This window comes from Spea bombifrons, chromosome 3 (assembly GCF_027358695.1).
Source record: "Spea bombifrons isolate aSpeBom1 chromosome 3, aSpeBom1.2.pri, whole genome shotgun sequence".
NCBI lineage: Eukaryota > Metazoa > Chordata > Amphibia > Anura > Pelobatidae > Spea > Spea bombifrons.
The window spans coordinates 52233998-52378176 of NC_071089.1; the positions used below are offsets into that span (position 1 = coordinate 52233998).

Sequence of the window (144179 nt, forward strand, 5' to 3'; positions counted from 1 at the left end):
CCCCCGCTTCAGCATCCTCAGATGTGGCTGGATCACAGCATCTGCCGGAAGCTCACAACACTACTGTTGCGCGGGTCACGTGGGTTGCACCTGCTTCGATTTGAAAATTATGTTCCATATCCCTGCCTATAATTCTATGCAAATCGGTCCTACCTGACAGTCTGTGCTCCTCTTCACAATTTATGAAGAGGAGCACAGGCTGTCAGGTAGGAATGATTTGCATAGCTGGTTCAATTAGGGGCACATCTTCGTGAACTACATTTCCCATGATTCCCAGGGTGTCTTAATCATGACTGAGAATCATGGGACATGTTGTTCTTATAGATGTGCTATTCCTATCTGAGCCACTGACTGGTGAGCAAGAAAAAAAAAAAAACACTCTACACATCCAATAAGATATGACCAAAACAGCGGTTTTGAATTTTTCCTAATTAGGGTAGTCTTATATTCAGGCATTTTCTTTTTTTCTTTTCAATAAGATCCAAAATTTGAGGGGTTGTCTTATAATTAGGGTCGTCTTATAATCGAGTATATATATAAACCAATCAAGGGATGGTGTAACTAAGTATTTTCCTGCTTTGGTCAGTCATGATGCTTTCATTAAGAAAGGGAGGATGATGATTCATTGTTCCCAGAAATCAAAAGTTGTTCTAAAGGTGAATCCCATTACCCAAGCATTTGTTTTTGGAGGTCCACTTTAATCCTGGGTATTTAGTAAAGAAATCCCCAAATCTCAGCTATTCCTATGATCAAAAGTAATGTGTTTCTATAACTACTGTTACTAGCTGTTTAAGACACACATCTTATTCTATTGCCCTTTAATAATCCTGCCAGGAGCAGCCACCATCTGACCATAAAAACACATTTTATTATTATCATTCATTGATTTATATAGCGCCATCATATTCATATTATAGCGCTGGACAATGGACATTTGAATGTAGTCTAGTGGATGTCCCTGATGGCATTTGGTAAAGCGTGGTTATATCAGCCCTTAAATATTACGCGCCACTGATATATACCGAACAGGTCGTGAGGAACGAAGCACTGATAAAACTGTTACTCATAATTGATGTCACAGTCCGCTCAGCTATAGCCGCCCTCCCGTGCCCTAACCAAAGATGGAAGACACACCTTCTCTATGCCCTCAGATTACATCATCGCTCGGATCCCGATTTGCAGGGCTTTCTGTCGCTCCAGCTGAACCGCATGCGCATTGGGTGCTCGGTGTTACTGTAGCCATGACGGGCCTGAGGAAGTAATGTGTTACACACTGAGATGAGGGAGCTGCTTGACAGGCTGGGTCCAGCTTTCACTGAATCACCTATGTATTAAATCTCATTGTCCGACAGGCTGTAAGTTGCATTTGCATTACCTTCAGTTAATTCATAATTTTTTTTTTTTATTTGTCTTCCTACCTACTTCTCTTTTTCACGTATTTATTGTGCTGAGTTGCCAGTGCTGACTGATACGTAGACTGATGATGCTACTTAAGGTGTTATGCAAACCCTTTTGTGCCACTGTAATTTGTTGCATGCAATTCATTTGCTGCATTTCCTACCTTTGTTTAAATAAAGATTTATTTTTTTAAAAAAAATATTTTAAAGGGTAATGAGATTTAGTATAATTTTACTAGTCATGTTATGTAACTTATAGAAATGTGCTATAATAATAATTTTCCATGCAGGTATTCTGCCAAAATCAATAAAAATAATAATATATTTTTCTATAGGTAGTTTGCTTTGTTTTACATAATCAAATAAAACACCACCTGTAACAATAATGATTGTTGACAGCTTATTAAATAGCCCCAGCACTCTCATAAATGTTGTTGTTTATATTGTGCTTGTAAACTTTCCCTTTTTGATTGTTGCCACTTGTTGATGGACATTATTAACTTTTCATTGCTTTAATGGGGGAACCTGATCTCTTTGCCACTACCTTTTGAGGTTTATGTTTCCTCTGGTCCTCCTAATAATATACAGTTCCCCTGTCAGTTGATCATGAATGTCACTTATAATACGGTTGATGGGATTCATCATTTATGCAACTTATTGTAATTAAAACAATAGTGAACGGTATATTAAATTGTTGAAATATATCTAAAATTAAAATAGGAGCTTGTATTATTAGCCAATAAGCAAGAAAAGATTATCGGAAGGCCATGCATATTTATTGGAAAATATGTTGTAGGTAACAAGATTTCGCGTAACTGTGTTCGTCGTTTTTTGCTTAACTTTATGTTTCATTTCTTTTTCGGCATGTGGTTGTGACCAAAATACTAGTGAAAGTTTACACTATTAATGGTGTTATTTCCTGTGCAACAAATAGAACTGGTGTCTAACATTCTTTCTGATTTGTACATTTAATTGGTATTTGATAACAATAATGCAATATTAACCTCTTCATCACTGTTTTTGACTGTTTCCCAATTCAGTTATAGGGTACTTACATTGGAAATGTGTACTTCATCCTGCTTTTGGCTTGACTAAGGTTCAGCTATGCTGAGAATGTTAACATGGGTAGATTTAAAAAGCAACTAGTTATTATAACTATGTTATTTCTATTTTCAAAACAGTTACGTTACTCAATCTCACTGTTCCTAGGTTTCTTGGCTAATTTCTTCAAAGTTAGTTCCCATTCCTCCATCGTTTAAAAGGGTGGATGTGGTTTTGAAAGGAGTAGCCCTGGATTATATACCCAGGTGTACTTGTGTGTATGATGTATGTATGTATGTGTATATGTATATGTATATGTATATATATGTATATATATATATATGTATATGTATATGTGTGTATATATATATATATATGTATATATACATACAATGTCAAAACAACATATTGCAGAGTATGCGGTGATACCTTTTTTTATTGGACTATCACCGCATACTCTGCAATACTCTGGGTTTCTTTTTGATATTGTGTCTACTGGGCTAATACGGCTTCACCCATTTATTTATATATATATATATATATATATATATATATAATATAACATTTCTAATTAAAAGTTTTGAATAATACATATGTTAAAAATATAAGTATACCGTTTTATGTTTGGAAACCCTGAACAATTAATAGTAGCAAAATCCGGCAATGTCCCTGTTATACCTGAGGATTCTCTCTATCTTTAATTATATTATCAACCTCCCGAGGTATTATCTAAAGGTATTCACTTTTCTTCTCCCATGAAAGTTTTTTTTTTTAATTAGGCTGATGAGATAAATCCAGATGGCTATGGTTTCCATTAATTAATCTCCTGTAGGGAGGTCATGTGTATTTATCTATGTATTTAATTTGCAGATGGTGAGATTCATGTTTCACAACAGTTATTATAGTGTTACAGTTTGTATCCCCGGTTTAAAGGCTTAATTCAACAGAGAAAAGTATGTCTCTGATCCAGATAAGATTTTTAATTTCACGTTGACTAGCTGTACTTTTGGCAGCAGAAGGAAACCACATTAATTATTGCCATGCCATAAGGTTGCTTTTCGGCTTTGTTTACAGTTTGGTGCTTTGTATTTTTCCATATCATGTTCTCAAAGAACTCTTCTCTGTATGATATTTTAGGTTTTAGTAATTTAACGAGCACAATTGGCAGAAAAGCTTTTCTCACTATGTACTTTCAGACATTTAGGTACCTGTTGCATGTCATATATCCCTAACTGGTTCTCAAACCAGTGGGATTTGGGAGAGCTACAAAGCCTATATTTTTTATGCTGAGTAGATGCGTATGTAGAAGGACCCTGTCCTACCCTGTGAGAAAATAATGAAAAGTTGTATTCTAATCTCATGATCTTTTCTCCAGCAATCAGATGATTTGTTGAAATTATGTACACACAAAGCTGTATTCTCCAGACCCTTACACATTCACTGTAGTTGCAGCGGAAGTTCCATGGGGAAAAAGTCTAATTGAGCATAAAATACAGTAATGTAGGTTAGTATTTACAAAAACTTGGTTTCATTTCATTTTGTTCTAATAAACGTACTTTACCTACGGGCATTGCAATCACCTGTCTGAAAATGCAAACAAAAAGAAAATTGCCTAATAGTTTTGAAAACAGTTTTTTATTGGATACTAGCTATATATTTAGTAGGAATTCCCCTTTTATTTCTAATATATCTGTTTTCTGTTTTAAAACAATTCTAGTTTTCACATACATCGGCAGTTTTTTGTTTTTTTTTAAGCTATTTGTATGTGTTCTGGCAGTGTTGTAGCTCAATCTACTAGACAAAATAATAGACTCCCAGGGATGCGCAATTCATACCGTGTTTTTTGTTTTGGTTTTTAAAGCAGCAGGGCTAGGGTCCAGGTCTCCCGCCGAGCTGCAGTTGTGTTGTGGCCGCGTCGGATATGATGTCATTTCATATCCGGAGCAATGTCCAAGCCCTCACAGAACCCTGTTTGTTTCTGGCTGCGTGCACCAGAGCTTGGAGGAGCAAGTAGTCCGATGAGCAGATCTTCCGCGTTCTAGTGGATGTGAGGAGAAAATCATGAGGTGATTATTTTTTGTATCAGGACAAATAGATTGGGCTACCATTTTATTCCCTTGGACAAGTAGATTTTTTTAAAAATGTTCATACCCTTGGACTCCGTATCATACTGCCTTGTGGTAAACAATATAATGCCTCCATTTTACTCACCCAGAAAGACCTTCTGATTAATGAAGTAAAGGAAATATAAACGGGGACCTCGTTAACATAAAGAATCAGCTCAGTATTTGCAGCAATGGTCATTGAAAATATCTGACTGCATACAATGGCAGCCCACATGTTGGCACATAAAGGATGTTTATTGAAACAAACTAAAACCCACTTTTCTTCATTGTTTAAGTAACACGCTGGTTCTCTGGGTCAGTTTCCTTTTTTCTCCAGACAGGAGATTTGCGTTTGCTCGTGCCAACTCCCACCCGCTTCCCCTCCTACTCCCTTTCCACTTAAGACTGCCTGCCCTTGGGTGCAGGTAGTCCTGCTCCATCACTAAGCTCCCCCCCCCAGAAGAGGTATCCTAGCCTACCATGGGAAGTTTCTAGGTAATCAGCATTCTCTAATAAATATTTAACATAAAAGCATTTTGGCTTATTTTTAACATGTATATTTTATAATAGCCATGATTACTGACCTACGTTACAGTTGCAACAACTGTGTAGAAGTTCACCCACACAACTAATTTTTCAGATCTATAACATTTCAAGTATGACTCGGATGTTGTACACCAGGCATAGAGTTGTAAAATATCTGGAAATTTTGAAGCCATGGGGAAAAAAAAAAACAGGAAAAAAAACTATTTTTCCCCCCGGAAACGCAGTGTATATAAAAGTATCATGCCTGAAATAAAAGTACAGCTTATTCAGTAAATAACCAAAATTTGCTTTTTAAAAATGTATTTTTGTTGCAAATGGAAAAACCAGGTCTGTATATGTCAGGGGCGTCCAACCTGTGGCCCTCCAGCTGCTGCAGGACTACATCTCTAAGGAGCTGGCTGAAGAGGATGGGAGATGTAGTCCTGCAGCAGCTCGAGGGCCACAGGTTGGACGCCCCTGGAATATGTTAAGAACATTTCAACTATATATGAGAACAGGTAACCCCCCTCTTCCCCCTCAAATGCATTGAAGAAACCATCAAAACTAAAAATAAGATCTCCTTTAATCCTTCTAGATGAATTGGACACAATCAGATTTGCACCAATTGCAAATAGAAAAGTTAAGTAACTGGTATTATTTGTGAAAGTCGGATGTGGACACATTGCGTCTTTCATAAAGGTCTTCATGTTATATAGTTTGAATGCTGTGTCATAAACATACTATTTATCATTGTAAAAAAATATTCCACACTCCATTTTGTTTCAAACACGAAAAAATGGCTTAGGGAAAAAAACGTATTTTTCCGGTGTTTTTCGAGACCTTCCCATCTCTAACCAGGCAAGATCTAATGCATGTTTGGACGTCACATGGTGGACGCCTATGCTTGCCCTAGTACACCATTGAGAAAAAAATAGACATTCATTATTGTTATTAGCTGCATTTTACAAAATGAGGTGAAGCAAAATTTAATATAAGTGTTTAAACTTGTTGACTTCCTTTTTTCCTTTTCCCCAAATCACAAAATTGGGACACTGTTTTGAAATTGTTAGGAATAATTCTGAACAATGTGATTTACATTTATAGACCAATATCTCTTAAATGCTTAAATACTAACATTTTTTGTTACTGTATATACGTATGTGTGGTTATATATCATATATACATTTGGTAAGTGGAACAGGAAAAGCAGAAGAGAAAATCAGCAGTATAAACACATTTATAAAGCAAATATACCTTAGTTGTGTAAACAAAGGCACATGAAGTTGAGGTAAACGGCTCACTGGCTCAGGGTATGTACTTATGGGAAACAGAATATTGTAGGTGTAATGGTAATCAAATGATGTCCAACTATATTAGTATTAGCTTTAAATTATTAAAGGGATAGTGCAGCGGACAATAGATGATTCTAACTGCTGCAGTTTGTTTGAAGGGTAACCAAACCTGACTCTCTAAGGTCCATTTTTTACTCAGTGTTGCATTTTGGGTTATATTTCTCTATCACATGAATTTCAATGGATAACAAAATCTGCCTGCCAGGATACAAGAAAGAAGATGATATTTATATTTATAAAGCTTATAAATCAAGTGACTCAGCAGCATTGGTTATAAAATACAAAGATGTATCAATTGCAAAAGGAAAACTGGAATAGCTAAAGTAGAAAATGAGATCGATGGTCAGCTGCAAGACCACCCCCCAGTCCCGCACAATTTTACAAACGCATTGTTTTTTTGTATGAATTTATAGCTCCTGGTATATGTCAGAGCCAGATACCCGGGACATGCTCAGCAATATCTCCTGAGTACAGTGATACTACCCATGCATAGGGTAGGCTGGTTGTTTAGGGGCTAAAAGGCCACATTTGGAAGGTCCTTTTTTTTGTTTTTTTTTTCATTTTGACATGCGGTCAGTCAGTGCTCATGTCCTATTGGGACATCTTTAAACCTGACCAATTAAATTTACCCCATCAAACTATACATTTTTTAAAGTAGGCATCCCATGGGTATTTAAAATGCTAGTATTTTAACTCTTAATCACCAGAATTTTTGAGAAGATACAGTACTAATTTTAGCACCTGCTCATAAAAAATAAACTTTCTTTTTTTTATTTATATATATATATATACTTTCTTTTACTCATCATATTTTGATTAGAAAGCTGAGCTCCATTGACTCGAGAGACCCTCTTGGAGACTTGTTTATTTTTTTAATTATATCAATCTGATAAAAAATAGATAATATAACAATTGCACTCACATGGAGTATTGCACATCCTCACTAGCCCAACTAGCCCAACTTCAATAATTAAATAAATAAAATAGATCTGATAAAAAATTTTATCGGTTGGTTGAAACCGGTTGAAATACTGGTTGAAATTGTCTACACCATTATGGTCTCTCTTCTTTCCTTTTGTCTTATATGAGCGCCCCCAAGTGGATTTCTTTTGATATTTTAAGATCTAACTACTTTAGTGAAACTCACACTCCCACTTTAGTGAATAAATCTCTGTTTCCTCAATCGTGTCTTTTTGAAAATATAAATCTTACGTGAGATTTTTTTAGAAGTGCATATTTTTGGGGAGTTGTATATAAACTTAATTCTGGTGGACAGATTGAAAAATCACTGTAGAAGCCAATGGAGTGTTCTAGAGAGTAGAAGCATGCCATTGGATGCTTTGATGATGGGACAGAGGTATGTACACTAAAGAGGTCATTAACAGGCTGGTTGCAATACTCATTATGTTATTGGGGTGTCGTAGTAGTGCTCTTGAATCTGACATGTGGTAGTTTGAGGAGAGTTTCAGTGTATATCACGGCTTGGTGACTTGGCATCTGCCTCCCAATTACATTGGTTCAATGACGAGCAATGGTCAAGCTGTCACAGCATATGCAAATACACGTTTTTTTTACACCATGCCACTAGTAGTCTCAGACTAGAATGATAATGTTCTCAGGTGATAGGAGCTGTGGCTCTCTACATTTTATTTCTTATTGAAAAAGGGCAGGAACAAAGGGTGTGAGAAGATCTTTAATTGAAAAATAACGTTTCTACATTAAAAAAACAATGCTTTAATTATTATGTAATCTCTATTATGAGATGTTTTTACTCTTTAAATTGTTGCAGAATTCAAAACGGAGATCAGATATTTTGGCCTTCTTTCAACGGACATGTACTATAAATTAATGTAAATGCAAAAGGGAAAAATGCAGTCGATGTTGAGTCATTGCTAAATTCTGGCAGCATTGCACCGTGACATCAGTTGCTAGGCACCACAGCTCAAAAGGTTATATTCCTTTCCATGTGACAACACATGATTCCATGTGATTCAGACATTTGTAGATTCACGCTCTTGGAATCTAATTATCTAGGCTAATGTTGCCTGTGGCGTATAGCAAAAAGTTAAAATTGAAAATTTCAAGCATGTCATAACAAATTTGTTATAAACGAGCAAATACTTTACTTGTGCTTATAGGTAATCAAATTAAGCACATTACCCCCGATGTGCTAGGATCAGTATTTTTTCAGAAAAAGTAGATGACCTTATTCTAAATCTTTTTATTAGAAAACAAAACAAAAAAAAAACAAGCATAAGTAGTTGTTATAAATATAATAACCAAATACTCTACAACAATGTAGTGGAAAGGACTGGATTGGGCTGGACTTCTCGGAGACACGGGTGGACATATGGGGAACAGAAAGATGGAGAAGGCAATATAATATAACACTTTATATGAAGATTAAAATAAGTTTAAAATAAGTATTACAATTTATTAAGGAAACACACAGAGTGTCATATGCCCAGCTCCAGAGGAAGTCAGTGGATCTAATGAAACGCTCAGAGCCAGGGCGACACTATTTGCATTGATATTTTTTTACCAGTATGCTGATTGATTTGTAACGTGGTTTGCCAGTGGAGACACGCTGATATCTCAACTCCAATACCTGCCTAAATCTGAATGGTGAAGGAAGGACTCTAGCACTTTATCTCTACGCAGAAGCACTTCATTCGATGGCAAGGAGCTGGTAACCCTTTGTTTACAACACAAGTTGTTGGGTGCACTTCAGCTGGTTCTCAGTGCACATGACTTCCGTTTGTGAGTGTGTTTCCTTAATAAATTGTAATACTTTTTAATTTTATTATATAGTGTCATATTATATTGCCTTTTCCATCTTGCTGTTCCCCATGTGTCTACCCGTGTCTCCGAGGAGACGTCCAGTCCTATCCGTCCCACTACATTGTTGTAGAGTGTTCTGTTATATTTATATTTGCTTTTTGGGATTTGAGGGTTCCTTGCAAACACTTAGGGAGGTTTTTTCTTGCCCTCATTTGTTGTATGCATAGTGTATATTTTTTCTAAGTAGTTGATATGATGGAAAATGTTCATATTTTTATATTTATTTTATTGAAATAAAGAGTGTTTGATACAACGTCATGTTCTATATCCAAAGTATTTTATTTGCTGTAATACACACAAAACAACAAAAAAGTCACAAAGTCATTTTCAAAAAAGGTGGATATTTGGATGGACTACAGCTTGTAAAGCATTTGAAATTGTAATGTTGGTGCATAACCTGTAATTTACTTTAGGGCAAGGTTACTTTTTTGGAAGACATATTTAGCCAATTTCATAAGAGCTAGTCATAATTTAAAGACAAAAAATACTTCTTTAACATGCCCAATAATTTTGGTTTCACCACAGAGCTTTCAAATTTTTAATCGGCCACTTCTGGAATCAAAATAAAGTACTCCGCTTTTTTAAGAAACGCATTACCGGTATTTTTCTGGGCAGTGCAGAAAGTTGTTTTCCTTAAGCTAGGGGTAGTAACCCGGAGGCAGGGAGCATAGATTTAATAACCACAGCCATAATTCATTAAAAGGAAACCTAATGATAGGTGACCTTCAAACTTCAGACAGCAAGACAAAAGCCCTGCATACCCAGGAAACATAAAATCCATGAAAACAATCATATTTTGGTGCTGGCTTTTGAACTACCGCTAAATCATACTTTTAGAGACTTGATTTTTCTCCATGTAAACAACAGACAGGGGATGATTAACTTACTTACGACGTTGCTAAACATTCCTTAACTAGTATAGAACATTTAAAAATCAAGGTAGATATCATTTGGATGTTTTTTTGGAAGCGGGTTATAGTCATTTGAGGATATTCTACTTTGCTGCTAGGGCTATACAAATCTATATCTAATCTAGAAGTCTGGTATAATGCTGCTGAATGTGCTAGCTAGAAGGGCCAACATCACAACTGAGGACTGTGCCTAGCAGAGACAGCCTCTATATCCCTTTACCCAGTAGTGCACAGGGACAGGCCTAGGGTACAACCGGACAGCTCTGATTGTCACATATGAACTTCTTTTTCCCTCCTCCCTTAGAATACCTTGAATCGTTCATATTTCTTTATATGCAACAGATTCGCCAAATATACCCCTTAACCTAGATCTGGGATGGTCGATTCCAATGTGGAATATGAAATTCAGTCTATATTTCCGCTGGAAAGGTTGTAGTCCAGAAGAGAGGTCATGGGTTCCTTCAAAAGATCTGAATGTTCTAGTGCTGCTAAAGAAATTACATAAGAAGTATCTTGACAAGCCTGTGAAGTTTCAGCCTGTGGCCCTTGAGAAGTGAGTAATGTCACAGCCCCAGGTCCCGGCACTGATTTCTGGTATCGGGGGGCCTTGCCGCATGTCCCCATTGACGGCGGTCGGGTGTCCCTGGTGACACCAGAGACAGGAGGATCTGTCTGGTGGTCCCGCAACATATACTTGCCCGTTGGAGGCTCTGACAGCAGGAACACGTGGGGAGCGCGGCTATGCTGTGCGGATGGAGTTGCGGCTGTGATGTAGGTTTAAGGGGTGGAGCTAGAGCTTTAAAAACCCAGAAGTGCTCTTCTCTGCCGCACTGTTGTGGTCCTATGCTGCGTATTGATGCCTGTGTTCCTGATCTCCGTATTATTGACCCTTTGCCTGCCTGACTATTCTTTTGCCTGGTGATCTTTGTATTTCTGCCTGATTTATATGTGTACAAGAAACAAAAACTGTCTGCGCTTCTTACCCTAATAAAGTTGGCAACAAATATATAAACATAATATAAATGAGAGGTTTTGGTTATATGAATTGGCCAAAGCATAATTAAGCTCACCCGCCACGTCAAGGCACACTCTCAATAGGGTGAGAACCTACTCTCACCTCCTACATAGTGGGCACACAATGCAGTTTATACTGCTACCAAAACCTTATTAATGTGTTGGGGGAGGTGCAATTAAACCTCCTCCCTATTAACCCCTGGACAGCAAGCTGCAACCAGACTGATGAGGAGCCAACAACCTCAAATATGTGCAAACAGGGAAAAGAAAAAATGTCGGTGCGCTAAGCTAGTCACAGGCTCAAATAATACAAATGTGTAATACGAGGCCTACCAAACAGGTGTAAGCATGCTGCAAGAAACAGTGTATTGGCTGTACAATGTATACAAGAAACAAAAACTGTCTGCGCTTCTGTAGCAGTATAAACTGCATTGTGTGCCCACTATGTAGGAGGTGAGAGTAGGTTCTCACCCTATTGAGAGTGTGCCTTGACGTGGCGGGTGAGCTTAATTATGCTTTGGCCAATTCATATAACCAAAACCTCTCATTTATATTATGTTTATATATTTGTTGCCAACTTTATTAGGGTAAGAAGCGCAGACAGTTTTTGTTTCTTGTATACATTGTACAGCCAATACACTGTTTCTTGCAGCATGCTTACACCTGTTTGGTAGGCCTCGTATTACACATTTGTATTATTTGAGCCTGTGACTAGCTTAGCGCACCGACATTTTTTCTTTTCCCTGATTTATATGTGTACCAGTTTGGCCTGTCTGGCTACCCGACTCGTGTAAGGACCCTTGGCTTGTATGACTGCCTGCCACATGTACCGACCCGGCTATCCTGACTATCCTGTTTGTTTTAACTGCTTTGCTGAGTTACTAGTTGTGTATCCTGTCCTGAGCTGTCACGCGAACCTTGCTATATCTACTCAGTATCGATACTTACTTGCTTGTACCAAGGCATCCTTGCTGTTGGGGTCTTCTAAGGCCTGGTTTGCTCCTACCGAGAGCTTCTCCCTTGGTAGTTGTATTCTGGGCAGAAGAACTTCCGCGGTAAGTGCCTCTGGTGTGGGCAGACTCGACGCTGATGGTTAAGTAACATTTACCTAATGTATCTCTTTGTCTTAGTCTGTCATTTCTACTGTGTTAACTGCTTTATGAATAAAATAATGTGTGTGTATGTGTATATAGTAGCAATTTTATGTTTCTTTTATGTCTTTATGGCACACACCCATTAAACATTCACATTTCTGGTGGAAAAAGTAAGTGGAGCCTTGAATTTAATAACTGGTCTAACCTCCTTTGGCAGCAATAACCTCAAACAAGTGCTTACAGTGGCTGTGGATCAGACCTGCACCACGTTCATGAGACAATTTCCCCTTACAGAACTGCTTAAGATCAGCCGAATTCTTAGGGTGTCTGCTGTGAACGGCTCTCAAAGTCATTCCTTAGCATCTCTTATGGGTTAAGGTCTGGGCTCTGACTGGGCCACTCCAAAAGGTGGATTTTCTTTTTTAAAATCATTCTGCAGTAGATTTATTTTGATATTTAAGATCTTTGTCCTGCTGCATCGCCCAACTTCTACTGAGGTTCAGTTGGCCCGACAGCTGTCTTCGCATTATCCTGTATGATAACTTGATACACTTGGGAATTCATTGTCCCTTAGATGATGCCAGGCCCGAGACAGCAAAGCAGCCCCAAATCATGATGCCTATCCACTGTACTTAACCATAGGGATGATGTTTTCATGTAGTATGCGGTGCCCTTTTTACACCGTAAAAATAAATTTTTCTAGTAGCGTTGCAGAGTGTCAAGATGCTCATGTGCGCAGCAATATTTTTTGGAGAGCAGTGGATTCCTCCCTGGTGCTCTACAATGTTTTGCTTATGGTAGACTCATGAACAGTGATGTTAACCTGTTCCAGCAATTTCTTTATACATTTAGCTGTTTCCTTTTTTTACCTCATTGAACATTCTGCGTTGTGACTTTGAAGTCAGCTTGGTGGGCACCCACTAGGGAGAGTAGCCACAGTACTTAATTGTCTCCATTTATTAACAATTTGTCTTACTGTGAACTGATGAATATGCAAAATCAACAATTCTTGATCGTAGGTCTTCTGAGATTTCTTTTTTGTTGAGGCATGGTTCACATCAGGAGATGTCTCTTGAGAATAAAAAACTCAAAATGTTTGAGTGTTTTTTTTTAATGTCATTGATTGGACTCCAGGTTTGTTAACGGATGACTCTAATTCGCTTTTGTTGAAGCGATTAGCCAGGGGGTTCACATACAACCTACAATGTGAATGTTTGAATGATGTATTCAATATTGACAAGAACAATACAATAATTTGTGTTACAAGTTAGCCTTCACTGGGAGGTGTGTAAAGATCCTGACCTTTATGCATCCGCCATATAGAGGACTGCATCTCTATTGTGGTCCCGGGGGACCTGTCAAAAAACTTGCGGGTGCGGGGGGTATTCTGTGTGTTGCGGATGGGAGCGGGCTGTCACACAATATACCTGCGGGTCCCGGTAATCCTATCCACTCCCGCAAGGCTGCCGCATTTTTTTGCTTCAATTTCAGAGGCTGTTCTTGCCTCATCTTATGGTCTGTGTAACGGAACACAATGTTTTATGTCTGTTATTCTGAGCGTTTTGCATAGCCCTAAAATTTGTTTAAATTCTTAACTCTAATAGCTGTGACAGAATGTTTGCGGGAGTGGAACACACATGTTGGGGGAGCGGACTGTAATGGTCAGAAATTCAGCGGGAGCGGGTAGGTGGAGAATTAAGGAAACAGTCCCGTGTAGGGCTATACCACCATCCACTTGCTTGTGTCACGGAATGCTGTGTACATTATTGCATGCAGTAAAAAGGGCTGTGTATTTGTGCTTGCACCCAGTAACTATATTCTGTAGTGTTTATTTCTATCACATCTGTCTGTGCAAGTGATAAAGGGTGAAAACTTTAAGGCAAGTTTTACATGTAACCTTTAGATTTGTAATAAAAATAATGTATAGGTGAGATTTTACTAACTGTCTACTGATTCCTCTTTGTCATTTTGTAGTTTTTGAAGCATTTAAAACTGACTTTAACACAGGGCTCGACAAATCCCAGGTGCCAGGTCGCCTAGGTTTTGTCAGCCTCTTACATCCAGAAAAAATTGTGGATGTAAGAGGCTGAGTCACCACACGGGGGCGCTGCTGCTGGTGTCTGCCCAGGAGTCTGGGCAGACAGCACAGCCACTCCGAGCCCGCCCCCGGGCCTGAGATCACTCCCACGGAGTGAGCCTGTAGGCTGAAAACGCGGTTGCTGCAAAACCAGCAATCGCGTTTTCAGCTGCCACAGGCAGCTTCAGGGAAGGGGGTTGTGTGTTGATTGGGTCCCCACACAAGTGTGGTTACCTGACCCAACACCCCCCAGCTGCCTGATCGCTCCATGAGAGCGACAGTGCAGCGTTAACCCCTTCAATGCCCCTTCAATTAGGGGTTTATTCCCGTTTTGTACGGGGCTCTGCTGCTGGTGGTCTGCCTGGAAGCCCAGGCAGACCAGCAACAGCAAAAACGAGCCCCCACAAGCCCTTTGATGATTCCTGTAGGCATGGAAGCCTACAGCAGTCATCAGAGAGACTCCCCCTGCAATGGCTGGTCTGTAGACCAGCAATTTGAGTCCCAGCTGCCAGAGGCAGCTTCAGGGACAGGGGAGAGGGTTCTTTGGTCTCCCCGTGAGTGTGGAGAGCAGCCCCAACACCCCCCTGCTGCCTGATCGCTCCCTGAGAGCGACAGTGCAGCGTTAACCCCTTCAATGCCACAGTTGTGTATGACACATTCGTGGCATTGCAGGGGTTAACATTTGTCCCCACAAGCTTGTGGGGACTAAATATCAGTCAATGCTGTGCTCCAATGGAACATCAGCATTGAAAGGGTTAAAAAAAATAATTAAAAAAAAGAAAACAGCACTGACCTGAAAGTCCAGGGTGCTTCCAGGTCACATGCTGTGAGTTTAGTAAGTGGGCTGATGATGATCAGATCACTCCTGACCAACTGTTAGCTTAAAAAAATCCTGTCTCCTAACTTTTTTACCTGGCGCCTAGATTCACAACAAATTTGTCAAGCCCTGCTTTAACATACCATATTTGCTCACTTATAGGACAAGGTTTTTTTTTCCAGAAAAATACCCCTAGCCTTATATTCAAGGTTGTCTTATAATCAGACATCAAAGAGAGGTCTGACTACAAGACTAAGATCCACAGCTTGCAACCAGTGGACATCTGTGCGATGTGCACAGACAACCTCTGCTGCTGCCGCCCGCACTTCTACTGAAGCTTCTATGATGGATGCCGGCATGACATGACCTTTCTGCTGCTCGACCATAGAAGCCCCAGTGGAAGCACAGGTCAGAAGCAGCGGATGTTGTGTACGTGCATCGCACAGACCTCCACCGGCTGGCAGAGAGGAGGATACATTGCAGCACTGCAGGAGACCTGGATCCTCCTCTCTGGCAGCCGGGGAACGTCTGCACGATGCACGCAGACAACCTCCGCGTCTGCTGGCACTTCTGCCGGGGGTTCTATGAAGGATCACCGGCATGACGTGACCTTCCGGTGCTCAGTCATAGAAGCCCCGGCGGAACTCCCAGGTAGCAGCGGAGGTTGTCTGCACGCATCACGCAGACGTTCACCACCTACCCCCACTAGGCAGTCTATAGGGGTTATAAGACATATCGGGGGGCAGAGTGGCATATAGGGGTATAAGGCATATCTGGGGGGCAGAGTAGCAAGCTGTGGGGCAGATGTGCATAACTGGGGGGATGTTGGCAAATAAGAGGAAATAATAACAAGAAATGCAATCATAGTTTTTATTAAATATGAAAAAAATTGTTTACATGTGAATATTTACTAATAAAACTTTTTTCCTATAGGGTAGTTTTATATTCAGGATTTTTCTTTTTTATCCTAAATTTAATATTCAAATTTTGGGGGGGTCATCTTATAATCAGGCAAATACGTTAAATTTCCTGTGTAGCAAAACCGCTCACTATTGGGTTTAACAGAAAACCTCATAATTATCATGACCTTTTAAGTCAGCTGCATTCAGTTGTAATGTACTGTAAAATGCATTGATGTGTTATGACTAAATCAAATTTTCCTTGTTAATAAATCAAACACATAACGCTTCTTCAGGTTTTCTAGTAAGAATTTAATTTTGATAGATTAAGATTATGTATATATCTGTCTATATTTGTATTATGCACACACACACACACACACACACACACACACACACACACACACACACACACACACACACACACACACACACACACACACACACACACACACACACACACACACACACACACACACATATAATGGTAGTTTTATGTAAACTTTTTTTGCATTTGGCCAGAATTTACTTATTTGCTTATGGAGGTTGCTTTATTTGCACATTCCCGTTTTTCACGAACGTTACAGAGGATTATTCTCTGTATTTACTGATCACTCTTGTCTGCCACCTCATGCAGTTCAGTGGCTGGAAGAAGCCTTACATGTTCTTTTAAACAAAATATCAGTTGCCCCCTATTTTATTTCACAAGATCACAGAATTATTTCAGGATGGTTTGGGACGTACAGTAGCATATTTAGTTGTACATAGTAAATTCAGAAGTGTAAGTGGAACAGCACCTTTGTGATTACACCCATCAGATGTCTCAAGCTGTACATTGAAAAATAGTCTTTTTTTCAGTAGAGGAAACCACAGCAAAGGCTGTGCGGGATGAGTCATGCCAAACATTTCAATTTTCTTAAACACCATGCAATGCAGTAACGCTGGCTTATGCAAAAAACAGTTATATTCCAGAAAATGTTCTTTATGTAGGTTATCTTCCGTGATCTACATTACAAATGTCATCACTGTCACAGGTGGTCCGCAACCTTTGCAGTTCATATTTCAGAGCAGGGCTTGCCACACTCTAGTATTCCCAATATACTTGGTAACTATGGAGCTTAGAATCTTTCAGATAGATAAATTATAGATTATTATTGTGCATAACATAACCACACCTGGAAACTCCCCAGGGTAGGCTACTCAGAGTTCTCGCTCTGCTGGGAAGTAGTTTCAGACCTTACACCAGCTAGCCCTGCACTGGCAAACCTCACTGGGTGGGAACTGGCCAGGGAGTAATCTGAAGGTTGGCAGAGGACGGGCATGGTCACACAACCCTCCCCTGTCCTAAGAGAATAACCTTTTTGACCTAGAACTTTACACCAGGGAGTTCCAGTCAAAAGAGGAGCATTCCCAGATATGAACCTAAAATAACCCCCCCACCCCAAAAAAATTAGACACCAGGGAGTCAGAAGCACTGGTAAGTCGGGGGGAGTGTTAAAAGGGGGGCATAAGGCCTTTCTGTAGGGAGAGTGCCCCATGATATGCCTTTTAACCCCCTTAATGCCACTCTACCTCCAGAAATGCCTTATACTCCTATATGCCACTCTGCCTCTTGAAATGCCTTTTAACCCTCTATATGTCACTCTGCCTCCTGAAATGCCTTATACCCCCCTATATGCCAGTCTGCCCCATCATGGGGCACAGTGGCATATAGAGGGTTAAAAAGCATATCATGGGGCACAGTGGCATATAGAGGGTTAAAAGGCATATCATGGGGCACAGTGGCATATAGAGGGTTAAAAGGCATATCATGGGGCACAGTGGCATATAAGGGGTATAAGGCATTCTGGAAGCAGAGTGGCATATAGGGGGGTATAAGACATATCTGGGGGGCAGATGTGCATAACTGGGGGGGCAGGTTGGCAAATAAAAGGAAATGAAAACAAAAATATTTTTCTCAATCATAGCTTTTTTTAGATATGAAAAAATAGTTTAGATGAATTAATATTTACTAGTAAAACTTTTTTTCTATAGGGTCATATTATATTCAGGCTTTTTTTTTTTTTCTTCTAAATTAATATTCAGATTAGTGGGGTCTTCTTATAATCGAGGAAATATGGTATGTGTTAGAAGCAGGAAAAATGTGCAAGTGTAAGGATCTGAGCGATATTGCCAAGGGCCAAATTGTCATTTCTAGACGATTGCAGTTCTTGTGGGGTGTTCCTGGTCTGCAGTGGTCAGTACCTATCGAAAGTGGTCCAAAGAAGCGACAGGGCCATGGGCATGTGGGGGGTGAAGGCTGGCCAGTGGTGTCAAATCCAACAGGTGTCCTACTGTAGCTCAAATAGCTGAAAAAGGTAATGATGTTTCTGATAGAAAGGTGTCAGAACACACAGTGCCTCGCAATTTGTTGCATATGGATCTGCGTAGCAGCAGACAAGTCAGGGCGCCAATGCAGATCCCCCTGTCCATTGCCCAAAGCATCTGCAATGGGCAATTGAGCATAAGAACTGGACCACGGAGCAATGGCAGAAGGTGACCTGGTCTGAGGAATCACGTTTTTTTTTTTTTTTAAACATCACCTGGATGACACCAGAATGCATATATCGAGCCCCCACCTCTGCCAACATCTTGGTGCCAGATACCACAGCATATCTTAAGAGTTCTAGTGGAGTCCATGCCTCGACCGGTCAGGGCTGTTTTGATGGCAAAAGATGGACCTACGCAATATAAGGTAGGTGGTCATAATGTTATGGCTGATTTGGTATATATGAAAATATGCAGCATATAATATAATATTTATATATATATATATATATATATATATTATGCACAAAAGGGACTACAGCTCTTATCAATCAGTATTCCGACTAAACCTCTGTGCCCTCCGTGGAAGTCTTGTGTGTTTAACTGTACATACAAGACTCCTAGGTTTTAACCCTTATGTTTACGGTTAAACGTGCAGGCTTCTTCTTACAGGGAAAGCAATGCTGCAGAAGACTCTGTGACAGCCTAATATAGATGCCTGCTACCTTGGTAAATAGTGACAGCATGCTGACTAGCATACTGGAAAAACCATGCAGGGATCAATTACTGCACCTGAGGTTATAGGGTCTGTAGCTGTAGCTCTGCAACCAGGGATACAACAATGCCTTGTCCAGATGGAGGTTAATGAGGGGCATATTGTCTTTTTCATGGGACTAATGTGTATTGATCTCTATTTTAGTTGTATGTTAATAAATGTTACATTTTATCATTTTCTTTTCAAAGAATTTAACAGTTAAACACACAAGACTTCTACTGAGAGGAGGGAAGATGGCTGCTGGTTGACTTGAAAGCCAGTTGGCAGGGCCCACTGCTCTTCAGAATAGCCTTTTCACTTTAATTAGTGTATAGAAGTGTAAAATCTATTGGTAAAAGGGACAGAATTTATTAAGCATAGATCAACAAAGATTAAGGCATGCTGCTATTCAGAGGGGTCACAGTTTCTGACTGTCCATTTCATATGGGACTGAGACATATGGCTGTTGGGACACATCATTCACTTCCATGTGGGCTTTGCACAAGAAATGCGGCAAGATGCTATGGGGTGTTAACCTGTACAACTTCTACATTGTTGCTGTTGGTCCGCCACCTTTTCAGTAAAGTAAAACTCTCTAACATTACATGTAATGTAAGACAATTACATATGATCAGATTATTTAGATTCCCTAGGGTTGGCCAAGTGTTACAGGCAGTTCGAAAACAAAAGCTATATTTGTACATTACAGCTTCCAGAAAATAAAACAAAACAATATAAATTGACGTTACTATATACAGTATATATATATATATATATATATATATATATATATATATATATTTTCTCGCTTCTAACATTTTTATTAGAATAATAATAACAGTTACACACTTGAATATTGTTTGTAGCTTGTGGTGGTAGATAGAGAAGCTGATGAAAAAGGAATTGGTTATAGTTAATCCATACCGCTCCCTAGTAAGCAAAACTACATTTTCATTTTTTTTTTATCATTCCATGCGCTTTCTATTTTATATCATCAGGCAGGAGAAGACACATGCAAGACACCCTTATGAGTAACAAATGGTCATGTGATTACACTGCCGCACTTTCCATGGCAAAATATATGCTACCCATTCGTAATTTGTTCTTGGTCATGTGCTTACAGATGACTTCTATTTTGATGATAAAATCCTTGTTCTTTGCCAATTAAATACTAGTTCTTTTTAATTTCTGTCATGAAAAGTTGGATGAACTAAACAATATAATGAGTAAGACAGCAATTTAAGAAAGAAATTGTGCGATTTAACATATTTGTAGATTTTTTATAAATTATATTTTGATGGTATCGAGGTCAGATTTCAACATCCATTGACAGCATAAAAAAGTTTCAACATACAAACAGTACAGTCTTCCTCAATGTTGTGTTTCCAAAACAATGCTTTTCGTGTGGCACCATACCAAATGTTTACTGCATGAAAGGAAAATGATGATAACAGAGCTGTTTTAGAGCAATTTGTTGTTCACAAAAATGGGGAACTTGATGGTATACTGCTTATGTGCTTTTTCAGCCTCATTGAGTTTGTATTTTTCTGTTTAAATTGGAAGGCGGGGGGGGGGGTATATGTGCCCAAATAACTGGGCTGTAGAAATGGTACTGTTAGGTTTAGAAACACTACAAAGATTCTACTATCAATGCTGCCTGCAGGACCCAGTAACAGACCTGTCTTTTCTGTCTATTTAATCTGTTGTTTATTTTATTGCATTCTGAATAAATAGTGGGTTCCAATGATTAGTTTTAACAGCAAGTCGTGTTAGTGTAAAACAATCTATTGGTTTCAATGAAACTTTTAACAGTTACCATGCATAAATCCTATAGAGCTCTGAGCAAGTGCCACATACAAATATATTGCACTAAGCAGCCCAAGATTCATGCCCGTTTGACAGGCATCCAAATTATGCCCTAATAGTCTGGCAGAGAAGTGGAAGTAGGTGCACATGGCCAAGTCCAGGATGTAGCCGGGCCATCGCTAATATGGGTGGAAATTAATATGTCACAGCATGCTTACCAACAACATTAATGCCACATTCTCACCAGTACATTATATATGCTTCGTAGACACCCATTTTGCATGCCTTGAACCAGACTACTAGAGGTAGTGTGTAGTGTTAGCAGGCACTCGTTTACCTTGCACACATATATCTGGTCTTTTCACTTTAGTTAGTGAAAGGAGACCCTTTCTGACCCCTTTTCCCTTCAGTAATGCCCCGGCCTTCCACTGAATATTTCTGTAGCCAGAAAAGCATACTTTAAAATCTACTTCAACTTCTCTTTATACTCTGGTTATTCATGTAATCCCCATGGGTTGTATTGAAGCACACCAAGTACAAGCGCATTGCCATAGCTTTGGAATTGTCCCTAAACAATTGTACGCAAGCACGATAAAATAATTGGAAGTGACTAAGTCAGCGAGGATACAATTGATGCACTGAAGAACAAGGGATTCATATTGTACTTGAAACAGCATGAACAGAAGTGCTTACATCAGTGAGTCAGGCAAGAAGGAATAAAAATGTCACATTTAGAATGTCAGAGACCGTGATGGGGAGAACTCTTTTTGAGCCAAACCTTTAAGAAAAATGTGGCTTATTTGTTATAAAATCCAGTGCATGATATGAACTAATGTGGTATAGTCTGATTGCAATATGCTGTGTTATAAAGAATAAATTGCATCATAGTTGTATTTTGGATTAATCATTGTAGGAGACAATGTACTCGACGGTTTTGAAAAAAAAAAATGATCGTTTCAACCATTTTGCCTTTAATAGGGCATCACTTATTACCCTTGTTCATACTGATAGTAGATAATTAAAGAGAACATACTGCCTCTATTGCTTTCTAATAACGTAACCCTACTTGTTCTTATTTTAGCTCCATCATGAGCATTTCCTGCAACTCCTTAGCTCGAGAGTTTTTGACTGATGTCAACCAGCTCTGCAATGCAAGTGCTCAAGGACCAGAAGGAAAAGATGATGATGAGGAGGAAAGCAACATGGCAGTTCTTGGTGAATACTTAGTTAATGGACGGGGGTTATGGCTGCTGAGAACTCTGAATGCCAATGTTGACCAGGTAATAATACCAGAAATCACTGTATATATCATGTTTATATGTATATAATTTTGTGTTAGTTGTTCCCCCTAGATGATTTACAAAATTTCACCAGTTAAGTGCTGCGTCATGTAAGGGGGAAAATAGAAGACAATTAGACTTTTGTATTTTTCCCCATCTCCTAAAACAAAAACATTTGAAATTTGTATTTATTTAGAAAAATCTGATTTTCTGATACACTAGAAAGAAGATATACTCTAGACATTTAGTGCCGCCAACCGTGCTTTTCATACAAAGGTTTTAAGAATGATGGCTACCTGAGTTGTGCCAACTTCCAGACAAAGGGATGAAAAGACAAGAAACTGCACTAAAACTAGGCCTTTAGTGCTGCCAACGGTGCTTTTCATACAAAGGTTTTAAGAATGATGTCTACCTGAGTTGTGCCAACTTCCAGACAAAGGGATGAAAAGACAAGAAACTGCACTAAGTTTAGTGCATATAGGGGTCTAGTGAACTGAACAATGCAGACCCAGTTTGTGTATCAAGCAGCAAGCATTTACTCGGAGCCAGCGTCTCATTTCTATGCACTGCCGGGAGGCTGTGGTCACATGACCTGCCATAGCAGCTCAGCAGATCATGGCTCCAACCTGTACAGGGAATTTGTCAAGTCCTGGACTAAGCAGTATGGAATAAAAATAATTAAATGGAAAAATAATAATTGTACAATGGTGCATACGGTGTTTTGCTTTGAAGGTAGTAAAACTACTACTAGCTTTTTCATGAACACATTCAGAAATGTAAGAAATGTCCTGTTAAAAAATAAAATACAACGAATGGTAAAACATCTTTTGTTTCTAGATTCATGTATGCAAACGAGATGTCTGTTTTCATTTAACTTCTTACACTTCTTCTCTGAACTTCACATTAACGCATCAGGAATTTATCACTGGTGCCCTTGTACTTTGCTGTAAAATTGTGTATCTGATATAACCCTTTTACACATTACATGTGGGTTTTTATTTGACTTTCCATTCAGTTTCATATAATTCTGCAATGATTTAGCGTTCTTTTTGCCTAATAAAGTTTAAATGCATATGTCTTTTATTAGCTGTCCTTCAAGTGCTGAGCATAACAGTGGTGATGCATATCAATTTACTTTCTGCTGCATTCTTAAGAAGCAGGACTTGTGCTTGGCATCTACGTGTTATAACGAGGGTGGTGCTAAGTGATGGATTCAGCAGTGCTTCTGTTTGTTGTAAATGTTTACCGGAGAAACAGTAGCCATCTTAATCCAAAGAGCCTCCATAGGATTTTTTTAAAAAATGTGAACGGCTCTTTTTTTCCATGGACTAGATTCCAAAAAAAAAAAATCACAATTTGACTTAAGCCATTGTAAGATTCTGGAAGTGTCACCTTTTCTTGTTAACCAAGTAATTTTAGTTTTATTGGTTAGCTTGTACCTGGAGGCATAGTACTGTGGTTGATGATAAAACATGAAGTAGAGGCATAGGGATATGGTGCATACTTTGTTAAATAAAGTTTTAAAATTTGTGAAAACTAATGTTTCTACTTCTTTGGTTATTAAATAACAATTAAATGTGTATAAGAAAAGCAGTTCAAGCTGAAGACACACTTTTAAAATGAACCTGCTGTGATAAAAAATGTTGTGTTTTGTGTTCGCCTTGATGCCTATTTCCTACTCCTTAGCCCTCCTGGTTATCCCTACTTTTCCCACTATTTTAATACCCTCTTCCACCTCTCCAGTGTGTTGAAAATAGGGTCTACCTGTCCTCCAGCACACATTGCTAATATATTTGTCCCACAGTGTACTTTGTGTACGAACTTAGTACACCAAGGTACAATGCATTATTAGGCAGCTTGAAGAGTCACAATTCTCATGTTCCATCACATGCAGTCAGTGAGGGTCAGTTATTTGTACTCATCCCAATCCAGTGAGCAGTAACTTTCCAAGGGGAACTTGCTCTTTTTTTTTAAATTATGCTTTGTTCTATGCTTTGTTTGTGATACTATTTATAACAAAAAGTATTTATCCACTAAAGGGAGAGTTGACAGGAGAGCTTGCACGAAAGTTGTGGTTTCAGCTCATTGCTTTACAATAGATTATGAAGGTCCAACCCCAGTAACCTTCTGCAGGCCGGGCTTTGTTTGCTCTAAATAATGCATAGTTAACAAAGTGTAAGCTCAGCCCTTCTTCTTGGAGAAACTTGACTCTGTTAAACCTTCAGTGAAGTAGCACATTTGAAACTGCAACTCTTCTGAAAATTTCCTTGACAGCTTGTCTTTTAGTGAATAGACACAAAGTCTTATAAACTGTGACTATAATTTATTTACATACTTCATGGAGTACTCCGCTACCCATGATGCTCTGCTGTTTGAAGCTAGTTCTCATGACTTGAAAGCTTGAGATCAAAACAAAGCACCAACTGCATTGTTGGTGATGCGGCACACAATGCAATTACATAATTATTTATGCCACATATGGCGTGCAATGTCCTTTTATATAAGCCACGCATTTTCACAAAAATAGCTAAATTCCTTCAGCATCATGCCGTAAGTCAGCTTGGGTTCTTACTACCACTTAGTGTCCCGTGTATAGTGAGGAAAGGTGACACTTAACTCTAGTGGATTTACTGCAAGTAAATGATGCTGGTAAAACAGGAAATAAGGGACGCGCACGCAAAAAGCTACATACGTTTTCCTACTCTGCTGCTACCAGTAACAAAGAGTACCTATTGCTTGGTACCCTTTTGACAACACAAATGTGACACTTTCAGAAAACAAATATGGTGGACTTCCCCTTATATATTATAAAGGGACAATGTGGCATTACTCACAGGAGAAAATTGTCTGTAGTTGGTAGTTTAGATTAAATGTTTCGACTGCACTAAAAACAACCATAGTTCACCCACAATATTATAATACTATTATTGTAATGTTAACATTTATAAAGCAAGCATTAAACAGGCATGCATTTTTTTGGCAAAATAAGTAAACATTTTAAAAAAAAAAAATGACTCTGAAATCCAATTTCACTATACAATTACAGAAGTAAATGTCTTTCTTCCTGTAACTGTAATAAAATGTTTACTTTTAATTTTCTCCATTGGCTCAAGTCACGGTTTAATGTGGAATTCTACAAATGTGAAAGGTTTACATATATCATTGTCAGAGTTGCATAGATGTGTCAAATATCAATACTGGCTTTTGATTGGTACAAGTTAAGAGGGTGGCATCTGCATGTCCAATAAATCATTTTCTTTTTTTTCGTTTAAATATTTTTTTTAAGTGCAAGAAACCTAAAAACAACAGCAGTGCATCTAGTAAAGTTAGGTTGAACACTTATTTGTAGGACTTTTTTCCCTATGTGTTTCCTGTATTTCTGTACAATTGAAGTGATATAAGACATATTCATGTCTTTTCTCTCTTACAGGATTTAACATGCAGAGAGGAACTGCTTACTTTACTCCTGTCTCTGCTACCTCTAGTTTGGAAGATTCCAGTACAGGAAGAAAAAGCAAGAGGTAAACAATTCATTTTATACATCAGTATTAAATATTTTTTGTCTCATTTCCACTTTAAATATGTATATGAGCACAAATAAGTATGTCTGTTTGTGTGTGTATATATATATATATATATATATAATGTATGTATGTGTGTGTATGTATATATATATATATATATATATATACATATATACATATACATACATACACACAGAGCGTAAAAGGAAGACATAAGTGAGCAATCTTAAAAAAAACAATAAAACATACTTCTGCCCTTTTTATATTGTAAATGAATAGTGCATGAGAGCTCAGTGGTAGTAGGTAGGATTCTAAAACATGTTATTATTTTGGTTGAGTCATATTACTGAATGTGTCCGTCATCATTCAAGATTAGCCAGCTTTGTTTTTTTTTTGTTTGTTTTTGTTTTTTTTCTTTAAAAATTTACAATAATTTTGCTGCAAAAATGTTAATAGTTTTAAAAATATTACATGAATAATGTATGTGTTTACTGTTTTGGAGCCAGGTGTTCTTTATTGTGCACAGTATTTTAGGCAGAGTAGTCCCTCAATGGGAATTTGTTTTCCAATACATGTATTATTAGAGAGGCAGCTGGTACGGTGATATGAGTCTCAAGTAGTATGTTAATTATATTACCTCAAGTAGTGTATATTATGTTAAGTGGTAGTTGAAATCCCTTGTACTTTGTTCCCCATGGGCTGAATTGCAATTTTACCAGGGCTAGTAGTTACACCGATTAAGTGGACAGAGACCTGGTAACAATAACCTCAGCCACCTAAACCCTAAACGAGACATTTGGCTCCAGGGAATTTCACATGCCATCAATGTTTTTGGACTCTATGGTCTGGTGTCTTATCTTTGTGTCATTGCATTTTTTCTTAAGCTTTTTGGGGAGAATGTGTCTATTGTTTGTAACGGCAACCACAAGCTCATAACCAAGTGAACTCAGTGTTTGTTATATAACCTAACTGAATCCCATGATAACGACCACCACAAGGACAAGGTGTATTGTAGACTTCGAAACAATTGTGTGTATATTTCTGATACGTGGTAATCAGCCATTATTTCAGAATATGACATTTCTGTGATTTATGAATTTGTGTATAAGTAAACTGCCATTTATATGTATGCAGGATTTGCAGTTTTAAGAACTGGAATAAATTTAGCAAAACTCCAACTTGTAGCAATAAACATGAAATAAAAGCAGAAGGTATAACATTGTGCCATACAGTTGTGCAGCTCATGTTCAAGATAATTTCAACAACATTGCCAGATTACAGTAATATCTCACATTTTTTTCAAATATTTTCAAGGTCCTAAACGCTGACTTACATGGTACCCTTTTTTCATGCTTTTGGGCAGTGGGGTGCTTAGGTTTTTAAATTATTTCTAGAGGCAGTTTTTTTCCACATTTTTCCTTTTTAATATTTTATATTATTACTCATATTAAAATATAGAATTGTATATTATTTTTATTGTTTTTACATTTGTTACAAACTGCACTAAGGCATCCCCCATATATTGTGGTTCTTTCCCCATTTTTGAAAAGGGGGAAACTTGGTTTATATTTCTCACTCTGTGATCAGCCAACAGAGGCGGAGATCCCCACATGGAAACATTTGATGACATTCTAGTTTCCCTAAAGACTTCAAACCCTTATTCAGTCCTCAATAGTGCCTTTTTAGGCTTATGCCAAACTATTTTATGTTTAAATTCCCTTATTTTTAGCCTTGTGGTGGAAGTCTGCTGGGAGTCTGTTCCAATGTTCTGCTACCCTCTCAGGAAAGTAAAACTTCCTGACATTACATTTAAGTCTACCTCGTATCCCAACGGTTTTCCATGCTTTAAAATATACTTCCATCTTGTGCTATGCGGAATGCCTTTTATGTATTGTCTCTCCTGTACTGTAGGTGGGATTTCAACCAGAGATCTTTAAACTGCTGTAACCCACTCCCTCTTTCTGCTTCTAATGCTTTACAATCGTGCTTGCATTTTCCACTGCCTGTCTACCTTTATGTCCCCAGAGATAATTACTCCAAAATTCCTCTTCTCGCTTGCTGCCAACAGCACAGTAAAACTGGATTTTGCCTTTGAATATCATTATTTTGCATTTATCAACACCAAACTGCAGATACCACAATTGACCATTCTTATTATTCTTAAATCCTTTCAGTAATTCCACCAAATATTTTTGTAGTATACGTTACCTTCAAGACCTGTGTAAAATCACTAATAAAATATGAAAACGCGCTAGTCCCGGTACAAATCCTTGTGGTACCCTACTAGTTAACAAGACCTTCCTCTGAATAGCTACAGTTAACTTACAACATCCAGTCGCTAAGCCCGCTAACTCTATTTTAGCATTCAAACACTTTACCTTATGGAAGAATTGAGTTTGATTGTCTACTATGATACTGCATCTACTGCCCATCCCTTTTCTACTATGTTGGTTACCCAGTCCCAAAAATCACATAGGTTAGCATAAAGTACAGTAAACGTCTTCTGTTTCTTATCTCGCAAGGATATTATATTCAGGTAATATTCATATTCATTTCTTGGAGGACTGGTTGGATTAGATTGAGCAAGCATGCTCCTTAAAGACCCTTCTGTGAAAATCAATGAACCGCTGTAATTCAGTCTCAGTGAGCAATAGATTTAATAAAGTACCGTAGCCTTGTTGAAGCAGATCGGGTCATACCCACTTGACAGGTTTTGCTTATGGTTTGTTGCAGTTGGGGTCTCCGTGGTTCAAGGACCCTTGTGAGGCACTACTTTTCTGATAGGTATTGCCCGAATTGAAATGACCAAACTGAATTTTGAGCATTGAAGATATGTAGGTGAACTAGCACATGAACCATATTTCATTACACTGCAGCCAGTAGCCAGAGATGCTGGTTCCTGGTGTCAGGAAAGGCCAGACTGTCGCAGACCATGTGATCTCGCATGGAACATTAAGGACATCACCCGTCCTAAGACTCACCTTGACACCTTTCTTATAACAATAATATGTGTCTAATAGGTTAAACTGATGGTATGTGACTGATGTTAACGGTATAATTTATCTTGCCTTTTATGTGAGCTTTTATTTTACTTTTAACTTATTTATTTTAAACTTTTTTCCCCCTTCAGATTTTGAACTTCTTCCCCTTTCATCAGACTTGCTTGCACCCAAAGAGACAAAATCAAGTCATCAAAAATCTCAGGAAAAGATAGCAGCTGAAGTAGTTTCTCCGTCAGAATTTCTGTCGCCTATAAAACCTACCCTACTACACCGCAAAACAAAGAGTCAGTGCAAAACTCAGCATCGGAATTCAGCAAAAGATGCAAGAAAAGCCCAGTTGTCTTCGTCAGACTCTGAGGCGAACACAGAAGAGAAGATGCCTGCTATGATTAAGCAGAGACGGTCACAGACTGCACAACCAGCAGCCATGTATTCTAGGAAGCAGCCACAAAACAAAGGAGAATACAGAAAGCCTCCAGATAGCATGCGTTCTGATATGTTGGAAAATATAAACCCCTCAGAGGAAACTTGCTCTGAGGTTTTAAACGACCTAGCTGCCTTGCATATTGTGCAAAATATGGAAAACTCTCCTTTTGACCTCTGTCATGTCTTGTTGTCTTTACTAGAAAAGGTTTGCAAGTTTGATATAATGCTGAACCATAATTCTTCATTGGCAGCCTGTGTCATTCCAACATTAACAGAGTTTCTTTCAGGATTTGGTGACTGTTGTTCCCCTGAGCGGCAAGCCCTTTCACCGGGTTGGACAGAGGAACCTATAGCTCTTCTTCAAAGAATGCTGTTACGTACAGTCTTACATCTTCTTTCAGTAGATATTGGAAGTACTGATGTTATGCCTGACAATCTGAGAAAGAACCTTATTGATTTGTTAAGAGCATCCTTAAAAATTAAGTCTTACTTAGAAAAAAACATAGACCCTTTTGCACCCAGGCAAAAGAAAACACTACAAGAAGTTAAAGATGACTTTAATTTCTCTAACTGTCGACATCAAGCGCTTCTTTTACCAGAGCTTCTCAGAGGTGTCTTGCAAATGATCCTGTCGTGCCTTCAGTTTTCATCCCCAAATCCTTTTTATTTCAGCCAATCCATAGAGATATTGCATGAGTTTATACAGCACAGTGGATTTGAGTTGTTTGAACGAACGGTACTTCAAATGGAATGGATCTGTTCAAGAGATGAAAGCATTTCTTCTGAAGCTACTGATCATGTGTTAATACTTATCAGCAGTGTAATAAAAATAATCAGTGTGATCAAAAAAGTTAAATCTGAGCAGCTCCACCAGTCTATGTGTACAAGAAAAAGGCATCGGAGATGTGAACTTTCACAGTTCATTCATCATCATCGTGATCTTTCAGGACTTCCAGTTTCACTGTTTAAAAGCCAGATCTTCAAAAATCCTTTTGAAGAGAATTCAAATGAAGTCCATTTTCCTGAACGCAGCTGCTGTATTGCTGTGTGTGTGCACCAATGTCTGCGTTTACTTCAACAAGTCTCCTTAACTTCAACCTACCTACATATTCTCTCTGGTATTTGCAATACTGGCATTTGCTGTTGTATGGATCCCAAGTCAGTTATTACTCCTTTGCTTAATGCATTCAAAGTACCTGCTTTAAAAAGCTTTCAACAAAACATAATGGCTATCCTCACAAATCTCATTTTAGATCAGTTGGGTGGAGCTGAAGTCTCTCTTAATGTGAAACAAGCAACCTGTAACATTTGCATTATGGATCAAGACCAGCTGGCTGAATTAGAAGAGACAATTCAGGGTCGAGCTATAGATTCTAGTTTGGTATTAAGTTCATGCAGCCCTTCCTACAGATTTCAAGGTATATTACCAAGTAGCGGATCGGAAGACATGGTTTGGAAATGGGAGGCTTTGGAAGCGTATCAGGATATTGTTTTTGGAAATGACACCCAACTCAGCTTGCAAATTGCCAGCCATATATGTAATTTAATGCAGAAAGGCAATGCAGTTGTTCAGTGCAAATTGTACACTCTTATCTTTAATGGAATCTTACAACGAGGGGTAGAGATGGCGCATCATTCTCAGCATTTGGGAGTAACAACATCATGTAGCAAGGCATGCAGCTACCACAAAAACTGTTTCCCGGAAGAACTACTTAAGATTTATTTACAGGCGTTACCTGAGCTGCTAAAGATCAGGTTGGTAATTTTTCCATATAAAAACATTTTAATAATGTACTGGCAGTAGTGTATTGTCTCATTGTAACAAGGTCCCTTTTCACAAAATCCCTCCATGTGAGTTTTCCATCTGGTTCCTTCCTTACATAAATGGCTTATCCCAGGGTTTGAGAAACCCCGCTACGGCGGCTAGGCACCTATACACAGGGCTGGCCCTACCATGAAGCAGAGTGGGGCAATTGCTCCAGGTGGTACTTTTGAAGGGGCGGCACTTTTTTTTTTTTTTTAAAGCAGAAGAGAGAGAGGGCGCCGAGTGGCTTTCGCTTAAGAGTTGTCAGTACCCGCTCGGCGCCCCTCTCTCTCCTCTGCGAGCCCTCTAGCTTGGTCTCGGTGCCGGCTTGTAATGCTAAGCTAAGACGTCATCTTCCGGCGCTCAGCATTACAAGCCGGCACCGAGACCCGAGACCGAGCAGGGAGACTCGCCGCAGGACTGCTGAAAAGTAAGTACAAAGGGGGGGGGATAGGGTAGATAATAGGGAGGGAGAGGAAGGGTAGATAATGGGGGGGGTGGCATTTTAAACTTCGCCCCAGGCGGCATTATGTCTTGCGCCAGCCTTGCCTATACAACCTGGTTTGTGTGTCCTGCAGCAAGCTCTATACACAGTAGGCACTACAGGTGGTGGGCACTCAATGGGGTCACATGACAAAGTGTAATGTGTAGCAGGTCAGGTCCTGGTTCCTGTAGTTTTTCACAGGCTTGCATGTGCAGGTAATTTGTCAAGCCCTGGCATATGTGCCAACACTTTTTACTGTAGGTAATTAGCAGGTATGGCGCCAATAAGCAGTAATCACAAAACAGTTCTGGGGCGCTCACTAAGGTTGGACCATTCATGATATACCGTGAGTCTGTGATGTTATTAGCTAAAAGTTTTAGTTCACCTGCAAATTGTAGTTCTTAGAATGCACCTCTTGTAGCGTTGTCCTGTTGACTTGTAGTAGTTTAAACTTACAGGGCTGGTTTGGAGTAATAGAATAGAATTTCCTCTTCTGACATTTAGTTTTATAAAACCAACATGATATTAACCGATTTGTTATTTACTAAAATGCATTTCCTATACTTGCTACAGTGTTTCCTGAGAACTAGCGTTCTGCTAAAAATAAAATAAGAGGTCTTTTCTGTTTTAACACAAATATGAAAAAAATTTATTCTAAAGGAATTGTAGAATGGCGCAGGTGCCCTTTAAGGAAATGTATACTCTTTTTCACTGAAGTTAAATCAATTAACTTTGGTTTATTTGATTATATATATATATATATATATATATATATATATATATATATTTATTTATTTATTTATTTATTTTTTTACAAATGTGTAGAACATTTAGGTTTAACTGCCAAGATAAGACAACTCTTAATTCTAAGGTACCTGTGTTAATTTGCAATTGAATCAATATATCAATATTAAACATGCGGTACATTTTTTCTCCAAACAGGGTAATTAGAGAAGTATTCTTAAATTTAAATGGATTAAATCAAATGACTGAACTTAATTACTTGGACTCTGTGAGGTGTCTCTGTTTAAAAGTATTCGAGACACTCATAGTATGTTTTGGAGAACAACAAATGGACCATCTGACTCCTGATGTCGATAATGATAAAAAGGAAACCAAGCAGGAACCCAGTGCTCTTCAGACACAAGAAGCTTGTTCAGATGCTTCTCAAAGTTTAAGCAAATTCTATGCAGGTTTAAAAGAAGCTTGTCCAAAGAAAAAAAAGGATGCACACCAGAACATTAATACAATAAACCTTTTCCTCTGCTTGGCCTTTTTTTGTGTCAGTAAGGAGGCAGACACCGAGCTTGAATCTGCAAATGAGTCTGAAGATACTTCTGGTTATGACAGCACGGCAAGTGAGCCTCTAAGCAACATTTTACCGAAGCTGCCAATCGAAAGCCTTGTCTTGCCTTCTGCAGAGCATATTCACAGAGCAGCTGACATCTGGTCTATGTGTCATCGGTTATACTTATCAAGTTCACTTTTCCAGAAGCAGTTCCACAAACTGGGTGGCTTTGAATTATGCCATAGACTTGTAATAATGATCATCCAAAAGCTTTCAACGAAAGACTCAAAGAATAAAAATGTGCTCAGTCCTGATTGTTGGAACAGCAGCGTCAAAGGGAAGGTTGTTCTTGATTCTCATATCAGAAATGATAAAGAAAGTAAAGCATCTTTATCTGAGGAGCTTATGGACCAGCTAGAGCCTCAGTTCACTTTAACTAGTCCTCCCTATGGTTTAACCAGTTCACTTCCAGCTGGACTTGAAACTGAGAAAGGGTGGTCGATCCAGATTGTGAGATTGTTTGAAGCACTCTTGTCTATATGTCTTTATAGTACAGGAACCAGTCAACAAAAAACAGACTCCGAAGTGTCATGCCAGGTAAGATTTTTTTTCCCTTTTTTAAAGTTTTTTTTTTGTGAAGCTCCCCTACCTAGAATTATTTCCCAATCCATTTCCATCCTAGCTGCCAACCAAGCTGCCAGCCATCCTCCCCCTGAGCCACTCCGTGTACTTCTAGTTCTACTCTTTTCTACCTTCCAAGTTATATCCCTGCACATTACCATAGTGAGTCATTTCTATACCCAAATTTGCCATCCTCATGGTGGAAAGCTACACTGGGAAATGGCAGCGATTTAGATTCAAGTGGTATTTACTGGCTGTCGATGTTTTGAAAGAAATAATATACGGTATATATAATAGAATGAGTTTCAACTTTTTTTTTTTTGCCAAATATGTTCCAATTTTACACATAGAGTAACCAATACCTTATGCATCAATTACACCATTTCAATGGTTTTTGTAGCAACCAGCACAATGCAGTAACTTTAAGCTAAACTTAGTTTTAAAAAAAAAAATACAATATGTTTCCTATCCGATTGAACCGTTTCGCAGGGCCAGCACAGAAGGTTTTGCTGGAGAAACATTTCCAGCCCTTCATAATAAATAATGAAGATAGAAAGTAAAAACCACGGCTCTCCAACCAAATCTCCACTTAATGAATAGATCGCAAATTGTGCAAACCTTTTTTTTTTGCTTGCTTGCTGAGTATGTGTTCCAATTGTGCATCAAAAATGAAAAACCTTTGTATTTGTACTTCATGCAGAGATTTCATTTTGCGGCTTGTTATGGCTGAAAAAAGAAAAGTTATGAAAGTAAAACCTCTACGAATTCGATGCACACATTGTACATAATGTCCTTTTCATGTATGACGGTTGATATATTCCCATAAAGCACTGCGATGTAATTTATTTCATGACAGATGCATTTTGTGGTTTTGATAAAATACATTTTTGATGGACCTGCTTTAAATGAAATGTTTCTATGCTCCGAATGAGCATGCAACTTTTATTACAGCAATTTTACTGGCAAATGTGCGGAGATACCTAGGGATCACTAAATGGGTCATATAAAGATTTTAATGTTCTCTCAGTCCAACATTTATTGGAATTCAGTGAGAGTCATCAAAGCATCTGCATTTACTTACTCAAACGAAGTGGTTCGTGAAATGTCAGTGCACAAACATAGGTTAATCTTTCTTTTGTATGTTATGATTGATTTTCTAATCTGTGATCGTGAAGTGGAAATTAGGAACATTCTAGAAATTGCTTGAAGTTGATACATTGATGTAAATTGCATTTCATGCAAGGCTTGTAGGATCTGAAGGTAAAGAACACTAAAAGCATTATTTTAATGTTTTTTCTGTAAACTGGTCCGATGAATGTTCTGCAACCATGGGCCGTAATGATGAACCTGTCCATTAGTATGTTATATTCAGCATTTTTTCTAAAATTACTAAAGTTTTTTTAGCCCATTTTGTGATGTCCTATGTAATCCACTAAAAATAGTAGTATTCTATGATTAGGAATAATGATTTAGGAATAAGTGTAATTCATGCTCGCTGCAAAGACATGCATAGAAAGGTTCTCTGTATATCTTCTGTACGATACCCAGTTTGCCACAGAGCCACAACCTGCCCCCACAAGGACTAAAGGTTTTTGAGCCTTACTGTATGCTTTTTTTTAATAAGCAGTTAGTTTCTACTACTACTTTGCTGATTGAGGAGATCATTGGTGGAATATATATATATATATATAGATATATAGATATATATATATCTATATATCTATATATATATATATATAGATATATATAAAATAATCACCGATCAGCCATAACATTTCCACCATTAATTACAAAGGTTGCCTGAACCAATCCAAAACAATCAGGAACTTAATAAAGAAGCGATAGGATTTGGGAATAGGGACATAAACCTCTTGTCATGAGATCAACCTGAAATAGTCTTTAGGAGTTACATGGATGCTTCTCCAAAATAATGACATTTAATGTCAACAGGTACAAACTAGGTATACAGTTAATACATTTATTTTATTGTCGTTGTTATATATTGTGAAGGAGGTTGATCTCAATTGAAGCATTACTAGGATAGATACATTTATTGTGTGTTATGTAACCTTTTCATATAACAAGTCCCGCTTTTCACCTCCAGAATCTCTCTGCCCAACACATCATTTTTGGAATTCAAGAGCAGTTTTCAAAATCACAGATACTGCAAACAAATCTAGCCCAGCCAATTTTTGATTGTCTTCTTCGCGTCGCTGTTGGAAATACTGCATCTGACCACTTTGAAGAACGACAAGAAAAGGTATGTTAAAGAAAAATTAGGTACTGTTTAAAAAAAAACAACATTGTACCACATTTTTGCTATGAATTATGCTTTAAAAGTGAATATGGCAGATTGAGGAGGTTGCATTTGTCTAACTTTGGAAGGTTTTCTGCCTTTACAGTGAGCAATTCATTTAATTTCATAAGGAAGAGAAAATAGGGAAATAGAGTTTCTAAACATGGTAAATTTTCAGTTTATTTAATTTAGGGAAATTCCTGAACATTTCCGCTGACCTAGTTGTGAATTGGCAAAAGCTTTCTTTTTTTATTGAGAGTCCAATAACAACACAGACGTTTATATCCACATGACTCTTTCACATGTACGTGAAGCGTCTCTAACATTTAATAATATGTGAATTGTCTCATAAACCCAATTAACTCAAGGGCGCACTAAGGCAGCTTCTGCGAACGCTTAGGACCCTGGTTACTGAGCCGCCCAGCCGGATCACTTTTTATGTGGCTTAAGATGTTGGGTTATGTCTTCTATAACAAACTGTAAGGAGTACAGGGAGTTCATGAAAAGCGCTCCATGGTTTCACCAGAAGGATATTTACCACCTGCACCAAAAAGGTCACCAGAAGGACAGTGTAATAGACAGTCTACATATAGTCTTGGTAAAAACTGTAAACTGCACACCAAAATGACAAGCATGGAGACGGCAGCCACGTAAGTCTCCTGGAATGTCCCCTGGATAAAGTAGAACATCAGAATAATGGTGAAATGCAAACTCAACTGCAAGACCATGATGCAGTTATTCTGGTTGAAATTCCTTGGACCGGAGTACTTTCAGAACATCCCTGCAGTTGATGCCAACTGAGTAGTGGAATTCTGACACATTCGTGTGTGGTACATAAGCACATTAAACTGAATACGATTTGAATCTTTAAATGGGCATACTAGATTCTGTCACCAGATTCTATGTTTCATATGCAACTTATTTAAAAAGAAAAAAAAACATGGTAGAGTTGTAAATTATCTAAGATTACATTTTACCTTATATTAAATGCTATTTTGGGAGCACCAGCAGATTCTACAGATGTTTTACAGTGGGAGAGGGTTAAAATTGGCAATAACACTGAGAATACACAGAATTGATAATAGCATTAACATACAGTATGTTGACATACTAGCAGAGAAGACGAAGAGGGGCCTTCTGTGCTCACAGTCTATTAAGAATACTTAATTACTTTTTTGTTATGAGCATAGAGTACCGGCTACTGTATATGGGAGATAGAGAGCTGTCAAAGTGAACTCACATAGGTAGCTACAAATCTCCTGTCTACTGGTGCTCTGACCTCTTTACTGAGCAATTGCACAAAGTGATCACTCTAACTTTTCCGTTATGTAGTGAGTCTGCCCTTTGGATTTCTCCTACCTCCGTCAGTGGAATTCTTGCTTCTTTAAAAGTATAAACGAGACTTGCAATAAAGAGTGACAACCCTTAAACATGAGGCTGTCTAGGAAGAATGATCTAAGCTTCTCTTAGAGTAATCCATCTACCTACTAGGGAGACAAAAGTCTAAAAGGTCCTCCTCTGTCAGGCATCACCTAGAGTCCCACAGACCGCAAGGCGTGGCCGCCCCTTTAAGAGGCCCAGCTGGACTTAAAATCACTATCACCTAGTTCTGTTCTGGACTGAACCCCTCCTCTCTCACCTGGCCTCATCATCAGGCTTTAAAAGATCAACCTCACCTCCAGCCCAGGTGTGCAGGGGAGGAGACCAGGTTTGCTCTGAGGGGGATCAGGTGCGCAAGGGAGGGATCTCCAATCAGAAACACTATAAAGACCCTGCAAATCCTACACTAGTTGCTTGCTAGTTGAGCCGTGTTCCTTGTGGATACCCTACGACCTTCTGCTTGAAGATTTTGGATGTTCCCTGCTTGACTTTCTGGTGATTGAACTTTGGCTACCCTTTATTGGATTCCTCTACCTGCCTTTGCCCCTTTAATTGGAACTGCGCCTCCGGCTTTGAGAACTGTGCTGCTTACCTGTTGAACCTGGAATTGTTTGCTAGACTACGGTACTGTGCTTGGTGTCTTTTGAACTGTGTGTTTAAATCTACCTTATTCATTAAAGCCTTTTAGTTACCTGATCCTGCGCTACGCTCCGTCTCTGGTTCTGACAAAACTAGCAAGCCATATGGAGCCTGCAGGAATGATGGACGCTATCCAAGCTCTGACCCAGCAAATAGCTGTTATTGCCCTTTGTACTGGAACTGTGATTTCGTTTATGAATCTACACTGACTGCCTTTGTCCTTGGCACCGTTTAATTAACTACACTGCCGTCTTTCGTTGGGACTGTATGTTTTATTATTGGTTGCACATTAAAACACCTCGCTTACCAAATCTGCGCTACGCTCCGTCCCTGTTTCTGACATAACAACCAGATCATATCATGGAGCCTGCAGAGATGGTAGGAGTTTTGTCTACCCTCACCCAACAAGTAACCCTCTTGTCCCAGACGGTGCAGGATCTGCAGCATGGCTATGCTGAATTAAAGGAGAAATTACATCAAGCCCCGGAACCTGTATATCCGGAACCTAAAGTCCCGTTACCTGACTTTTTCACAGGAGATCGCCTCCAGTTCAGGAGTTTTATTAACTCATGTCGTCTGCTTTTTTCTCTGAAGCCCAGGACCTATGCTACAGAGTATGTAAAGGTCCGCACTGTGATTGCTCTGCTCAGAGGGGAACCTATGTCTTGGGCCCACAATCTGTTAGAGACCAACAATCCGGCACTTACTGACTTGTCCTCTTTTCTGGCTGCTTTTGCAACACTTTATGAGGACCCCCAACGAGCTTCCACAGCTGTATCAGCAATCTGGGCACTAAAGCAGCGCAAACGTGATGTGGAGGAATACACTGCAGAGTTTCGACGCTGGGCAGGAGAGACTGGCTGGAATGACCCTGCACTGAAATTCCATTACCGCCAAGGACTTTCCACTCAGCTTAAAGATGAGCTCGCTAGAGTGGGTATACCAGATCAGCTAGAAGACTTAATACGTCTATCAATTCAAATAGACAGGCGTTTGCGTGAACGCCGCGAGGAGGCTATAAATCCCTGTGCTCCGGACTTCGCATCACCTGTCACTTCCACTCGTTTTGACACGAACCCCGAACCCATGGAAATTGGGGCAATAAGTGCTACCCGTTCCTTGGAGGAAAAGACCAAGAGGAGGATACATAACCTGTGCTTTTATTGTGGCAAAAGCGGGCATTATATCACGCTCTGCCCAATACGCCCTCCTCAACCTAAAATCGGTTTCATGGGGACTATGTTTAGCCATTCAGCTGGGTCCACCGGTCAGTCCACGAAGCATCACTGTTGTTGTAGCAACCATCAGCATCCAGCTGTAACTAAGAGACCCGTGACTCGGTCTATAGGCATCCTCACTGACATGGCTCGCCATGACCTTGCTACAGATCCTACCAGCGACAGGTCTTTGCATCCATTTTGCCAACCAGTTACACCAGATGAGTCATGCCGTGATCAACAGGGGTCATCTTCCCTGCGGGTCACTAATTCTTCTGTTCACTGCTCTGACGCCACAAGCCTGTCCCCTGACAGCATACGTGCATATGATGGAACCATAGTGCGGAGGGAAGATGTTGAGGCCTTTGAACAAGCACAGAGAGCCAGAAATGCTCCCCCACCAACCACAGCAAAATCCCCGAATGCTAAAGATATCCCAGGAATTGCAGTCCTCGCTTCTACGACTCTTTGCAATGGGCAAACCACTCCATTGCTTCAAGAACCTGAAAACTCTGATTCTTACTCTGATCTGGATTCCAATACCGACCTGGATTCTTTGTCTGATGATGACATGTCGATTGTTCGCGCCCGGAGTTCGCTCCTTGTGGGGGGGCTCTGTCAGGCATCACCTAGAGTCCCACAGACCGCAAGGCGTGGCCGCCCCTTTAAGAGGCCCAGCTGGACTTAAAATCACTATCACCTAGTTCTGTTCTGGACTGAACCCCTCCTCTCTCACCTGGCCTCATCATCAGGCTTTAAAAGATCAACCTCACCTCCAGCCCAGGTGTGCAGGGGAGGAGACCAGGTTTGCTCTGAGGGGGATCAGGTGCGCAAGGGAGGGATCTCCAATCAGAAACACTATAAAGACCCTGCAAATCCTACACTAGTTGCTTGCTAGTTGAGCCGTGTTCCTTGTGGATACCCTACGACCTTCTGCTTGAAGATTTTGGATGTTCCCTGCTTGACTTTCTGGTGATTGAACTTTGGCTACCCTTTATTGGATTCCTCTACCTGCCTTTGCCCCTTTAATTGGAACTGCGCCTCCGGCTTTGAGAACTGTGCTGCTTACCTGTTGAACCTGGAATTGTTTGCTAGACTACGGTACTGTGCTTGGTGTCTTTTGAACTGTGTGTTTAAATCTACCTTATTCATTAAAGCCTTTTAGTTACCTGATCCTGCGCTACGCTCCGTCTCTGGTTCTGACATCCTCCACTCATCAATATAAAAAGGGAAAATAAATAATGACACAAGGACATCATTTATTTAACGTCTAAGTTCTATTGCAATTTCAAACACAATGCATAAAAAATACAACGGATAGGATCCAGACGTACATAAACCCGTAAAATTTCTGAACTCCTTCTGTAGGAGCATATACCATCAGCTGGAGCGTGGAAGCCATGGTCATGAGAAATATAAATGGAACACAACTAAATACAAATAAATAATAAAATAAAAGTACAAACTAAACCACAATAAAGGTATTCTGGTATATTGCACTTTGTATTATTATGTATATAGCTGTTATATATGTAGACAGACCAAGTCACTTAAAAATATCACACTGGTAGCATAAAGAAGAGTGCAAGAAACTGTATGTAGTGCATATGCTGAATTGAGTCCTTAATAAGTAGGGGAGATGAAAATATGGGTAACCGTGGAAATGATGATGGTATGGTTGGAGGGCCTGAAAAATGCAGTTACTTTCTTGGCACTCAGTAACACTTTGTAAAGTAGTTTATTTTCCTGAGGGGATAGATAAAATGATGGTTTATATAGTAAGAAAAGCCATGGGTCCTTAGGTACCCTTTTGCCAAATGTAGTTTCACAACATCCCGGAGTGATTCTAGATTAGGCTAGGTCCACCAGACATGTATAAAAGTACCTTTATTCCCACAACCCTTCCAGTGCAACTGTGGATTTCAGATGCATATAAAAAATTAGGGAAGTACTACTGACGCAACATCATAAAAGCTCCTTGTGAGTAATGCGTAATGATTCTTTAGAGGTAGCCTTGTATTTTCCACCCAATCTTCACTGACAAAAGGAGTTCTTGTTCCCGCTTGAAGATATTCACTAGAACAGAAGCAGAGAACTGAATAAGGAGGTATAAGTAAATCTGAGATAAAAAAAAAAAAAAAACTTTCATAGCTGAGTCATTGGAGCAGGCTGGTTGGAAAAAAAAGCCCAAATGATATTGACTTAACTGTTCCTGCACTCCAATTGCACACATAAGACTTCTCTCAGAACCATGGGCGTAGGAACCGGGGGGGACGGGGGGGACAGACCCCCCCAGTAACTCATGCGGGGGGAGACCGATAATGAAGAAATCCCCCCCAGAGCCGTAGGAACCCCCCCAATAGAAACGCCGCAAATGCAGCCCACGAGACCTCGAGGTGCGGCCCGCGTAAGATCAGCAGCCAGGGCAACTGATCTTACACGGTCCGCACCTCAAGCCCTGCTACAACAAGAGCCCGGCTACTTACCTGTGGGAGGGTCTTCTGTACTGCACAGAGGAAGCGGAACCCAGCAGAGTTCACGTGACATCACATCACATCCTGCTTCCTCTGTGCAGTACCAGAGGGAGGCCGCGCACCCTGCTGAAGTCTGTGAGCGGCATCGAGGAGCTGCAGTGCAGGTAAGGGAGGTGGGGAGGGTCTTTGAATCAGTATGCGTGATTGAGGGAATGAATCTGTGAATGAATGAGTATATGAATGAATGAGTGTGTGTGTGATAGCATGGATGTGTAAGTGCTGGAACCTAGGCATGATGGGACTGTGATTGCTGTTAGCAATCACACTCCTATCATGCCAAGTCAGCCAGTACATGCTGAAACCTAGCTAGCTGTCCCCCGTGTGTATTGATGCTGCCAGCAGTATGGGGTCTGCACATCACTTACAGCCACCCTGTACCAGCATGTACTGGCTGACCTGGCATGATAGGAGTGTGATTGCTAACAGCAATCACAGTCCCATCATGCCTAGGTTCCAGCATTTACTGGTTGGATGTGTAAGTGCTGGAACCTAGGCATGATGGGACTGTGATTGCTGTTAGCAATCACACTCCTATCATGCCAAGTCAGCCAGTACACGCTGAAACCTAGCTAGCTGCCCCCCTTGTGTATTGATGCTGCCAGCAATATGGGGTCTGCACATCACTTACAGCCACCCTGTACCAGCATGTACTGGCTACCTGGGTATGATAGGAGTGTGATTGATAGTGTGAGAAGGGAGGGTAGGGAGGGGGTAGATAGTGTGAGAAGGGAGGGTAGGGAGGGGGTAGGCTGTAAGAAAGTGTGAGAGGGGGTAGATAGTGTGAGAGATGGGGAGAAAGTGGGAATCTGATGGGGGGAAAATGCTGCCCCCCCCCCCAGATTTCTAGGGGTTCCTACGCCCATGCCCAGAACCCAGATTTCTTCCAGGATAGCATTATGCCTATACAATGCATGTTTAAATTCTCTGATTGTATTATCCTCAACCCCTTCGGATGAGACACGGTTTCATTTATCTACCACCCTCTTAGTAAAATACAACCTCCATACATTGCATCTAAAATTGTGACCCTCTAGTTTTAGATGATGGCCTCTGTTCTAACATTCCTTATGTATGCATAAGTATATGATCTTAAGGTAAGTGTGTGGTGTTGCCATGTGGGTGGGCTGATGTTGTAAGCATGTAAGGTGTGTATGTGAGCATACGGTATTAGTGTTTGTGTATTAGTTTCTGGTGTTAAGAGTGAGTGTGCCAGCATTTGGCATCAGGGGTGAGCCTAGGATTTCTGGGAGAGAAAATGAGTGTATGTAGTTATTTGTAAGTGTACGGTGCTAGAGTGAGTGGGTTTTGAGTGAGTGGGTTTGCATGTTAGTGTGGGTTTTATTTACCAGAAGGCACCATAGAAACACTGCACCCATGCATCACTACCTATAAGCTCATCCCTGTATTAACTTGTACTATAATGCGAGGCTAATTGTGATTAAAGTTGAATGTCTTGTCATCTAATGTGGGAATTGTTCTATACTTAACATTAAAGTCTTTATAAATGTCATGTAAGGGATAAGTAAACAGCAACCTTTCTCTTTCATGGTTTGTTGAAATAAGCAATGTTGTACTTTGTGCTCCATGTGTTATTTGTTATGTGTTATGCTTCATATCACATTTTTTTATGCTTATCTTGTATTGTTTTCCCCTCTGCTGAATTAATAGTAGCCATTAGCCTAATGTACAATATGTAACTGTAGTGGTGTTGCTAAATAATGTGATATGATAAACAATCCATTGTTTAACAATAAGTAATTTAAAACATTTTTATATCTGTTATGACTTTGTCTAAATGTAAGTAGGGCAAGTTAATCCTTTGCTTAAAGGTATTTTTTTTCATTAGTGCTACCAATTGCATCTGTTTTTTTTTTTAAAGAAAATAATGATGTGAAATAGTATTAAAATATTATTGTAATAATTAAAGAATGTTTTAACATATTTCTTGACATCTGATGCTCAGAGGTCAAGATGCTAAAGGTACTGTTCCCTAATGAGGAAACGCTTTTGTAGGAACACAAATCAGGTAATGAGTCCGTTTTGCCAACTGGAGGACTTACTGAGGAGCATGATGAAGGACGCAGCTTCAAAGTTTTTGCAGAAGAGGAAGGATATGAAGCAGATAGTGAAAGCAACCCAGAAGATGCTTCTGAAGAAGAGGGTATGTTTTTAAGTTTTAAAATACTGAGCCTGCCAGTTTGTCATATAAGTTTTCCAACAGTATATATACTAAGGGTGGTAATTGCCTATTATCATTTTTATATTCGAATTGCATGGTGCAGAAAAAAGTTATTCATACAGAGCTACAGAAATAGAAATTTCCCTAGTTACATGTTGTTATGCGATGTATGTATTAAAGAAGACACAAAGGAAACCTAAGAAAAGAAAACTAACGCAAAATAACTTTCCTGTGCCGTCATATGCAACAAATTGTTGCCCAGTAAATGATCCAGTAAGTTATGTTAGCAATATGATTTGGATTGCTTTATGACTTCGCCCTAGAACATTTGCAGACTATAGGAGAAGGGGGGGCGACAGAGCATCCGATTTATGTTGTAGGAGGTGACAAATAAGTACTTATTACTTGTTTTTCGGGCAGCGAATTGAGTTCCCTGGCTGTTTGATTTAGACGTGTAATTTGGGTGCCTTTTTAATTTGGGAATGAAATTCCCGGAAAATCTTCCGGAGTTGGCGCTTTCAGTGACGTCCTCTTTCATGAATTGAGCATTGGGGAGGACGTCACCACAGCACAGCCATTTTGGCAGAAGTTCATGCCAGCAAATGTCTGCCCAGATTTGGATGAGGAAAAAAGATAGCAAATTAAGGATTTAAAATGGAAGAAGGTGCAGATGTGGTTGACAGAAGTTTAAGTGGCTGGCAGAGAAGGAAGGGAAACATTTAGAGAGCCTAAGCGAGTGAACAAGAATGAGAGCGTGAGTGAATCTTGGCACATGAATTTTGGATGAAAATTCAGGTATTTTTTCATTATTTTTGTCTGGTGGGGGGGTCTGGCCTCGTTTTCAGTGGTTCGTATGAATCGCTGATTTTACCAGAATTCGGTAAATCTGCATACTGAATGCACAAGTCTACTTATTACTAAGAAATCTGGGGTGGGAGCAACCTCATCTGTAGCTGTGGTCGTTTAAGTCTATTAAACTTTTTGATCTCTTAAATGATCCGAACTGTTATTGTTATTGTGACTATTTATCTCATGTATTTACTGAACCCCCAAATGTTTTTTTGCAGAGATTTATAGTTGCTTGTTATCCTTCGGCCTGAGTCACCTTGGTGACTATGATTGGGTTCATCTGTCACGTTGATGTTTTTCCCTAATGAAGTCCTTGATTTTTGTTTTGTTTTCACAATAAATTTTACTTAAAGAGCCATTTTTATCCTGTACTAATGATTTTTTATTTCCTCACACCAATGTTAACATCAGTTAAATTGGTTCCTTTCCCTGTAATTCATGTATCTGGATACAGTTAAATAATGTAAAGAGAGAGCTTTCATTTTAATACCAGAAACCTATTGGGGTTATTTTACCGTTTACAAATGGTTATCCTATATTTCACATTATCTCATGTTTGATGTTTCTGTTACAGAAATCAAAATAGAACCAGAAGAAATATGCACTTCCAGCTACCTGGTTAATGTGAGCAGTAATGGGGAATTGTTGTATCCTGAAATCTGTTCACTAGAATTGAATTTACTTTCTGGTGACCATACAGACACAAAATTGGTTACCCATATTTTTCATAGTTTCCTGAAAATAATGAGGACCAAGAAAAAAAATGCAATCCTTCTAATACAACAGGTATGCAATAGAATCATTGGTTGCGTACACTAGGCATGATCTATTACGGATGGAGGTGGAGTCTTGAGATATTATATTGCTTGATGTCGAAGGGAAATATTTGTATTTAGCTCCCTTTTATTTATATAAAGATATTTATCTCAAGTTATCTGTACAAAATGCATTGTAAAGCTTCTTCTGTAAGGTATATCTTATGTTATGGTTTCTAAATGTTTTAGAAGTGTTGTGCTTCCATGATCCCCTTTGTACAAATCTAATTGTTTTTAATTGTAGGGAACAATAAAAACCTTATTAATGGGTTTTCAACATATCTTGACAAAAAGTGATCCCGACTTGCAAGGTTAGTGATGTTCTGCTACAGAACAGTTTGTCTTTGTAGTTACGTCTTTAAAATATTTTTTTTCCTTTATACAAAGAAAATGTATAGATACAATGTCTAAAGAACACTTACTGGTCAAAAGTGTATTCAAAAGGGAAATTTGTAGTGATACAACATTGTATGGAATCAATGTGACACTGGTATGTCTATAAACGGCTACTTTTATCTGCCTATATGGTGAAGCCACCTCTGTTAATGCTTGAACCTTTTGGACCTAAACATAATATTCCTCTCATGTTAAAATATTTACTATCATAGAGTAAAACCTATTTTTTGTCTACACGATGTTGTCATGTACAGTATATTTCTTGCAGTGCATGGTAAACTTACTAGTGACCTAGTTTACTGTTAGGATGCAGGTACACCTATAGACAGGGAGAGCAAATTATATCAACCAGTGATCCCATGCATTAAATACTATGCTTTAGCGAATTTATTACAGTATGCTCAAGCAAAGTAACATTGAATTCAGTGAGGACCTCCCCTAGTTTAATGTTAATCATACATGGCAAACAATGATATGTTCCCAAGATGTATTATTTAAATATGGGGCATTTAGAATGAGATTTAAGGGAAAAGCAGTTTGCTGTCTATAAACTTAATGGCAAGGGGACATGATTTTTTCGGACATGGATTTGTATTAATCAGTGTTTTAATTCTACGTAGAGCTAATTAGTTGTGTTTTTCTAGAATGCCATGAAGTGCTGATTGAACTGTTGGTGTCTTTAATGAGCTACAAAACTTGTTCAGAGGAGCTTGCACTCTTTCTTCGATATTTTCTGGAAACAACTTTGCCATATGTAAGTGCATAATAAGGTTGATGTTGTCATAAAACATTTTCATTTGGTAATAAATGTTGCTTTACTACAACATTTGCTAAAAAATTACATGTCCCTGTGGTTTATCTACTCTACTGTACACGTTTTATTCTGTAGGGTATACTGCTTCAAGGAATTCTGAACATTATAGAGGCCAATAACAGCATGATGCCCCTGAAGTACATCACATTCCCTCTGCAGCAGATGTCTGCTTTGGGAACTTCTGTTTCACAGAAACCTGGCATTACTTCCGGTAAAATGACCGGATTTTTAAGAAGAACAAAAATTTTGCAAAATAAAGATTGTAGTGGAGAAAACTGGAGTAATTATCTTTCCTCTTGGTATGTTGCTCCTATTCACTTGCCTTTGGTTGGGCAGAACTGCTGGCCACACATGTCAGATGGCTTTAGCTTTACCCTGTGGCTTAACCTGGAGTATAATTCAGATGTGGAAAGTTTAATGGAGAGAGGAAAGAAGACAAAGAGAAAAACCAAACCGTTTCCTGTTCACTCAGAGAACACAGGTAATTGAAATTTTAACAACAGGGTTAAAAGCAGGAATTTGCAAAACCAGGACTGACCTTGCGATGTATGTATATATGTGTTTCAGTGTGTGGGTTTACGCTTGAAAGGGTATGATAACCAATGTATGTAAGAACTTTCATAAGTGTTTATTTTAAAGGTGTCAGTGCATGCATCCACATTAGCATACAGTGTTCTTCCTATGGCAGAAGCTAATTAGGGATGGGCCTCCATAATGTATTGCAATGTCTAGAATCTCCAAGAGAGTTTCAACCAACTCAACTAAGACACCCTGTGCAAACCCCAGACCCCCCCCCCACTCCTTCAAATTCAACACTGGTGGACTCTCCTCTTCAGTTCACCCCACGAGTTTTCTATGGGATTCAAGCCAAGGGACCTTGATTTTGTGGTCCATAAACCATTTTTGTGTTGTATATTTTGGGTCATTGTCCTACTGGAAGCTTTCTGGCAGAAGCAGTCAGGTATTCATTTATTATCTTTTGATATTTTATAGCCCATTATGCTATGCATCCTAACAAAGTGTACAGGTCCTTTGACAGAAAAACATTACAAAGCCACCATCATATTTAACTGTGGGCATGAGGTACTTTTCCATATGGCTACCTCTCTGTACCAAACCCAACATTTTGTTTTTTTTTCTGACCATAGAACCTGATCCCATTTGTAGTTCCAGCAGTGTCTGGCATAGTGAAGACAGTTGAGTTTGTAGAGGCTTTTTTCTTGAAATCCTTCCAATCAACTTGTAGTGATGTAGGTGACTTCAGATTTTAGTTTTGGCGACTTTATGACCCCAAGACACAACTAACGTCTGCAATTCTCCAGCTGTGATCCTTGGAAATTTTTGGAAGCTCAAACCTCTTCACAGTGCCTTGAGACAATATAGACACACTTCCTCTTCCAGGTTAATTCATAACATTCCATTTGACTGAAACTTCATAACTTTTGCCCTGATGTAGGAAATGGGCATTTTCAATGCTTTTGCTATTTTCTTATAGCCACTTTCCATTTTGCTAAGCTAACCAACCTTTTGCCACACATCACAGCTACACTAAATGGGCAAAAGTATTGGGCCACACCTCTTAATTTTGAAATCCACGTAACCAACTACAATGCCCAGTGTCTGATCAATTGGTGTAAAGCACGCCGCCACTGCACTCTGGAGCAGTGGAAACGTGTTCTGTGGAGTGATGAGTGAGAGTGACGCTTCTCTGTTGAGCAAGTCTGGGTTTTGCCCGACTGCATTGTGCATGGTATAATGGTCCGGTGTTCTTCCAGTACTTTTGTCCATATAGTGTTATATTCCTTGGTCTTGCCCATTGTGATGAATGACCAAAGGAATTTGGCCTATGTGTTCCCTAATATTTATATCCATGTGAAACAGGAAGTCATGGTTGAACGATTGCCTGTTCCTAGTTACCCAGGTTTACTAAAAAATCTAAAATCTCAACGAGAATATAGTTCAAATATATTTTTCTCATGTGAATTCATAGGGGTGCCAATGATTATGCCACACACTGTTTTTTTTTTGTTTGTTTTTTTTTTTGCAATTGTTTAATATCCATGAGAGTGGTGTAATTTTTTACGGAAAAGATGAAAAGGATAAACAATGAAGACAATTTTTACAGCCTTCTTTGTTCATATTGACCAAGGGTGCCAATATTAGTGGAGAGCACTGTCTGTGTTAATGCCTGTGTGTATTCAGTAGCCTGTTGTGCATCTTTGTATGTGTATGAATGTGAATGGGGTTCTCAGCATAATAGAGGGGAGGGGAAATTTGTGTGGATTTTGCACAAGGTGTCCTGTGATCCATGACCCACGTTTTATTTAAAAAAACAACGTTCACCACAATAACTTTACATACGTAACCTCCTTATTTTATTTTTTTTTTAATAGTTGATCTACACTCTTTACTGTGCATATAAGTGAGGTCCTTAAACATGCAGTGTTTGCACTGGTAATGTGGTAGTAAAACCAAAAGCAAGGCAAATAATGCTTCCTTGAACTTTATATTATAGTTTCACTTTTGCCACTTACAAGAGCTTTAGTCCCAAAAACAGAATTTATTACAGAATATTTAATATTTGTGAAATGCAATTTCCTTTCAGAAGGAGAAAAGTCTTCAGGCTCTGATTATCATATTAATGACAAGCTAGTAGAGGATGGTTATGTACATGTTATCTCCTTGGGGTCAAAGGCATTGATGTTACAGATCTGGGCCAGCATAATCACTGGACATCTCATTTTTAGGTGAGTGAATTGTTACTTCGTAAAAATGTTAACATTTATCACTCTGTAACATTTACCATAGGCTTTTTTTTCATATTGGCAAGCCACATGGTCAGTATTAAAATTGGAAAATGTAATGTTCTTTGTGGAAGGGTGGTGATGCTTGGATAATATACACACTTACGTTTCACATTCAAGGTTACAAAAATAATGAATGATATTACATGTGCTGGTAACTGAAAATTATCATGCTTAGTGCATCCTAGGTGGTACTTTCATGCCTACATCTTGTTTGTGGAGCTCTAGGGGGCACTGTTAACCTTCAGCATTTAAAATCCTATGCAGTTGTACATCTGGGAAATGTTAAATCACACCATTTATCTTTCATTCCTGTTATGAAATGAAACCCCATATTAAAGGAGAGTGCTTGATAGAATGATTTTTAAGAAGAAAAAAAATTGAGATACAAAAAACTGCAAAAATGCTTCTAAACCTAGTGGAAAATCTGCCTGCAATGCTTTCCAAAAAGCAGCCTTGATAATAATGTTATTAATTCTCTCTTAGCAAGCAAATAACTAAATTGCCATTGTAATTGTTTTCTGATTTGGAAGTATGGAAGCACCAGAGTTGCACGCTGTCTTCATTTACATATACAAAGGGGACACATGATGGTCGCAATTGCGAATTAAACCTATTAAATTACCTCCAAGGACTTCTTTAAAATAGAAGAACAACATGATCACTATTTTCATTTGTCCTGATTTTTTTTCATTTTCAGAGTCTGCGTAGACCCAAATGATGAAGCTAAAAGTGGTTTGCTGGCACAGGCTGAAACAGAAGAAGCTATTTTCCTCCATGGCAATTGGCAGCATTTGGCATTGACTTACAAAGAACAAATGGAGAGTAAGAAAAAAGCCTGTAGCAAAATACAGATGTGGGTCTCAGGTCAACGGTAAGGTGGCACTTACTAGTCATTTTTATCAAACTCAGCACTGTGTCAAACAAGCAGAATTAACTTAAACATGCTGCTGTTTTGTATTTCCAGAAATGAATAATGTGTTTTATTTTAAATAGGTTTTCTTCTGTATTCTGTTTTATTAAAACATTATACATACACTGAACATCTCTTATTAAGCCATGAATTAAATTGCGGACTGTTTATGGTTTAAACTTTTTTTTGTATCAAATTGCTAATTTATTCACTATTATTATAACAGGAAAAGGGAAGTTACAATAGAATACATTCCACCACGAAAGGCAAGCTTGTCATCTGACAGTAACAAAACTTTTTGTATGATCGGACACTGCACATCCCAAGAAGACATCACTCATTTAAGTGGAAAACTGAATTTAGGGAACGTTCTTCTATTCAATGGTGAGGTTACAATGATATTTTATGGATTAAATACTTCTAAGGTTATTTATTAAGCAGTGACATATTTGAGAAATATTGAAAAACCAAAACTTCATAGAAATCTATATAACACAACATCATATTGTTGTCCTTGTCTGGTGTTGACAAGCATGCACTATAGCTCAATGACCAAACCTGCGTCTTCACAAATAGGGTTTACTGTTAGATTCTTATCTTAATGATACATTTTTAATGGAATAATAATATTCATAACCATGAATCAATGTGGTGTTTTCTGCCATATATCATTTAAAATAATGAAACACAGCCCAGAAAGGAGCTACACATTTCTTTAATCAATCTTACCTATTGTTTTTTCCAGCACAAAAGGGCTGAACAGAAAAGAGAGAAAGTAATGAGAAATTACAAAAAGTAGTTAAATGTTTTATGCAGTATCTGCCGCAGTAGTTACATATATCTAGTTTAAGGGGACACCAGCCAGTGTTTCTTTTGCAAATCAATGGGAGGAGTCTGCAGGATCCCCTCAAATGCTTTTGCCCCCTCACCCTTTTTTGGAGGATACGTTTTAGAGTACTCACAATTTAATATGCATTTTCCTTTGAAGCAGGGTTTTACCCAGAAAAGGTTTACATAAATTAGCGCAACAACATAAAAGCTGTTCATCTGAATTTATTTACAGTATTCTAATTTTAAAGTATTCATCCAAATCAAAAGGAAACAAAATATGGGGTCCGTCTGGATGAATACATCGGATATTAATTCAAAATAGATGTTACTCTAGAACAGTGGTTCTCAACCTTCCTAATGCCGCGACCCTTTAATACAGTTCCTCATGTTGTGGTGACCCCAACCATAAAATTATGTAATTATATATTGTGAAATGTGTGTTTTCCGATGGTCTTAGGCGACCTCTGTGAAAGGGTCGCGACCCACAGGTTGAGAGCCGCGGCTCTAGAACAAAACATTTCTGGAGTTATTGAAAATTGTTTTTACATTATGCAGGTCTATGTTATGCCTGTAAAAAATTTTTGTTTTCATATTTAGGTGCAAACATTGGTGTACAAGAGGCCTTTGATTTATACTGTCGGGGTCCAGATTTTACTTCACTGATGCCATGTAAATATGGAAAAATGATTATAGACCACTCCAAGTATATAACTAAAGAGATTCTACAAAACAGTGAAATTAAGGACCTCCTTATGAAAAGCAAAGATGTTGACATGGGTCATTTGATTGTAAGTAATATGTAAATGGTTTATGGAACCTTATGAACAAAAGAAATGCTGTACGATTTTATGGAAGACTTGCTTTCTGTACCATTTGATCATATCACATACTGTTTGAATAGATATTTTGGTTTCACAAAAAAACCCATCACCAATTGAATTTGTATGAGAAAGTGTGTGCAATCATTGGTGTGTAATTGTGTGTGAGCATGGGTGTGTGTAAACACGAGTGTATGGGGTGTAATTGTGTCCGTTAGTAGGTATATGTGAGTGCGTAAGTCTGTGCAAATATGTGTGAAAAAATATGTGCCAGTGTGTATGCTACTTATGGGGGGGGGGGATAGCAGACAAAGAAGACAGAAGAACAAGAAGAAGTTTTTTTTTATTCTGCAGTTTGTTTTTTACGTCCTATGTTACTTTATTAAATTATTTTAAATAAATGAAAAATTTACATTTTTTTATCTGATTAATCGAAAAAATAATCGGCCAACTAATGGATTATGAAAATAATCGTTAGTTGCAGCCCTACGGGGCAGAATTTCATCTGTGGGAAATGCAGGCAGTCTTTCAGTAACACATTTGTCAGTTTGGCAGTGCAGGAGTATGCACATGCTCTGAATGCATTCTCTTCTCGAGTCTATGTTCTAGCTTGAACCTAGCAGTAATCCCTCCATGTGATTGGCATGCAAGCCTGGTGGTCAGAAGAACAGGCCAGATCTCTAGGGGAGCGCTGACAAATGGATGACACTCCCTTATTGCACACACAGTGCTTCATTTGGACTTTTTGTTTAAGACTGTTGGCAGCTGTACTGTATATGCACTGAGCTGAAATGAGGCATTTCAGTTCACCAAGTTAACCATTTATTGTGAAGGTCCTGTCCCATGGTGGGTATTATGCGAGAAAGTCTTGTGTAATGCACTGCTAAATTGGCAACATAATCTCTCGTATTTAAACTAGGATTTCATTCTGTGATTTACACTGGTTTTGGTTGCTTATAGCAGCTTTTAGGGTGAGCTCTAGAGCGCAGGAAATTCTCTCTGCCGAATGCATCCTTTACAAGGCAAGGTATTTTGGGGGCAGAACCAAACATATACATGGGATTTTGATGGATCCCTTTATTCAATTGGATTTTTATCCCTTGAGGACTGAGGATGTAGTATTATTATGTCCTAGTAAAACCACTGCTTAAAGCTTAAGACGTAATATTACATTATCTATTCGGTTGCTGATCTCCCTCGTTTCACCTGCAAATGGCATGGCGTTATGTGAGCAGATTGAACCATTGTAAAAGTGCTCTAATTGAGTACTTGTTACGGTGTAAGAAGTTGAAAGCCTGAGTTGCATTCATTTCCTACATATCAGCAATGACACACCCAGGAACCATTATTTTATCCCTGTTACAGTAAAAACCTTGCTGGATTATACATGTGTGTAAGCGGAGGGGAACATAATTCCTCCCTGTTCAAAAGAGAAAACAAAAAAGGGAAATGATCAAACATTATTAAAACATGTAAAAATAAACATGTTTAAAAAGAGCCTATGATTTCATTGTGAAGGGTACCCTCTACATTGGCCCCTTGGTTATATACATTACCCTCCAGCTATTTGCCATATAGATATGACATATAGTATACCTACCACTTGTCAGCTCAAGCGGCCAATAGGTGGCACAAAACTCCCGGCCTATATAGGAGGTGTTCTACTGCAGTTGTGCAATTGCAGCTTTTCCACAAGGTAAGTATTTTTAAAAAAAACTTAAAGTGAATATTAAATGCCTGGGACATTAATGTGTCTCTTTAACCAAACCCAAGTGTTTCTTAAAAAGGACTATAACACTAACTTACAAACAATATCATTTTTATGTCTTTATTTAGTAGCAAATAACGTATTTGCTTAATTATAAGACTGATAATAAGATGACCCCCAAAACTTGAATATTAATTTGGGAAAAAAAGAAACAGTCTGAATATAAGACTACGCTATAGGGAAAAAAGTTTTACTAGTAAATATTCATATGTAAACTTTTTAACCCCCTATTTGCCACTCTGCCACCCCAGATATCCCTTATACACCCCTATATGACACACCTTTTAACCCCCTATATGCCACTCTGCCTCCAGAAAACTGTTGTACTCCCTGATGCCACTCTTAACCCCCCAGCTTACCAGTGCATACCTAGACTTGTCCCCCGTGCTTCAGATTCTTTGATATCTAGTGGGGGCAGCCGGTGGAGGTATGCGCGATTCGCGTAGACAACCTCTCTTGCTGGCCGGGGCTTCTATGAATAAGCATCAGAAGGTTATGTGATGCCGGCACTTCGTCATAGAAGCCCCAGAAGAACTGCTGGCAGCAGCGGAGGTTTTCTGGGTGCATCCCGCAAAGACCTCAACTGGCTGCCAGAGAGGAGGGTCCAGGTCCCCTGCGGTGCTGCGGGGGATCTGGTTCTTAGTCTTGCAGTCAGACCTATTTGAGGTCTGATTATAAGACAACCTTGCATAGAAGATGTAATGGTCGCTTAGTTAGGGTTATAGATACCCTATGAATCCTTCGTCTGTCCCTCAGGATCGTCTCCAGCCTCAAAAGGCTAATAGATTGATCTTTGTCTTAGATCACAAAAGTGGTCACGACCACCATGATTGTGAAGAACAAATGGGACATTTTATTGTTGTAAAACATAGCCTTATATATCCACATAATTGAATTAACATTAATAAACAGGTATATGTAGACAACCCAACCTTTAATCCCCTTTGGCTACTGAATATCCTCCTGGCAGTAATCCTGTTAATGGGGTTTGTTAACAAAATGGAGTTCCTGCCTGAGCCATCTTTGTTTGGCAGCCAGGCTGGATCCATCTCTGTCTACCTTGAGGCCCTGTATGACAGGTCGTTCTGCCACAGAAGTAAATATGCTCCTTAGGAAGAATCTGCACCTTTCCACCCCCTCCGTGTCTTGATGCAGCCAATCCAGGACAAATACATATTTCTCATAGTTATGCAAAAAAAAAAAAAAGTTTATCCTTAAGGGGCTACAAAAAAAAAAAAAAAAAAAAAAAGCCTTAATTATGCGGTATACTTAATGAGGGCTGGAGAGTACCTTTTAACAATGCATCAGCCCAGGTTAAGACACCATAGATGAGGCCCTTCTCATTTTGTTCTTCATCACGCATACTAAAATTGGTGAGATAAAAATGTTTATTTCAACTCGGCTATAGCTCAGATTTAAGGAATTAGACTGTCTGTGAATAAGTAACAAGCAGCAGAAGTAATTATGAGCCAATACAGTCCCTCCTGGAAGTAATGTCTTCTCATTCATGCTGTTTCTAAGCAACTGGAAATTGTGAAATGTTAAAAAATATTAAGTGTTCCTGCAAAAGTGATAAAATTTGATAGTTGAACATCATTTTGTTTCATGCAACATACCACTACCCAAATAGAGTTAAAAATGTAAAAGAAGAATGCTACCAGTGGGCGGCTGTTCAGATCAGATAGCCATGAGCATGTATGGAAAGTACACTAACTGGTTTAGCTGCTTCTGGAGGTGAATGGGCGGCTGCAGTGGCAGGGCTGCCTCTTCGGTGAGCTTTTTTATTTTGGACAAATGTACATTAAAGTACTTACTTTTCAATGATAAGTCATCATTTTGTAAAATTTTACAAATTAATTTAAATACATTTAAGCCAAATTGAAATTAAATTATTAAACAGAAGTAGAAACCAACAATTGTGAATATTTTTTGTAATCTTTTAGGAAAACCTTGCTGTTGTTTATGACATGTGCAATCCAGGACAATATACAATCTATGAACCAGTAATTAGGATGAAAGGAAGCCTGAAAACTGCACCTACCCAGAGACCATTCAGTACAAAAGATGTCACCAGCAGTGCCCTGGATTCCCAAGCCTTAAAAATGCTACAGCCATCTCTCCTGAAAAACATACAGAGCATCTTACATGAGGTTGGAGGAATTGCAGCATTTGTTTTTCTGTTTGCAAGGGTAAGAAATATTATTAATATTAAGCACCAGTTTCCACAAAATGTTTTGATGTCTGTCATGACATAATATTAGGGGGGGGTGGAGTCCAGCTTCACTGAGGCGCACTAAAACCAAATCCGTGGCCAAAAAAATCAGCGTCTGTGTTCACGCCATTTTCAGAATAAGCCGTGAAATCAGAAGGAGAAACTCAATGTCACACGCGCACCTATAGCATTGGAGACCTTGCAAAATGGCCTTCAAAATGCATTTTACATTAAACTATGGGTAGGATGGTTGTTTAATATATTTACATTAAATGAAAGCAATAATGTGTTATAAATTCTATGTCAACATTACAATTATTGCACCTGTTCTTATTATGTCTTAAAATGTCAGCTCTGTAGAGTCCATTCTTGTGGCACACAGGAGAACATACAATGGGAACAACTATAGTGGCAATAAAGTAAACATGTTAACTGAAGTAGATATAATTGATATAATCTTTTTTGTCAAAACCCGCCTCAACTGTCTATTTAATCAATAATTGTGTTATTAAAAAAACATCTGATGGCTCACCTTTAAATCTGCTTGAAAATCTTCAACATTTATTGTGAGAGCCATCTAGAGTTTCTACTTACAATTTTACCATCCATATGCATCTATTTTCAGTAGGATGCCTTTTAATTAGAAATGACTGTAACAGTTGTATTTTATAGGACAGCTGTTGGTAAGATTTTCCAGAATTTGTCTGCAAAGGTGTATGAATAAATATTTTAAGACTTTAATCAAACATTTGGAATTCTCCTACTTGCAATAAGTATTGCAAAAAACATATTGGGGAAGAAAAAAAAGGTGTCCCGTATGTGTGCCCTATTCCTCTTTTTTGCATCACCTTGCACCATTGTTTTGAATTAATTATATTCACAATTAAGTCATAGAAAACATTTGAGATATTTAGCTGCACTGCCTATAAGAGGTTGTGTTAAAACGACAAAGGTTACTAAAGATTCTATGTAGGTATATGTAAATTAGGCCAACAATGATTACTTTTCCCCTCTATATCCGCTTTATACATGGTTATTTGAGCATCCAATGAAACAAGATGATGGCTTTGTCATGAAATGTAGACTGAATGTGTCTGTGTAGCTTTGAATACCCTCCTGAATTGTACCTTTCAGTCCAGATGAGAGCATAAAACAAGTGAGCATCAACAGGAAAATGGATGCATTTCAGATGTATTTAGCCTGCCATTAACAAAATGTCTGGCTTTCTTTTTCCAAATAGTGTACTGTTCATCTTTCACTGGAGTATAATCCTTTTATCTGACGCAAAATTAAAATTGGTGTTACCAAAGGAGAATGCTATTCCAACTCATAGGGAAAGAGTTGATGAATGTGAAGTCCCTTTGTTATGAGCTCTTTGTTTTAATTTAAAGTGTGTGTATATATATGTGTGTGTGTATGTATGTATGTATATATATATATATATATATATATATATATCGTTTTGTAATTCTCAAACCAACGCTTAAAATATTGCTTTGTGACTTCAGCTGACTGGCTCCATCTGGAGATGAAAATCATTTATATGCCGTGGGTAGGAGAATCCAAGCAGTCTTGACACGTGAGACAACGTGGGGAGTAATTCAGTGTCTTGCCAGCATGTGCTGCAATACATATGCACAGACTGATATATGACCTCTTACCGATTCAGATGCAAATAGGGCAACATCTCTTTGTCAGAAATGAATACATAAATAAATTTCCTCAGATGTCACTGCGTTATTGGATTTACTCCCTGCATTGGCTGTGATATCTTGCCATTCATATTCACCGCTATAAACTGAGAAAGCCAGCAGGGATATCTATTCATTTTTCTTTTGTTATCATGGTCCAACATATGGGGTACCAGTTTAGCAAGGCTTGTATTTTTTATTTGTTTTAAAGTAACGCTAACTTGGAAAGGTTGTATAAAGTTTATAAGATAATGTGGAATTTTTACAATGCATTTTGATACATACTTAAAAGAAAAAAAATGTTTGGTTTTATAGATTGTGGAAGTTAGCGACTCGGAGGAGACACAGTCTTTAGCATTACAGATCATATTGTCTCTTTTGAGGAACAACCAACAGAGAATTCAGGAAAGTGAAAATTGTGACGTTTATTCAATGATTCACCAAGTTTTAATCAGGCCAAAGTGTATCGTTGGGTTCCATATTTTAAAGGTATGTATAAGCTACAGTTATTAGTAGCCCTTTTTGTTATTTGTTTTAGATATTGCGATCAGGTGTTCAAATGTAAACAGTTTGAAATGCTTACAGTGTTTTCTCTAATGGATAAAAGCATGGATCCAAACATGGTAGACTTGTTAGTAGCAGTGTTTTCAATATGGAATATATTTTATCCTTAAAACATACATAGTTACCAATATCTGGGTGCCCTTCAACAAGACAACCAGCATCACATGATGTCGTGTAGGTCTGCTGACATTAAATGTGCTCCACCCATAGAACTCCCATTCCTAGCCTTTGCCGGTGATCGGTTGTCAGTACTATTGGCAATGTTTTAAAATGCATATTATAGTAATTTGGATATAAATAGGCTAAAATCATAATATGTCTATTGTTCAGTTCATTTGCTTTTTTTTTTTTTTTTTTAGACCCTTCTCAAGGGATGCACTGGTGATCAAATGTTCAACATGTGTGAGAATGGACAATTCAGTCTTAATGTGGATGCTACATCTGTGATTCAAGATGTGCGGCTACTAGAATATCTGCTGCTAGACTGGAGGATTTGGTCAAAGGCTGAGGTATTCAGAATATAGTATATTTAAATTGTAGGTGTTCCTTCCATGTTCCCTTTTTTCACAACTCTTTTAGCTGCTTGAAGCAGCAAGTTAGTAATAGTAGCACTTTTCTATACGTTTGCACAGGCCATCACTGGAGCTGATTGTGGTTAGTATAGGAAACAGCTATAATATGCATTAAAGTGGAACATAAAAACTGTACTGCAGTGCTGGTTATGGACTGCTCATGGTAATTCTTGTCTGTTCATGGAACGTAAAGGTGAAGTAGACCCCATGCCTTCATGAGCCCAGTGTCATTTGTAGAGTGGGGTGTTGAACGTGCTGGAAATGCCTGTTCATGCGCTCTAGCACATATGGTTTGCTAGAAAAAAAGGGTACCAAAAGGTAAATGAGTAGTTGAAAAGCCAAAATATGCAGACAGTGCACCTAACACAGATATAAAACTGAATTGGCAGCTTCAACAGAAAGCACTTAAGAGATGTATGTCTATCAGGTGGCACATCTTCCTCTGCAGTTCACTAAGTTTATTACTTTGAGACATCCCTAAGGTCATGTGCTGACACGTAGAAAATAGACCAAAAGGGGCCCAAGGGAGCATTTTGTGTGTGTTGTAATCAAATTCTGTGATTTAAATTTACAGCCCTTCGTGAATACTTAAACACAGAAAACGTATTAACATATTTTTCCGCTTTGAACTATGTGAGATATATAATTTTGTATTTGATACAGCTAATTAAAATTAACATGGCAAATATCCTCACTTCTGTCTACTTTATGGCTATTAAAGGATTGAAAAGAAGGTTTCAGTTAAAAGCTGATAATCCCAAAAACTTTACAGTTCTGCATATTGGATTGTCATGCTACATGCCATTTTTATTGCTTACATGGTATTATGTGTTTAAAGCTACACTAGGTACCATTTTCCTATATCAAGATACACCTTTACCTTCCATGCATGTTGGTAGGGGACATCTATAGCTATTAGATTATTTTAAAAAAATAAAGTAGAAATACACTATGTTTTTAATTAAGGTTCCATACTATATAGATCATGCTTTCTACAAGGTTCTGTTTTGTGCAGGTTCTTCAACAAGAGTTTTTTTTTTTTTGCTTTGGATCAATTTTTCAAAAACTTTAAAACATACAGAAATTGTGTAACAATTCCTATAGAGTGGCTGAAGTATGTTTCTTGGTATATCATCTATTTAAAAAAAATAATTTATGCAACCTCAGTAAGCCATTGGTTCAGGAGCTAAGGAGTACTTGCAAACAAATACTGGTGTCATTTACTATGGTACATGATTAATGGTGCGTTGACTTATAAACCATGAGAATCAAATACACTTGTCTTCAGCATTTCAAATACGGTATGTTGATTTTGAAACTTCAGAGAATACATGCTGTGCTTCTAATGAATGTGACTTTATGATTGTGAATATGGGAAACAAAGAAAGGTATCTCTAAAATGACATTGATAAAGGATTTACTATTTTATCACACATACCCAGTAGAACTACAGATCCATGATGTGGAATTTATGAGAAAAATCTGATTAAATTAAAGTAGGATCCGGGATGAAGTCCATCTGCTGACAAGTTTAACCTTAGCTCAAATTCTAGCTTCACTATTGCTTCACAACTCCAGAAGGAGCCTTCTTGCTAGAGAAACTTGGCAATGTTGACTCCTTATAATGTGTAATGGAGTAAGCGAAGGTTAAAACCAGAACCCTAGGATCAGGGGCGTAACTAGAAACCACAGGGCCCTGGTGCAAAAATTGCCTCGGGGCCCCCCCCAACTTCTCAGATGGCCTGTGCCTTCATTTCCCCCAAACAACTTGTCTGTGCCTTCTTGTGCCTCTTACCCTCCCCAACTTACACTCTGGCACACATATGTGAACACACTTACACACCCATACTCACGCACAAGTACACATCCATGCTCAAACACACAAGTACACATCTTATGCGAGCAGCCTCAGTTTCACCGCAGGGTCACGTGATGCAACGTTAACCCGATACGTTCCTGTCTCCCTGTGCCAGTTCAAAATTGTTCAGAAAGGGCACTTTCTACCTGGACCTTATCTTGTATTTTTGTATCTAATGAAAAGTGATCTATTGGGGTTTTCTTGGCAGCCAAGAATCCATTTTTTTCTATGTTGCTCATTTGCATGCAACTATAAGCAGACCTACATTGGCTTTGAACATTCATTGTACTTTAAAACAACCCTTTAAGTTTTGCTTTATTATTTTTCATGTTTTAAAATGTAATGATTTGTTTTAGACATTTATCATATTTTCTCTTTGTAGATATTATAAAGAAATTCAAGTTACATATTTCATAACGCTTGTTTCCCCATTTTCAGACAGGCGTTTGGGAAACTCTATTAACCGCACTGGAGATCTTAATCAGAGATACACATCCTCAGCAAGTGTTTAATATCAAGCAGTTGCTAAAGGCGAGAGTGGTACATCATTTCCTGTTGGCTTGTCAAGTTCTTCAGGTACATTATCTAATCTTTAAGGGACTTTAAGGTCATTTCTGTACTGTACAGTTAAATTGGGAATATGAAACAGATTGTCCATAAAAGAAAAATAAAATATGTTTAACATTTATATTGCATAAGTTGTACCTAAGAAAATATGATTAGATGGTATATCCTATAGTGAAATAATGTTTATGTGCTGATAACTTTTGCTAACAATACTAACATATACTACAATCTTGCAATATCATATTTTTCTGTGATGCCATGGTTGTTTTTTTTTAGCTTTTCTGCACCAGAATAAAAACGTGCCGTAATTGCTTTTTGTGATTATTAATAAACATTTTAGGGCTGAAGCTTCAATTAAAAACATAGTGTGCAGCATGTTTGTATAGATGTAAGAATTTTTTTGGATTCCTTTTGCTACAATATTCAACATCATTCCACCACTAGAGGCTTTATAATGTTCTGTTTAAATAAATGAAACCAGAAAGTAGGTAGGCTTCTTTAAAAAATTGACCAAAGAGAAATCCAAACTGAAAATGTTTTCTATGAGTCTCTTATTATAGTAAAGCTTTGAACTTGAAAAACTGGGAGCTGATTTTCATTCCAAGCATAAAGGGTACTGAACAGTGTTGTAGAAGGCCATGGGCAGAAAGTGTCTGGGTCATGAGCAAATGGGAAAACATATGCATATGCATTAGTTTACCCTGTTAAAAATCTGTCCCTGGCTAGGAGAGTCATTACATTTCTTATGACTATTTATGATGCATTACATTTTATTCACACACATATAGACTTTTGTTCATTTTATACCTGATGAAAAAAAGTATTGAATTTTATCTCTCTTTATTCATAGTAGTCTTGTTTTTTTTCTTTTTAGTAATTTTAGTTTTATCTATCTACAAATATTTTCAATGTTTTAGGAGCACAGAGAAGGACACCTTACATCCATACCGCAAGATGTATGTAGGTCGTATATAAAAATCATTGAAGAAGTTCTTGGGTCACCTCCAGACTTGGAACTGTTAAAGCTAATCTTCAGTTTCCTTTTGGCTGTTCACCCTCCCACAAACACTTATGTTTGTCACAATCCTAGCAACTTTTTCTTCTCTTTGCACATAGGTATGTGTTCTAAATATGTTTGCTTCATACGATGTGTTGTAAATAGCTAAAATAGTGTTCTATAACTGATATAGTTGTAAAAAAAAGTTAGACAAGGGATAATGTAAGATAACCTTATATGTGAATGATGTACTGATGATCTGCAATTTGGATGCTACAGCCTACAGGTGTAATGCCACTATTCGGTTTTTAATAAAATAACATACATACATATAAAAAAAAAATACTATGCTTATGTGAAATTAAACCTCATTACCCCATACAAATATTAATATGTTACATTAAACAGTCATATGTGCAAATATATAAACCCTCCTCTCCTTACTTGGGTCCAACATTGAATAAAATAATATATCCCCCTTCTGAGTGTAACTCACACATTGATTTATACATTTCTCTTTATAGTAACATATTGCTCTGATAAAAAACATTTATTTGTTTAATCTTTGTGAGGTTTGATTGCAATCAACTATATTATTTCACACCTGAGTCACATATCACTGTTTATAGTAACACATTGCATATATAATTTGTTTTTAGTTTGAGTATAAGGTTTCATTTTAGTTAAGCATATTATTAGTTATTAAAATGTTATTCTATTCAAGTATATTATTTTGTGCAGCACTTTTTGGATTTATGTATTGGCTCACTATTTGTGGGATTTGGGGGGAGTATTACACTTGTGTAGGCAGCATTTGGCATCTGACACAATTTTTCAATTTGTTTTACACTGGGCTTTTTTTACACTAAAGGGCAACAGCAATTTTCACATTTTTACTATGTCTCTGTTCACCTGTAATATCACCCATCACAGATACCAAAACCATCCCATAGAAGTATAAGCTGTCCATTTTGACACTTTTCTGGCAGCCATTGTATCTCGAATCTCTTCCAAACTCTGTGATAACTTTACTTTTGTGTTTTTCACATAACCCTTGTATGTTGCCCAGAAAATAACAATATTTTATGTTCAACAGTATCCCCCGAGTTAGTTTAATTTGTCCCTAACGCCACATATTTTTTTCCTAAAAAGTAGTCAACGTTTTTTTTGTATATTTATGTTTATTTTTTGGTTAACTGGGGAGCCTTATGAGGAATGGTAAAATTGATTTTTTTTAAAAAAACTTATAGAGCTAGAAAGTATTTTTTTTTTTTTTAAATATTGTTTAATACTTTTATTTTTATTACATTTATTTTACCATTTTTTAGGCTGCTCTCTATTTTTTTTTGGTTTTTACCCCAGGGATCTGTATTAGCACAGGGTAACCTGTTATGTTCCCCTCTGTAGCTGGGAAGTCCTATAGGGGAGCCCTTTAATCACTGTGTACAGGGCTGCAGCATACCCACACATGTGTTCAATCGGTCAGTGAAATGCTGTGGCAAGATACCAAATTGAGGGCCCCCACTGACTCCATACCACATCAAGAGGAATCCCAGGTGGGAATCGCCAGAAGGAAATGCCTGAACTTCTGTTCAGACATTTAAATCCCTGCAGATTGTAACAGCGCTCAGTTGGAGCACTATCACATTTGATCTGACAGCTCCTGGCCACACATTCTGGCCCCAGCTGTTGTAGGGGAGACCAAACAGTTGTTTGACAGCCCGATTTAACCCTGCTGGTGCCAAACCTCATGACCTAGGGGATACGTCCTTGTTCCTTGTGACCAGTTTTTGGCCACATATCCTCTACCTCACGATCCTTGAAGAGGTAGAGCACTGTTTTAAGGTTATAGCGCCCAAACCCATTTTTTTTGTTAGTTTTGTTTTATGTTAAGATACATGTTACTTTACTCTTCAGTTACCCTACATATTTCATTGGTTAGAGAAAGACTTACTGTGTATAAGCAACAAAATTCCCACACCCAGCATTTTGTTTAAAAAGCTAAGGGGAATATGTAGTTTAAAATTTTGTATAGGTGTGATATCCAAATTATGCTGGCATTTATGCTTTATGTTAATTAGATTTGGAGTAACCTGCATTTTGATTTGTAGATGGAAAGATATTCCAAGAAAAAGTAAAATCAATTGTGTACCAGAGGCATTATAGCTTTGGAGGACGGTCTAGCATTAGTCCTGGATATTCACACAGAAGTCCTTCCGGATTTTCAAATACATTGCCAAAAGGTAAAATAACTTTACACAATTTCTGTGTCTAATCTATCTCATGTCATGGTGCTAAATAGAAATCATTTGGAATAATGAAATAATGTTCTTTATGAATTAAACAGCGATATATGCAGTAGTGTGGCTACCCGGGGATTCTAACTGTGAGAAGTCAACGTAACATGTTTATGCTAATCAAGTTGCTTTCCACATAGACCTTCCTTAGAGGTAGCCTCTGGATAATCAAGACTAAGTAAGGTATTCTGTTTCGCGTACAGCAGTATCAGAAAGACTTACTGTGTATAAGAAACAGAGCTAAATCCTGTGTATATAGCAAATGCTCAGCCATCATATACCCTAAAATGAATAAGATAGCTGCATGGACCATTTAAATTTTTGTTGTGTCCCCAACCAAATGCCTAGAGCGGGATTTTCCCTTTCCCCACCCCAGCTATATGTCATGCTGTATATCTGTTCAGCCAAACACATCTCCATGGACATGGTATAATTACCTCACTGGCTTGGAAAATGCTGCAGGGGAGGGGGGGGTCTATTCAGAGCCTTGTGTGCATACCCGCAAAGTGCTTCCTTTTCATTTTTATAATCATCTTAATATGCGTTCTTCTTTAATAGGGTGTCAGGGACACTTAAGGTATTTGGGTATAATGATGGCGGTGGTGGGGCATGTATTAAGGAGGCTGAACTTTAAAAATAATAATAATAATAATGAGCCTAGGGCCCAACAAATATGTGCCACACTGTAAGGGTATTATGACATTTTGTACTTGGTAATCATTCTTGTCAGAGGCTGCAGGTTTAATAAAAACTAAATACCGTATTTATCGGCGTATAACACGCACTTTTTTAACTAAAATATGAACCTGAAACCCTACCTGCGTGTTATACGCCGATAAATCCTAGAACCAGTGGCGGAACTACCGGGGTCGCAGGGGTCGCAACTGCGACCGAGCCCTGGAGTTCTGCCAGTCAGGGGGGGCCCAAGGGGTGCCGTGCGGTTGCTGAAGATGACCGCTCGGCAACTCTCGGGCCCCCCTAACTGACAGAAATCCAGGACTCCTCTGCTGCTGCTGCCGCCGCCGCCGCCACCTGCCTCAGCGCTTCAACTCCTGTGTTGGAAGTGTGAGGCGTTTGTCTCGGGTGCCGGCGCTTCACGCTGGGCGCCGGCATATGACGTCAGACGCCGGCGCTCAACAGTGAAGCGCCGGCACCCGAGACAAACGCCTCACGCTTCCAACACAGGAGTTGAAGGTAAGTGACCGGGGTGGGGTTAGGGAGAGAGAGGGGAGATCCTGAGAAGGGGGGTTAGGGAGTGTGTGTCTGAGTCTGTTTGTGTGTGTCTCTGAGTCTGTTTGTGTGTGTGTCTTAGTGTGTGTGTCTGAGTGTGAGTGTGTCTGAGTGTGTGTGTGTGTCTTACTGTGTGTGTCTTACTGTGTGTGTGTGTGGTTTCCCAGATAGCAGTGATTCTGATGAAGTTTTTTTTTTGTTCAGTTTTTTTGTTCAAAAATGGGGGTGCGTGTTATACACCAGTGCGTGTTATACGCCGATAAATACGGTAGTCACTTTTACTCTGAGCTATATTAAACTAGTGTCTGTTAAGGTTTGACTCTTGTATGCCTATGCATTATTGCAGTTCTGCAACACCTGTTCCTACACCTAACCAACTAAGAAATACTTTTCTTATTCGGAGAGTCGTAAGGAGTATATACAGGCATACAATGTCTATGACACAAAATACTAATAGAGTTCATGCGTGCTCTGTATTTTTATTTTACTTAAAATAATGTTTCTCTTCCAGGCAGTGCTGGCTCCCTGTTTGCCTCACAACATCATGCATATCTGTCTGTAGTACATAAGTCTCGCTCTAGAAGCTTGCCAGCATCTCCGTCCACTTCACCTAAAATACCTCCTAAACGAATTGGAGGAAGCTTAGGTAGGAGTACCGACGATCTGAAAACCACTCCTAAAACCTTTACCGAAGACCAAGAGAAAATCTGTAGTTCTGCAGGAAGCACTGAAACGCTAAAAAGGGTGGAAGAGCAATACATCAGCAGCTGTGAATCTGCAAAGACCATTTGTGAATCGGACAGACTCCCTGTTGGTATCACAATTGATCCACTGAAAGAGGATGTTGACATTGCAGTTTTCCATTTTGAAGATAAAGAGGTTGATACAGAACAAAAAATTACTAACGAATTTGATGGAGATGATGCACTGCCACAGCGACCGGACCATCTGAAAGGGATTTACTCCCTCAAGAAAGGTCACAGTAACATGACTAGCTTAGGCCTAGCCTTTCCTCCAGGTAGACCTTCTGCTATGTCATGTTGGACAAATATTCCAGATAAAAAGCATTCTGATGAATGGGATAATTTCCAGTTCTCACCGCTTTTCAGTCTAGCTCAAAACAGTCGTGACAATGTAAATGAAAGGTATATTTCATTTTTTTATTAACTGAAATTGTATGTACATGCAAGTTATTTATTTCCATTACTTATGTGGCATCCACTCTCTTTACCTTGTCCTAGATCATGTAAAAACCTTTTGTTTACAAAAGGCCATTAGCCCACATTTGGCTGAAAGTGTTTTGGTTTCATTACGTTGGACTGTGTGATATCCTTTTTTATTTCATTTTTTAATAGATCCATGGAAGATTGCATTACACTGATATGCTGTGGACTCTATGCTCTTTTACGAGGTGTTCTGCTAACCATGCCTGATTTCATGCTTGGAGATGTTTTAGACAGTGTTATCCAACCTGACATCTTGATAGTTTTGGTTAACCACCAGTCTCCTCTCATCCAACAAGGTGTAATAAAAGTAAGAGCTTATAATGATGTATATGTTTTATCTAAGCCATAAGCAATCCTCTGGCACAGTCAATCAAGATTAGGAGGGCAGAGACGTGTAATTGTGCTCTACTAGTTCAAGTAAATTCTATAAAGGTGAGGTTGTATAAACATCTATAAACATTTAGGTGAGGTTGTGTGTACTAAATTGAATTCATAGTTTTAGCTGAAGTTTAGATTGCGTAACTCCAAGGAAACATTGTATATGCTTTAGGTGAATATCATTTAAGTGCGCACATGAGGAGCGAGATAGAAGTATTTGCAGTATTGCATGCCGTCCTTGGATTTGCTATGTAATTCAAGAGACATGTCAAAATCCAAATTGTATTTTTTTTTTTTGTATTTGAAAAAAGGTCAGGAAGATATGATGTATGTATAGCAAATGAAAAAACACATCAATCTTCATATTCATTTTTTTTTTAGTTGCTGGATGCATATTTTCATCGAGCATCCAAAGATCAGAAAGAAAAGTTCTTAAGGAGACACGGCTTTTCCTTACTAGCAAACCAAATGTATCTTCACCAAGGCACTCAGGGAGTGCTGGAATGCTTTTTAGAGATGTTTTTTGGACGACACATTGGCCTGGATGAAGAGTAAGTATGACACATTGGGGTAATGATAGTTTTAAAAGATCGGTTTGCTGAAAGGGGAGGGATTTAGAATATGCTATAGGCAGTTTTTGCTTTATTTAAACGAATATACTTCTTACATATGAAGATTTCACTATACCAGTTTCATAAAAACAAGCAGGCTTATTTAGAAAATTAGGAGTTGGAGAAGAATAGCGGTTTTGGTTCATCAACATCGGTAAATATTATCGAGGGCCAACATCTCTTGCGTGAAGAGCTTTGTTGGCTCTATACATTGCATAGTAAAATTAAAGTTGAAAGTTACCACATCAAGTGAACTGTGCACCCCTACGGTGCCAGATCTGCCCTTGATGCATGACAAAGTTGCCAGGGTTGTCATTGTATAAGAAATAATAAAATCAGAGAATTCAAGCCATAACCCATTTATCTAAATAAACATGTGATCACACAAAAACCTGTTATAGGGCACCCCACACAACCCACTCTTAAGTGAAAGCTAAGCATAGAATACACACATACATGTTTAAATATATGTATATATATGTCTGCATACCAATGTAATCTTGATTTCAGTAGGCTTTACTGCTTCAAGTAAAACAATTATAGTGGAGAATGGGATGACTGTAAATGGGCCCCTAAGTGTGCTTTGGCCTTGTGGAGCTGTGCCCTTTGGTATATAGCAGTGCTTGTTAAGATAACTTGACATGTCTACATCTTGATCAGTATGTAGTAATATAGAGTTTTTTGTTCTGAAGAACCAGCCGTTATGTGTTAAATGTACCTGTGTGTGTGTTATAAAATTAAACATTTAATGATAGTACTTCAAATATCTTATAATTCAAAAATAAAATAAAAATTAACTTAAAGGTCCTAGGGCTAGATTCTATGAAAAACTTAAAAACCTTAAAAAAAATGTATCTTTTCATTTGAATGAAATGATTTTTTTTAATACAGATTTGATGTTGACGACATTAAGAACACCAGTGTTTTTCGCAAGTGGTGCATCATTCCTGTACTGGGTCTGATTGAGAATTCTTTGTATGATTTCACATTACTACACAATTCCTTCTGCCTTTTGCTTCAGATTCTCAATTCTTGCTCAAAAGCAGCAGATATGTTGCTTGACAATGGCTTGCTATATGCATTTTGTAATACACTGGCAGCCTTAGGTGGCATTGAAACAAGGTGAGATTAACTTTACATTCATTAATGTTTAACTTGGAAGAAGTGTACATAACCTTATTAAATGTAGACTGTTGTTTGTGTTTTTGTGTAAGGCTTGCAGGAATTAAGGTCCCGCCGGTTTCTGTTGGAAATATGTTTTTTCTATTTGCAGTTATTATTTGTTTAACATAGTATATATAAAATTTGTCAATCTGAATTATGAGCTCTGTGATAATGTATAATTTCTTATTAAATAAGCACTTCCGCTCTGTATTGTAGAGCTTGTGTGAGTATTATATGAATGTGTCATCTCTAGATTTTAGATACGTGTTCAAAAGTCCAATAGTCTCAACGTGATGTCATTGTGTTTCTGTATGACACACTCTTCAGTGCCTCCTTCTACTGCTACTGGCCGTTTAGAAAGGACACGTCTCAGAAGGGTTCATCCCTGATCCTTGATGCTAGGGCAGAAGATATTGGGAACTAGTTAAATACTCATTACACCCAGCAGCGTTGGCTGCCAATTTAGCTTGATTTCTGCAGATTATTGTTAGAACTAAAGTATATATTTCATTGGTTGTAAATGAAAAAGACACTTTAGTATAGCTACAAAGTACCCCATGAAGGTTAAGCCATTATCCTTAAGCGTGGAGCATTGGTATTTACAGCAGGGTGAAATGAAAAGCCTAGTATAACACAATGTTTCTCCTTGTTTGCTTTAGTGTTCCTACGGATGAGTATATTCTGCTTGTCTGTGATATACAGCAGTTACTGGTAGCTGTCACAATCCATTCTTGCAGTTCATCTGGATCTCAGTACTTTCGAATAATAGAAGATCTGATCATATTACTTGGATATCTGCTTGAAAGCAAAAATGAAAGAACACAAAGTAAGAATTTGTTAGTCCATATGCTATAAAGTAACGCAAAGTGACATTTTAATATTAAGAAATGTCATTGTATTTTAACCTAATTCATGCTAAACACGTATGCTGCATTGTATTTGAGTTTCCTGTCCATATTCTTAATACAGATTTCTTAATTTTTTTTCATAGACTTGGCAGTTTTACTGCAATTCAAAGTTTTACAGGCTGCTATAGACTTTATAAAGACAACAGCAAACCAAGATTCTCAAACTCTTGCTGGTTCCTTCCATTTCATCCCAACTCCTCAACATGCAAAATACCCAAAGAGGAAGAGTATTGCCGGTGAGAAATTAAATTAGAATAACAGTGTTGTGCATGTGCTACTCATCGATGAAACTGAATATGTCGTGGCGAGAAAAAATATTTGTTTGAGTGAAGGTGAATTTTAGTTATCAAACAATGCATATAGGACGTTCTGTCACGCTTGACGTGATTTCTACTGGCATAGAATCTGTGCCTTAGTATCTGTCTGATGTATTACAGCGCCGGATATACATTCCAGTTGCACCAAAAGCTCCTGGTGGGCGTGGCACAACTGGAAGTGGGTGGGGTCACCGTAGAGCACCTTGCACCTGGCGATATATGATGGACTAGCCTTAAAAATAATTAAAGATTTTTATTTCCTTTTACATAAAACATGTAAACACACTTCACAAGCAGGTAAAGTCAGTGTCATATTTTATTCAAAGTCACCCAGAGGTACTTACTAAATACTAGTAGTAGAGTTTCTATGATCTTGTCTAAATAGACTTTAAGAAATCATGGCCGTTTGCTTTCTTCAGAAAAAAATGCAGTTTTTTTTTTCCAAAACATGTTGTTATGCATTATGTACAATATGCAACAATATTTTATCAAACCTACAAAATTCTAGCGCTATTAATTATTGAAGGACCACACCGGCAAGATTAAAATAAAGAGACACCCTATATTTTATCTCTGGTTATAAACAAAATGTTTATTCACACGTTTATTCACACAAAAATGTATATAATTCAAAATCATATATTATACCACCACAATAGTCAATGAAGAAATTATTTATTGTGAAAACACAATCTACAAAATATCTATATGAGCTATGCTGTGCAAAAGATAAAACAGAAAAAATATCTTCAAGACTTGTCAAAATAGATCATGACATAAAATAGTGTATTATTGATCGGTTATCAGATATGATTTACTGGCTTATGGCTCTAACACATACAATAATGCAACAGGTGAAACATATCACGTTGTGTAAACGTCTCAGATTGCTATCACCTAATATACACAGCATCAAACCAGTTAACTTTCAATCCACTCAGCAACAACACACAATTAGCAGACGGTAATAGTTTGGGTGGTAAGCAAAGAAATCACTATAGTTCACAGTACCAGTCTGGAATAGTACTAAAAGCCACAGTTAATTTTAATAGCTTCTACAGGTTGTTAGTGTTACATTTCAGAAGGATATCCTAAAATTACAGATAATTATACCTTTTACATCATTGCCATATTTTCGCATTATAAGATTCAGTCTCATAAAATGCCATATGTAATAATGAAACATACCGGTTTCCCCAAAAAGGGAAGTGTTTCTTCTATATTGAAGAAGACAAAAATCACCATTATATTTACCACCCCTTATTGCCATGGTCCAGCTGTTCCCTGTTAATATCAATCCAGGTTCAGTGGAAAGAAAAATAACTTTATTAAAATTAGGTAATTGCCAAAAAATTAGATAATCAAAACAATTATAAAAGTAACACAACATTTCAACATTAAATGTAAAATTATTTTTTATATCCATCTCCTTTCTCTAAACATAAACTTTTAAAGATAATGCTTGTTACCATAATCTCTCCCTATTGATTGGAATCAGAATTCTGGCTTTTAGGAACCTCATAGTCTATTTCCACAAATGTATTTCCATTATTTATTGCTAAGAGGCAGTATGGTCTAAGGAATAATTTTAATAAAATATCTGATGTTTACACTTGACCACATATTGTATCTCTAAAAAAACCCAATACTTTCTCTATTATTAACATACCTGGGAACTTCTTAGCTCCGTCTACCTGGAGCAGGACACTGCCCACTGACGTCGGCGGGCTGATCCCAGAGCGTTCCCAGGTATGATTATTAATCAGTTTCAGTGGTCTAGCTATGTAGCAACCTGTGAAATGTACATTCATTGAAATGAATAATTTATACTCCCTAAAATTGCTCATATTATTGAAACTAACCATATGCTAAATCAGAAAATGGTTGCTGAAACAGTAGAGATGTGAAAGCTTTGGAAATTTTGAAGCCATGGGGAAAAACAAATCCCCCAAGAAAAAAATTGAAATTTTCATAAAAATTTCAAAAATGCAGAGTGGAGTAGTTTTATAAATTAAAAGTAAAATAATAAATTAATCCCTTAATGACAAGACTTTTTTTTGTAGTACACTTTGGGACAATGGCTCATTTTTCAGTGTTGCTGTTTAGCTGTAATTTTCTTCTTTCTCATTTTGTGCACCCACACACACATTATATATTGTTTTTTCCAGGCAAACAGGGCTTTTTTTTAGATACCATTATTGTTATCATATCATCTAATTTACATTACAAAATTATAAAATATGGTGCTTTTTTGTAAAAAATTACTTTTCTCACTTTTATTTGAAAAATCGTTTACTTATCTGCAAAAACTAATTAAAAAAACCTGCTAAATAGATTCTACTAGTTGTCCTGAGTTTAGAAATACCCAATATTTTGATGTTTTTTTGCTTTTTTTCTGCAAGTTATTGGGTAATAATTACAAGTAGCGTTTTGCGATTTCAAAACCATTTTTTCCCGAAATCTGGTCATTCTGCCTCATGTGCTATTTCGGGTATCTTTGAAGCTGGCCAATGCAATTTACCCAATCAAACAATATATTTTTGAAAACTAGACACCCCGGGGCATTTCAAATGCTCGTATTTTAGCCCTTTCCATGCACTAATTCTACCATCAGCTTTTGACAACTACAGTATATCAAGATGGAGCCCCACCACAGCCAAACAAAGCTGAAACCTTCTTCCTACAGCGCTCCCTAGAGACAGATATGCATATTGCTCTTATTTGAGAATTGCTTTCCCATTATTTGAATTGTATGTATTGTATTTTATGTAAAGTCTCAGAAGTCTTTCATGAAGGTCTTTATTTTATATAGTTTGCAAACCATGTCATAAACATATAATTTTCACTGGAAAAGAAGATCCATTTCTATTTACAGAAAAAACAAAACGACTTTGGGAAAAAACTGTTTTTTCCCCCCTCAATTTTTGCTTTTTATTACAGGCCTTCCTGTCTCTATGAAGCAGCTATTTTTCATCAAAGCTGCTTTTATTCTCAACATAGAGATAAAGGATAGAAAGATTGCTCTGACTCCATTTTGTGTTTGTGTGCATATAATGTATTTTCCAGGCTAAAATATCTGACAATGCATACAGATTATAGAGATTGTCCTTGTTTTAATAGTCTGGCATCACATGGAGCAAATTAATTTAGTAGGTACCTTTCTGGCAAAAAAAGGGCCACAAAAAAGTGTGTGTTCTCTTTTAACCTTGATTTTCTTACTGTTTTATCACTTTTTGGTAATTTTATAAAGGTCATTAAAATTTGTATCTAAACACATTTTAGTATGTGGATAATTGAATTTGGGTTTAGTTGCTTGGTATTACTATTGTTATGATAGTACACAGGCAGTGCTATTTAGCTATGTTTTGCTAACAAGCATTGATTTTCTGTTTCTTTTTTGTCAAGGAGCCAAGGTACTTTTGTAGTAATAATAATAAAATAAAAAAACACAAAACTTTTAATGGCTAACTGAAAGGGTAGTATTTAGCCTGTCCTTTTAAGAATGGGAACCACATTGTCATGAAATATTGCATAAAAAAACTACTCCTCTCTACGCTTCTATAATTTCAGGATTTTTAAAAAGTACATTGACTCTTTTTCTTAATTTTTTTATTTTGTTTTTTAAATTTCTGTCTAGTGTGAAATTCCTCACATATTTGATGTGGTATTAAGTATGTAGTTTGGAGCTTTACCAGATAAAGCTTTAGAAGATTAAGAATACTTTTACATATATTTAGAATTATTACAGTTTTGCCAATCCTTAAGACACACACACATTCTCATTTGTCTCAAGATTGTTTGACCGCTTATTATTTAATAGTTAAAGTAGATTTGGTTATTTTTTTTAATCTAAACTGTTATATAATAACACACATGCTGTGATTGTTTGAACAAAGGCTCAGTTGCAATGAAAGACTCCATTATTCCTCGAATCCCAAGAAAGCACTTTTGCTCATACGGACAACTTCCGATGCCCCCATCCTACAGTTTTTTAAGCCAGGAGTCGCCCCTCCAGTCACCCATTGGATTCACAACTTTCACATACCCAGACGAAACAGGTGTAGTAATGCCGCCTCCATCAGGCTGTCCCAGTTCCATGAACATTTCTCTAGAAATGTTTTGATGGATTTCTTACTATCAATGCATGTCTAAATTTATTATAACAAATAATCAGTCTATACAAAAACCTTATTTTCATTTTTGTCTTACAAATGTAACCTATATTAATAACCAGACAGATGTGCTCACCAATCATATTTCACTTAACATTTGCCATGGATGTGTCGTCTTTGGTACGCTTTCTGGTCATTTTCTATGTTGGACTGTTTAAATTATTATTATTATATAAAATTATTATTTTATTTATTTTGAGAAAGGGATTTGTTATGGGGCTTTTTTTCCTTTTTATATCAGCTTAAAAAAACTATTTTTTCCAATTATTAAATATATCCTGACCAGTAGGACCTAACCATTTTAATCTATTCTGCAGGTGATTAAATTTAATCTAATATCTGAAGAAATATTTGTATATTTCAATGTTATGTGCACACCTTTTGCTTAAATTTTTGTTCACAATTGATGATCTAGTATACTAATTAATATAAATATCTTATTTCTTATTACCAGATGTCCATAGATTGTCTCTTGCTCAATCTGACCCATTATTAATGACAATGCGCACAGTAGCAAGCAATGAACTCACAATAATGATGCAGAGGAGAATGAGTCAAGAAAATCCAATCAGGGCATCTGAATCTGAATTTATACAAAGACTTCAGAGACTGACACTCTTAGCTGTTAATCGGTTAATTTACCAAGGTAATGTGCATCATAAGCATATAATATCCATTGTACAACACTATATAATGCATACAGTACTGTGCAGAAGTTTTAGGCAAGTGTGAAAGAAATGCTTTAGAAGTAGACATGTTCATAGTTTTTTTTTTTTTTTTATCACAACTTTTATGAAAAGTGAGTGAACATAAGAAAATCTAAATCAAATCAATATTTGGTGAGATCACACTTTGAGTTCATTAATTCTTCTAGATAAACTTGCAAAAAGTCTGGGATTTTGTAGCATAGATTTAGGTGTATGATTAAGCAATTATACCAAACAGGTGCTAATGATCATCAATTCTATATATAGGTTGAAATACAATCATTAACTGAAACAGAAACAGCTGTGTACGATGAATAAAATTGGGTGAAGAACAGCCAAAGTCACTAACATTGTTAGGTTGCTGGAGACAGTTTAAGGTCAAAAGTCATATACCATGGCAAGACTGAGCACGGCAACAAGACACAAGGTATTAGCAAAGTCTCTCCCAGGCAGAAATTTCAAGGCAGACAGGGGTATGTAGAGGTAGAAGCAACTGTGGCTGCCTAAATCCAGAGAAAAACTCTGGGTATATATATAAAATATATATGTATATATAACATATAATTTTACTGTCTTTTTCCTTTCTTCCCAAAGATATCAATAAAAAATGCCATGTTGATCTGTGTGTGCAAGATACCTCAGAGAAAAGGAGGTATTCTGGATCTCAGTTTGAATCTTCTGAAGAGGAGATGCAGCTTGATCTTGCCAGTGTTAAAAATAAGTTTCAGGAGGAACTTCTTAAAACTATGATTGATGGAATCAATTTTTCTCTGGTAAGTGTCAGCTAAGCTAATATTGTAATGATAATATTTTGCAGTTTAGCACAGTGTCTGTGAATGTTTTGGGCCTGAGTGTCCATTTTCTGCATGAAAACAAGTAGCAGACCTCAAAGTGACAACACTGCACGCTGTTGCCTACCCCTGGTGTTGTGTAGTGTTGTTTTCACCTTCCAGGAAAAAAAACCCACACAAGCATAATCATACATACTTACATTCTTAAACACACATACATACAGTACAAGCATACACACAGTTGCATACATCACACACCTTGGCAGATAGTTTATTTTGGCAATACATATATATGTATATATGATTCTGTTGGGGAATAACTTCAACTACAAACAATCAAGACCAGTACCTAATGAATTACCCATGGCTGCATCGCCTAGCATAATCAATCATATAAAATTAGAAAAAGAAAAAAATATCACAAATTTGAAAAGTAATTGAGCAGACACTAATCACCACCTAGGTGGATTAAAAATTATTCTTATTCTATAATACACAACATAAGTACCTTTTTATATATTACCTGCCTATATTTGCCAGACCTCAGAACCACTAGGCCACTGTAATCTGTATAACTGCCACAAATTCCAATCGTGTTAGACACATTTGTTTTCTTCAAGGCACTCCATTGTCTCCCGGGAGGGACTGCTGAATACTTCAATAGCCTAACTAAGGGGTTTTAGCTGCAATGAGAATGTAGATCAACATTTTTATAGTTTGAATGCCAATATTTTGAGCCAGCATATCTAAAAGGACAATCTGAGAAGGTGGGAGTATATGCATTGGAAAAATATTATCAAGCAGTTTAAAATCAAAAGACCAAAATGGACAAGAATCAATCATTTGTGCCCAGCAACATATGTGTTGTTCTTGTAAGAACTAGAGACCACCTGTGTAAAATGTTCCTATCCACTTCTCAATAAGTGTAGCATGTCAAATATTTGTTTCAGTGTTGATGTATGTAGTCATATCTAATTCCTATACAGGGAACAAATAGGAGCAGTTCACCTAAGCATCAGTGGAAGACCATACTCTGGTCTGGTAAAGACACATTTCGAGTTCAACTTGGGAGGCTTCTTGTTCATATTTTATCCCCAACACAGCCAATAGAGGAACGAAAAAAGGTCCTTGATATAGTCCAAGAACCTAAACATCCAGAAATCCTGAGAGACTGTTTAAATTTTAATCCACATTTACAAGTAAGTACAGTTCCATTTGATGATTTTTCACGAATGCACTTAATTTAAGAAAAAGTGAGTTTCTATGTTACATAGAGGTACAATTAGCATTTCTGCAGAAGCCATGCTAGCTTTGGGCTTCACTATACAGTACTATGGGGTTCATGAAAATATATCTCTCAAGATAATTGTTTTAGTTCATTGCTCTAGAAAGACCTATAAATCTTTTTGTAGGAGCAATACACCAGACCATAGCCAAAAGACATTTCATAAGATATTATTGGTGTGTAATTTTATAATATTGAATTTTGTTTCATATTTTAGCATGGACCAAAGTTAGCTCTTTATCTGTATGAATTAATGCAAGACCATAAGGAAGAGCTAACAAAGGAAGAACAGACGGCAGCAGAAATGTTTATGCGTGCGTTGAAATTAGCTGGTTACAAATGTGTCCCACCCAATGCTCCACCCAAGCCAGATCTGATAAAAGCTATCCAAGAGGTGAGTATTTTTTATTCAAACTAAAATGCATTTCCTGTGAAGGGAATGAATGGCTGACAGCGTGGCAGTTGCATGTTTAATGTTCAAATGATAAATGTGACTTAATACATTTGGGACATAAAAGATAGCATTGGTGGTATTATGTCAGCGACAACAGAAGAGAGGGACTTGGGAGTAATTATTTCTGAAGACTTAAAGGTAAGCAGGCAATGCAGTAAAGCGCTGGAAAAGCAAGCACGGTGCTGGGGTGTACAGCTAGAGGCATTAGTAGCAGAAAGAGGGAGATGGTTAAGGCGCTTCTGTCATCTGGTCAGACCTTGCCTCAATCCTAAGCAACCCAGAAGTGTTGGAGAACAGCCTGCTATCGCTAACGTTGGCAGTAATTGGTACACCTTATAATATGTGTCTTATAACTGAAATCAAGACACCTGAACATTTCGGAAGAATCAAGAGAAAGGGAAGATGCGTTAGAAAAAGTTAAATACAAAGAGGGAGAGACGCTTATTTCAAATGAAGATAAATGTTAGAACAAGAGGTCATAGTCTAAACTAGAGGATCAGGAGCGTTGATATGTTGAAAGAAGGTAGATAAGTGAAACAACCTGCCAGCTGAAGTGCTAGTGGCAAAGAGAGTGAGGGCATTTTAAATGTGACCAAGGACTGATTAAGGTTTGAGTCTTTACATCAGGAAAAATGAGAAGCCTAAATGGTCCGACTGATTCCTGTAGAAACAGAATTTAACGACATATAAGAATCATTCGGTCCATTTCATCCTGTAAAGACTCAAACCTTAATTGGTCATTCGTCTCATCTTAGATTTAGACTAATTCAGACTTCTGCTGAGAGTCTTTTCCACTTGTCATATTCTGTGTTTCTGTATTAATAATTTAATTGTTCCAAATTTGAAGCAATCTGCTTGTTGAGGCTTGCTGAAGAATATACTAAGATGTGATAACCAGGAAGAAATTTATTTCAATTACATAAACCATGGATGTTATTTAATACGTAAAACCCATATACCAATGTCTCTATAGTATTGACCACTTTAGTGTTTAGCTTCTGCAATATAACATAGGAACATTTAGGTTTCCTTCACTGGAGTGCAGTGCTCACAAAATGTTTGTTCTGTTAATAGTTTAAAAGAACAGCCATTTGTAGATGTTGGTGGTATCATTAAAATGATTATTGTTATTACACTGAACTTCTACCATCCTTTCTTTAGCAATGAATACTTTCCTACCCTATCTTGAATTAACAGAATTTAGTGCTTATAGCATGGCCTGAGTCGAAATGAAACCCTCCCTAAGGGACAAACTGGATTAGAATTATGAAACTGCACTATTCCTATTATATGCATATTCGGATGGAGCTGTCTGACTAATGACAGGTAGCTTCTGGTTAAGTAACCCATCGGCATTCTGGAGTTAAATGCTGCTCGTATTGTAAACTGGTTTGCTTCAGACATGTCTAGAACATGGCCATGGCTGCCCATCAGTGGCTCCTTCTAGTATACACATTCTGCATCCATAGGAAATGTTTTTTTAATACATTAGCTATCATTTTATATAATAGATACTTGTTCCGAACTATTCACAGAAACTTAAATATCTTTCAGGAGCAGAAAAAATATGAGAATGAAGAGATTGCAAGCAAAGCTGCATGGAAAAAAACTATTTCAACCAACCAGCACAAGTGAGAATCCTTTAACTTTATATATGTAGAAAACCAATTTTCCAAGCACGTACTCTGTCAGTAGTAACTATTCTTTACTTCGGTTTCCTAAAAAAAAAATCACTACAATGGCAGACTTTTGGCAGGATTTTGGCTTGCATTTTATTCGAGGCTTACCATATTTGCATTTTAAAGATATAAAGTATTTTTGTTTAGGTTTTCTACATTTGCCATCACATGTTAACCCCTTCAATCCCAGGGGTTTTTGGTATCTCAAAGCCCAGAGCAATTTTGCCATTTTTGTGGTATGTCGGTTTAGCGATGATTCTCTTTTCCTGTGAATAGTGTACCCATGTAAACTATATATTGTTTTTTCAAGGAGAGATAGAGCTTTCGTTTGATACCATAGTTCAGGAGTCTGGGCAGACAGCACAGCCACACAGAGCCCGCCCCCGAGCCTGAGATCACTCCCACGGAGTGATCCTGTAGGCTGAAAACGCGGTTGCTGCAAAACCAGCAATCGTGTTTTCAGCTGCCACAGGCAGCTTCAGGGAAGGGGGTTGTGTGTTGATTGGGTCCCCACACAAGTGTGGTTACCTGACACAACACCCCCCAGCTTCCTGATCACTCCATGAGAGCGACAGTGCAGTGTTAAACCCTTCAATGCCGATCGCGGCATTTAGGGGTTAATTCCCGTTTTGTACGGGGCTCTGCTGCTGGTGTGGAGACCAGCCCCAACACCCCCTGCTGCCTGATCGCTCCCTGAGAGAGACAGTGCAGCGTTAACCCCTTCAATGCCAGAATTGTGTATGACACATTGGTGGCATTGCAGGGGTTAACATTTGTCCCCACAAGCTTGTGGGGACTAAATATCAGTCAATGCTGTGCTCCAATGGAACATCAGCATCGAAAGAGTTAAAAAAAAAATAATAAAAAAAAACAGCACTGACCTGAAAGTCCAGGGTGCTTCCAGGTCAAACGCTGTGAGTTTAGTAAGTGGGCTGATGATGATCAGATCGCTCCTGACCAACTGTTAGTTTAAAAAAATCCTGGCTTCTAACTTTTTTACCTGGCGCCTAGATTCACAACAAATTTGTCAAGCCCTGCCATAGTTGGATGATTAGCTGAAAATTTAGAATGAGAAATTTAGTAAAAACTAGCGAAGATTTGAAACTGCGCGATCGCGTGAACGGGCAGTTTACCGGTAACAGCTTACCGGCTTTCATGCCGGAAGCTTGTTACAGGCGATCGGACAGCAGAAAGCCGGCAAAGCCGGCTTCTGCTGTCAGTGGGGAGTCCAGGCTGTCAAACGACAGCCTGGTCTCCCGTGCAGCGGCAGGGATGTCCATAGGGGTTTCTTAGTGGGCGTTTTTTGGACATCCCGGTACCTCTATAGAAGGGGTTAAAAGTGCTATTATCTCATCTCTCTATTTTACTGAATGTTGTAAACTAGGGATTTCCAATGCAAATCAGCAGATAAAAAGCAATGCAGGTGTTTAGAATAGCCTGATTTAACAATAAGACTACTGATTGATTATATTCTCTCCTTTGCTGTATTTTGACAGACTCTTTCAGCGACTTGAATCAAAGTTAAAGGACATTTCAAAAATTGCTGGTGATATAACTCAAAGTGTGTCATTATCTCAGGGACTGGAAAGAAAAAAGGTTATTGAGCATATTCGAAGCATGTATAAAGTAGATTTAAGTGCAAGCCGACACTGGCAAGAGCTTGTTCAGCAGCTGACACATGACAGGTTAGTGCTGCACTTAATTTAGCATTTATATGGGTATGTATTTTGAAATGCTTAAACAGGGAAAATGTATGTGTGGTGTGAAGTGGAGTGATATTTTTTAACATAGTGCTCATATTGTAAAAGAGTGCGCATATCTGATGGTTAAAGGTAACTAAAGTCTGACCTCAGTGTTAAATTGCTATATTTTAGATTTTCATTAGCACTTATGGCACCTTTAATTTAACAAATCACCTTAATCTGAGAAGTGAGCATAAAATCACAAATTAGTTTCATTTTCCCTTTGATCTTATTGCTTTACTCAAATATATTACTTTTTTAAATAACATTTTATCTCGTTCTTCTGCGTCCAGGTACCTGGCAACAGTACTTGGCAACAGTATATACACTATATATTAACATTTATCAAATGTTAGGTAGTGTTACAGTCTGTTACTCTACTTTTTAAGCAGACCATTTAAATGTGTTTTGAATTCTTTACAAAGCGCGCTCTCTCTCGCATCTTATTTCTATATTTAAGAAATATAGACTCATGCACTCACTGTACGTATACATACATACATACATACATACATACTCTCTTACCCTCTCACTCTTAGTCCTTCCCTCACTTCTTTAACCCTTTATTATACCCAAGCAGTTTTTTCTGGCTGCTCATATACACTGTGCAAGCAGTCTCACTTTTACTTGGGTCAAGTAACATTGTGTTATGTGACCCCGCTGCGTTCTCACCTCTGTGAGTCAGACCAGCCCTTTTTGAATAATTTTGTGAGGTGACCAGGTGAACATAAGTTTATGATATGTATCTATTTATTTGCAGCTGAATACATGAAAAACTGCTGACTTTTGTAAATCATATCCAAAAACAACCATTGACTATAATATATTTGTATGTATATTTAAAGGGCTGTTTGGTATGATCCAGAATCCTATCCAACTTCTTGGCAACTAGATCCAACAGAGGGTCCAAACAGAGAGAGACGGCGTTTACAAAGGTGCTATTTAACCATTCCAAACAAATACATTCTCAGGGACAGACAGAAACCAGAAGGTAAATAGTTTATTTTGCTGTAACCTTAAGAATCCATGTTTTTCATTTTGTTTTGATTTTTTTTTTTTTTTAGTAAGGAGACTCTCTTTTGTTACTTTCATTGCAGTTTACATAGAATAGAGATTCTAGTGCAATGCGTTTATTAGCCAGGAGTTCTTTCTTAAATTGTACGACAATACAAATTCAGTATTTACGAGCTTTGGCTCCTCTGGTCCTATGACACCAAAGGATGCATGACTTCTTTGTTTGTCTATCATTTGACACGATTATCCAGTCTCTGCCCGATTTATTTCCAAATTGGCCACTGTGCATGCAAAAGCAGCCAGTAGTCCCATACTTAAGCTCCTGTTGTCAGAACTCTGTTAAGGGACCTTAAGGACAGTCTACTGGTAGACGGATCCTTTTGGGAATTTCCACATTAAGTGCAATCTTGTGGAGTTGTTTCAGATCTAGTGACTTTCTATAAATCAGTCCTTCCCTTCTCAGTGCTTTCCATTTATATTTTGTATTTTTTCATTTGTGCCTTTTCTCCTCGTATTTTGATCTCGGACAGTCGGTATAGGGTACCGTTTTTTATATGGGACTTTTATCTTTTTTTTGTATAAAATATGTTTTTGTAAGGTGCAAAGCTCTGTCTATCAGTATACATTGCCTTGTTATATTTTACTCTAGTACATCACATTCCTAGCTATACTCTGCTATGTTGTATCTGAAGGTATTTCCTCAAAATACCACAATTAACCTCCTTATGTTATTTGTATAGTACACTGTTACCTGTGATGTTCCTTCCCCTTGTCATTCTTGGCAGCATTGATAGTTGGAGACTCCTCCTCCTGACTCATGAAGGGCATGAAAAACTTTGACATCCCTTTCCTACCTGCAGTTGTAGGCATACAAACATTTTCTCTCCTTCAGTTCTAAGCACTTCTGCTTGCTGAATATACTGGTGCAGAAAAAGTACCAAAGTATTGGTAGACATGGTGGCTCATTGATGAAAGGGTGCAGCTTGTAGATCCTGGGGCATCATTCAACTAAGATAGAGTAGGTAACAATACAGGATTTATGAGAGTTTGCAGGTGAGTTTTGGTCCAGCAAGGTACAATGCGTAATTCGGTGTGTGAGTACTCTTCGGGAAACAAAAATCACTCCTTTTGCTATATATTAGAAAGGGTAAGTCAAGCACTAAGTACATGACAAGCATTTTCTTTCCAACTCTCCCTTTAGCGAATAGACCCCCAAGACAGAGAAAACCTAGACCCTAGAAAAAAAAAAAAACCTTGCGTTTCCTTTGGACTCTTAATTAAACCGGCAGTCAGCTGATTGGACCTCCATTCAAACCCTTGGGACAAGCATCTCTCTGATTCCTTGTGATAAAGATGGTCGTTCCTGTTGCAATTCATTTGGCTTTGTATTAGTAGGCTCTGAGAAATTCAGGTACTCTCTATGCAGAAGCCAGTTCTTGAAAACCTGAATTTAGAGTTTCAGCTTTTTGATTGCACCTGAAGAAGGGCCTCTGGGGTCCTGAAAGTTTAAGACTTTATATCTGTTTCTATGTTTATAAAGAGAAACGGATCACCTTCAGCTGGAGACTCCTTCTTCTCTTGGACCAATATGGCTATTTCCATTTTACCTATTAAGTAAGGGAAGGAAAAAATAAATATAACCAGGACTGATGTGCTGTTACAGGGAAGAATTTCTACGTACTTTTAAGCACTACATACTTGCTTTCCTAAAACCTACAAGTGCAGCTTTTGGGAGATAAGTTCCCAGCTGCTTTATTGTAGCAGACCTTTTTTGTTTGTCATATATCACAATCATTTCGTGGATGGAAAGGGGAAAAGTGAATTTTGCCTTTCCTTTCTTATGTCTTGGCAGGGTATGTTTCCCACTTAATAATGGTAAATAGTGTTTTGCTGTTGATTTGTAGTATGTCTTTACAGAGAAGTGGGGGGGGGGGCTTTTAACAATTTTTCCAACCCTACCTGACTCAGGAGGGGTCAATGCTGCCAAGAGCTGAGCAAGGAAAAGAAGCTCCAAGTAAGTAGAATTTTGTATATCTGATTTACTACGTTTCTGATATGTCTTCTGCATGTAAGTGTATCATATAGCATATATCATACATACTGTATTTTTCTCCATTGACAGAGACCATTAAGCCACCACTCTCATACCTTTTTGAAGATAAAACCCATTCCTCATTTTCTTCTACGGTGAAAGATAAAGCAGCAAGTGAACTAATACGGTAATATATTTATGAAATTTTGATTTTGATGCATGTAAATAGCCATATTTGTTGTAATGAACTGCATAATTACTCCTAACCATTAAATAAGAAGAGGCACCTTTCCCAAATGTAAAACGTATAGTATAATGTCTCCTACTTCCCACCATTGAAGAGTACATAATAATGTACTAAGTTTTTGTGCATGCTTGTCTGGGTCTCATTAAACTGGAACTGGCTAAGCCGATCATAATTCTGGTAGCCAATTAGCCGGGGTGCAAGCAAACCGTTCAGTTACATAGACAGAATTTTGATAAATATCCCCATGAAATTGCAATGGGGGAGGATATTAATGTAAAGGGGACACTCAATTATCATATCCATTCAAATGTATATGATAGTTGTAGTGCAACTACCTGTTCTTGGGTTTTGGATTATTCATCCCCATTGAGTTGCTCATCCTCCTTTACTAAGTAACTGTACTCTTTTGGTAGCAGCTGATATTTACATTTTGCATTGCCTTGACTTACATGTGAACAGGGCTGCCATCAGGAGGGGGGTACGCCCGTTACTGGTACATGTGCAGGGAAGAACTCAGTGGGATCTTGTCACGTGCATTACGTGACCCCGCAGTAGTAAAGACCATCAAGTTCAACCCTTCTACCTAACCTTCCTACTCTTGATCCAAAAGAAGGCAAAACCCCCCTAATTAAGCTACTTCGAATTCTGCCATCAGGGGGAAAGAGTCTTTCTTGACTCCAAGAGGCAATCGGAATTTGTCCTTGGATCAAGAAGCTCTAAAATATTCATTCTATTTATATCCCTGTATGTCATGCCTTTCTAAAATAATATCCAGACCCCTTTTGAAGGCATCTAATGTATTGGATAACACCACCTCACTTGGCAGTGAATTCCATACCTTTTATTGTCCTTACTGTAAAGAATCCCTTCCTTTGTCGTCTATGAAATCTCCGCTCTTCCAGTCTCAGAGGGTGACCTCTTGTTCTTTGTACATTTCTGTTAATGAACAGGTCACTGAAGATCTCGTTATATATTGGCCTTGCATATATTTATATAATGTTTTCATATCCCCTCTATGTCGCCCTTTTTCCAGTGTATATAATTTTTACTTTTTTGGTCTCTCTTCATAACTAGTATCTCCCAATACCCTTATTAATTTTGTAGCCCTCCTTTGCACTTTTTCTAGTTCCATAACGTCCTTTTTAAGGACCGGTGCCCAGAATTGTACCGCATATTGAAGGTGAGGTCTTACCCTTGACCTGTAAAGAGGCAAGATGATATCCTCCTCTCCTGAATCAATACCTCTTTTTATGCATGCCAAAACCTTATTGGCCCTTGCAGCGGCTTGCTGGCATTGCGCACTGTTGTCAATTCTACTGTCTACCATTATTCCTAAATCCATCTCGTTGGTAGTTTTCCCCAAGGATATTCCATTTATAGTATAGGTATTTTTATTATTTTTACCATAATGCTTAACTTTGCATTTGTCTGGGTGTCCACCTGTGGTGTTAGAGTGGGAGAGGAGGAGCTGGAGGTGTGAAGTGTGGGTGTTACACCATTATCCCTAGCCTTGCCCCTGTTCTCATAAGATGTGCTTCTAAGGTAGAGTGATAAGTGGAGCAATTGGTGGGACAGTGGGGTGGACATGGGACAAGCTGATGGGAGGGGTATGGAGGCCCAGGCATTACACATGATGGTGGTTCTGAATGTGAATTGTTTAAATGAACTATGATTTGTTTAAATATATGTTCATGCATGCAAAAAAACCCTACATATTGTTACTTTATTTTACTTTCTGTAGAGTGAACCGAAGATGCATCAATGTTGCTCCAGCTAGAGAAACGTTGGGAGAACTGTTGTTAGGTGGGTACCAGCTATTTATTGTTTAGCTCTTGTAAACCACATATTTTTCTCTTCTGTATGGTATTTGTATATCACAGTGCTCCACTTCAATAAACATCAATTAATGTGGTCATAACTTGATTTGGGTAAATAATAGTAATTTCCCTATATTTGTTTCCGGATCATGAAGGAAATAACCTAAAGAGCCTCAACTAAGGCCACTTTTGCAGTCACTCTCATTTAGGGAGTACTCCAGTCCTATTTTCATGTTAAATGCAGGTTGGAGTGCATCTAAATTTTTTCAAATCATGTTACCACATGCAAATTGGTGTACGAGTTCGTTAGTTTTAGTTAGAAGATGAGTCTTCAGTTTCTTATAACTCCACCCCAGCTGCTGAAGAAGCATTCGTATGTACACAAGCATAATTCCTGCACATGCTCAGTAGCACTCCCATGCTAGTCAATGCGAGAAACAGCAGTCAATTACATGTATGCTATTTGAACACTGATGTAGTAGTAGAATACATGTGATTGTTAGCTGATTCTCCCAATGTGAGTGACACCTAACATGTGAGTATGATGGTTCCTGCTTCCACTTTTCAGTAGAGGCATCTGGAGGAGTTAAATAGGTCAGATGTTCTGTTTTCCAATAACAAAAAGAATGCACCAGTCAATATGGATTCTAATAGACACAAAATACAATGTTGGGTACTAGAATGTTTCTTTATACAACAATGTGCCTTGGTATTTTTATGGTACCTGTAATACATTGCCATAGGTGAACAATGCTTGATTAATATACTTTACCTGAGAATGAAGTAAATCTAGTTTTCTTTAACTATAAAATAGTGATGTGATGTTTTGCATTGTGGTAATGAAGTAATATGGTTTTTGCTGTGCTACAATTACTCAAGTGAGGTGCCAGATTTATAGTTGCTTAAAATGAAAATAAACTTTGTAAAACAGGTTATTATTTGTTTGTAATTTCACTCTAATACAGTCAGTTCTACTAAGTTAGAGGTTCGATGTGCCTACCAAATTGGCAGCTGTTCTTGGTATTTGCATTTCGAGATACAGTCCTACTTATCCATAGACTTTTTTCATTTTTTTAATTTTTAGATTTGAGCCACATTCACCATAATCACATTAACATTCTCTTATATTATTGGGTTAATGTGTAGTTAGTCCCTCCTTTGCAGCTATAACAGCTTCCACTTTTCTGGGGACGTTTTCTACAAGAGTGTTTCTATGGGATTTTTTGCCCTTTTTTTGGCTCACAATCCAGTTCCAGTTCATCTCAAATGTATTAGATAAGGTTGAGGTCAGGGCGGGCCAGTCAAGTTCTTCCACACCAAACTCATCCAACCATGCCTTTATGCTTTGGGCACTGGGGCACAGTCATGCTAAAATAGAAAAGGGTCTACCTCAGTCTTTTCCCACAAAGTTGGAAGCATAACATTGTCCAGATGTTCTTGCTATCTTTTGTCTTTTTTCCTTTTCCCCTCCTTTATGTCTGTCCCTATCTTTTTATTTTTGTTAAAATACTCCTGTCTTTTGTTTTGGTTTACACCTGACTGATCCTGTCAGATTCCTTGCCCCAGACTCATGTAAAATCAATACATCACAGTCCTGGGTTAATATCCCCTGTACCTGTTATATACAGTCATGTGAAAAGGAAAGTACACCCTCTTTGAATTCTATAGTTTTACATATCTGGATATAACAACAATCTGTTCATTAGCAGGTCTAAACATTAGGTAAATACAACCTCAGATGAACAACAACACATGACATATTACACCGTGTCAAGATTTATTAAAAAATAAAGCCAAAATTGAGAAGCTATGTGTGAAAAACAAAGTACACCTTTGTACAAAGTGAGAGACTGATAAAATGTGAAAACAATCCCTTTAAGTTATTGCTGCTAAAGGTGGTTACCTTTAGCAGCAATAACTTAAAGGGATCGTTTTCAAATTTTATCAGTCTCTCACTTTGTTACGGAGGAATTTTGGCCTACTCTTCAGTTAGTTGAGATCTGCGGGAATTTGTTTATGCACGGCTCTCTTGAGGTCCCGCCACAGCATTGCAATCGGGATGAAGTCTGGACTTTGACTGGGCCATTGCAACACCTTGATTGTTTGCTTTTTCACCCATTCTGTTGTAGATTTACTGGTCTGGTTGGGACCATTGTCTTGTTGCATGACCCAATTTCGGTAAAACTTTAGCTGTCGGACAGATGGCCTCACATTTAACTCTAGAATACTTTAGTGTTCAGAGGATTTCGTGGTCGAGTCAATGACTGGAAGGTTCCCATCTCCTGTGGCTGCAATACATGCCCAAATCATCACCCCTCCACCACCGTGCTTGACAGTTGGTATGAGGTGTGTGTGCTGATATGCTGTGTTTGGTTTTCACCAAACCTGGCACTGTGCATTATGGCAAAACATCTCCATTTTGGTCTTGTCTGTCCAAAGGACATTGTTTCAGAAGTCTTGTGGTTTGTTCAGAAGCAATTTTGAAAACCTAAGCTGTGCTGCCATGTCATTTTAATAGAGGAGATTTTTCCCCTAGAAACCCTTCCAAACAAACAATACTTGTTTAGTCTTTTTCTAATTGCACATGAACAATTGTCATGAACGTTAACATTTAACATGCTAACTGGGGCCTGTAGAGTCTTAGATATAACTCTCTAAGCATTGCATGGTCTGACCTTGGAGTGCATTTGCTAGGACATCTACTCCTGGGAAGATTGGCAACTGTCTTAAATGTTTTCCACTTTCAAATATTCTTCCTCTCTATTGAATGATGAACTATAAATTGTTTGGAAAAGGTGGTATAAACCTTCCCAGATTGATAGGCACCAACAATTGCTTCTCTAAGGTCATTGTTGATGTCTTTCCTCCTTGTCATTCGGTTTACGCACACCTGGATGCTCCAGATCAATGAACTGCTCTATAGAGGTGGTCACACTTGCTGATGATCAATTAATCAAGGACAGCGGCACCTGTCTGCTACTTAGTATCTGAACTCCTATGGAAGCAGTAAGGTGTATGTCACGGTAACCCCCTGAGGCTGAGGACACATGGGGTACATTTGAGTTTGGGAGGGGGATTCTGATGGAATTTTGGGGAGACTCCTTGCCTGCCCAGCCCGCTCTTTGGTCTAACCCACCCTATGCACTTTGGGGGGGGCACAGGGTGAATAGGAAACCCCATCTGGTCTGCCCTAATCAGACTCCCATGAACTAGCAGGCTATGGGGGCTCTGCATGGCCGTAAAAGCCCCATACGCCTGACTGGGACCAAATCCATGGAGCTGTGCGGCGGCTAGGAACCGTGGAGATGCCCGCTGTCAATTAGAACTTCGTTGCTAAGGACACCTGTTGGTCCACCACGAGAATAGTTTAACCCCACAAGAGCGACGTGGTGGGACACGAAGAGAGCTTATTTGGGAACCCTGGTTTTATTACCAATCTTTAGGACCGGGGTTTACCCAGCCGCGGCTAGGCAATTCTGGCCCGGCTACCGCGTGGACTATTCCCAGGGACGTTTCCGCCGATGTCGCTCAGGGTCCCAAGGTCGTATCAAGTCACTTTTTCTCCATAACATCCTCGGACCCTGAGCTCTCCATTGGTACCGTAGGATTGACGTCGCTCCTCCGCGATCACCGCAGAATAGGGGCATTGCTGGCCATAGAACTGTATGGAGGCGCTGGGCTGTCTGGTAGTTGATGGGATTAAATCCCGAATCCTATCATGTTTGTGTGTGTAAATATCTGTTCTGTTCTTAATAAACTGAGTCGTGTTTTCGCCTCAACATGAGTGCTGTCTGATGCTTGGGGTGGGCTGCTATGATCCTTTATTGTCAGTAGTCACACTGTGTAGCTAAGCTTCGGCTAGCCACAGTGCCAACGCAGCTCCGGTGCAGCGACACCCCCCCTTCTTTCTACAACTCGGGTTCTGTCTGGCGCTGAAGGGGTTAATCGCTGGTGTCCCGGCAGGAGGAAGCAACGTTTGGTGGGAGTACCCAGTTGGGGTACAGGGCATCCCGTCATAGTGTACTTTTCACACATGGCATCCATTTTGGGTTTATATTTTGTTAAATAAATCATGACATGGTGTAATCTGAGGTTGTATTTTCCTAATTTTTAGACCTGCTTAGGAACAGATGATTGTTATTTTGTCATAATATATAAAACCATTGAATTTAAAGAGGGTGTACTTTCTTTTTCACTGTAGTCTGTAGTTTATCCACAGCCCTCTGATGAAATGGCATATCCCAGATTCCTTGCCCCTGTCATATGCTTTTTCCTTAGGCCTCTATCATATCCCTCACCCCCTGTAATGTAATCTTTTCTTTTACTCTTGCTTACATTTTTTTACACTAACATTTGCCTATACACTCATTCAAAACACACAATTGCCTCTCCTTTTATACACTAACATACTTACGCACACACACATTAAAACATTTACACAGACATTAACATAATTACTTACACACACTCTAGCATAATTACACACATTCCTACCTGGGGGGTAGTAGTGCTGGTATTGAGGGGCCAGCAATGCAGAGACCTCCAGTGGGACCAGTGATGGGAGATCCTATGGTCTCACTCACTGGACCCCTTAGTGGAGCTGAGCCTCATATTGTTCCGCCATCTCGAGGACACATTCAACTGCACAGTGTTCATGTATGTATCTAGAAACATGAAAGCTGTTGGCTTTTCTTACTAATGGATGCAACGCCATTGTTATATGAAATATGTCTGATATTGGTAGATAAATTAAAAGATTACTAGTAGACAATCCACCATTAATCATATATTTTGGTCTTTATTGCATATGTTCAACAATGCAATTTTAAATCCCTATGTGTCACATTTGAAAATTTCTTTCAAGCAAATCTTCAAGTTAGGTTAAGTATTTGTCCAAATCCATTTACTTATTTAGGCTGTGGGTTTAACAAAAACTATTTTTAAACACGTTATTTTCTTCTCAGTGTGGCTGATCATTATTGACTTTACCTACCAGTCAAATAATTTAGATAAATTAACATTTGACATTGAATAGCAGCTCATACATAACTGTTATGTGTTTGTGCTTTTAAGTGTCAACAGCCAGGCAGTGTAGAATAATCCCCCATTAAACATTTTTCATAAACCTTTAATGTGAAATGTTGAAACCCTGTTGTGAAAAGTGGCCTTCATATAAGCGACAGTCGTAAAGACAGCAAGTGAGTTCAATGACCAATATAACAAAATGCCTAATTCTATATAAAGAAAACCGCAAAAGGGCGGAATTCTGTCCATACAAAGTGATAATGCATGGATGTTAATCCATAAAAATGAACCTTAATGCATCATTAAATCCTGGTGCTTTTACATTTACAGGGTACAAATCCCACTACATGTTTTTCTAAATGAAAATGACCAATGCAGATTTTAATTGTCACAGTGTCAACTGCTTGAAAAGCAATAATGAATTTGAACAGTACCTCCTACCTGCAATATGTTTATGCACCTTTCAAGTGGGAAATCGTTGGTAGTTCAGCAAAAGAAAAAAAAAACAGGTGTTGTCTGTTTCCAAATCCCTTTCTATATTGCATAACATTATAACTGTACTGTAACCAGGTGCGTATTTTGTCTCTTTCTTTAGGTAAATCTGGGATGTATTTTGTTGAAGACAAAGCACCTGACACTGTGGAATCTAGTGTAGGTATACATTATTGGAGTTTATATGTAAAATATAAAGTTTTCATGTATTTTCTTTGCTAGAGACTCAACTCTTCATATACCTGTATTACAGTTCAGTCTGCCCTTTAAATGACAAACCATGCCATTTTTTACGAGACTTTCATATAATCATAGCAGACTAGAGTCATGGCACACAGATGCTGGCAGTCTTCAAGCCAGCCTTCCCAGAATACAGTGCCTATGTATACACCGATCAGCCATAACACTATGACCACTACCAGGTGAAGGGAATAACACTGATTTTCTTACTATCATGGCACCTGTCAGTGGGTGGAATGTATTAGGCAGCAAGTGAACATTTCATTCTCAAAGTTGATGTGTTAGAAGCAGAAAAAATGGGCAAGTGGAAGGATCTGAGCGACTTTGTCAAGGCCCACATTTTGATGGCTAGATGACTGGGTCAGAGCATCTCTAAAACTGCAGCGCTTGTGGGGTGTTCCCAGTCTGCAGTGACCAGTACCTATCAAAAGTATTCCAAGGAAGGAAAAGCAATGAACCAGTGACGGGGTCATGGGCGGCCAAGGCTCGTTGATGCAAGTGGGGGACAAAGGTAGGCCTGTGTGGTGAAGTCCAACAGACCAGCTACTGTAGCTCAAATAGCTGAAAAAGTTAATGCTGGTTCGGATAGAAAGGTGTCAGAACACACAGTATATCACACTTGCATGTGGGGCTGCATAGCAACAGACCAGTCAGGGTGCCCATGCTGTCCCCTGTATACTGCCTATAATGGGCATGTGACCATAAGAACTGGAACATGGAGCAATGAAAGAAGGTGCACTGGTCTGATGAATTGCATTTTCTTTTACATCATGTGGATGGCCGAGTGCTTTGCTTGCCTGGAGAACACATGGCAACAGGATGCATCTATGGAGGCCCCTGCTCGCAACTTACAGGACTGAAAGGATCTGCTAGCGTTTTGTGGTGCCAGATACCACAGCACACCTCCAGAGGTCTAGAATAGGAAACGCCACCAGTTTACCTATTCTCTTCTTGTCTGCTTCCACTCTTCAATATATGTATACTCTTTTGGCCCATTAACCCACGAAAGCCTTGACGGATCAGGGCTGTTGTGGGGGCAAAAGGAAATATACACAATATTAGGCAGAAGATCATAATGTTATGGCTGATCTGTGTATGTTGGCATGTGCAGATATATTAAACAAGTATAATTTCTCAGTGAAACACCACCCGTTTACCTATTCTCTTGTCTGCTTCCACTCTTTAATATACATATACTCTTTTGGCCCATTATCGCACAAAAGCCTACTGTAGTTTGTATGGTAACAAATTGTATATTATGGATCTGTCTCGTTGAAGATCTTTGCACACAAATGCAATAGCATTAAAAGTATCTGCAGAGCTGTATCATCTCACACATCTGAAGAAGAGTACAACACTGTAGTGCATTATAGTGCCTATAATATATTGATGTGATTGTTTTCCTTTAGTCTCTTAATGGGGAAACAGAAGCAGCCTCATTTTCATGGACTTACGAAGAAATCAAAGAGGTCCACAAACGCTGGTGGCAGCTGAGGGACAATGCTGTTGAGATATTCTTAACAAACGGAAGAACACTGCTACTAGCTTTTGACAACACAAAAGTAATTATTATTACGTTTGTTTAAATATGATTTGTAGCATCATATGACTGCCCAGAACCTTTTAATTTGCAAGCTAAGATGACCAGATATTTAACGGAAAATCCAAACATGTGGGTATTTTTGTCCTACTTGAAATTCTAAATCTGAACAAACTTAGTTTCACAATTGACACTTTTATGAACGTTTTCATTTTTATGTAAAATAACCTTATTTGCATTCTTAAGGGGTGACCACATGGTTATTTTCCATATAGACAAAATATATGTTTGACAGTGGTATTGTGAAAAAGCAAAAAAAACCCCAAAAACTGCAGTACACCGTAAATAAAGACCCAAAGCCATAAACACATGAGCTGCTATGGAGTTTATTAACTTTATTGTATATAGGGCTCAATAGTTTTTTTGCTATCACAAGTGTGACTTATGTACCTGCAATGACGATTTAAATGATTGTGTGATTTATACACAACTTTTATTTTCTTAACAGGTACGAGATGATGTTTACCATAACATTTTGAGTAATAACCTTCCTAATCTTCTGGAATATGGAAATATAACAGCTCTTACTCATCTGTGGTGCACTGGACAAATCACTAATTTTGAGTACCTGACACATTTAAATAAGCATGCAGGGCGTTCTTTCAATGATTTAATGCAGTATCCAGTTTTTCCATTTATACTGCGGGATTATACCAATGAAACACTTGATCTCAGTGATCCGGCTATTTACAGGTAAACTGCTAGTATTAACATTATATTTATTTATTATTAATTTTATAATATGTTTCTTAAAACTATCGTACGTTTATGTTTTATATACATTTTATAACTAATGTTCCATCCCAAAGTCATATTTTTATGTATTTGCCCATACAGTTAAAACAATATTCTTTATTTGCCCTGAGTTGTTGGAAAATGGTATTGTTCATATGTAAGTTTTTTTTTTTGTTTGTTTGTTTTTGTTTATGTTTTCCTCTCTAAAACAATCCCCAAATATGTAATTGATCATTGAAATTAAACATGTAGTTTGGGAACTCTCTTTCCCATTACAATGATAAACAGTTCTTGATTTGTTATTTAAGTGAGGTCCTAGTGTGTTATGTAAGTGGATGAACTTTGAGCTGGCAAGTCATTTCATTAAACAAGCTTAGAAAGTGATCTATGATCACTTTCTTCACCTAAACAGTGTTGCTGTAATGCTTCAATGTCGAGGCATTCAGCAACACCTAGATCGGCATCAGGGGCCATGTCTGGCCCCTCTCTGGGGTGTCAACGGAGCAGATGCTTGTTTTTAAAAGAGTTTAGGAGGCAATCAACGATAAATTGGAGTGGCCAGGCTCAAAGTAAGGGCATAGGCACAGACTTACCAAAATGGGGGGGGCACACTTCCCAAATGTGGCCTTTTAACCCCCCAAACCCCATGCATGGGGGGGGTATCACTGTATTTGGGAGATGTTGCTGAACACACATTGGGGGGGGGTTGATAGTGACGTATACCTGGAGCTATACATTTATACTTGAAGTACAATTTGTATGAAAATAATACAAAAAAAATTACTACCACAGACTTTGGCAAAGGTTGGTGGTAGAATCTCATGCATGGAAAGGGTTAAAATGCCAGCATTAGAAATACCTTGAGGTGTCTAGTTTCCAAAAATATGTGGTTTGATGGGGATAAATTGCATTGGCCAGCTTCAAAGATACCCGAAATAGCACATCGGGCAGAATGACCAGCTTTGGAAAAATATGGTTTTGCTTATGGCCCAATAACTTGCAAAAAAAAAACATAAAAACATTGGGTATTTCTAAACTCAGGACAAATAGTAGAATCTATTTAGCAGGTTTTCTAGTTTTTACAAAAAAATAAAAAACAGCCTGGTCTTTAAGGGGTTAATTGGCCCTAGGGCAGTCAATTAATTACAGAATGCACACAAGATATCACAGCTGTATTTTTTTTTTGCATTACAGACAGTCCATACTTTTCATATTCATCTAGCATTTTGCAGGCATTGGTACTTAAAAGAAAACTCTTATTATTATAGAAGCCTTATTGATTTTAATCTGCGTAAAATTTGCCAAGAAGCCATATTTAGATCTGCAACTTTTTTGCCCTGCCCTAGTCTTTACTTGTGCTTTCCTGAGCATAGATACCACAAGATACCTTCTCTCTTACTTTCACCACCGTGTATAGAATGCCTTCCTTTTCCCTTACTGCATCTCTGGTCTTAATCCCTTTTTCAATAATGATAAATCTTTCTAAAACAGAAATCTTGCAAAGCCTATTGCTGTCCAGTCAAAAGAAAAGGAAGACCGTTACATAGACAATTACAAGGTAATTTATGACTAATATATCATATTTTACATTACATTTTTACATTAACATTGGGAAATATGTGCAATGAATATAATCAGTCCTGAAGAGCTGCAAACAGGCCACCATATTGGATATCTCAGCTTCACCACAGGCATCTCGAAAACCCCCATTAGTTGGATTTCAGAGCATGATGTCCATTATAGGATATTTTCTTGTATTACTATAGTAATAAGAAGTGAGTTTACAGCCCTTAGTAATTTCACATGCAGGAAGTAATGGAAAGTGGTATGGAAAATCAACAAGTAACTTTTCTATTACAGCACACATTTTATCATTATTTGCAGTTAGTGCAATTGTTCCTGAGGTAGGAGGAGGAAGCAAGAGGCTGACAGGGTCACTCGGCTTTAACCTGCTCCCCGTGTGAAAAGGTGCAAGCCCTCCCCTGAATATTTCCTTTAAACCCATCACTCCCCCAATTCTGCCACATTGTGATATTGGTTTTGTAACCTTATAACTGAAACAAAATGGTTGGTCTCTGGTATTTCACAAATTACGGAAATCAAAAAATAGAACCAATAGAAGATAAATGCACCCCAGTTAGCATTGGTTTGCAATACATTCACACAGATTGTCAGAACTTCTTACACTGTTTTATACCCATCTTAATTAAAAATGTAATTTTTTGCTTTTAAAGCAATATAGCTCTTAAACCACAAAAAGGTAATTCATCATAGATAGGCCTTTAGGGAAGAACAGCCATAACTTTTTTTCTTAATGCATATATTTATAAAATCATTTAAGTCTTCAAACTATTGCTGTTTTCCTGCATAGAATGTTTTTTGTGGAGTTTTTCAGCTCTTTTTCATTTTGATCACATTGGCACCCTAAGCCAGTGTTACAGGAGTCTGTACTGACAGAAGGCACAGGGTGCCACTGGATTTATTTCTTCACCACAAGGAAACATGTGTAAATAAGCACTGGTTGTTAGGGAAGCACAGCACACATCTGAGGAGAAGGCTGGTGCAAACATAGTTTGCTTTACCAAGTCATTAAAAAATGTACATGACTGACACACTGCAGCCAACCTTGCAACAGTCAGAAGTTGATTCCATTGAAACTGTTTCCAAATACTTTTGTATGTAAAGTATTTTGTATGTAAAGATTTGTGTATTGTTTGCTGGTAAAAATAATTTTATGTTCCTGGTTTCAGTATTTAGAAGATGAGTATTGTAAAGGAGACCGAGAAGATGATCCAATGCCACCAGTGCAGCCATATCATTATGGATCCCATTATTCCAACAGTGGCACAGTTCTTCATTTCTTGGTCAGAATGCCACCATTTACCAAAATGTTCTTAGCATACCAAGGTCAGTTTTTTGGCTGTAGATTAATGGTCTAATAAATGGAATGTTCAATGTGGAAACTCATGTTCAAAAAATAGTTTTCAGGAAGTGACTTAAGGACTGATTTAGGGACCATGAGTATTTAGCATCTATAATGTGTTTAGCCCTAATGTAACTCCTTCTGTTGCACCTGCAAATTACAAGTGCATGTACTCGGCACAATGGTAATGCTTCTGTGGAAATCATAAATTTATCTTTCATTTCTGTAAGTCAAAATTGTTATGCTGTGCACTACTTGCTATGGCCTGTGTACCCATTCTATGATGACGTTGGATATACCGTATTTGCTCGATTATAAGGCAAGGTTTTTTTCACAGGAAATGCTCTGAAAAATAACCATCGTCTCATATTTGAGGTCATCTTCTAATCAGACCTCAAATAGAGGTCTAACTACAAGACTAAGATCCAGATTCCCCGCAGCGCTGCAGGGGACCTGGATCCTCCTCTCTGGCAGCCGATGGGCATCTGTGCGATGTGCGCAGACAACATCCGCTGCTGCCGGCACTTCCTCTCGGGCTTCTATGACGGGGTGCCAGCATCACATGACCTTCCGGTGCTCATTCATAGAAGTACCGGCAGCAGCAGCACAGGTTGTCTGTGCGCATTTCGCAGACCTCCACCGGCTGCCCCATTAGACGCCAAGGAATCTGAAGCACGGGGGACAAGTTGGGGGAGGGTAATAGTGGCATATGGGGGGGTATAAGGGCTTTCTGGAGGCAGAGTGACATATAGGGGGTTAAAAGGAATATCAGGGATCAGAGTGGCATATAGGGGGTTAAAGGAATATCAGGGAGGCAGAGTGGAACAGTAAAGGAAAAAAATATTTGACCCCTGCTGATTTGGTACGTTTGCCCCCTGACAAAGACATGATCAGTCCATAATTTTAATAGTAGGTTTATTTGAACAGTGAGAGTCAGAAAAACAACAACAAAATCCAGAATAACACATTTCATTTGCATTTTACTCAGTGAAATAAGTATTTTGACCCCCTTGCAAAACATGACTTATTACATGGTGGTAAAACCCTTGTTGGCAATCACAGAGGTCAGACGTTGTAGTTGGCCATCCGGTTTGCACACATCTCAGGAGGGATTTTGTCCCACTTGTCTTTGCAGATCCTCTCCAAGTCATTAAGGTTTAGAGGCTGACGTTTGGCAACTTGAACCTATTGCTACCTCCACGGATTTTCTATGGTATTAAGGTCTGGAGACTGGCTAGGCCACTCCAGGACCTTAATGTGCTTCTTCTTGAGCCACCTCCTTTTGGTTGCCTTGGCTGTGTGTTTTGAGTCATTGTCATGCTGGAATACCCATCCAAGACCCATTTTCAATGCCCTGGCTGAGGGAAGGAGGTTCTTGCCCAAGATTTGACGGTACATGTCCCTGTCCATCGTCACTTTGATGTGGTGATGTTTTCCTGTCCCCTTAGCAGAAAAACACCCCCAAAGCATAATGTTTCCACCTCCATGTTTGACGGTGGGGATGGTGTTCTTGGGGTCATAGGCAGCATTCCTCCTCCTCCAAACACGGTGAGTTGTGTTGATGCCAAATAGCTCGATTTTGGTCTCATCTGACCACAACACTTTCACCCAGTTCTCCTCTGAATCATTCAGGCCTGTACATTTGCTTTCTTGAGCAGGGGGACCTTGCGGGCACTGAAGGATTTCAGTCCTTCACAGTGTAGTGTGGTACCAAGTGTTTTCTTGGTGACTATGAGATCATTCACAAGATCCTCCCGTGTAGTTCTGGGATGACTCCTCACAGTTCTCATGATCTTTGAAACTCCACGAGGTGAGATCTTGCATGGAGCCCAGACTGAGGGAGATTGACAGTTATTTTGTGTTTCTTCCATTTGCGAATAACCAACTGTTGTCACCTTCTCACCATTCCAGCCTTGTAAACTTTTTTTTTACCATAGTAGTCTTATATTCAGGCTTTTTCTTTTTTCCTAAATTAATATTAAAATTTTGGGGGGTTAAAATTTTGGGGGGTTGTCTTACAATCAAGCAAATACAGTATATACATAATAACACACACACACCTATATATATATATATATATATATATATATATATACACACCTATTTAGATTTATAATTGCTTTTCACATTGCAGATCAAAGTTTTGATATCCCTGATAGAACGTTTCATTCCATGAATACAACATGGCGTTTGTCTTCTTATGAGTCAATGACTGATGTTAAAGAGCTGATTCCTGAATTTTTCTACTTACCAGAGTTTTTGGTAAACAGAGAAGGTGCGTAAACTATAACAGTACAGCTAAGATTTGATTATATATTGACTGCATTTAAACTTTGATTCCATATATGTTTTACTATTTTGTGGGGTGGGTCCCCTAAACTGCCATATTTATTTGTGTTTTCTAAGAATTCCCTCTCATTTATATTTGTCTGAAGAAGTGCATAACCATTCAAATTGTATATTCCGCTGTTCAGTTATCAGTGACCTTCCACTATGTTTTTGTGTGTCAGCAATAGCATGCAGCATTTCAAGATTATCAGTCCGTGGTGTTTTATCTATTTTAAAACCAACTGGTTTGAAATTAGAGACCTCCTTACCTGTACTAATTAAGTACATCTGTCCATCTGTTTTTCCATGGTTGGCCCCACTTTCAAGATAGGCTGTAACTCTGTTTCTATCTGTACACTCCTAATTTCAAATCCCTTCAAAATTTTAGCTATCCTGTACCTCATCAAAGTAGGTCTCACTTTATTGAGATGTAACCCATCCTTATTATAGAAATTAACTTCTTCTAAAATTAGACATGTCTGCCTTTCTATACCATCGATGTTTTGTTATTGTACCATTTATGTCTTTGTTATTGGTACCAAGAACACTGGCTTATCCCCAGCACCTCCCCCTCTAGTTTGCATCAATTTAGTGAAGGCACTTGTAGGCTTTATATTGTTGGGAAAAGCTATAACAAGAACAAGTTCATACCATATTTCAGGATTTGATTTTGGTCTTCGTCAAAATGGCGAGCGGGTGAATCATGTGAATCTACCTCCATGGGCACGAAACGATCCACGACTCTTCATCTTGATACATCGCCAGGCGCTTGAGTCAGATCATGTGTCACAAACAATTTGTCACTGGATTGATCTTGTGTTTGGCTATAAACAGAAGGGTCGTTCTGCTATCCAAGCTATCAATGTGTTTCATCCAGCTGTAAGTATACATTTTATCTAACTTAGATATATGTATTTAACTTTGAATGTGTTTAGTAGCCATTGGCTGGGTCTTCTGATGTATAGCAGCCTAGTAATAGAATGACCCAAAGCATGTTTCGTTTAAAGTAGTTTTGATGTGCTTCTGTGCAACATATATACACCTAAAGGGACTGCATAGAAAGAAAAAAAAAAGAGCAGATGGGATGCAACAATGGTGGATATGCTGCCTAAAGTGCTTCTTATTCAAGACACTCTATCAAAGCAGCCCATGGCACAGTTGCCCCTCTTGCCAACCCTCACCTGCAAAAGACTGTAATACTGATATGTATCTCACACCCTTTCCATAAAGCTATTGGTGTAACAGACAGAGCATGCAAATAGTGTGAGTGTGGAATCCTTCAAAATGTCTCGTCATTAGTGCCTACCATCACTTAATGGAGTCACATGTTAGCTGTGCATGTTTGGGCATCTGAGGTGTAACAAAGAAGTGCTACTGCACTTTCACATCAAGTGGAACGACTTCTAGCAGCCAGCAGAAGTTAAGTGAGAGTGTGCATGGGATATTCATATGGCCATCCTAACTATGAGACAACCAAGTACCAAAGTTTTGAGTTTCTTACAGCAGGAAAAATGTACCGACTAGATGGGTTCTTGCTGTCTAATTTTATGTTTCAATGTAAGGTTACAGTGTTTGCAAGATATTGAGGGGGGGTGACAAGGGAAGGAAGGAGAAACTGTACCAGTGCTGCTTTGATTTGAAGAATATGGGCAGTGTTCCCTCTAATTTTTAGTATTTGGTGTGAGCAGAAACCTTATGTTGTGCAAAAGACAACTGTTTTAAAAGTATATGCGCACTGAATGCTTGTGAAAATGTAAACCTGAAATTGTTTCAAGTTAATTTTGGCTGTATTGCTATGTTTTAATATTATACAAATATAAATGCACTCTATGAAGTTACGTATTTAAGATTTTTTTATCCTATATTTTTTTTTTTTTTTAATTAAATAAAATATCACAGAAGGTCCTCCCCAATGTCCATCAACTTGTGTATATATTTATGTGTAAGGGGTTAGAATACGTGTGTGTGTGTGTGTAAGCGTATGGTGTTAGAGTGTCTGTGTGTGTGTATGTATGTATGTACAGTATCTCACAAAAGTGAGTACACCCCTCACATTTTTGTAAATATTTTATTATATCTTTTCATGTGACAACACTGAAGAAAAGACACTCTGCTACAATGTAAAGTAGTTGGTGTACAGCCTGTATAACAGTGTAAATTAGTCACCTCAAAATAACTCCACACAGCCATTGTCTAAACCTTGGCAACAAAAGTGAGTACACCCCTAAGTGGAAATGTCCAAATTGGGCCCAAAGTGTCCATATTTTGTGTGGCCACCATTGTTTTTTTTCCAGCACTGCCTTTACCCTCATGGGCATGAAGTTCACCAGAGCTTCACAGGTTGCCACTGGAGTCTGCTTCCACTCATCCATGACGACATCACGGAGCTGGTGGATGTTAGAGCCCTTGCGCTCCCCCACCTTCTGTTTTAGGATGCCCCACAGATGCTCAATAGGTTTTAGGTCTGGAGACATGCCTGGCCAGTCCATCACCTGTACCCTCAGCTTCTTTAGCAAGGCAGTGGTTCTCTTGGATGTGTGTTTGGGGTCGTTATCATGTTGGAATACTGCCCTGCGGCCCAGTCTCCGAAGGGAGGGGATCATGCTCTGCTTTAGTATGTCACAGTACATGTTGGCATTCATGGTTCCCTCAATGAACTGTAGCTCCCCAGTGCCGGCAACACTCAGACCAAGCCATGACAGGCCCAGACCATGACACTCCCACCACCATGCTTGACTGTAGGCAAGACACGCTTGTCTTTGTACTCCACACCTGTTTGCCACCACACACGCTTGACACCATCCGAACCAAATAAGTTTATCTTGGTCTCATCGGACCACAGGACATGGTTCCAGTAATCCATGTCTGCTTGTCTTCAGCAAACTGTTTGAAGGCTTTCTCGAGGCTTCCTTCTGGGACGACATGCAGACCAATTTGATGCAGTGTACGGCGTATGGCCTGAGCACTGACAGGCTGACCCCCCACCCCTTCAACCTCTGCAGCAATGCTGGCAGCACTCATACGTCTATTTCCCAAAATCAACCTCTGGATATGACGCTGAGCACGTGCACTCAACTTCTTTGGTCGACTATGGCGAGGCCTGTTCTGAGGCCTGTGAAACCGCTGTATGGTCTTGCCCACCGTGCTGCAGCTCAATTTCAGAGTCTTGGCAATCTTCTTATAGCTTAGGCCATCTTTATGTAGAGCAACAATTCTTTTTCAGATCCTCAGAGAGTTCTTTGCCATGAGGTGCCATGTTGAACTTCCAGTGACCAGTATGAAAGAGTGTGAGAGCGATAACGCCAAATTTAACACACCTGCTCCCCATTCACACTTAAGACCTTGTAACACTAATTGGCTAATTGGGCCCAATTTGGACATTTCCGCTTAGGGCTGTACTCACTTTTGTTGCCATGTTTTAGACATCAGTGGCTGTGTGTTGAGTTATTTTGAGGGGGCAGCAAATTTACAATGTTATACAGGCTGTACACTCACTACTTTACATTGTAACAGAGTGTCATTTCTTCCATCAGTGTTCTCACATGAAAAGATATAATAAAATATTTACAAAAATGTGAGGGGTGTACTCACTTTTGTGAGATACTGTATGCATGCATTTATGTATGCATGTCTGATTATGGGTATGGTGTAAGAGTGTGTGCATGTATGTGTAAGTGTAGAGCTACCCCTGACCATCATCGTACCCATAATTAATTTGAAGCCCCCACCACAATTATTTCCATACCCGACCATCATCACCCCATATTGCATCGCAATCATCCCCCTGCATCTTCATTCCCCCTAACATAACTTCTCATCATCCCCATACTGACCCAGCATTATTTTCCCATAATCTCCATAGACACACAGTGAGAGGAAATAGCGGCAGTAGAATTGGCAACAGCTGCCAGACTTATATTTGGATGGCCGGCCTCAGGGGAAGTGGCCTATTGGTAAATTTGCCGGTGTCTCGTAGGTCAGTCCCATCCAGAGCACAAAGAAAATTTACATGCGCACAAAAGGTTCAGCTTTTTGCACACATACATTTCCTTTGTTAGCTGGTTGCAAAACGTATGTGCACATGCGCACACCTTAGAGGTAATATTGAACATGGGCCACTGTGTATTTTAAGTTGTAGTTAATGAAATGGTCAGTGGGCTCATCTGAAATAAAATGCCCATTTTTAGACAGCTGTTCCTTCATGACTGGAGGGCTTGACTGGATTGAGGCCTTTCTATGTAGCCTATTTTCATTAATGCCAGTTTATATTTTACAGGAATTTGCTAATGTTTTTAGCTCACCACTTAACTGAAAAAATGAGTGTTGCCAGCTTATATTTGCCTGTGTTTCTGTACCTTACATTGTAAATTCTTGTGAGCTGGGTAGTTACGTATCTTTGTCAATATGTACATTCAATCTTGAACAAAGCCTTGAACTAGGAAATAAAATGGCGTTTGCATGTCACTAATGTTATTTTTTTGCTCTTCTTAACAGACATACTTTGGAATGGATGTTTCTGCTGTTGAAGATCCTGTACAGAGGAGAGCCTTGGAGACTATGATAAAAACATATGGGCAAACGCCACGACAGCTGTTCCACTCTGCACACGTCAGCCGACCTGGATCCAGGCTTTTGATGGAAGGGGAGCTTCCTGCTGCAATGGGATTGCTAGTGCAACTTGCGTTCAGAGAAACCAGGGAAAGCGTAAAAGAAATTGTTTATCCTGTATGAGAAAATTGTTTCATATTAGTTATTTTTGTTCTGATTTATAGATGGGGGTTTGATATTTAAAACATTTGTTACGGCGTTCAACTTTGTCCAGTCATTAATTGAATATTTCAGTGGTAAGCCGTAATTAAGTATTTTTACCCAGTAAGTGTAAGTGCACAAGTCGTACTGGGGAGCCGTAAGACCATGACCTGAGGCTATAATATTATATAATAGTCATTTGACACAATACCTTAGTCCTCTTGCTTCAACTCTATACCAATTTTTTAATATATGTCGTAAATATATCTGTGAATTTTTGTTGTGTATGTATACATATACATACATGTAAGCCCCAGTCATACAAACACTAAAGTGCCAGTATCAGGGAAGAACAAGACATAGGGCCACAATCCATCCTGGCTTGCGCATTTTTTTGGGGGGGGGTATATACATATGTAGAGCTCATATGTATAGCTTCAACTTGTTGTTTTCAATATTGATAGATACCTTTTGGTAGATTTTGAATTTTTATGCACATCAAGTCCACAAATGTGCATGGCATTTGTGACTGAATTTTGGCCCCTAAGCTCTCCATGTCCTGCTCCCAAGCTGAGAAATAGGGGTGCGCTAGAGATTATTCTTTTCTAGTATATCAGGCAGCCTAGGACCAGCCCTGGTTGAGTGCATTAAATTTATTCTGTCACCAAAATCAGGAATCTGCACACACTCCCCACAGGAACTCATGTGCTTAGCTGTGCCAGGAAGGGCCAGCTCCCTAGTAAATCAAAATAGAAAAAGGCTCCAGGCACTCAAGGGTTCCATCAGGCAGATTTATTGAAGGAGAAAGACAACAACGTTTCGACCTCAACTTGATAAAGACCTCATCGTGAGGTTGAAACGTTGTTGTCTTTCTCCTTGAATAAATCTGCCTGATGGAACCCTTGAGTGCCCGGAGCCTTTTTCTATTTTCATTAAATTTATTCTGTCCTGCAGTATATACTTCTTTTTCCATGGAAATAATTTTATAAAGTCTAAATATTTTATATTTGTCTTTATAGAGTCCTTTGCCATGGATAAGAGGTCTGAAATGGGGAGAGTATGTTGGGTCTCCAAGTGCTCCAGATCCCAGTGTTTGCTTTAGCCAGCCTCATGGAGAAAGATTTGGATCCTTACAGGCATTGCCCACAAGGGCCATCTGTGGCTTATCTTGGAAATTCTGCTTAATGATGATTTACAGTAAAGAGCAAGGTAAGTATATATGCTAAAACTTATGTAACACAAAATGTATTTTGTCTACTGTTCAATCAGATGTCCAACAATGCAGATATTGTTCAATTTTTTCCCCCCTTAGGTGTCCGAAGCATGCATAGTACTGATATCCAGTGGTCTGCGATTCTTAGTTGGGGATATTCTGATAACATTTTAAGACTGAAAAGCAAACAGAGTGAACCACCAGTGAATTTCATTCAGTGCTCTGAATTGCATCAGGTATTTTTAGTTACCATACTTAAAATCTATTCAGAATTCTGCTACTAGTATTATTTCTCATTAAGCGCTACCGAAGACCGTTTTCTTTAAAATATGCCAGCGGGCTTCTCATTAAATTGTGCATTTGTTGCTGAAAAGATTCAACTTTTCTCACGTGCAAAAAAAGATATATTTTTCCATCATACCTGTCAAATTATTGTTTGAATTTTGTGTACAATATTTTCAGTTAAGAAGACTGCTCTGTATATAATATGATAACTCTCCTTTGCACATTAAGTACAAATACTGCACCATACTTAAATTAATTTAGAATACATTACTGTGATTCATTTCAATGGTTCTGACTTGTGAAATCTAAAACATATCTATATTATTTTAGATATTTCATAACCTGCATCTGTAAGGAATTACGGTTGAAACATAGTTGCAACAAGAATATGTAGCTAATTAAATTATTTATTATGGCACATAGTCCTTGTACATGTCCAGAAGGACTTTTAGTTTCATTTGAAAGATAACAACGACCTGTCTCACGCACCTCCAACAAAACGTAATATTGTGACTTTAACATACCTTCCAAATGTCTGGGTTTTCAAACCAATCCTCTGCTGTCCAGCATAGCTGGGAAAATCATGGACCGCTTGAGGATACACTCTAATCTTCTAATAACAATAAACGGTTCCATAACAGGTCCAAAAATTATGTAAATACAACCTGTGGGGGGGGGGTGGAGCCAGCACCTAAAAAAGATGGCTGCTTGAGATCGCAGCTCCATTCACCGTCTCGAAACATCTTAACCCACAACTTACCAACCGTGCTAATGGGGAAATCCAACCGCTCTGGAGGCACCCCTAAACCTTCCAACACGCAAGAAAAGCACCTGGCTCCCTCGGTGCGGCACTTTTTCCAAGGTTCCCGCGACTCGGATGCTCCGGACCATCCAAGATGGCGCCTTCTCCATCAAGCCGAGCTAGTGAATGCTCAGATGACGCCTCGATGGACCAGGATTTCACCTCCCAAGATCTACATGCTGCGAGCTCCTCGTGGCAGGAGGCAATGAAACACTTACCGACTAAGGCAGGTCTCGGTGATTGATGCCGCCCTTGACCAGGCCCTGCACGGCGTGAGAGCAGACCTTGTCTCCATTAAAAAGGATATCCAACATATTGGCGACCGTGTGGCCACGTTGGAAGACGACCAGGTTAAAACTTGCGAAACCATAGACACCCTCTCGAACATGTCACACGAACACTCGGACACCTTCTAAACTATGCAGCGTCAGCTGGAAGATTTGGACAACCGAGGGAGACGCAATAATCTCAGAGTCAGGGGAACACCTGAATCGGTTGCAGCGGCTGACGTTCACACAACACTATAATCTCTTTTCAACAAGCTACTACAACAGCCAAACGACACACCAATACAATTTGATAGAGCTCATCGAGCGCTACGTCCGAAAGGCAGTCCATCTGCACCGCTGAGGGATGTGGTATGTTGTCTACATGACTACTCAGTTAAGGAGCCTGTTCTGAAGGCTTGCCGGCTGTCCGGGGATCTGGAATACGAGAGTGAGCAAATACATATTTTCCAAGATCTATCCCCGATAACCCTGCAAAAAAGACGTGCTCTCAAGACTGTCACAGCAGCGCTACGGGAAGCAAATTGTTTGTGCTCATGGCCCGCAAAGACAAGGATATCTTTACACTTCGCCAACACTGCGACTTGGAATCTTTTCTCGCTCAACTTGCCTTACCCGGGATTTCAGTTCCGAATTGGGAACTCTCACTACCGTCTCTGAAACCGCTCTCCGACCCAGCCAGATCCTGGTCAGCGTCGACGAACCGCAGAAAGAGGATTCGACATGCAGGTGCCACAGCGGAGAAAGCCGGATGATACTACCTGGCGATGGGTTCCGGCCTCTACCTTTCTCTCGCCCCATCGGCTCATCGCCATGGGACGTATGATTTTTCACGGTGCGCCTCGTTTCTGTTTTGCCGCTTGCAGCCTTCGGATCTTTCATTGTGTGTGTTACACACAATTCCTATTTGCGAGGGTAAGACGATTTGGACTAATTAATCCGGAATATATGAATGTTTGTTTTCTTTTTCTTTTATTTTCCCCTTAATAGTCTTTGACCCGAAGGTGTCTACATTTTCATGCATTACTACACATTTTTATTTTCTTTGATTACCGATCTCATATTTAATTTTTGTTTTTTGTGCCACACATACACATGCCAAATGACTCCTTCAAAATGATGTACCCATACTGGGTCTGTTTTACCGATAAGACACTGCTCGCTGTATCCTTTGGGTCCTTGTACTCTAATCCGCCCTCTCATACACATTATTTTTATTTTTCAACCATGTCCCCCCCCCATGTGTTATACACATAGAGACACCCTCTCGAACGGCACTAGGCAGGGTTGTCCTCTTTCCCCCCTTTTATTCCTTTTAGTACTAGAACCCTTTGCCAATGCTGCCCGAGCCCATCCAGATATTATAGGGGTGAGGATAGGGTCTCATTCCCATGCTCTGTCGATGTTTGTGGACAATATACTTTTAACCCTTGCCAACCGTGTCCAATCTATCTCGATGGTCCTGTCGGAGCTTGACAGATTCCAGGTTTTATCTAATTACAAAATCAACCTTTCAAAATCAGAAATTATGGGCTTTCACCACTCCCCGCCAATGATCCAGCAAATTCGAGTCAGGTACCCTTTAAATTGAAAGATGATTATATTAAATATCTTGGTCTGCTTATTCCCTCTGACCTTTCCAAGTTACACAATTTGAAGTTTGACCCCTTACTAAACACCTTGTTGTCTGACCTGCGCAAATAGGCTTACCCCCATATCTCATGGTTTGGAAGAATGGTGGTTATAAAGATGAACCTCTTGCCCCATTTTCTTTACCTATTCCAAACCTTACCCATTGCTCTCCCAAGATCCTTTTTCCGGCGCTATATTTGGCGAGGTAAGCCCTCGCTATTATCATTTTCTTATTTGACTAGGCAGAAGCTACAGGGGAAATGGGCCTTCCAAGCCTGGAACTTTACTGGGGGGTGGCTCATTTGTGCCGCATCGTAGAATGGTCTATTGGCCCTACTAAGCAATGGATATCATTGGAAGATTCCTTCCTAGCGTGTCCAATCAATGCAGTGCCTTGGATTTGCGACCCATTGAGTTGCGTCTCTTACTCCACACACCCGTTTATCATCCCCACCTTGAAGGTCTCCAGGGTTCCTAGCCCCCTGCTCCCTCTAGAGGGAAACCCAGACTTTCCTCCAGGCCAATCTCTGGGTAGCTTAATGCCCTTTCTACCTCCCAAGGTGAACCCTCTTCGCCTATGTTATGTAGTTAATGGACCTGTGATTAAACCACTGGGGGAGCTGCTACGCCCGGGTTCTTTTTCTTTTTTACTCCACTTCCTCTACCACCAACTAAAGCACTTTGTCCTGTCCTCTGCGGTCCTGACCCCGGCTAACAGGCCACTCACACAACTGACAGAGGTTCCGTCTCGAACAGAAGGAGCCTCCCCACTTAATGTCCAAATTATACGCACTATTGATAACACCGGAACCGTTGGCTAAGCCGTATTATATTAGCCTTTGGGAGACTTGAATTGTTTGTTCTCCCCAGATGATTGGACCAAGATTCTTTCTATAACCCATAAAGGCACAGTTTCTAGCCAGATGCAGGAAACAACCTTTAAGATACTCACATGTTGGTATAGGGTTCCATTGGATATTCATAGATTTCACCTACCTGCTGGAGATGCTGTGTTCACCCAGGCTCCCTGTTACAGATTTGGTGGTCATATCCCAGTATCAGGCCCTTCTGGGATGCCGGTGTGTCTGCCATTCGGGAGGTTGCCAACCCGGATTTTACAGCTTCTCCTGAATCCATTCTACTCCACCACACCGATATCCCACTTACAAGTTATAAACAATCTTTAACTTTCCATTTGATTAATGCGGCCAACTCCATTCTCCCTAGACACTGGAAGTCAGCCACCCCTCCTTCTTTTGCAGCTTGGGTTAATCAAGTAAAATTTGTTTTACAAATGGAAGTCATGGTGTGGTCTGCCAGAGGTGGTGGTCACAGAATGGAGCTTAAATGGTTTCATTGGCGTTCATACGTTGCAAATTTGGAAAAGCATCTCTCATGTGCTCCTTTGTAATGTATTCTCTGCCACTCGCTCTCCCTGAATCAAGACTCTGATGAGGGACTCCTTTTACCGACCTCCTCGAGTACATCCTCACATGAGTTAATAGAATGACCCATAATATGGGGGCCCACCACTGGACCCTGGGACTGCCATATTCTGTTTTGTTGTTTCTTTTCATATTTGTTTTGTTTTTGCATGCCAAGTACTCATCATCCCTACAGGATTAACCCCTTAACGACCTTTGCCGGTTCAGGACCGTCACAGAAAAACGGTCATTTAACGACTTTTGACTTTTGAACCGTCAAAAAATTAAATAAGCTTAGAACGATCACTTTCTTCGCTTAAGCGGCGTTTCTGTAATGCCTCGATGTCGAGGCATTCAGCAAGGCCGAGATCGGCATCGGGGGCCATGTCTGGCCCCTCCCCGGGGCGTCAACAGCCGCCATAAATTGTATGGCGGCGGATGCTCGTTTTAAAAGTGTTTAGGAGGCGATCAACGATCACCTCCTAAACTTAAATGGTGTTGCTGGAATGCCTCGATCAGGAGGCATCCAGCGACGCCAAACACTTACCTCGGGATGGACTGTGACCGCTCCGGAGAGCGGTCACAGCCGCCACTGCCGGTGATCTTCGCCATCAGCAAGATGGCGGCCGCCCTGTAAAAAAAAAAAAAAACAATCAAGTTTTAAAAGTTCCCTCTAGAGAACTCTGGCTCCACTTGCAGGTTGAATACAGGTACTGCATTCAACCATGCAAGTCAATGGAGCCCAGCTTTCTAATCACAATGTGATTAGTAAAATATTCAAAAAATAATAAAAAAAATGTGCTAACATTTAAAAATAATTATGCAGTGATGTCACTAGAGGAACCCTCCAGTACCAGCAAAATTTGTAAAAAAATATTTAAAAAAGTATTAAAACAAATAATAAAATAAAAAAATAAAGTTTATTATTTTGAGCAAGTGCTAAAATTTCTCAAAAATCTCAACAGGGGGTGTCTAATGTACAAAAAAAATGGCTGATGGGGTAAATTGGAGTGGCCAAGCTCAAAGATAGGGCATAGGTACAGACTGACCAAAACAGAGAAAAAAAGCGCACTTCCAAAATGTGGCATTTTAAATCTCAAACAACACGACAAACCCATGCATCCCCCATGCATGGGTTTGTCGTGTTTGAGATTTAAAACTTTGTTTTTTTGCTGTTTTTTGTAAGTTTTAGGGCAATAAGTACAAGCAGCGTTTTATGATTTCGAAACCTTTTTTAACAAATCTGGTCAGTCTGCCTCCATCTCCTCTTTGGAATATCTTTGAAGCCGGTTAACTCAATTTAACCCATTTAAACCATATATTTTTGAAAACTAGACACCCCAGGGTATTTCAAATTCTGTTATTTTAACCCTTTCCATGCACCCATTATACAACCACACTTTGTCAAACTTTGTCATTGTAATTTTTTTAACTTTTTTTCACACAAATTGTACTTTAGTTATAGATATACAGGTGCTGGTATATGTCACTGTCAAACAACAGTTCCTTTTTAGGATCATTCTTCCATATCTGGTGGGAATGCCCACAGATCCAAAGTATTCGGCAAGATATATTTAAGCTTATTTCTGTTACTTTGAATCAAAACATAGCACCTACCATGCAAAGAGCCCTACTACATTTTGATTTAAACGGATTTCGATTTAATCAAAGGGCTTTTATAGTACAATGCTTGTTAGCCATGAAGATAACTTTAGCTAGACAATGGCTACAATCATCATCTATTTCTTTGGATCATGTTGTGAATCAAATCAGCCATCAGTGTTTGATGGAACGTGGTTTTTTTCTATCTCACCAGTGTTTACAGAAATTTTATAACATCTGGAGACCATGGCTGACTCGGCACCCTGACATTCTCCCATGATAGCAAATGACATAACACAATGTATAAACATACTGATTACATCAACTTGGCTTGACAGTTTGAATGAATTGTATGGATGGTTCATCGGTGTTTTTTTTTTTGTTTGTTTTTTTTTATTTTTGTTTTTTTTTTGTTTTGTTTGTTTGTTTCTCATTGTGGGCTATAGACTGGGAAGTTTTGCTGTAATCCCGGTCTAATTGTGTTGTATATGTTTTATATTGCAATTTTAGACACATCAATAAATTATATATATAAAAGTGAAAAAAAAAAAGTCGGGGGTCGTCTTATACGCCGGGTACTAAAACTTACAGAGCCGGAGATTCCCCACGAAGCCACGAATCTCTAGGGGGGCGAGCGGAGAAGCCGCCTCGCCTGGGCCGGTCTTCAGGGCCGCGCCGAGGTAGGTGCAAGATCGTGATCTCCCCAACTAGCCCTGATCAGCGGGCGCCCGATGTGCAGGGCTGGTTGGGGAGATCACGACCTCCCTCTAACTAGCCCAACATTAGGGAGCTCGAGGTCTGGCACTTCAGACCTCTGCTTCCACGCTCCCTAATCACTACGCGCCGGCTATTGATGCCGAGCGCGGGGATGACGTCATGTCATCCCCGTCATGTATGTATGTATTTGTCTGTATAACAACCAGCCAATCACCGGTAAGGTACATCGCTTGCCGCGATTGGCTGGTTGTTGTATACTGGGTAGAGGGGTAGTCTTATACGGCGAGTATAGCCCAAACTCTATATTTTACCTGGAAAAGTTGGGGGTCATCTTATACGCCCAGTCGTCTTATACGCCGGAATATACAGTATATATATATTTCAAATAAAAATCTAAATTCTTCCATAAAAATATACATTTGTTTAGGTGAAGGTGAGAAGGGAGGTCATAGAAAATATATTGTGTATCTGGTAAACTGTGCTCCATAAATAGTTTGACCTTTATCTGTTTAGCAAAACCATGTGGTAACCACACTGTGTGTTCTATCCAATTATCTCTTCTTTTTTATTAAAAACCAAGTAAAACCAACTGTTCTATAAAATGTTTCTATTGTTATTAAAGGTCACAAGTTGTGCCTGGGTGCCGGACAGTTGTCAACTCTTCACAGGCAGCAAATGCGGTGTTATCACAGCGTACCTGAATCGGTTTACTAACAGCACGGTATGTGTAAGGAGCATGACCCTATACTAAAACATAATATATACTATAAACACTTTATTTCTCATAGAAACACTGTGCTTTGCTATAGGAAAGGGTAGTGGTTTCAACATTTTAATACAAAAAAGTATAGCTATCTTATAGTATTATACAATAATAACCTAATTATTGTTTGTTCAACATCTATAAATGATTTCAAATTTCCATACACACCCAGAACTTCAGTTAGTATTTTTTTGGCTAGTGAGGATAAAATGTTAGTACAAGACAGCTATTACGATCTATTATGATAATATCAATAATTAATATTCTGTGTTTGTATGTACACAGATCTAGACTCTGTTTAGAAAGGATTATTTATTTTTTTTAATTTTTTTTTTTTTTAGAAATACTGGTCATCATTTCTAATTATACTTTCAAAAGTCAATCTAAATGCGTACACAGTCTTATAATACTGACTAACCTTGCTTCATATGGACAGTATTATCCATGTTATGAATGCATAGATAACAATAAAATGTAATTTTGGAACAACAATGAAGAATAATTACTTTAAAAATATTCTTATTACAATGCAATTGTCATTTATGTGTCCATCTACCCTTTCACTTTAGCCACTGGAAATTGAAGTTGAATCCCAAATACATCTTTATGGTCATTCTGCAGAGATAACCAGTCTGTTTGTTTGCAAACCCTACAGTATACTAATTAGTGTCAGCAAGGATGGAACATGCATTATATGGGATTTAAACAGGTATGACACAACTGTTCTGGTTGGAAAATCCTAACCATTTATGTTTTATTATGCTTTTTTTTTATATATAATCTCTCTTTAATTTTCCTCTCAAGGCTATGCTATGTGCAAAGTCTGTCTGGTCACAAAAGCCCTGTTACGGCCGTTTCCGCTAGTGAAACAACTGGAGATATTGCTACTGTCTGTGATTCAGGTGCGTGTTAAAAGGCTAATATGTGTGTAGAATTTAATTCTGATATGTTGTATGAGCATTTTTTTTAACATGGTGTTAATGGTACCATGATCTGAAAGTAAGCAAGCAATGCAACAAAAGAGATAGGTACATACTACAGGGTTCGCAGCTGCGACTGGCCCCGTGCCTCTAGGGGGCCCAGTGTGACCCCTTGTTCGTGTCTCCTCGTCGGAAGGATCCTTTCGAAACTATTTTGAAGTGTATCGAGGTCACGTAACCCCGAGGTGAAACTGGCTGCTAGTGTATGTGTGAGCATATGTGTGTAATTGTGTGTGTAAATATACATGTGTAATTGTGTGTGTGTGAACGTATATGTTAGTGAGTATGAGTAAGTGTGTGTAATTTGTGTAAGCGTGTCTGCGTATATGTGCCAGAGTGTATGTTGGAATGGGGGGGCAAAGACAAGTTGTTTGGCACTAAGGCCCTGTGGTTTCTTCCCCTGGTACATACATAATGATATGTTGCATAGGGAGAGGCAGTAGTAGCAGAAAGATAACAGGTTGTTACATAGGACGTTTGTGTGCATGTGAATGCATGGTTTTGTCTGCCACAGCCATTTTTGATTAGCCAGATCGGTTCTAGTACAGTTGAATACTCACTCATATCTGGTTGAAAGAAGCAAGGTTGTAATGGTGTTTGGGTGGGTAAAGTGTTTCTTCACTTGGTAGCTAATTTGAATAACCATTCAGGTGGGAGTGGTAGAGGTTAATGCAGTGAGGGAATTTAAACATGTATGACATATACATTTTTAATGAGTATGTGTGCATTCGTTTGGAAAAGTTTGCTTCATCTAATTTGGCAAAGGATACCATTCTGTTGTAGTAAATGTCTAATATTGTTAAAAGCTGTGGCATTTTTGTACATTTTCATAAATGACATATACATAAATTGATATTTGTTACCATCTATTGTTTATAGACTGGTATTCAACACCTTCACTGTTTTTTTCTTTCTGAAAATGTGTAAATGATAGCTGTTAATTAATATTTAATTTTTTTTCAGTTGGGGGTGGTAGTGATCTAAGACTGTGGACTGTCAATGGTGACCTTATTGGACATGTGCATTGCAGAGAAATAATTTGCTCTGTCGCTTTTTCTAACCAACCTGAAGGAACATCAGTCAATGTGATTGCAGGGGGGCTTGAAAATGGAGTTGTGAGGTAAGAGTCTGACAAATAAAAAAAAAAAAAGTGATACAGGAATGTCAAAAATTATAATATGTTTAACAAAGCTACCTAACTGCTATTTGATTACATCTAATTTATTCTGGAAAAGGGGATCGAAAACCAGGTAGAGGGAGCTTGGGAGCCTCCGATAGCTTAATCAGCCTCTCTACATATTTTATACCTAATCTAATTAACTTGGTGTAGTGTGGTAAGAAGACACATTGGCGTGTCAGAAAGGGGTGTGCAGTTTTATTTCTTGATAAGTAGTGGAAAATTCTGATGGAAGAACCAACACTGACGCTGTGTCCTAGTTCTCACAGTAAGGTTGGCATGTATCTATGAATTATAGCTCTGTATAAAGCTATCTGCAGCAATGGTATTTGAGATTTTTATGTATGCAAGAATTTTATCTTGCATTACTGAGGACAGAGAATAAACATGGTAATATTCCCAAGCAGCCTACTTGATTCACATGAAATCTAATCAATAGGCTCTAAGAAGTAAATTGGACCTAGGTTAAAAAAGGGGTACTGTTTGGGGTTTGTGTGACTGACCTTATGTCTTGAAAGTCTGTCTCCTAAGACATTCTTTACCTAAAGATATTAAATACCAAAAATGTATATCAGATTTGGGGAAGTTGGGTCTAGATTGAGGTATGTGAGGCATAGCTCAGGAACATGTATTGAAGAGTCAAACATAAAAAATAAAATATACTCCCCTTAACTATTTGGTTTGGAATATATTAAGAGAGAAATGTAAAAAAAAATGTGTATGTGTCAATGCATATAGATTACACATGATGCCCATGCAAGAGACAGTACGTGTCTCAGTGTAAATCCATTTGGCAGCCCTCAGGGCTTCATGATGAGGTGGCACTGGCACTTTAAGGCCACTTGATAACATAAGTGCAGCCAATGGCTTGATATTTACAACCACGCAATATGTTTTTATGCTCTGGATATGCCTGACCACACGCTGTAGGACCCGATCTGCTTCTGGAGCAGAAGATTGAGTGAGTGTGTGGCACCATACTAGCAACCATGGAAAACTGCAGCTACACTTACCTGCCAGTTCCATGTACTAATCCCTGCTTACATCATGCAAGTTTTTCTATGTATTTCCAGCCTTAAAACTCAACAAATTTGGTTGTGTAAAGGCTGCCTTTAAGCTGGTATAAGAAAGGATGCAGAATGTTAATTGTAACAACATGGATTTTTTTTTTCTTGCAGGTTATGGAGTACTTGGGACTTAAAACCAGTTCGAGAAATTACTTTTCCTAAGTCCAATAAACCAATTGTAAGGTAATATTATGTTATTAATCTCATTACAGGCTATAATAATTACCGTTTTATGGTTTGTAGAAATGTCAATATCCGTTGAGATCCTTTAACATCTGTACTTGTCTGCTCAGATGGTACTATTCTATACCACCTTCCTGTAGAGCTCAAGTTTCTAAAACTTCCACTAGCCTAGTTGGGGTGGGCCCACTATGCCTCCATAACCAAAGTGGACACTACTTGAAGGCACACATTTCACAAAACCTGTGCCCCCGCTACACGTTACTTGCCTGATCCTCTGAAGGCGCATCTGTTAGTAATTTGAAACCCTAATTAAAGTTATTTTACAAATCTAGCCCCTCCGGTAAACCACCAGCTGATACAGAAAGATTTATTAACTCCACTACGACATTTGTGGGCGAATACGAGTGAGTTGTTAAACTCCCAAAAGTCATGACGTAACCACGTCTCCCCTCCCATCTGAACAGATGCCAATTTATAACATTATATATTTATTTTAACTGGTTCTGTATTTATATGTATCCCTCTGCCTATTACGGTATATGTGATAAGGATTTACATGACACATATAGTAAATTGTCCGGATGATCCCAATTTTATTACCCCCTCACCGTTTACTTCAGGTCTTAAAGTCCCTCTGTTTTTCTGACAAGAAAGGTATACCATGTATTTGTCACCAGGTAAATTGTAGTCCCGATTAAATACCTTACCACCAACATGAGCCCCCTAATCACTTGTCCATCACTCCTCATGATGTACTTCAAGTTCCCATCTCCTGATGATTTTACTATTCCGGATATGTTTAAATATGCAACATCCCGTAAACTCAAAACTCACAAAAAGTGAAAAAGAGCACTTGGTACATATCAACACAGAACCTGATATGGCATGTATCCACCGGCTCAATCGGTATAATACCAGACATCTTGAAAAGAGACAAAAACAAAACACAGTACGCATAGATATTCACTCTCCAATGTTGGATGCACTCACAAAGGAAGGAAGTCATACAAGCTCTTTAAAAGGCATATCCTGGACCTCCAGGTGCCCTCGGATGTGCGGTAGTAGCTCCTCAACAGAAGAGAGATGACGGCATTCTTTTAATAAAATCTTTAATTTATTTAGGTATCGACCATAAAATTTATATTTAAAATCAAAGGATAAAATTTGCGAATATGAAATAAATAATGATGCAGTCCGATACGCTACGCGTTTTGCTCGTTTAGAGCTTTGACCAGATTTTATACAAAGAATGCCGTCATCTAGAATCCTTCCATATCCACCAGCTAACCTATCCCTTATAACCACAGATTCTGTATCTTACGATCTATAGCCACTATTTAAATTTATGTAAATACCCAATTGTCTCCCCTATCTCCTTTATATTTCACTTATATATTGAGGCGCATATCTCGTCCCCTTCTCTTCATATCTGCAATTTCGGCCCCCCTATTCAGGCATCCACCCCAGCCCCACAGTCTGTTTCTTGGTGTGCAACTAGTTGGGAGGCCACTTTTATGTGTCTTCATATATGTTCTCCCAAGTTACTCCTCCCTGATTAATGGTATAAAGGGAAATGACGATCCTGTGGTATTAGATATTTTAAACAACTATATATGTGTATGACATGTTCACTATACATAATTAATGAATATAATGGCTGACCGTTAAACATCACCTTTTAAAAATTAAGGGGTTTAAATGTCCTCTACTTGGCTCTGCTTGGACATGAAATCTTCCAAACTTCGCATTGCTTTCTTACAGGAGACACATTTTAGAGAAGATGAATTCCCTAAATTTTCTAATAAATTTTCCCCACCGATGTTTTTTCACGAGCTGTCGAGACTCCAAAATGAAGGGAGTGGCTATCATGATAACCAAGAATTTTCCCTTCACTCTGTTGGATGGTAGATCCTTGTTCTTGAAAGGTTCCACAGGCTACCACATGGTTATGCTAGCTACAAGCTATGCCCCTAATACCAGTCAGTACCTGTTTATCATCTCGAGACTTAACCGTTTACCAGAATTTATGGAAGGATTAGTTATTCTGGGATTAGACTTTATATCGTTTTGCATCCTAAACTGGACACCTCTGCCGGTTCCCCCATATGCCAAGTTTAACAAATTTAAGCAACACAGTTGTCTTATCCCTGGCATCTCTAGCACCCGATTGAAAGATTATACCCTCCCACACCAGAAATACTACTGTTATTGACATGCTCTGTCTGTCAAAAAGACACCTCAACCTTTTACACAACTTGAATATTGGCGTTACCACATGGAACGATCATACACCTATACTTCTATCCGACTACCCAGCTTTGCTTGTGGCCCATGGATGTGTATGTAAAACATACCAACTGGGCTCCAGTCTCAAAAAAAGAGAGCAGTGATGTTTACAAAGCTTACCACACAGATAGCAGAAATTGAATTACAATATAAGATAACCCTATCCCCCACCAGCCTTCACACCTTAACAGACTTGTGATACTAGCAACTTTAAACTTTGGTAACAAACCAGGACTTTTGCTTACTAGAGATGTTTGCACCAAACACTCCCAGACCTTCTGGTTTCCCTCTGCTTTCAGCAGTACTATCACACACTGTACAATATTCCCGCACCCCAGACATTACATTTGAATATAAAATTGTCTGAAGCATTACAGACTTCCTTCAAACTCACCTCCGCATGAAAATTCCCCAAGGCTGGACCATTTCTCTTGACTCCCTGATCACCCTAAATTAAATATCAGAACCAATTAAAACCACAAAAATAATGGTAAAAGCCCTGGCCCTGGTAAGAGGTCCCTGAGCAGTATTGGAGCTCAATTTGAATGTCAAACTATTTGACAAAGTCTTGGCAAATAGATTAAAAGGGATTCTCCCTAACCTCATATACGTTGGGACCAGGGCCGGCCGAAGACTTAACGCCGCCTGGGGCGAAGTTTAAAACGCCGCATTTTAAACTTCGCCGACGCCATAATCTACGATCCCCCCCCCCGGTACTTACCTTTAAACAGTCCTGCGGCGAGTCTCCCTGCTCTGCCACGGTGCCGGCTTGTAATGCTGAGCACCGGAAATTGACGTCACTTCCGGCGCTCTGCATTACAAGCCGGCACCGGGACCGAACAGGGAGACTCGCCGCGGAGGAGAGAGAGAGGGGCGCCGAGCGGGTAAGGGAAAACCACTCGGTGCCCCTCTCTCTCTCCTCCGCTTCAAAAAAAAAAAAAAAAAAAGCGCTTGGGGCAATTGCCCCAGTCTGCCCCATTATAGGGCCAGCCCTGGTTGGGACAACACTACCGGGACTCTCAACCTGATACACCATGTGACATGTTCTCATTCCACTGCATTTCTTCTGTACACGGATGTGGAGAGTGCTTTTGACAGGCTGGCCTGTATCTTCCTCTATCATTATTGCATTATTGTTTATCCCTTTATTATATTTATAAATACCTTTATTTTGCTTGCATTCATAATTCCATATTCTATTTAAACCAAAAAAATTCAGTTAATAATAAACAAGATATAAAATGTGTAACTGAAAAGTTATGAAAATTCTGTTCCAGTAGGTATCTGTTTTGACTTCTGCAGAATGATAGCTAGAGTGGTTGTTTCCCTGCACAAATGTCAGTCCTTATATTAATACTTTAAATAAGGTTGCCTACAAACTCCAGAGTTCGTGTATGTTTCTCGTCACAACTGCCAGGTAAAAGGCAATGTGTCGACACAGGACCAAATTAAATATGCGTAAGACTAAGGAACTAAATTTCCCGTATTTCTTTTCTTTTTGCAGTCTTACCTTTTCCTGCGATGGTCATCACCTGTACACAGCCAACAGTGAAGGAACTGTAATTGCCTGGTGTCGTAAGGACCAACAACGCTTAAAACTGCCGATGTTCTATTCATTCCTTAGCAACTATGCAGCAGGCTAGAAGATAATAAGCCTTATATCATTAAATCATTTGTGAATATGTGGAATTTGGAGAGTAAAGTTACACTTAAATAAAAAAAACAAAAACAAACAAAAAAAACATGCATCATGAAAGTCCTACAGTCCTGACTCACAAAGAGCCATATTTATCTGCACTGAAAGATATTCAATTGAAGTACATTGCTTGCAATCATGAATTGTCATTTATTTATTGAAATGTATTGATTTACATTACATATCAACCAGGCATCCCATTACTAGTTTGAAAGAGTATTTGACTAGCATTTTCCTTCAAAAAGTATTAAATACCACAATTCTGAATATTCTGTGAGTAACCGTGTTTTCTCGAGTACAGGTGCAGCAAGCTGTGAACTTTATCTCTGGTATATGTTAACAGCTTGAATCTTCCTGTATTTATTAGACAACTGTTCAGAAATCTCTGAATTAATATATATATATTCCATAGCCTCACTGGAAACTCTTGTCCTTAATTACATGTTGCAAAAATTTCTACTTGGATGCTTAGTTAAAAAAAATTCCTGAATAATGAAATATTCTAGTCCATATGTTCTAAAAAATGCTTCTCCATGGTAGAGTTGATGTTGTAATGGTGTTCTGGTTAGTGTGTTTTTCCATTATATAATGCACCTTTTCTCCTATTCACTTGAGTGGACAACAAGGGGCCTTAATTCCTATGCTGTGCAGAAAGGTAGGAGTGCTAGGAAGCTACAGCCCCTCTGCATCATTTGGGAAGCACCATAAAATATGTGTCTTATGCAGTATCGTGTTGATGTTTTTTGATATTTGATTGAAAATGTTTCTTTATGACAGATAAGCTACTACATAAATACATATATTTTGCTACAATGGCTGAATTTTGTAAATATAATTCTATACTATTATCACATCACTTTGAAAAGATGGTTGTGGTTGACATTTTAAGTCTAGTGTGTGTAATATATATATGGCACCAGACAGTCAGGTACACTTCAAAATCCCATAGTTTTGTTTTCAAACAATTGTCATGGATCAAATTTTGACACAAGGTATAGCCACTTTTTCCAGGGCCAATATTGAAATCAGTACTACGTACTACCTCGTATAACTTACACCTTTGAATACCAAATGGGACGTAGCTACCACTATCATTTAAACTTTTAAAACCAACATATTATATATACAAGCACATTTGTTTATATTGGCTGACATAAATGTAATGTTCATGGGGTAAAAAAAATATGCAATTTTATAACAAAGTTGTTATTGGCATTTGTAAGGAACATTTATTTCATCATTGGCCCATTTACTTACAATATGCGCTGTATTTAACACTTCCTCTCTTTTTTTAAAAAATTAAGAGGAAAATATTTTGCATAGTCTTATTTGGAGAAATCTAATATAAGAAATTAATTATCTAATGCTAGGAATATGAAATGGCTAAAGTTTAGCTCTTCAACAATATTTATTGGTGAGTAAATAATGTGGCCTTTGGCTGAGTTTTGCACTATTCACTAACCTTTAAGGAAATTCCGTGCTTATTGTAGCATTATTATGAACATAAATGCTGTAAATTTCTTTCAGTGGCAACATGAATAGTTGGTTAACAAAAAGAAAAAGACCATATCACCACTCTTAGTATTTTTTGTTACATTTCACCATTCCCTGTAAACCTGTATTCCAAAGCCAGATGTTGTGTTTATGTTAAAAAGCCATAAAATTGTTCCGTTAATATTCACTTGCAATTTTTTTGTCTGTTAAATGTGTCATTAGATTTAAGTAGCTTCAGTGGAGGATATTATTGTACTAGTCTAAGCTAAGACTTAAGTGTTTACTATGAGTTTATTTAAGTATCGTTTCACAGTATTTTAATGTGATAGTCTGTCATGTGTTTAATGTCGATTCCTAATACGAAATAAAGTGGTTTATTTGTGTCATAGCATTGAGAGGGGTTTTGTGGTTTAGCACAGGGAGATTGTCGTACTGTATATCAAGCACTTCAAACTATATCCATTAAAGCATGTGTTTGCAGGTGAGGTGACTTCAGTATGGATTATAAATGGCCATCACCAGCAATCTCCTGCATGAAGGGCTGAGTTGACCCTGTATAATGCATTGCTACATTCCTCTCGCCCTGTATAACGTATTGTTGCATCTCTTCTTTAACTGTGCATTGTTCTGGGCTAAGTCAAACGTTATTGCAGAAGAAGCTCAATGGAACAGTGAAATCGGTTAGTGGTCAGTTGAACTGGTCAACTCACATGCAAACTATGCTTAGCGAATATACCTCCTTAGACTTACATGACATATCATTGGTGTTATTTGTTGAGCGCAGAGTTTAAGATCTTTCCACATGTCTCTGGGGGTAATACTAACGTGTATTGCTAGGTGGCACCCATAAATAAATTTGGTTATGAAAAATGAAATCTCATAACAAGACATTCCACAATTTAGTGCAAATTCTTTCTTTTGAACATACTTTGTAATAGTATGTTTGAAATATGGTATATTTTGTTGCATGTGCATTCTTCTGTATAAGAAATAACATTTCCTTTGTGCATGGTTTTTTGGATTTGGAACACCTCCAAAAATGCATATGAAAAGTTGCTCAAATAAAATAATTGTGAAAATAATGTCTTACATTTAACTGTGTATTAGGGTGATTTGTTCTTTCTGCATACCAGCTGGCACCTATGCAAGCTTACTGGACACACCGGGTAACAAAAGAGAATAAAGCTGGTGTCTAGAGAGAAGAAGAAGAATTTAACTTAAAAATATCAGTGTATATTCACTTTACATATACCGTATGTAGTCTCACATTGAACAGATTATATATATATGAACATTATATATATATATATATATATATATATATATAGCGTGTATATATTGCATGTGGGATAGCTATTAAGTATGAATGCACATATGTTTGGTTCAGATTCTGAACGTATCTTACAAGTCTGATTTTAGGAGTGTCAGGTGATGAGAGGGCTAAATGGCCTATAAACGGAAATTAGCTCATGTTTTCCAATAAGTAATTATTGTGCTTTCAACAAGAAAAGGTACAATAGTTGGAATGTATGGATCAAAATTGTGGACAAAATCACATCACATCTGGACAAAATATCTATCCATGGATGTTTCGATCATTGGTACCAGCAACAATATATAATGTTCCGTTTATCGGTTATCTGAATATAAAATCTGGTTCTCTCATTTTTAAAGGGAACTGGATCCTCCATAAGTTGACCTTTTTTGCATTTGTTCAAAAACTAACCCCTGTGAAGTTATGGGGTAAAGCTTACATTGTCAACCAGATAAACTACAATTTTTTTTATTTTAAACTTGGTATTCTATGTCTTCTTTGGCTTGTCTCTTTTATTAAAATAGGTATAAATTACGTTAACAAATATTAAGTAGTGAGTATGTCTCATCATGTATTTTACTCTTCGCTACGCAGTCACGTATACTAGCTGAAAATTGCAATTGGCTGTCACTGCTCCCATTCATTTCAACAGGAGTTCTATAGTCATGTGCAGAAAGTGTACCTAAGAACAGCAGCCAGTGGGAGGACGACAATGACAAAGAAGTATTGTTTTGTCAGTCTAGTAACTAAACAATGCATGCACCATCTTTAAATTCAATAGAACACATTGGAGTCCATGCAAAGTGGAGTCCAGTGTGCATCTTAAATGAAGATATGACTGGAGTCTATTGCTGTGTAATTGGCATTTAAAGAAAAAAGCAACATCAATTTTGAAATACGGTATATTTGCCTTTAGACTTAAGGCATTCAGGGTACATTTCTTGGGCCAAATATAGAGAAAATATCCACCAAATGTTGTATTATCCATAGCACCAAAATACAAATCCTAGAACCGATTTGAAGGGGACTATGTATTGGTTTGCCCGGGCCTAAAATGACTTGCTAACAAGGACTCCCCAGAGACCTGGCCTAATATCTCCTAAGTCTCTCCTAACAGCAGGAGTACTAAAATATTCATTAGTAAGAAAATTAACCGATGCTGCACTCCATCCTGAAAGCAGAATCAATTTGCATTGTTTTAGTCAACAACAACAAAAAAAATGTCTCATAAATGTGCGTATATACAGAAAATAAACTACCATCTAAATCCCTAAACCATATAGAAATGCATTAAACTCCTTGACTCCTCTATCGGATTTATTCATTAAGGGGAGAGCTGATGGAGATTTTGGGAGAGTTGTGTTTCAGCTCTTGTTATATATTATGAAGAGTCAATCGCAATGAGCTGCTGTTGCTGGAAGAGTACAGGCGGTCCTGTATAATGTATAGTTAAATCACCAGATTATACTTATATATAGTTATATGTATTATACAAATGTATTATATAATGCCAGTGTTGGCCTTTCATAATGAACAGGGAAGTGAGAGAGCTGAGACCACCACTCTCCTGCAAACCCAATTTATAAGGGGCCAAGTCCAGGTTACTTAAGAAATGGCACCATATTAACACTGCCAGCAGGTGAAGCGAACCAGGGTTGACCAGTCATGATGTATAGTGACACACAATATCCTCCCGCCCCCTACATTTCTAAATATTCGGGTGAAGATATATCAGTACACGTGTATTTCATTTCTGATCAAGCAACTTTCGTTATCTTTATGGTGGAATAAATCATTTCATGGGGGGATTCGTGGCAAATAACTTGGAGGTGGTCCTGTCATAACCGCGTTTCCTCACTACCTGCCCGCTGCGACAGCATCGCCAGAAGGGTAAACCGGACAATAAGAGCCGCCGCATCTTAGCCACCACAGCCCGTCGGCTTTCTGGGGGTGAGATAAAGATTGTGCGACGTCAGTGAAAGAACAGGGAATCCGCGGAAGCCCCAACGGTCACGTCATGAGGAGCGTACAAGGAGTTTAGGCTGTAACCACTACATCAGTCCCTTGTCACACGGTTAAGAATCCAGAGGGTGTTGGGGTGATGAACACACACACTTGTCTTAGTCGTTGCAGCGCGGTAAAGACCGTCATTTCTGCTTAGGCATTTGTACGAACACCCAGGCGTGCGCGGGATTCCCTCCTACCGCCATTAGGGGTGTGTAAGCGCGTGTATGATTTGGGGAAGGTCTTCCCCAGGGCACCGACAAGGCGCTGGCGCTATTCTATGTGAGGGGGAGGTTTGAGCGTGGGTGCGAAGGACGGCGCGTTTCCATAGTGAATCAATTAGAGGTGTATTCAAGCCTGGGAGCTGTAACAGGCAAATCGCTGTGGGCATTTTCTTTGTATTTCTCCCTTCTTTGCCACATCTGGCTCAGCACTCGCTTCCACGAGCTCCCTGGTAGACATTTGGCTCGTGTCAGAGACGATGCGCGATTGTCAAACCACAGCCTTCACCTTAGGTGAGTTTTCTGGTGTTTTTTTTTAATTTTTTTAAGGCACGCCTGGGTACCTCAAATTCATATGCTTGATTTACGGTATTTTTTCTGTTTCCTTCTTTTTCTAGCATCCATTTGCTTTAAACTCTAACCGCGTCTGTTGTGCTGAAAAGGGAGGAGATAGATAGGGAGACATCAGCAAACGGAGCTGTCCGTGCGTTGCAGCATTGGAAGATTAAAGTGAGTGAATGAAGGGTGTGAGTGGATCTGAGGGGACAGCTAAATATCACCGGGTACAATACATATTATTCATCTTTTGGGTCATTTCCAATCAGTATCAATTTGGCACATCTGGGGAAGGCAAGAACACTCCCTTTTAATTATTGTCAGGCTATACTGCTACATCATGAGGTGGCTAATGACACAAAATATCAACGTGCCTCTATATATATATATATATATATATATATATATATATATATATATATATATATATATACACATACACACACACACCGGTATATACATATAAAATGATATATATATATATTATGTATGACTTGCATTCTCTCCAACTCGGTAATCATTTAATATCTAGGTCACTGTGCATTGTGTAGTTGCAAGCTCAAGAAGTGCTTACCTTATTTTCATTTATTTGCAGTGTATTTTCCCTTGATGATTTGTCAGTGTTAATAACCGAATCATAAAGAATCTGAGGCTGCCTGAAGAGGATTGCTTTCTGCAAGAATATTCATTTCCAGAGCTCCAGTCAATACATTACCACCCACAGATAAGTGGTGAGTTGCTTTTGCTTGTTTCATAATTGCATGAATTTGTTGGCTATAACCCATCTATAAAGAGGGCCTTTCCCTTCATGGAACTGATGTAATGCATTTTAGGTCTCTCAGGCAAAAGATAATGGTAGTCAATTATAATTTTAGATGACAGTGGCTGTTTGTGGTAAGCATGTTGAATCCTGTGTTTGTCAATAAAAACCATAAAATGCCCATTCACCGAGGCCATGGCTATATTCTGAATCTGAGGAAACCCATCTGTGCTAAGAAGGCCTTAGAGTTCCTCGTTATAGCCCCTGCTTGGTGGATGTACTAAAAACATGTGTTTTGACTCTTTAGGAATTCATTTCGGACATGAACATACATTTTAGTAACCATTAGACATCATATAGTTCAAATGAAAATAGACTGAACAATGAAACACATTTTTGATCTTACAGGTGAACCTTGCTCTTCAAATATAAGCCACAAATTGACTTTACATATTTTAAACGGTTCATCAGCTGACCATGCGTTGTTTTGTCTATGATGGCAGATTCATTTTTATTACAGTGCTATTATCTTCCAGTGGCTATCATTGCAATGGGACTATCATTGCAATGGGAATAGCAAAGCCCCAAATGACGTCTGTCTATAAAAACTGTACACAGTTAAATAGTTTTGCTGTGGCATAGACTTATTTATACATGTAATATGTATAGCTTGGAGGTAGCATGAGAGACAGTGAAGATGTAATAGAAACATTTAAACACTTAGGGATTTAAGAAAGTGCAGAAGGCATGCTTATTTGAAAGGAAGAGAAGTGTTAGAACAAGAAGTCATAGTCTAAAACTAGAGGGTCCCAGGCTTAAAGTTCTACTTTACTGAGAGTGTAGTAGATAAATGGTCTCCCAGCAGTAGTGGTGAAGGGAATTTAAACATGTATGGAATAGGCATAAACCTATCCTCATTTTGGGATTAGGTCAAGAATTCCCTTACACAAGGAAACATGGGCAGACTAGATGGGCCAAATGGTTCTTTGTTTAAAACCTGACTCTGTGGAAAGGGTACCCGACAAATTGTATTCCCTTTTATTGAGATATCTGGACAGGACCTTCTGAAATACAGATGCTTAATAAGAAAGTACATTTTACTCTCCTAATAGATGGGCCATAAAATACACACTCACATACATAACTATTTCCAATGTTGTCGATGCATATACTGTATGTTTTGTAAAAATATAATTCTCTTTCTTACCAGAGAATTCTTGTCAATTCTACAAATGTTGATTTAAATATGTACATTGATAAATTCTTAGAATAGAACTGTTTTGTGGGAGTTGTATGTCTGTTTTTGTTGTGCTTCAGATTTTCTTTGTTTTTAATAAATACAATGCTTTTATGGCAAGTTTATAGCTTAAAATAGATTTCTTTATTTATCTGTATATTTGTATTTATTTTGAATTTTATTTAATATATAGTTTCAATGGTACACAGAAAGATTATTCTACAAGTTCCAGGTCACTATAGTAATATTGTTAACTTCATTGATTGCTTATTTTTTCATCTTGATGATGCAGTGAGTGCCAGGAGATCGGACATATTTATCCCTGTATTTTCTTTTGGGTATTTTTTTTATTATTATTTTAGGGCAAGTTAATCAACTCATAGATGCTTCATTTAAGGCAGACTTTGCATTGAATGATATTATGGTAGACATACACAAAAACTCATAATATGTCCACATGCTTGCCATATCAGATAAATAAATAAAAATAATAGAGACAAAACACACTGACCCCGGTAGTAAATGTATCATGTATATACAAACTGCAAAAGGCACACCGGCCTACAAAAAAATGATTCTGAGACCTTTTTCCTGCATGTTGTCCAACTGATCTCACAATAAAACAGCTGCCAACATTAAGTGTTTTTTTCTGTTTGTTTTAACAATGTTGCCCTGGTAGCAGGCAACCATATTAGACTATCTTCTCCAAGGACTGAACCTTGCCCGATTAAAAGAAGAAAAACTAAAGGTGTGAGGTAGTTCTGATTAATAAATTAATCTTTAGTTATGCTTTAATTTTTAGGTGAAAGTTCCCCTTTAAATGCAAACACACATAAATTACATTGAATTCCACAATTTGCTCTTGCCATGTGTTTTCCTGCACACAATCAATTAGTCTATATGATATGGCTTTCCCAGCTGATCCACTAGGATCATAAATCACAAAAGGGAATTATTTTATTTTTTTCCTGTTTAGAAAATGAGATGATAGGCATTCTTAATTGGAAGTGTTTGGGCAGTGGAGGGTGCACTTGACACAGATGTATACTTTGCTGCATAACATAACATATGCTATCAGATGTAATTTGCAAACCAAACACACTGCCAGTCCTGTGACCTAGATTCTTGTGTACCTAATAATAAACTTATGTATGTCTTTGTGTGACAACTGAATGAAAATACAGTAACATAATAGTTAATTGCCTACTGTGCACAGGCGTCTTCATGCAACTCTTAGCACACATCACATTCTTCTGTAGTGTGACCGATACAGTGGATTAGGGTAAAGATGTGATACATTTGTTCTTGACACATGTGTACTTTACACATGCCAGTCAATTACATGTGAAATATGTTCTGGAGATTTTTTTTTCTATGGAGGATAGTTAGAAAAAATGTTGGAGAACTCCTTGAGCTAGGTCTCTTCAGTTACATAAAGGGATTCGACAACATACACAAATGAACTAGATTTAAAAAGAAGAGACTTGTTAGTACAAAATAACAGAATAAAATTAAAAGTTAGTTGCTTAGAGATAATGTATTGTGTTTAACAGCTAATGTGAGATGTTTTACTTTATAAAGGGGCATCATTACAGAAGACATTGTAGAGGTTAATACATTAGACTGCCATAAAGCTATCCTGAATACGTGGCAAGACCAAGGACTGTAGCATAAGTCAGGCAAAAATCGAATGATTATCTGCTAGCAAATTCTGTAATTCTTGTTAACGCTCATTTCTCAAATAGTGCCATTGGAACCTTTTGATTTGTGTAATGTAGATCTGTGGCATGGTAACCAATCATGAAGAAATAAAGTTGCTCCTGACATCTGTCACCTGACATCTCTGCTAGAAATCTGTCCACCCGTGCTTATTACTTTACATTTAGTTCAGGGGACTGATGGGGTATTTGCAAAGCAACCACTCATCTGTCTGTCTCTGCATGATCTCCAAGTATAAGACTTGGGAAGGCTATCTTTAATAGTATATCTTACTGTGCCAGTTAATGGACTTTTGCATTCTAAAGAGACTGTTTAAAGAGTTTACATTACGAATGATGTATCTTGAAATTGGTTCAAATGTGCTAGAAGTAATGGAAGCAGTTGTATAGATCAAGATACATATTGGATTTGCCTCATATTTATCAATAAAAAAGGCACACCATAAAAATAAGTGAAAGTTAAATATTGTGTTATAATATTTAACTTTCTTATGCTGTATAACAATGACAGCATATTTTTTAAATAGATTTATTTTAATAATATGATAACATCAATATAACATACAATGTACTTTGATACAGAGCAAAAGCATCATCAGTACAACTCATTCATAAAGCTGGACCTACCATGTAAGTACAGCGACAGAGTACAGGGCAATTCACATATAGTGCATACCCAAGTCACAAAGTAAAGTCATAATAATAATACCGGTAATAGGAAATTACAAATTGCTTTTCCAGACATGGCAACACATACTTCAAGGAATTTTTCCTCTTGATTCATATACCAGATTGCAATTCAGCTAGTACAATGTATGATTAGTCATATTATCAACTCTGTATAGGTGAAAGAGACACTTTAGCAACTCTTGTGCCAATCATTTGTGCTTCTGCTCCATATTTCTAATAAATGTGGTGCTTTTTGCATTCTCACCAAAAGCTAAGTGCGCTTTTTGTCACCTATATAATTTTCCTCCAAGAGGAGACGTAGTTGCTAGCAGAAATGTTTTATCATTTATAAATGTATTTATTGCAAACAAGGAACCAACAATTTGGCCACTGCAAATTCGTTGGCTGCTTATGCTAGCATAAATATACAAACACAGACTTAATTCAATACAAAAAACATATATCATACTATCAATATCTTTCTTCCACAGGGCCTACTGTTCTGAGGTCTTTGTTCTCCAACCTGCCCAGGTTCCAGTATGAGTGTGATGTTAGCTGTGCTAGAATCTGGGTATGCCTGGACATGATAGGAGTGTTGTTGCTGTTAGCAATCATGTATATTTAATATAGAAACCACACTCCTATCATGCACAAGCAGCCAACACATGCACATCACGTTCAGCCTCCCTGTGCCCTGCAACCCCTACACTATGCTATCACACACTTATTCATTCATTCATTCCCTCATTCACGCAGACTCATACACTTCAGCCGGGGCTTCTATGACGGAGATGCACTGGCTGAAGTGCCGGCTCTACGTGCATCACCGCAGCCGGTTCCATAGGTTCTCTACGCACATTGCGCAGAGGCGTCGGTCAAGGTAGGCTAGGGAAGGGAAAAGATTATCAGAGTATGCTATGAGTTAGCCATCCGATATGTAACAAAGAGGAACCTTGCTGTAGTAAGGCTAAGTTATATCTGTTTTGGTTCTGGAAATCTATTACCTTTCAACCTTTCATGGTTGATATGTTTTCCAAAAACTGTTGGATATTATCTTTTGATCCTACATGGATTCTGGTTTAGCAACATGGAGTTAAATGAACAGTCGTGCATTTTAGTCTCTACAATCTGGACACACTACATGTTAAACACTTTGCAAATCTCCTAATGCTGGAAGGGAGCCAGCAGGGTTCAAGATTGATGGTTGGAGGAGAAAGAGTTGGAAGCACATGAGAGCACATGTGCTGCTTACCAGAAAATGGATAGACGCTGAAGGTAACCTAGTGGAATTTCATTTGGATAGGAAACTTATAATTATGTTAAATAAAATAAGAAAATCTGGGGAAACCTGGATAGGAAGTATAATAGAACACTTGGGAACATAGGTTTATTGGACACTTGGTGGGGCACAGATATTCAGATACAGGTTGGAGAACAAAGACCTCAGAACAGTAGGCCCTGTGGAAGAAAGAGTTTTCTGTATTGATAGTATGATATATGTTTTTTGTATTGAATCATGTCTGTGTTTGTATATTTATGCTAGCATAAGCAGCCAACGAATTTGCAGTGGCCAAATTGTTGGTTCCTTGTTTGCAATAAATACATTTATAAATGGTAAAACATTTCTGCTGAACTGCAGATCTTCCGGTGCCGCTCGCAGACTTTGTTTCCCTCTGCATTGCTCGAACTCTGTGTGAACTTCTCTTGTCCAGCCCAGGGGAGCAGGAAGGAGCAGAGTCATTTGATGTGACGTACATTCACGTTACTCCACTGGATTCCTGTGTCTCCTCAACGAAACAAGAGACGCTGCTGAGCAACACAGAGGTAAGCGAGAGAAAAAAAAATCTACAACCACGGTATAAAACGCACCCTGTTTTTACACCACAAATTTTTTGAAACAAAGGCGTCTTATACATGGGGAAATACAATAGTTTTGTGCACTACCATCAATATCACCAGATCCTGCCTTGAGTGGTATTAATGCCAAATAAAACATCCTGGGAATGCAAATAAAATTACAGGTCAAGTGAGATTCTGCAAACCACTCGATTTTACCACCCAAAATTATTTCATAACTGGGCACCTGCAGAAGAAGTGCCCGAAGTCTTCATTCTCAGTCTTGCCCTTTGGACACAAGCCTTTGCACCAAGCCCACTCATGCCTGCCTAATATATGACCATGATCGATTTTCAGTGTATGAGGTAGCTGGGATCAGTTTAACCGTTCCTTCTATAAGTTTGTGAGATTGGATGACCAGTAACTCAGTCTGAAGCAAATCTGTCGTGTTGAATTTCCTCCTGATATAGGGCTCCCCAAACCCAGCCATGGCCACTAGAAACCACTTCCTGGCGCCTAGACTTTTGCAGGATATGGAGTAAAAGCTGGCCAGGGCCACCATTGTGGATACGGCACCCTAAGCTTTCCTGCGTTTTCTACTTTCCAGTGTAGCATAACGTGCAGTAGTGTATGTATGTGTATACAAGTGTATAGTATAGCGTCAGAGTGCTGGAGTCAGTCTGTATGTGTGTATGTGTATAGTGCTAGAGTCAGTGTGTGTAAAAGCACAGTATAATGCCAGAGCCAGTATGTGTACTGTATTGTAGTGCCAGATTGAGAGTGTATGTGTCCATTGTGTTATAGTGTGTTATAGTGGGGTATGTGGCATATCAAGGGGCTATAAGGCATATCGGGGGCAGAGTGTCATATCAGGAGGGCAGAGTGGCAAATATTTGGGGTATGTGGCATATTTGGGAGGCAGGGGATATGTGGCATATCTGGGGGCAGGGGGATATGGGGCATATGTGGAGGTATGGGGCATATCTGGGGGGCAAATACTGTGTTTGGGTTCTTGTACCTTTAAAATATAGTAGGGCTGCAACTAACGATTATTTTAATAATCGATTAGTTGGCCGATTCTCTTTTTCGATTAATCGGATAAAAAAATGCAATTTAAAATAATGTACTAAAAAACTTACAATTTACACTTTCATCTCTTTATCACAATGGCATTTCTCTATTCACCTTCTTATTTTACTGACATAATAATAAAAGCTACAAGAACCCAAACACACTGTTTCTCAAACTAGGTTTTAATACAAAGTAATTATTATTTTAATTATTAGTAAATATTAATTTATATGTTAACTATTTTTCATATTTAATAAAAACTATGCGAAAAAAGCCTTGTTTATATTTTCTTTTATTTACCAAACTGCCCCCAGTTATGCACATCTGACCCCCAGCTTGCTACTCTGCCCCCAGATATGCTTTACACCTCCTATATGCCAGAGATTCCACTGTGCCCCCGATATGCCTTATACTCCTTATATGCCAGTGATATGCAACTGAGCCCCCTGATATACCTTTTACCCCCAGATATGTCTTATGCCCCCCTGATATGCCTAATATTGATATGCCTTATACCTCCCTAAATGCCACTGTGCACCCTGATATGCCACTCTGCCCCCATAAATGCCCTGCACCACCCTGAAATTCATTATACTCCCTGATTCACCACTCTGCCTCCCCAGATATGCCACTCTGAAATTCATTATACCCCCATACACCACTCTACCTCCCCCTATACACCACTATAACTCCCCCAGATATGCCACTCTGCCTCCCTGAAATTCATTACACACCCATACACCACTCTGCTAACCTGAAATTCATTATACCCCCATACACCACTATAACTCACCCATACACCACTCTGTCTCCTCCCCCTCCCATACACCACTCTGCCTCCCCCCCTTCCCATACACCACTCTGCCTCCTCCCCCTCCCCATACACCACTCTGCCTCCTCCCCATATACCACTCTGTCTCCTCCCCCCTCCCATACACCACTCTGCCTCTCTCCCCCTCCCATACACCACTCTGCCTCCTCCCCCCTCCCATACACCACTCTGCCTCCTCCCCCTCCTATACACCACTCTGCCTGTCTCCCCCTCCCATACACCACTCTGCCTCCTCCCCCTCCCATACACCACTCTGCCTTTCTCCCCCTCCCATACATCACTCTGCCTCTCTCCCCCCTCCCATACACCACTCTGCCTCTCTCCCCCCTCCCATACACCACTCTGCCTCCTGTCAGCAACGGAGGTTCACAAGACACCAGGGAGTCGGGTAAAGAGGCAGAGTGGTGTATGGGAGGGGGCAGAGTGGTGTATGGGAGGGTGTCTTGTGAGGCTTTCACTTTGATTAGGTGCTAACTTGGGGAGTTGTGCCTTTAGGAAGTAGGGAGACGTTAGTGGAAATTATCTTGTTGTGCCCTGAAATGAAAAGGTGTTGTGAACGAAACTCTATTTCTCTCTGGAGGGTCTGGGTTTGGTCACTGAGGACAATAATCTACCTTGTTTATTCCTCATCCAAAGAATCTATTTCCTGTGTTGTAACTGAGTCTGAACATTTTTTTTTGCAAAAAGGGTGTCAAACAGTGTCCATTGAAAATAGTGGTCTAGAGTTGCAGAAAGACTGAAATACCACAGTAACCACATCATTGATAGTATTAAACTTATCCCACCAAGCATTGTTTTGGTTTGCAGTAAAGGAAATTAAATGGCCCCTCGTCAGTGCCCTTCAGGTTTCCCAGAAGAGTAAACTATCGGCCACATGTATAATGAACAAAGAACTATAAATGCTCTAGGTGTGCGCTAAAGTCATCTCTAGACATCAGGTATGTGGGGAATCATCAATGCCCGTTACAGGGAATATTCATTTTTGTAACCAGAATGGGAATGGGAGCGTGATCTGACACCACTATGTTCTAGATTTTCTCGCACCTAGGGCAGCATATTTTGTGTTTTGAGTGGATAGTTCAGTCATGATCAAGATGGGTGATCTCTAGAAATATGTGTATAGCCTTTTGCAGTTGGATGGGTTAGGCACCAGGGGTAGATTAGGCTAAATTAGTTTGTGAATAAATAAATACCGTCAGTTTGGGAAGTCCATGTCGTGGGTGCCCTAAAACCCAGGGAAGGAGCTGCAATGTCTTTGCAAGGCAAAGAAAATCCTTATATTGATCCTGGTATATGCAAGAAATGTGGAAAGGTAAAAGAAAAAAACTCAAACTCCAGGGTTCCTTTTAGATTTGTGGTCATGTCGGCCCACATGGAAAGGTAAGGGGGTGACTTTGAGGTCCTTGGGCTTTTGTGCTTTCGGGGAATATATCGTTTATGGGGTTGTTGTTTAGGAGTAGTTTTACCCCCACAAGCTGCAAAGGGGGAACTAACTTCATATTAATGTCTATGTATTTAGAAAGCAATGTTGTAAAAGTTCCTGTAGGTGTAATGGTCGGGTGTCCCAAGAGACGGATGGTGTCTGCCGTCAATAGTTCCAGCGATCTCCTATGGTCCTCTCGGTATACTCCAGACTTCCAGTTACCAAGTAGTTACACTCCACGATGAAGTGTCCCTTGTCCCCAAATCACAGACACGGTCTTAGGCTTGAACAAGTAAGAATCTCTTTTATTGTACACCAAAAACACAAACTTTAAACATGAGACCATCTTGATAAGAACAGGGTGAACAATACATAAATACATTAGCTTAATCACTTTAACTGGCACCAATCAGGAGAGGGCTAGAACAGGGAGCAACCAATCACAGTGCAGGGTGTGTGGTCAGGGGCGGCCCACGTCCCATAACTTAAGGACCAATCAAAAGGGGAGCTACCCTCCCAACCATATATGTATATTTGGGATGTGGCTGTAGCGACCAATAGGGAAGGTTCCTACCTAGCAGACCCCTACAACCTTGCCACAGATGCTCACTGGTGACTTTATTAGGTACACCTGTTCAATTGCTTTTTAATACAAATAGCTAATCAGCCAATCACATGGCAGCAACTTAATGCATTTAAGCATGTAGACGTAGTCAAGACCACTTGCTGAAGTTCAAACCGAGCATCAGAATGGGGAATAAAGGGGATTTAAGTGATTTTGAATGCGACATGGTTGTGGATGCCAGGCAGTTTGGTCTGAATATTTCAGAAACTGTTGATCTACTGGGGTTTTCAGGCACAACAGTTTCTAGGGTGTACAGAAAATTATCCGAAAAAGAGAAAATATCAAGCGAGCGGCATTTGTGTGGACGGAAATGCCTTGTTGATGTCAGAGGAGAATGGGCAGACTGGTTCGAGATGACAGAAAGGCAACAGTAACTCAAATAACCACTTGTTACAACCAAGGTATGCAGAATACCATCTCTGAATGCACAACACGTCGAACCTTGAAGCAGATGGGCTACAGCAGCAAAAGCCCACACCGGGTACCACTCTTGTCAGCTAAGGACAGGAAACTGAGGCTACAATTCGCACAGGCTCAAAATTGGCCAATGGAAGACTGGAAGAACGTTGCCTGGTCTGATGAGTCTCAATTCCAGCTGCGACATTCAGATGGCAGGGTCAGAATTTGTTCTAAACAACATGAAAGCATGGATCCATCCTGCCTTGTATCAATGGTTGAGGCTGGGGTTGGTGGTGTAATGGTGTGGAGGATATTTTCTTAGCACTCTTTGGGCCCCTTTGTACCAATTGAGCATCGTTTAACCCCTTAATGACAATTGACAGTCCGGGCAAGTCACCCGAAAATGAAGGGTTAACGACAATTGACGTGCCAGGAGTGTCATGACTTTAAATGGGTGCAGAAAGCGATCTACGTTCGAAAGCTACGGTGTTGCTATAATGCCTCAACCTCGAGGCATTCAGCAACACCGCGATCGGCACTAGGGGCCGCGTCAACGTCAATTGTATGGCGGCGGACGCCCGCTTTAAAAGTGTTTAGGAGGCGATCAACGATCACCTCCTAAACTTCAATGGTGTTGCTGAAATGCCTCAATCAGGAGGCATTCAGCGACACAAAACACTTACCCCAGGACGGGCTGTGACCGCTACAGAGAGCGGTCTGAGGAATGTTTCCAGGACCTTGTAAAAAGTATGCCACAAAGAATGAAGGCAAAAGGGTGTCCAACCCGGTACTAGCAAAGGTGTACCCAATAAAGTGGCCAGTGAGTGTTTATTTAAGTAAAAATCTTATACTAAACATAATTAAATTACTAAGGGCTAGTAGCAAAATGCGTTATGGCCTCCAAGCCAAGGTGCTGGGGACAGTGAAAGAGGCAATTGCTTAGGTGGGGTATTCTGCAGCATCTCTCCATGCACTTGTGGGGCTTAGGACATCATATGTATACGCATGATGGCTGGAGTGTCCCCGTAATAATATAAACCGCATCGGGGCAGTCTGGAGTGTGTCTTCTAAACGATTGTAAAATACCCATTGGCATGGTATATTTTTCGTTTAGAAAATGTTTAGCATATTGTTTAATATTAGTCACCTACCTTTTAATCAGCTTTTTATGTCCATGGATCAGTCATTTCTTCCTTTCTTTCCTTTTTTTGTTGGAACTGCCCCTTTAATTTGAAACAGCTGCATGATCCATAATTATGTTAGCAAAATCATACTGACAAAATGCAATTAACTACATAATGCAGTAGCTATTTTTTCCTTCATGAATATGCCATTTGTTGGAGTGCACCCTGCTGCTTTCTTATTCCACAGTCTTAGTTGTTTCTCTCATGACAAAAAAGTAAGGAGATTTCTCAAAAAATGTCAACGTATAATAAAATAGCCTTGAAATTGTGACGCACACCCATCTTAACAGCAGTAAAAAGGAGGATGAAATTGTATCATAATATCATAATTGTATATAATACCATCAATTATATATTCTGAAACTAGAAAAGAGATTACACCAGATTGAGGTGCTCTACCGGTTTAGTTCACACTAAGCATGTGCTTTACAAGCTAAGCATGTGCTCTACCTGCTCATTCATGAAAATGTACACAGTAAAATGCATGTGTCATTGGAACAACATATTTATTTGTTTCACATATATCAACAACAACAAAAAAATACCAAAAGTGTAATGAAATAAATAAATATTCATTTAGACTATTTCATAATTTTTTCTAGCACAGATGATCAGACCCTCTTGGGAACTTATTTTTTTAGTGGGTATTGCTATCTTGTGAGAGGCAAGATGGCTCTTGTGTTTGCTCTCCAGAGTTTATCTTGGGGTGGGTTTTAGGTGTCGCTGAATGCCTCATTATCGAGACTGGTGTGTCAATTGTTGTCAAGGGGTTATTATGTTGCAATAGACGTTTTTTGGCGTCACACGTCACACAATAACTAATAATAACTGCTTCTGACTGTAACATTGTTTTGAAAGAGCAATAAAAACTGCTAATATCAAGGTGGCATCATAGCTGCTTCAGGTGGTAGAGCACACGCTAAAGTGGCACCAACAAAGCAATGTCATTGCTGATATATTGCTGAGAGATGGTCAACAGAAATAACTATAATAATGCGTCTATCACCGTATTCCAGTTTAGATTTGCAGAATAGAACATGCCTTTGCTCACTGCTGGATAAAAAGTAAAACATAATTACTTTAATAAAAATAATTACTTTACCTTATTTATGTCACAAAATGTCATGAAGTTGCATTTCTAATCTTTGCACCAATCCAGGATATGCAGGGTTTAGTGTTACAGGGATTTATTTGTAGAACAGTGAATTGTAGGTGAGCTGTGACATGGAGTGGCTTGATGAGTGTCCATTACATTCATTTCAAAAACCTACCAAGCATGTAGATGTTAGCCAAGTTAATTCTGAATCCATGCTGTAAGGTGAAGTGTGGCTTGTAACATTCTCCAGTTGCATTTCACATTTATGTTGAAGTTCATATTATTGTAAAGTGTGTCTACCTTACTGAGAGGGCGGTAGATAAGTGGAACAGCCTCGGATTGTAGTTTACTACAACCAAACCAGGCAAACAAACAACGTTGTACCTGTTTAACTTCAAACCGCTAATGAGCTAAGATTATTAAATTGCAATTACCAATGGAGTTTTCAATGTGGTATATTACTAGAACAGTTTCCATTTTACATATACAAGAATTGCCAAGAAATGAATGTATTTCTTGTTTTGCACTACAGAATTTGATGGCGCTATATAAAACAATAAATAATAATAATATATGATGCATCCATCCTGAATGCTAAATCTAGACTAGATTCACAGTATTTCCAGATTGGACTACGTCCATGCAGAAAGCTTTACACAGTGAGGGGTTTTCAGTGCAATTCCCCAAGGTACAGTTTTTTTTTTTACAATTTAGAATTTGATTTTGCTTGGTGAGGTGGGAAAGCATGAAAATAATAATTACTATAGCTACATCTTAGTTTCACATTACAAAGGGTAACAAAGACAGTAAGTGCATTAACCCACACAAACCCCCTCCAAATATGGATTTAGTAAAGAACATTTATTTCTGGGAGGCCGAGCCAATTTTCATAGCCAAACTCTGCATCCCAACATATGATGGCAAAGCAAAAGAAAAACAAAGTTTCCCCATTATTTCAGCTTATGCCAAACCAATGCACATGTGGCAGTGAACTGCATAAGGAAAGAATAAGCACACGCATGAAATGAAGAATTAATGAAGTTAATATAAATATAAGTCAGAAGTAGACATTTCCTTTTTTCTACTTCTTGTTCGCCAGCAAATCACACTCCATCATCTTGGATGAGGGTAATGGGAGTTAAGAAAAGTTTATCTGCCTTTTTTAATTAAAAACTAGCATGAAGCTTTTTTTTTTTTTTTTTGCATTGTTTTGTTTTATACAGATGAAAAAAGGCTGCCTTTTGGAAATTAAAAAGTACACATTTCTCTGCCACCCTTCACCCTGGTATATATAAATATTTCTATATAGAAATTAATAATAAAAATAGCCATATTACCTTATAGAAAATAGTCTTTAGTCAAAAATGAAAATGTGTCCTGAACGCTTATGTAACTTCACATCTTTTTTTATGTGGGTCCAGTAAAAAAAAATCAACTTCAATTAACTTCAACTAAAGACCTCAGAAATAACAGTGACATGTTAGAGATCCTTGAGTTTTACAGTAAGAATGATCTAAAACACATCGTTACCAGAGTTAGCAATGCAAGGAAAAGAACGGGTCCTAACACAGATTCGAGAAACATGTTTGTTTGTGGAAGTGGCTTTTGACAGATTGATTAAATAATGCTGTCCAGATATTGACAAAGACAGAAATTTATAAGGGTCATCATTGATCACTTTTAAAACCTACTACCAAACTATTGCTTTTCAATTTTTTTTGTTGTGATTGCCGTTCTATTGATTATGATATCTCAATCTGCAGCGATTGGTTACATTTCTTTTGGTCAATGAATTCCTTCTTTTTGTCTGTTTAATCAAGATTATTAGACTTCTGTTGCACTATACATAATTCAACTGTCACAGTTAATGTTTTCTCACACAGTGCAGTCTATTAGATCAATATATCATCATTTCAAATGTGTACTTCTTTTATTGCTTAGATTTATTACATATAGATCATCAAATACCTAGTAATCTTGTGTCTGTAACTAAATATGGTTTGTAAAGAATATTGTATGTCTATCTTTTCATTGTGCCAGCACAATTTGTGGAAGATGTTGAGGTAATTTTCAAACTCCATATTCCCTATTCTTCTCTTTTGCATATACCTGTTTGTTTTGATGTTACTGCTTATATTGGTATCACACAACAATATTTCAGGTAACATATGCAGATACGAAAGTTTTCAAGTATCTCTGCTTCATAGAGTTAGTAACCACGTGATGTAATTTATATGTAACAAATTCAGTTTTGGCAGGTAGACATACAGCAATTAAATACATGGCCTAACGTTATTTTTTTTTCCTTCTTCTTAGGATCATACAATGAAAGACAACATGTCTAACAACAGCACAACTAGTATATCACAAGCAAGAAAAGCAGTGGAGCAACTGAAAATGGAAGCCTGCATGGACAGGATAAAGGTAGTAGTTGTGTGAAATGTACAGCATTTGTGTGTGTGCACATATATGCCATATTTAATCTTCAAGCTCATTGGCTGCTTACACAATTATTGTGTAAATATAGCAGCCTAACACAACCACTTTCTCAGCATTATCCTTTTTGTTGGGCCATATTAGTTTTGTTACAGTCAAAACAATGGCTGTCAAATCATCCATCTAAAGAATTAACCCCTTAACGTCCATTGCCGGGTCAGGCACGTCATGCAAAACAGTCACTTAACGACCTATGACGTGCCTGACACGTCATGAGACTTAAACAAGCTTAGAAAGTGCTTAAACTTTCTAAGCTTAAAGAAACTTAAACGTTCTAAGCTTAAACGGTGTTGCTGTAATGCCTCGATGTCGAGGCATTCTGCAACACCGAGATCGGCATCATGGGCCATGTCTGGCCCCTCCCCGGGGCGTCAACATCCGCCATACAATGTATTGTATGGTGGCGGACGCCCGTTTTAAAAGCGTTTAGGAGGCGATCAACGATCACTTCCTAAACTTCAATGGTGTCGCTGGAATGCCTCGATCAGGAGGCATTCAGCGACACCAAACACTTACCCCAGGACGGCTGTGACCGCTCCGGAGAGCGGTCACAGCCGCCACTGCCACTGATCTTCGCCATCCGCAAGATGGCGGCCGCCCGGGAAAAATAAAGTAATAAAGTTGAAAAATTTCGCTAGATGGTGTCCAGACCCTCTAGAGAACTCTGGCTCCACTTGCAGGTTGAATACAGGTACTGCATTCAACCATACAAGTCAATGGAGCCCAGCTTTCTAATCACTATGTGATTAGTAAAATATTTAAAAAAAAAAACAAAAGGAAAAAAAGAAAAAGCTTAAAAAAAACATGGTAACATTTAAAAAGTATTATGCATCAGAGGAACTATCCAGTTCCAGCAAAATGTAAAAAAAAGTCCAAAAAGAATAAAATAAAAAAATTAAGTTTATTAATATGAGCAAGTGCTAAAATTTGCGCTGTATCTTCCCAAAAATCCTGACATGGAAAAATTTTAATAAAAGCATTTCAAATACCCAAGGGGTGTCTAATTTAAAAAAAATGAATGGTTTGATGGGGTAAATTGGAGTGGCCGGGCTCAAAGATAGGGCATAGGCACAGACTGACCAAAATAGGGGGAAAAAAAGCGCACTTCCCAAATGTGGCCTTTTAACCCCAAACAGCAGTCAAACCCATACATGGGTGGTATCACTGTACTCGAGAGATGTTGTTGAACACATATTAGGGTGTTGTTTGAAAGTACAATATGTGTAAAAAAAATACCAAAAAAATACTACCACAAAGTGTGACAAAGGCTGGTGGTAGAATCTCATGCATGGAAAGGGTTAGAATACTAGCATTTGAAATACTTTGGGGTGTCTAGTTTTCAAAAATATATGGTATGATGGGGTAAATTGAATTAGCCGGCTTCAAAGATGGTCCTATTAGGACATGGGGACAGAATGACCAGATGTAAAAAAATGTGCACTTCCTAAATGTGGCGTTTTACCTCCCAAACAACCTGACAAACCCACGTATGGGGGGTATCACTGCGCTCAGGAGATGTTGCTGAACACACATTGGGGTGTTGTTTGAAAGTGTTGTATACCAGGAGCTGTAAATCCATACCTGAAGAGCAATTTTAACGATAAAAAACACAAAATAAATTACTACCACAAAGTTTGACAAAGACTGGTGGTAGAATTAGTGCATGGAAAGAATTAAAATTCTAGCATTTGAAATACCTTGGGGTGTCTAGTTTTCAAAAATATATGATTTGATGGGGTAGATTGCATTGGCTGGCTTCAAAGATACCCGAAATGGCACATGGGAGGAAGAATTACCAGATTTGGAAAAAATGGTTTTGAAATAGCAAAACGCTACTTGTACTTAATGCTCCATAACGTGCAAAAAAACATAAAAACTTTTTTTTTTATGGAAAATTAGATAATATGATTAAAACAATGGTATCTGAAGAAAGCCCTTCTTGTCCTGAAAAAACAACATATAATTTGTATGGGTTCACTAAATGAGTGAGGAGAAAATTACATCTAAACACCGCAAAAATGTTAAAACAGCCTCGGTCCCAATGGTACAAAAGGTAAAACACAGCCTGGTCCTTAAGGGGTTAAAAGATGATGTTTTTATACTTTTTCACCTGACTTTTCTGCAGGAGAAGCTACAGTTCCTAAATATTTTGCTTAAAATTAATGTCAGTGGAACATTGATGGATTTGTGTGTTGAGGATTATGTTCTTTTTAAATCATTGTAAGCCATTTTCAATGAACAAGATTAACCCTTTAAGTACTAGAGTTGAAAGGATCACAGGTCGCCAGCTGACACCAAGGAATAGAGAAAAAAAAATCCATTGTAAAATGTCCATAGACCATAAAATCAAAACGAGGGGTACATAGACAGGCACAGAACTAGGGTTGTGTTACACCTACAGGGCTAGAGTGATTTTAGTGTTTTTTTATCTTTAACCATAATTTTCCTCATTAAGTTTACTCACATATTTTAAGTAAGGCTTTTTTTAAGCCATATTTATTTATATAACAAAATATGTATTACAAAAAAATATGCAGTGTATTTAAAAACAGCCTTCATGCCAGATTCATCCTTTTAGGTGGTATGTTAATGTAGAAATCCCAGATTTTGATATTACATAATATAGTTTATATACTTTAAGTTTTTTTTATATTCTACAAAAAACTGTGTTATTAAAGCAGAGGTCTTATAGCACACAAAATATGCATGGAGAATAACAATGATGTAAGTGTGGCCAATGGCTGAATGTAACAGGCTGCATATTACATTTTTATGCCTACATAGCATGTAGCTGGGCATAAACAGCCAGTGGCCACACACTACAGAATCCAATCTGTTGCTGTAGCAGCGGATCGTCTGTGTATGAAGCAATGTCAGGTTGTAGCCCACTGGACATTTGCCCTGTCTGCCAGATAACAGGAAATTAATGTCTCCCCCTTAGGGCTATATATGTCATGTACCCCCAAGAGAAAGCCGCCATAATCCTCCTGTAAGCAAACAAACAAACAAACTACCGCAAGTCATATTGCTTCTGCACATATGAACAATTTTAGTGCAGTCTGTTTTATCTCTACTTAATAGGTAGTTCTTTGAGTTATAACTT

At 38.6% G+C, this 144179-nt stretch overlaps 2 protein-coding genes across 4 annotated transcripts in view; both read left to right on the plus strand.

Moving 5' to 3' along the window:
- The first annotated feature begins 1233 nt into the window (after positions 1 to 1233).
- On the plus strand, positions 1234 to 120604 carry LYST (lysosomal trafficking regulator). The gene is made up of 53 exons (XM_053461265.1): positions 1234 to 1355; positions 22022 to 22220; positions 25651 to 25741; positions 28875 to 30927; positions 32403 to 33345; positions 35474 to 35629; positions 43449 to 43596; positions 45038 to 45249; positions 45523 to 45589; positions 46319 to 46428; positions 46564 to 46969; positions 49094 to 49235; positions 49993 to 50166; positions 50432 to 50589; positions 51634 to 51824; positions 55566 to 55811; positions 57841 to 58014; positions 58449 to 58598; positions 60958 to 61095; positions 62004 to 62202; positions 64195 to 64326; positions 66122 to 66755; positions 66966 to 67143; positions 67596 to 67765; positions 68717 to 68947; positions 69649 to 69815; positions 69981 to 70133; positions 74111 to 74272; positions 74841 to 75032; positions 75688 to 75866; positions 76871 to 77083; positions 77387 to 77563; positions 79178 to 79254; positions 80799 to 80987; positions 81890 to 82035; positions 84181 to 84277; positions 86079 to 86140; positions 91775 to 91830; positions 93321 to 93473; positions 93960 to 94204; positions 95738 to 95804; positions 96997 to 97153; positions 99304 to 99444; positions 100159 to 100376; positions 103992 to 104222; positions 105266 to 105455; positions 105559 to 105695; positions 112831 to 112929; positions 113541 to 113680; positions 113776 to 113873; positions 114915 to 115071; positions 116307 to 116378; positions 120169 to 120604. Exons 2-53 carry the CDS (start codon positions 22029 to 22031, stop codon positions 120305 to 120307), a joined length of 11409 nt encoding a protein of 3802 aa, XP_053317240.1. The 5' UTR covers positions 1234 to 1355; positions 22022 to 22028; the 3' UTR covers positions 120308 to 120604.
- A 4708-nt stretch (positions 120605 to 125312) lies between these two features.
- GNG4 (G protein subunit gamma 4) overlaps positions 125313 to 144179 on the plus strand; it is a 34487-nt gene continuing 15620 nt past the window's right edge. The window contains exons 1-4 of one of the 3 annotated variants that reach the window (XM_053461197.1): positions 125313 to 125688; positions 125793 to 125957; positions 126326 to 126461; positions 140897 to 141004. In XM_053461197.1, coding sequence (XP_053317172.1) covers positions 140906 to 141004 — 99 coding nt within the window. In that variant the 5' untranslated portion in view covers positions 125313 to 125688; positions 125793 to 125957; positions 126326 to 126461; positions 140897 to 140905. Of the gene's footprint in view, positions 125689 to 125792; positions 125958 to 126325; positions 126462 to 140503; positions 140644 to 140896; positions 141005 to 144179 lie in introns of those variants that run through there. The other 2 variants (XM_053461198.1, XM_053461199.1) reach the window with 2 other exon arrangements.

Coding starts and splice junctions, on each gene's coding strand:
- LYST (XM_053461265.1), top strand. CDS start 22,029: ATGAGCATTTCCTGCAACTCCTTAGCTCGAGAGTTTTTGACTGATGTC. Junction 64,327..66,121: donor TTCAAATACATTGCCAAAAG/GTAAAATAACTT, acceptor TTTCTCTTCCAG/GCAGTGCTGGCTCCCTGTTT. Junction 74,273..74,840: donor CACATACCCAGACGAAACAG/GTGTAGTAATGC, acceptor TCTTATTACCAG/ATGTCCATAGATTGTCTCTT.